Here is a 144,179-nt window from a genome sequence, read left to right as displayed (position 1 = left end):
CGAAAGCCTGAGGAAAAATATTCATGGTCTGATGAGACAAAAATTGAAATTTCTGAGCAGAAATCCATGCACTATGTTTGACGAAGTAAAGGCACTGCTCATTGCCCACCTAGTACCATACTTCCTTACAGTGAAGCATGGTGGTGGCAGCATCATGCTATGGGATGCTTCTTGGCAGCAGGACCTAGGAGATGAAAAACAAAGAATGGGGGCAAATACAGGGAGGTCTTTGAAGAAAATATGCTCCAGAATATATGACTGCAGAAACAGTTCAACTTTCAACATAAAATGACCTGAAGCACACAGCCAAAACAATGCTTGAGTGGCTTTGAGTACTTGAGTGACCCAGCCAAAGTCCTGTAGAGCATCTGTGGAGAGATTTGAAGATGGCCGTTTACAGGAAGTTCCTATCCAATCTAATGGAGCTTAAGAGGATTTGCTAGGAAGAATGATATAAATTGCCCAAATCCATGTGTTTAGTGTTGTAGATACTTACCTAGAAATGTCAAAGCTGTAATTGAAGCCTAAGGGGCACCTACAAAGTACTTAATTAAGGGTCTAAATACATGAATGAGAGATTTCAGATTTTAATTTTTAATTAATTTGGAAACCTTTCTGAAAACATGTTTTCACTTTGTCATTATAGGTTATTGAGTGTAGTTTTATGGGCAAAACTGACAAACGTATCCATTTAGAATTAAATCTGCATCAGAATAAAGTGGGCAGAAAGTTAAGGGGTCTGAATACTTTCTGAATCCACTGAATGTAGCCTGTTTTTTAATTCTACAATTCATTAAGTGAGTCATTACTTTTACATTTTTAATACTTTTCTAGTATTACATGCAATTAGAATTTCATATTCATAATTGTCCTGTACTTACAAATGGAAGGAGAAATACAAATTTATGTATAAATTAAAAGTCGAAAGAACCCCATCAATATTAATAATTGTTTAGTCTTGTAGGTACTGTAGTTGCTGAATTTCAAATGAGGGGCTAAAAGTAGACATTTTATCCATCATAACTTAACTTAGACATAATCAAATTACTTATTAATCAATTTTATGTTTGCTGTTTAATTTTTTATACAATAAAAAATAGTTATTATGCACACTTAAAAAAATAAAAGACCAGTTGATGCAAATATGCTTAAAACCAAATTATTTTTGGATGATTGTAAACTTTCACACACTTTACACACAAACTGTTTAATTGCTGCATGCATTAAGTATTTAATTGCATGTCTGCATTTTTTGCAGGGGAGTGATGGAGTGGAGGTGGGAGATGCACTTTTTGAACTTTAAACCTCTGCTCCCAAAAGGTTTTGTCAATGACCCATTTTCCAAAAGCCAATGCTAACTAGTAACAGATTTTTTTATCTTCAGCAGTAGCCACTGATGTGCAAAAAGTTGAGCCTATAAGCAATATATAATCTACTAGAAACATTTTCAGTTCAAATAAAATTGTTTTTTAGAAGGCACTTTCCACACTTGTGGAAATAAATAAATACATATGTAAAAATTAAATATATACATTCACATATAAATAAATGACTTGTCATCTTTTTAATCTCAAACAGTCCTCAGCTAATTATAACCCAGTTGTATGGGGTCATTGTTGTAGAAACAGTTTTTTTTTCTCCAGTTAGGAATTATTTTTATCTCAGCTCAGATATCACAGGTTAAGTTGTTCCTGCATGTGTCACTTTGCTGTCATTTTGTGTTGTCTTGACCATTTGATCTCACAGCTACCTAACCAGAGTTATATTAATGTAAATTGATGAGATCATTAAATTACTACAGTTTATATTTTTAAAAATACATTTTAAAAATGTATGGGATGGGCAGACCCCCATGACCCTGTGTTTGGATTCAGCGGGTTGGAAGATGGATGGATGGATGGATGGGAGGGTATCATGCATTTCTTCATTCAATGAAATGAATCAATTGATTGCTCTTTCAAATACAGTGGAATCTCGGTTCACGAACGTCTCGGAAAACACGTACAAATCGGTTTACGACCAAAAAGTTTGCCAAACTTTTGCATCTGTTCACGACCACAGACTTAGTGTACGAACAAGCCAGTTTCCCTTTCGGTTTGTGCGTGCTGATGATTTCCGCACGTGTTCAGTCTCTCCCTGTGCATTCCCTGTGCAGCGAGAGAGAGAGACAGAGAGACACACACACACACACGAGAGTGAGACGGCTGGATGCATTAGGCTGAGAAGGCAGTTAAAGAATGCATCGGGCTAGTTTTTAAAGAGACAGATCTGAGCATTGTTTTAACCTCGTTGTATTTAATGAAGACTTTTTTTCTATTGGATTTTAACCTCCACTTCACTTCTGTTTACAGCTTACAGGGTGTAGGGTGCATTGTTGCAATGTTACTTTTCTTGGTGGTTTATTAAATTATGGATTTATGGATTCAAATGTTCATTTTTTTCCCTGTGCTTAAAACTCATTTTTAAAAAAAGTATTTTTAGCAAGTGGTTCGTAGCACTATAGCGCAAACTCTTGCAGTATTAGTTTTCTCTGTTGTTCAAGGTTTTCTCAGTGTTATTCAATGTTTTTACATTTGGTTTACTATTACGCTGTGCATTCTATGGTATGATTAACTATATTTGTGCTTAAAAATCTTTAAAAGAAATATATTTACATACAGCTTGTACGGTCTGGAACGAATTAATTGTATTTACATACAATCCTATGGGGAAAATTACTTCGGTTCCACTGTACCTAGTTCATTTGCTTCTCCTGGAATTAGCATTGACATTTGAAGAAATTGTTGAGAAGACTTGCTTCGGTCATCATTTGCATATTTTGCATTAACAAGTAAATGATGGTAGCGCTGCTGTAGTTTCCTTACAGCTCCAGTGGCATGGATTTGATTAGCTGCCTGGTCTTGTGTGAAGTCTGAACGTTCTTCATGGATCTTCTTGCGGGCTCCCTTTTACTTTCAATAGAATCAGATGTTCATTAGACCAGAGATTTGAGTGTGACCTGTAATTGACTTGCTTGCTCTTAACATTACTTGCTATCTTATTTCTGAAACAACTGGAGTAGGGTCAGGGTTAGGTATGTCTAGCCCTTCAAAATTTAGGGGTGTATTCCTCTCAGGTTGAGTTCCCTTATAATCCCCTCACTCGCCTGAAGGTGAAGTGTTTGCACTTTCCACCAGCTTGTTAGTTAGGGATAGGGATAGGCTTTCTCACTCTCTCTGCAATGTTCTGTGAGCCAAAATATCGGGATGATTACACTGCTGAAACAAACTTTAGGCCAATAAATTATTCTTTACCTTGTGACCCTGTATTTAATGAATCGTCCTTAATTGTGCTGGATAAAAGAGACCCCATGGACTGATAGGCTTTGGCCTGGCTACAAAACTCGATCCATAGTGGGCCACAACTTCAAACCTCTGACGTATGAAGCCCACACACCAATGTAATACTTTTGTCACAAAACACTACAGCCTGGGAAGGCACATTGACAGCAAATGAAGTGGCAGCACAAGTTGAGTAAGATACCTGTTGATTGAGTCCTATATGAAACAGAAAAGAAGAAAATCATTGAAAATGAGATTTCTGAAACCAGAGCTTAAGATCAGTAAAGCACTACAAAGTCAGGTATAGACAGAGCAAAAGGAGAGCAAGAGTTGTATAATTTGTTTGAAGTTATGCATGTTTATTTTTATAAATACAAGTTGTATAAAATGATCATGTTTTTGTATTATTTTGAACCTTTCACATTATCTGAGGGATGCCATTTTGTAAAGAAATTTGCTCCGCCATTTTGAAATATTGTCATTCTGTGCGTGGCCATGTTGTTGGTGGTGACAGGGACATTGCTAGTCACACAGTCTGACTTCAGCATGCATGTGACTTCATTACTGTTATGCTATTTAAATGAGATAGCACACAGCACAAGGCATTAGGAGTTCTTGGATTGCTTAAACAATTCACAATTCATGCTAAAAATAATTAGAAAAAGCTTCTTTTAGTTACAGTTTTGATCTCCTTAGCTTTGAAGTTTTGAATTTGATTTTTGTCTAGTGTTTTAGTTTTGGTTTCTGGCGATATTGACATTTTTGCTCTGATTTTTGTGTTTTTTGACTACTCTTTTGATATATTGTACAACCCTAGATTCACCTCGTCAATTTTGAATTGTTTAGTTTGGGCCATTTCCTATCTTTTGGCAACAATAAGAAAAATAGCATTTAAAAAATTACAAAAGTCAAAATTACTCAAACAAACTCTAATGATGAACACAGAGGCTGCAAGGCACAATTCTGGCTACTTGTGTTAAAAGTCTGCTTCTGTTTCATAATTCAACTTCTAAAATCATGTGAATGGTATACAGTTAGCATTGATAAGTAAATTAAATAAATGGGCAGAGTAAGATTGTTATAAACTGGAGGTTTTGGGACCTGTAGGATACCTTGTTGCATTTATGTTGATTTTAATCAACATCATATCAGGTCCTTGCATGTTTTTGGACTGTGAGAGTGGGTAGTGTTTTGAGTTTTGGCATTTTTAATCTTTCTTCTATCAGCTCTGTTTATTGACTACAATTGTGTTTCTTATCTCCTGGTCCTAGAATATTCTTTTCTGTAATTCCATCAAAGCAGAACAAAGAGGTGGGCAGCACATAACGGAAGAGGAAAGGAAAGTTCAGTACCAAACCTGATGTACAATGGACATTTTCTTATCCACTTATCTTTTTATTAGATGCAAATGTAGCTGTTTTATGCTGCGTTCATGAGAATTATGAGTTTCCCACTTAGAAGCTTTACGTGAACACCCATCTAAGTGAACATCTGGAGAAAACAGTGCCACCCTAATTGTCAGAGTTGTGTAAATCTCGGTAATAATACAAAGACATAACTTGGTCAGTTGGAAATTGCATTTTTGAGGGTGACTTTTTATTTCAAGCAATGCAATAAACCTTTTAGGTATTTATCATTCTCTTTATATTCATGGAAAGGTGGTATATAAATTCATTTTTATTATTATCATCAATAATAATAATAATATTAAGTACAAATTAAGCTTACATTTAAGTTCTTTCCATGGAGATCAAATAAGAAATCATCAGAAACCTTGTAATTCTCCCAAACATTCTACCCAAAATTCATATGAACACAACTAAGTGGGAAGTTGAGATGCCTCAAGTGGGAACTCCAGAAACTTCCATAGCATACGAACACAGCATTACTCAGCACTTTATTAATAAGATTTCTTGTTTCCTTGTCCTTCTGTTTAGACTGAAAAAATTGAATGAGCTCACAAATTGGGCTTTGTTTTTCCTGTGGCATTTAGTGAACCTGGCGTTTTTTTTAGAATTGCAAGCAGAAGTATATTTGGTGTGCCTACTATGCTCACTTTCCAAACATCCTTAAAATAAGGGAGTCCATTTCTAATAAACTGATATGATGGTGTGCTCATACTTGTTTTAACACAATGCAAATTGCCTGCACATAAGAAACAGAACAATAGGAAAATATTTACAAATCCAATAAATAGTAATCGCAACCATGTGGACAAACTTATGTCAATATTAACTCCCAGCTTCACTAATTTTCCTAGCTTTTGTTATTTAAAAATTCACATACTGATTGCAGAAACAGGAAAACAATGAGACAGGGTTACAATACACCAAAATTAACCTCTGATTGCTGACAAAAAAAAACTTGACGTAAATAGGAGTTGTCTATTGACCAAAATGTGTAACCCTAGGCCAAGATGATTGATACTTTTAAATTTTAAAAAAAGAAGGTCATGTATAGACATAATCTAATTTTACAAAATTCTCTGATGTTTAAATAGTGGGGCATATACCTGTGGCTACAAGTAGAAATTAAATGAAAGTACAAGCCAGGATGAATTCCTTCTGTGGCTTATCTTGACTGCAATTAAAAATTGTTGGACATTGGGAAACTGATGCCACTTTGCGGGATCCCCTCAAGGTTGCTGGATATCATGGCCGGCCTGTACACTGTGTGGAGGATGGCCGGCCGTTTATCCCGGCCAATACCCCCAAGCCGCCAGGTGGAGCCCTCCTTGCAGCATGGAGGTCCCCAGAAGACCAGCAGGGCATCATGGACAATGGAGTTTTTATGCACAGCCCTGCTGGATGCCATGGGGGCCACAAGAGGGAGCTGCAGGGAGGAACGAAGATTTCTTAATGCCCTATGACCCGGAAGTTTGTCATAGGAAGAGCGACTGGCTTCCAAGTTGAAGAAAAGAACTTTTACCTGACCCGGAAGTGATTGAGAATCACATGGACTGGGGATTGGGAACACTTCCAGGTCAGGAGATATAAAAGGACTGTGGGAGCTCCCAGACGGAGAGCTGAGCTGGGTGGAAGGGTGGCAACACTTCTGGGAGCTGGAGGATTGGTTTATTGTGATTATTATAGTATTGTATGAGTATTGTGGAGGAGAGGGTGCTTTGTGCACTGTGGCATTTGAATAAAGTCAACTTGAGGACTTTTACCTGGTGTTTGGAGTCGTGGACAGGGGTTCAAGGGAGCGAGAGCGCCCCCTATCTACCACAACTAGTACTGTGAATGCTGTACAGAGTGGAGGCAGAACCTCTGTGTTTTTCCCAGTTGATTCTGGGGTTTGTTAGGGGTGTGTTCTTGCTCCTACTCTGTTCAATGCTTGCATGGACTGTGTGTTGGGTAGGGTCATGGGGTCCAGTAGCTGTGGGGCATCTGTTGACGAAGAAAGATTCACTGATCTTGACTTTGTTGACGATGCTGTGATCTTCGAAGAGTCAATTGAGGCTCTGATTAGGGCACTTCAGAGACTGAGCGAGGAGTCTGGGTGTCCTGGATAAAAAGATCCAGGTCTTTAATGACCTCTTGGGCACAGCCATCACCAGTGTGTCTGTCTGCGGAGAGAGTGTCGACCATGTGAGAGGTTTACTTACACAGGGGGGCATGCTCTTAATGATTGATGGATGGTGTCCTGGAGGATCGCCTCTCAGCTAGGAACCAGGGCATCACTGAGCTACTGTACAGTCTGAGGTGCAACCTGGCAGCATCGGATGGACCGAAACATAATGTCCCAGTGGTGTTCTATTGGATTTAGTTCAAGTGAGAGTGGGAGCCAGTCAGTGTTATCAATTCCTTCATCCTCCAGGAACAGCCTGCATACTCTCGCCACATGAGGGCATTGTCATGCACCAGGAGGAACCCAAGACCCACTGCACCAGCATAGGGTCTGGCAATGGATTCAAGGATTTCATCACAATACCTAATGGCAGTCAAGGTGCCGTTCTCTAGCCTGTAGGGGTCTGCATGTCCCTCTATGGATATGCCTCCTGTCACACACATGCACATGGTATGCAGCTAAAGGGCTTGAGTAAGGGCAGTTCTAAGACATACCGGGATGTGGCAGAGTGCACTGACTCTTTTTCTCCCTTGCCTGCAGACCATTTATTAGAGATTCCACCTGGTCACCTTGACGTCACTTCCGGGACCGAGCCTATGGAAGGAGACCTTGACGGCTCCGGCCCCTGTGATGTCATGTCTGGGCTTGAACCAATGGCTGAAGACCTTCATGAGCCCGACCCCTTTGACTTCACTTCCGGTCTTCCCCTTTAAAAGCCTCCACCTTTTCCCTATTCTCTCAGTTCTGTTTTGAACTTGGTTTTGTGCACATCAGTGCTGTATCCATTTAAGCAACTTTGCAGCCAGGAAACCAATTATACGGGTGGCTGCCCCAAACCTTTGTATGACTCTGTGTCGAGTTTGTGACACTCCCCAGACCATCAATGACCCACCACCAAACCGGTTATGCTGAACGATGTTAAAGGGAGCATAACATTCTCCACAGCTTCTCCAGACCCTTTCACATCTGTCACATGTGCACCTGCTCTCATCTGAGAAAAGCACAGTGATGGACCTGCCAATTCTGGTATTCTATGGCAAATTCCAATCGAGCTCCACAGTGGCTGGCAGTGAGCATAGGGCCCACTAGAGGATGTCGGGCCCTCAGGCCACCCTCATGAAGTCTGTTTTTGATTGTTTGTTCAGAGACATTCACACCAGTGACCTGCTGGAGGTCATTTTGTAGGGCTCTGGCAGTGCTCATCTTGTTCCTCCTTAACAAAACAAATAGATACCGGTCCTGCTGATGGGTTAAGGACCTTCTTTGGCCCTGTCCAGCTCTCCTAGAGTAACTGCCTGTCTCCTGGAATCTTGAGACTGTGCTGGGAGACACAGCAAACCTTCTGGCAATGGCACGTATTGATGTTGGAGATATTGGACTACCTGTGCAACCTCTGTAGGGTCTGGATATCACCTCATGCTACCAGTAGTGACACTGACCATAGCCAAATACAAAATTAGTGAAAAAAACAACCAGAAAAGATGAGGAGGGAAAAATGTCAGTGGCCTCCACCTGTTAAACCATTCCTGTTTTGGGGGTTGTCTCATTGTTGCCCCTCTAGTGCACCTGTTGTTCATTTCATTAACACCAAAGCAGCTGAAACTGATTAACAAACCCCTCTGCTTCTAAACTGACCAGATCAATAGCCCCAAAGTTTCATTGACTTAATGCTATACTCTGATTAAAAAGTGTTCCTTTAATTGTTTTGAGCAGTATATATAAACCATATGAAACAGCCACCCTTTGGTTAACCTGGTTTTTCCATTGCAGAGATGTGATTTTAAATTTCAAGTAGCATGATAACAAGCAATTTACTGTACGTTATGAATAATTGCTCATCTAATCTAGCCATCTCAGATGTGTTTAATCCAGTTACATTTACATTTATTTGCTTAGCAGACACTTTTATCAGGGCCATCTTAACATATGTGAACAATGGGCACTGGTAGGGGGCCACGGGAGAAAAGGGGTCCACGATGTTTCTGATGTCTATGTTATGTTTCTGTTTTGCTATCAAAACAGGATCCCCAGTACATTACTTTGCCCGGGGGCCTATGATGCTATTAAGATGGCCCTGATATCCACAGTAACTAACAACGGAGGTCAGTGTTATTGAGTAAACATCACTATGGGGGACTGTTTATGAACAAGTATTACAGGACCAAGATACAAAATTGATCATTATGAGTGAAGCGCTCAGAATAAAATACAAGCCAGTTACAATTCATTGGTTACAAGATTACATCAAAGTCACTATTAATTAGAATTAGAAATGTACCTAACAAGAGAGTCTCCAAATGCTTCTTTATTCACATTAAGGGAATCAGAACTTTGCAGCTTGGCACTATACATGAAAAAAGTATGGACTGAGATTTGACCCCATGCAGAGGAGGCATCACCAGGCACTGTTCATCAGCGAGTGAGTGCAGAATTAGCAAAAGACCTTGCAAGTGTCTCCATATTTATAGGTGCTGAGCTGTTGACTACTCTGTTGGCACAAGCATCAAGGATTCCGTCAGTATAGGATCAAGATGCTCACAGATTTTTCTGGCACCCCTCACTGCAAGATAGAAAGCAACCTTGAATGGTGTACCTGTCCATCACAGAACATACAGCCACACTGACTCATAAAAGGTAATTTTAGAGACACCAATGATCATGTATACTGTATGTTTTATGGAGGACAAGTGGAGTATCTGGATAGAAATTCATGGAATCATGGATGCAAATTTCACACAGGTAGTGCCTGTACCTTGCTTCAAATGTCCATCTCCTAGGGATATGAAGCAGTAACTCTCAACTACATCATCATGCCACTACTCTTTTTGCAAATATACTTGATAACCAACGATATGATTAATTCTGATTGATTGCAGTTGGTTAGTGCTGTTGGCAAACAGTTCTACAGTCTTTGTTTCCATTTCGGACATAGTCACTGAGCTAAAGTAAAGTAGGTTGCCTAATCTTCTTGTGTGCTTGTAGGTTTTTACTTTCTAAAGATGTGCATGTTAGGTTAATTGGTGCTCCTGAATTGGCCTGTTATGAGTCTCTGTGTAAATGAAAAGTTTGTAAACTGAAAAATGGGCAAAAAGGAGGGGGTCTCTCATCCTGGCCTTATTCATCTCTTGTATTTGATATTGTCAAGTCAGTCTCCAGCACCCTGAAACACTATAAAGGAAAACTCAGTTTCAGAAATATAACTGATGGGAGACTTGTTTTCCTGCATTTTACCATAATTATGTTTCTTAAAGTACTGTCCATGACAAAGAAAGGGCAGTGATACATTTGATATAAGAGCACCATGAGAAGGTGAGTCTACATACCATCCCACCAGCAGAAAATGTTACCATCTTTGAGAATATTTAAGGCTCACAACGTTTCCTCTGACTTTTTTTTATTGTTATATGACTGATTGAAGAGCACCCATCTGTTGTCCCTTTGAAGTATGCATGTTCTTTCCATGTCTACATGTTTCTTCCCAAAAACATCTGGGTTAGGTTTTTTTGGCAATTTCAGATTTACCCTGTATGAGTGTGAGTTTGGATGTGTGCATGATTGGACCCTAATCTGGACCCACATCGACTCCAAGCTTGCTTTCTGCTTTGTACACATGAAATGATTTGCGGGTGAATGCAGACAGAGGCCATTTATCTGTTCTCATCCTCTTAGATCTGAGTGCTGCATTTGACACAATTGATCATAATATTCTTAGAAATCGCCTTAGCCAATGGGTGGGCTTCTCTGGCAGTGTCTTAAATTGGTTTGAATCCTACCTGACAGGGAGAAAATTCTTTGTTAGTTGTGGTAATTACAACTCAAAGACACATGATATCCGATATGGTGTTCCACAAGGCTCTGTCCTGGGTCCGCCGTTATTCTCAATCTACATGCTTCCATTAGGTCAGATTATCTCGGGGCACAACGTGAGCTACCACAGCTATGCTGATGACACACAGCTGTACTTATCAATAGCACCTGATGACCCCAATTCTATTGATTCACTAACACAATGTCTGACTTGTATCTCAGAATGGATGAATAGTAACTTTCTCAAGTTAAATAAAGAGAAAACTGAAGTCTTAGTGATTGGCAATAATGGATACAATGAGGCTATTAGAAATAAACTGGATACATTAGGATTAAACGTCAAGACGGAGGTAAAAAGCTTAGGGGTAATTGTTGACTGTAATCTAAATTTTAAATTGCATATTAATCAGATCACTAGGACAGCATTTTTTCACTTAAGAAACATAAGTAAAGTTAGACCTCTTATATCACTGAAAGATGCTGAGAAATTAGTTCATGTGTTTGTTTTCAGTCGATTAGATTACTGTAACACACTCCTCTCAGGACTACCCAAAAAAGACATAAATCGTTTGCAACTAGTGCAGAATGCAGCTGCTAGAATCCTAACTAGGAAAAGAAAATCCGAGCACATCTCTCCAGTTTTGATGTCACTACACTGGTTACCTGTGTCATTCAGGATTAACTTTAAAATTCTGCTTATGGTTTATAAAGCCTTAAATAATCTCGCTCCATCTTATATATCGGAATGTCTGACACCTTATATTCCAAATCGTTACCTTAGATCCTCAAATGAGTGTCTCCTTAGAATTCCAAGAGCAAAACTTAAAAGAAGTGGTGAGGCGGCCTTCTGCTGCTATGCACCTAAAATCTGGAATAGTCTGCCAATAGGAATTCGCCAGGCTAATACAGTGGAGCAGTTTAAAACACTAATGAAAACACATTACTTTAACATGGCCTTTTTATAACTTCACTTTAACTTAATATTGATACTCTGTATGTTCAATTCATCATAATAACTATTTATGGTGGCTCTAAAATCCGTACTGACCCCTACTCTCTCTTCTGTTTCTTTTTCCGGTTTCTCTGTGGTGGTGGCCTGCGCCACCTCCACCTACTCAAAGCATTATGATGTTCCAACAATTATGGATGGATAAAAAGCCAGAGGTCTACGTGACCATCATCATCAAGTCCTTCCGTGAGAACCCTAAATCGAAAGCGGACTTTCGAAATCATCAGGTCCTTCCATGAAAACCCTTATATTAGGTAGAATGCCCAGAGGGGACTGGGCAGTCTCATGGTCTGGAATCCCTACAGATTTTATTTTTTTTCTCCAGCTGTCTGGAGTTTTTTTTTGTTTTTTCTGTCCACCCTGGTCATTGGACCTTACTCTTATTCTGTATTAATTAATGTTGACTTATTTTATTTTCTTACTGTCTTTTATTTTTCTATTCTTCATTATGTAAAGCACTTTGAGTTACATTTTTGTATGAAAATGTTCTATATAAATAAATGTTGTTGTTGTTGTACCCAGTGTTGCCAGGTCCAGCCCCTAATGACTGTTAATAAAGTGAAGTTGAGATTGCTGTAGTATGAAATGTTTATGAGATGTGTAGTGACATGAAGTGGAAACACGGTGGGACCAGAGGGTAACAATTCAAATTCAAATTAATTTTCTTTTGTACTTGTTAACAATGTTGTAGATGTTGTTTTGCTCCATGTGCTTTTGTGCTTTCTTCATTGTTCAAGATGTTTGCCATTCTTTTTTTTTTGGTATATTCAACACAATGAAACCTCCCATTTCCACACTGACTTCCTTCCACTGATCACCGTTGAGTCTAACTTTTTCTCAGGTCAAAATAAAAATCCTTTGAAACTATAGTTAGTCAAACAAACTTTAAATGACATTTAGGATTTCTTGCAGCTCAGGAAGGAAAAGAATTAGGAAGAAGGTACTCAGAAGAAGGCAGCACCAGCACTTTGGGAGAAATGAACCGGTAATCCTGAAGACTACAATACCAAAGGGAGACAGGCTTAGGATACATGAGGCTGCTTTTCTAAAACCGAGTTGCAAAATGTTTAGCCTGCTTTTAAAGATATAACGACACCAGGGATTTCAGCTGAATAGAAGTTAGTTCATCCATCCATCTATCCATTTTCAAATCTGCTTGATTAAATTGAGAATTGCAGGGGTTCAGAGTCTTTAAACAATTTTCTTTTACGGCAAAATTCCCACTAACAACAGACTGTCTTTACAACTTATTAAGCTGGCAAAATACTTATCCATCCATCCCTTATCAAATTTTCAAATTCACTTAATTCAGTACAGGTTCACGGGTGTGCAAAGTCTATGAAAAGAAGCTTCTTACTATAACATCCTCATGACAACTGACCTTTTAATAATTATCAATTAAAATTCCACATAGTAAAGCCAACACTGTCTATCCATCCATTTCTCTACTCGTCTATTACCACAGCTTTTTCCTTAAAGCTGACATTTGTGGTCGTGCGAGGAATGACTGTTGACAAAACAAACAGAAAGGGTGCTCAATGGCACAGTTTATAAATGAAAAAACAAAGGAGCTATCAAGTCTGGCTTGTCTTCTTGGCTGTTGGTCTCATGAGCTGCTCAGTCAACAAAAGAAACCCCATTCTGGCCTGCTCAAAATTTATGGGCCGACAACCAGAAGTGGTGAAGTCAGTGTCCCTCACTGGGCATCTTCTCAGTACTAGGGAGGGAAAGGGAAAGGGCATGATTAGCACCAATGTCCCCTCTTATCCCAGAGGGGTATTACATAACTCCGATGAGCCCTGAAGGTGATCATCTTATGCTCATGGGTGACAGTCTGAACAAACTACACTTTCTCAGGTATCCATCAACAAGACAACAATCTATGGTAGGCTGCAACAAAACCACCAACGTGCAAAAATTAGGCAGAATGACTTTAGGGAGTGGAAAAAAACTGGAATTGTCAGAATAAATTAACATCAAAGTGAACAGAAAATGTAAACCAAGCCTTCTAGTTGAGATCTGATTTGAGTGATGATGAACGCATTTGCTATGCAACCATCAAAATAAAATTCCGACTTTATTTAAATTGGTCCTGTTGCACATAGGATGCATTTTTGTGATGTCATTTCTGATTTATTTTTTTCTAATTTTTGAATGGATATTTTTTAACTTTACATCACCTTTTTTGTTTTGAACCATGGATATTATATTCTCTGAATAAATCTTTCATGCTGACTTGTAACACACACATGAGTGTACGGAGTGTCACATGGGAGTGTCTGTATCAGAAAATTCAGGGAGTGTTTTGGTTGGGACACCATCACTAACAGTATTTCCATTTCCTTTAGAATGGAGGAGAACTACCCTGAGTGGAAATGATGAACTACAATTCATTATTTCTACTTGAACTACATCATTTTCTAATTCCCTGTCACTGACTGATTTATTTTTAGTTTTTTCACAGGAGCCGGTGTTTGTTTATTCCTTACCCTGGTAACGACTCAGAATACTGTGGTGCATAATGCAATTGGGACTACACGATAAAAGGTTGCTTCTGATGACCTTTCCTTACTCAAGTCCCAATAAAACAAGAATCATCTTGAGCTTTTTGAAATATTCTTTTTCTTATTTTTGCTGTTCTGGTTAAGAATTTTTTCTGGTCCTTCTGACTTTGAATTTCCCTTCTTGTTAATTGCTTTGATGTTTGTTTTGGACTTCCCAATTATCTTTACGTGTCTTTTCTCCTGATCTCTTCAGCACTTGTTGCAAGTTTTCTCCTAGCACAACACATCTCACCAATTAAAATAATTACACAACAAATAAGAGACAAATAATAAAAATAATATTTGCAAATTATAGACTATAGAAACTTTACATATACTTCAGAGAAAGACCATTTAATAAAAATGTAATTTAAATTTACATCTGCAATGAGTTGAGAATTGTTACCTGCAGAGGCAAAGCATGTATAAAATTTAGAACCATATGAAGCAAAAAGTCAGCACTCTCCATTTAAAATTAACTGTCGGAATTATAAAAATAAATGCATACCGTATATACTCATGTTTAAGTTCTCCCATGGATAAGTCGGGGCATGATTTTACAGTATAATTTCCAGTATTTTATAATGTCGGTCATATAAGTCGAATGCAGAAAACTCATGTTATTGGTCCAAGAGATTGTGATATGCTAAAGCCCACCTGGGAGAGTAACCATGGAGCACACTGCCTTATTATTTTTATGTATTGTGCCTACGTGACCACACGGTAATACCTGAACTATTCCAAAGTGACATTTGCACTGTTTTGTGTTTTTTTGTATCTCACATCCTCATATACCTTCATTGTATGAGCACCCCTTATTTATGATGGAGCGTTCGATCAGAATAAAATATGAAGCTGGTTTTAAACTAAAAGTTGTTGAAGTGATGAAAGAAATTGGTAACTGTGCTGCTGCAACAAAATTCGACGTGTCTGAGAAACTGGTGTGAGATTGGAGGAAGCAAGAAGATTTAAAAAAAAAAAATAAATGTCGCATTTTTGAACGGGCATATACAGTAAGTCGGGTATGATTTTATGATCTTTTTTTCGGGTTTCAAGACCCGACCAATACGCAAATATATATGGTATTTGAAATATGTATACTTATGTTCCTAATACTATGTTACACAGTATCTACAGAGGGATAATTAACTAATAATGAAAGTTTTTTTTATGTGAAAATGTTCACGAAAGGTACTTTAACCTCTAAAATTCTTTTATATTAGGCGACAAGTTAAAACTGGAAATGCCTACATTATTAACCTTGATTTACATGTACAACATGCAGAGATTATACTGTATATGCAACATTCACTCATCACACATTCTCATCCTAGACCTCCAGAGCCAAGGCTTGCTACCTCAGCATTCATACCTTAGCAAGGTCAGGAGATTATGCCCCTCACAAGCCACACTCCCAAATTGCTATGCCTGAAAGGGCTACGTTTCCAAACTACCTTAGCAAAGGCCAAGATCCACTTTAGGAGCTGCACTCCTGCAGGAATTTCCCAGGTCATTATGTTTTTAAGGGCTGCACAAATCAAACAAATGAGCATATTAATAATAGAGCTAAGGCTGGCTATATCAGCTTCAATACCTTAGCAGGATCCAGAGGCACACCTATAGTTAACCTAGTAGACCACAGTGCTCTTGTTGGCACATACAAGTGAAGAAGTTCTGTGAGGTAAGACTGGCTGTTTCATTCAAATATTTAAAAACAAGTAATAGAATTTTAAAATCAGTTCTGAAAAGGACTGGAAGTCAATAGAGCAAGGTCAGTATTGGTGAAATATGGTCATACTTACAAAAGCCAGTCAATAAGCAAGCAGAAACATTCTAGTCTAGTTGTAGGCATCATAACAAGGCATGATCAACATCTGCCTACAAAGAATTGCAATAGTCTAAACAGGATGTTATAAAAGCTTGGATGGGCTTTTCAAGATCACTAAAAGAAAGAAAAGCCTTTACCTTATCTAAAAGTCTTAGCTGATAAAAGCTGCATTCAAGAGCACAATGTATTTGTTTGTCAAGTTTGAATGAACTGTCAAAGATCATGCTTGGGTTCCTAATTGAAGCATTCTGATATATAGAAATCGGTCCAAGAGCAACATCAGAGATACTCAAAGTTTCTGAGCTTTTAAACACCACAATCTCAGTTATATTATCATTTAATTTAAGAAAATTTATTGCCATCCAGGTTTTAATATCACTCAAGCATGCATGGAGGGTCTGTATTGTCTCGCTCTGATAGATTTAATAGATTTGAGTGTCATCAGCATAAAAGTGGAAGAAGAAGCCATACTTTTTAATGATGGAGCCTAAAGGTAACATGTATAATAAAAAGAGAACTAGTCTAAGGATTAAGGTTGCCAGATTAGAAAATTAAAAATACGGGACACTCTTAAAATCTCTCTCTATATTAATATATATATATATATTTATACATGCCTCCTATACATCCGGACCAATATATTATATATAAGTTGAGACATAAGTTAAAAACATAAAGCAAAGATTTTAAAAGGTTATGAGGAAAACAAAAGTAAAATCATTTGAAAAATATTTAATACAAACTAAAAAAATTCTGTTAAAGTGAAATCATTTGAAAATATTTAATAAAGACATTGCCAACCATAGCAACTGAACAAGTTGCAAACAGGCAGCAAACACTAGTTTCCTTGTTACATTTGGGTTATTTTCATCAAGAGAATCTGAGAAAAGAAAGTATAATTACTTAAAAAGTTACAACTAAGTACCATAAGAAAGTAGTAAAAATATATTTTTATTACGAAATTTGAAAATGAACTAACTATGGGACATTTGGGTGTCCCTGAAAGGTCAGTAGGGGACAAAATGATAAAATATGTGACATATCCCGTATATAAGGGACATCTGGCAACCCTACTAAGGATAGAACCCTGCAGAAACGCATATGTAAGGGGGGCCTAAAGAGGATGAGAACTCACCCAAGTGAATAGAAACATTCCTATTGCTTAGATAAGAGTTAAACAATTTAATGGCATTATTTTGGATGCCTGCATACTGTTCAAGGCGGGATATAAGAACTACATGATCCATGCTATCAAAAACTGAGGCAAGATGTAGCAGTTTAAGAATGACAGAGTCTCCAGCTTCAGTAGTATTAGGAGGTCACTGTAAACCTCTAACAAGGCTGTTTCAGTCCTATAACAGGATCTGAAACTGGCATTTTTCCAGATACTATTTTCATCCAAAAATGTTTGTAATTGAGTAAGGATGAATTTTTCCTGTACTTTAGATAAAAAGGGGAGCTTAGAAATCGGCAGGGGGATGGGTCCAGATTTTGTTTTTTTGATAAGTGGCTGCACCCCAGCATGTTTCAATGCAGCAAGAATCCAGAAATCAAAGTAGCATTTATCAAGGTAGCACTACTTGGTCTGTCAGAATCAAAAACCTGATTAAGTAATTGAGAGGGGACACTGTCCAGGTGACAATTAGTAAGAGGCAGCAAATCAGACAACAGAGACAATGATACAGGCTCAAAGTGGTCAAAGACAGCAGAACACACTACAGGAAGAGATGAATCCTGAGCAGGCACTATGACCAATGCCCTAATAATGTTAATCTTATTTACAAAGAGTTGTAAAGATTTTCACAAACAGCAGGTGATGTTACAGGACAAGCTGAATCACAGGGATTGATATCAGAATTCATACCAGTAAATAAAATCTGTGGCCTGTCACAGTTGATAGAGACAAGTTTAGACAAGTATTCAGTTTTTGCAGATTTAGCTGTGGTCTGATATTCAGATAAACAGTCTCTGAAAATGCCCTGGGACACATGCAGCTTGTTTTTTTTTTCCATTTGCATTCAGCTCGCCTGCAGGATTGCCTGAGTGCACAAGACGATTCATTCAGCCAGGGTTCAAATCTAGGCTTTGTGACTGTAGATCTAAATGGATCAATGGAATCCAAAATACTTGTTGAAGTGGAATCTAATAAAGTAAGAATTTCCTCTGCATCCGAGCTGATGACAAAAGTTTACATATCATACAATAAGGAGTTTCTGAGCACCGACTCACATTCATCGGTTTAATGACCCGAAGGCAATGAACAGGAAGTTGACAACTGTCATTATGACTGAGTACTGATATAGTGAATAAAACAGGGTAATGATCGGTTACAGGCAAATCACAGATCACAGTACATGATATGGATACAACAAAAGACAAAACAAGATCCAGTGTATGCCCCAAACTGAAATATTAGCGTGGATTTTGAAAAATATGAAGACATCTTCTCCTAAAGATGGTCTAGCTGTCACTTAATTAAGCTCAGATGTCAAACACACATTTCTGAAGAAGGCTCGCTGGTTGCTCCCAGCCTTGCACTCAGTTTTGTTTGAATGGGCATCAGCGCCAAGCAATTGAAAACTGGGTGAGTTAAATGAATGAAAGAATGGAACAAAGAATTAGTGGGAAGGAGGCAATTTGTTTTCTTACTCTTCACTGTGTTTGCGGAACAAACTGAAACAAAATGCTTTGCATTTGCTTTTGAATAAACTGTTTCACTTGGAGATCAATAGATACTATGACCTAGTCTTTTAAACTTTAATGTCACAGCACTGATCTGGCAGCATTACATATCCTGTTTAATTGATAGCTTTTCATTATTATTAACAAACTTTCTCTACTAAGAATGACAAGTGCATGGGTTTGATTGCAGTAACAGGAACTCAAAACGTCGGGGGTGTATATTTAATTTGACAACTTTATATTTCCAAGTTGTTCACGCTCCTCTTGATTATGATAGATAATGCAGAGGATGTTCTTAACATTAATTTTTGACATAAAGAACGATGTGCTCAACTATCTAAATACTTTCAGTTTTAATTGTCCAATTTTCTCTTTGCTTAAGGTGGAATTGTCCAGCAAAAGATGGTGCAGTAAATATATAAGGACGGCAAACAAAACGTGTGCAAAGATTAACTGCCATCAGTTCCGGGGAGTATTCTCATTTTGTGGTTTGTGGGATACTGGGGATTTAGAGGCTGCCTGTATATAGTCTCCTGAGAAACTGACACTACAGAAAATTACTGAATTTGCACAACAAATCCAGAGTTGCAAACATGTTACTTTTACTACATTATAATTATTTTAAGGTGATGTTAGTCAATGGTAAATAGAGAAATATTTAACTTATCAGACTTCCTAGAACAGGGGTGTCCAACTCCAGTCCTGGTGGGCTTCAGTGGCTGCAGGTTTTCATTTTACCTTTTTCTTAATCAGTGACCAGTTTTCGCTGCTAGTTAACTCCTTTTCCCTTCATTTTAATAGCCCCATTTTGAAAGAGTTAGTCCTCTGAATTGATTCGTTTCTTCATTAAATGGCAGTCAAACAGAAATGAGATGAGAAACGAGCCAACAGATGACCAGCTAAAGTGGAACGTCAGACTCCAGTCAATTTCACTCCAACCAGTTTCTTAATGAGAAGCCAATTCTTGCTGTTAATTAAAGCTGTTACTGAATACCATGACTTGTTGCTGTTCTCATTCTGCCACAGCAGACTGTTGATTTTCTATTTTTTCTAAGACCACCGTCAAGATGATTTGGTAACCTGAGCAGACCAACATGACCAAGACCTTCACCTTTCTTTATTTTCAGGTTAGCTGGTCATGTGGCGGCTTGTTTTGTGTCTCATTATTGTTTGGCTTGAAATATTAATTTATTATTTTGGGAAATTAATCCATTGTTTTATTGTGAAATGTCTTCAAAAGGCACTTAGCCTCCAAAGGTTTTTATTGGTGGACAAACTAACCTTAGAAATGCGTAAATTATTAACCTTGTATTTTGAGTTCACCATTGGAATCCTTAATAAAGAAAGTCTGCCTTTATTAATAATTCAGCAGTAAATCTCTGAAATACCTCAACAATGGCTGAGACGCAAATTTACTCTCAGTTTTCCATGCTGCAAGGGCTGAACCTCTGAACATCCTAGTGAAGTTCAGAAGCCTGCTCATGCTTCCAGTTCACTACCTCTGGAAGTATTTAACCTGAATTAGCATAGCACATCATTTTTAATGCTTATGACCTGCAGGAGTGCTATTGTTAGTAAACAACAAAGATATTTCAGTGAAACACAAACTTCATTTCAATCTAAAATTAGGTTTATTTTCAGACAAACCAGGCATACATCCAATTGTAAAATAAAATAATGGGTCAAAACAATTAACCTGAATAGTTTGAATCAGGGTCACACAGCAGACTCCATATCAGATAGTTAATAGGCTTTTGATTGCTACTGTTTTTAACTTCTTAGGCCAGACATGATACTGTTCTCTCTTCTCTTTTTGTGAGGTTTCTTCCCTATGCAAGTTATGATGTCTCTGACAAAACTTTTTACATTTTTTTTCCTTTATAGAGTGCCTTGGTGGCTGATCATGCAAGAATTACATCAACTTAAATCGGACAACTGAAAATTTCCATCAGTCTTGTTGCTTTTCAGTGAAACTGCTTTTTAGCTAAAAATGATAGCAAGTTAACGGCAATGACCAAGACACGTATGATATCTGCTTACAAACATACAGGTATATACTGGTTAGTTTATCTGAGCTTAAACTTACAAAATCTAACTGTAAGTTTTTGTTTTAATATTTGTATATCTCACAATATTCTTCAATACATTGGTACGCATCCCACTATTCTCACTCTCTCTTGAAAAATATCCCAGGAATCATTGTCATGAGTGTGCTTCTCCCTTGTTTACAAAGTCTCACTTATAAGATGCATCTTATTTTAAAAATCTTATATTCCTCTATTAACATATCACACAAATTTAAAATGAGTCTTATTTAACAAACTGTGAAATGCATTATTTATTCACCCCACTACATCTATCTATCCGCAATGCATTGAGTGCAGGGCAGGAACAAATTCTGGACAGATTGCCAGGCCATTACAGTGAACACCTACAGCCACCTCCACATACACTCACTCTGGACTAAGTAACCTAAATCCTTCCATTTTATTATTTAACTAGAAAACACATGGACCTCCGGTCCTCCCAGGATGAAGGTTCCAGCCCCAGTAGGTTGTTAATGCCAGCAGGTTGCATGTAATGGAAGATGGTACTCTTCATCTTCTTCTTCTATCACATCTGCTTCATGCTCTGCAGATGTCACTGCTCTTCTTTTTGTCTCTGTCATGTCACTGTCTTGACCAGTTTCTCTCTGCAATTAGCTGTAGGAAAGACACAAACTTTGGTAACTTCGTGGAGGTTGCTGCTAGCCACATTTCACAAGTAGCAGGTGTGAAAGATTCCTGGACACAGACAGACACTGAGATAGCCAGAGGCCCAAAACACACACGCTTAATTTTCTTCTCCTGCACACAGCACCAAACAATATAATACACAAAGCACGACAAAAATGATCACAGTCCTTTCTTCTGCCACCTGTACTCCTCTCTCGCAAGCTTGGTCTTCCTCCTTCTTACTTCGGCTCCTCGAATGGAGTGAGGCGGCCCCTTTTATGTTGTATCCAGATGTGCTCCAGGTGTGCCCCGTTGAACCTCCTGCAGCACTTCCTGGTGTGGCAGAAGTGCTGCATGGGCACCCGGAAGCATTCCAGGTGCACTCGGTTCCTCTTCCGGCAGCACTTCCTGGTGTGGCGGAACTGCTGCCATCCAGGGCTCTGGGATCCAGGCGCCCCCTTGGCGGTGGCCACGGACCCCTACAGGGTTGAGTTTTCAAGCTCTCCATCCATGACCCTGATGTAATCCAGGGGGGCTGCCCTCTTGCGCCCCAGGGAAGATATTGTCCCTCTCCTGGTCCTTCCCTTCTCCAGGCATCCTGTTGGGGCAAGGTCCCTGATCGTCTGCCACACAGGTTACAAACAGCAGAGGATAAAGCTGTCAATCTTCTTTTTTCAATGTTCCTACTTTGTGCTCAGTAGATGTCTCTGCGGGTTTTTTTTTTCTTTTCTGCCATGACTTCTTTTTTGATCATTTTCACCATGCAGTTTGCCATACAAAAGACGTGAACCTTGATATCTATATAGGGATTGCCATCAGCCACATGTTGTGCTTCATCAGTGTGTATCACGTCATAAGCTTTTGATTAAGACCAATATGAAGGTTGTGGCCCCAGTGGTTTTTGAGTAATCACACAACAGGCAGACACATCCTTTGCATTATATATATATAGATTGCATTCACAATAATTCAGTTATTTCTGTCATTTAAGGCAATGTAAAATTCTTCTCATCTGTTTTTACTATAAAGACCAAAACTTAATGTGCAAAATTAAATAATGATGTGACTGAGCAGTCTGGGCAGAGTAAAGCTGATGAATTAGATCAATTACAAGAGTAGAGAGTCAAAATCGACATCCATTGAAATCCATCGACTACTGAGACACTCAAGTGTCAGAGCTAAAATGCAGCCTTCAAAATATTCGAGTTGCAAGTGACATTAGAAGACACTTGAGATTTGTATCCAGACTTAAGTAAGCATGGAGGACTACACTGGATGTAAACATGAGGAATTCAAGCAGCATTCTTCAAATAGAAATATAGTAGTTTGAGAAGAACAGTTAGAGGACAAAAAGGCATGGTTGGCTAACATAATGCAAATACAATTGGTCAAGAAAAATATAGCAATAAGAGCTGCAAAGTGAAAGTCATGTTCAATTAAAAATTAATGAGCAAAGAAAATGCAAAACAATGCCAAAGACTGTAAATTGTCATCCAATGGTCTATAGAAAAGTCTAAAAAATACAAAAACCAAGATTCAAGAAAAGAGGCAGAGCCCAAATGCAGAGTTCTTATTGAGCACTAAAGTTTTTCTTAACTATACTTGAAATTTAGATTCATATGTGTCTCACGTGGCTGGAAGGTAATTGCCCTTTCCATGTAACTATAATCATCTATGTTATGTTTTAGCTAGGGTTTATTCCCTGACTAATATTTATTTCCCTTTTATTGTTATTTGTGTCATTTTGCATTCTACCACTTCTGTCATTTGTATCATATTGTAATAAATGAACCAAGATCAGGACTTCACTATTCTGCCTCAGAAACTGGCCTCACTCCAGGCAGCCTGACACCAAACTCAAATGGCAGATTCCCAGCTTGCATAAGCCCACAATGAGGCTCAGGATTTAACAGTTTAAATAAATATTCAGAATACTCAGAATATTCAGAATACACAAAGGAGAGAATTACCATAAACCTTCCTCTTGAAATAGCAAAAACAAAACAATGTTCCCTATTATTAAAAAAAATATGCAGAAAATGAGAGAAAAACAAAGAAAATGTGAAAACAAAGCAAAAGGGTGTGCCTAAAAAGGCAATCTATAAGACAAAAAAGACCAGTCCAAAATCCAAAAACAGTGCAAAAGCATATAAGCAAAAATTCAACAACCAGAAGAATCCACACCGTATTCATAAAAAGTTATTTTTGTCATGTATCTGTCTGAAGATATTTTTATTTTATATTTTATTTATCCATCCATCCATCATCCATCCCACTATATCCTAACTACAGGATCACGGTGTTCTGCTGGAGCCAGTCCCAGCCAACACAGGGCGCAAGGCAGGAAACAAATACCGGGCAGGGCGCCAGCCTACCGCAGGGCCTGCACACACACACACCAGGGAAAATTTAGAATCACCAATGCACCTAACCTGCATGTCTTTGGACGGAAACCAGAGGACCCGGGAGAACACGCAAACTCCACACAGGGAGGACCTGGGAAGTGAACCCAGGTCTCCTAACTGCGAGCCAGCAGCACTACCACTGCGCCACCGTGCCATCCTTATTTTACTTATATCTTTGTTAATTTTAAATATTATTCTCATATCTTCATGCTATTTCTGTTGGTTTTATATGTAATGTGATAACAGTGTGCTCTTTAAATGTAGTTATGTTTTATGTTCTTTGTTGATGCCACCCCCAATAGGTGGGGCCACCCTGACACACCATTTCTGAGCCCTCCCTCAGGGCATTTAAACTGGCTGAGAAGACTCTGGAGTTTGGAATCATTAGTGTAAGGAGTTGTTGTGAGTTTTGATATGTTTTTGTAGTTGGATATTCTGATTTTTGGTTATTTTTTCTTCATATTAAAGATTCTGATTGCTATACTGTGATTTGGACTTTCTTTGCCGTTGATCGCTTTATAGGCAGATGTTTTGCCTATTTTTGCTCTGCTGGTCTTTTGTCCTTTATTATATATTTTTGTTAATACATCTTTGATTTATAAAAATTAATTGTTGCTCTTTTTTGTGCTGGGAGAGATTTGATGGTAATTTGCCAGCATCTCGTTTTCGGTCCTACAAACAGGTAACCTTAGGAACCTGGGTGAAGTCAGGTGACCCTCTTCTGTGCAGACCAGGTAGGAATCTGACTTGCTTGCTAAAACTTTTTTTATGTCTCATGAAAATTACCTTGGAGGAAACTCAACAAACGATAATAAACCTTTGAGGAACCTACTCCTTAGCCTAAATATAAAGGTTGAAGGTGGTGCCTCAGCAGTGACATCATGGCTGTCCCACCTCTTGGGGTTCCATAAATAAAACACAAGGCCCATACTCAAAAGAACATGAATACCAAAAATATAAATACCATATTATATAATGCATAAACATTAAACAATAAATGAAACATATTGATAAAAAACTAAACGAAAATGAACATAAGTCAAAGAACAAACTCTGGCTGAAACATAATGGTATGGCTTGAACAAGACATTTGGTGTACAATCATTAAGTGTATTAATAATAATACATTTTATTTATATAGCACCTTTCCCATGCTCAATGCAGTTCACAGAGTTTTAAGAGAGAACGGCAGGGTATACAGTATATAGCATTGTACAAAGCAAATAAATAAATAAAGAAGATTAAGACAGTAAATTCAGAGAAAAGCCTAACAGACAACACAATTGATGGTCTCGCACACACACACGCAGGTAACATGATCATCTTGACAGAGAGGTAAACTGAGAGAAGAGTAATAAAGTCAAGTAGAGCTAAAAGCCTTCCTGAGCAGATGAGTTTTGAGTTGTTTTTTAAAAGAATTCATGGAGTCAGCTGACCTGATTCATTTCGTAGGTCATTCCAGAGTCTGGGCGCTATACAGCTGAAGGCCCTGTCACCCATGGAGTGTAGATTAGTGTGGGGCACAACAAGATTGCCAGAATCAGAGGACCTTAGTAGGCGGGCAGGCACATAGTGATGGAGAAGATCACTGATGTAGTTTGGTGCAAGGTGATTTAAGGCTTTGTAGGTTATTAGTAGGATTTTATATTCGATTCTGTAAGACACAGAGAGCCAGTGAAGACGGAGAAGGATGGGTGTGATGTGCTCACTGCTGCTGGTTTGAGTAAGGACTCTTGCAGCTGAGTTTTGAATAAGCTGGAGCTGTGATATAAGATTAGAAGGGGAACCTGCCAACAGTGAGTTACAATAATTGATGCGGGATGTGATAAAAGCATGGACAAGTTTCTCAGCATTATAAAAGGAGAGGAAGGAGCGAACGCGGGATATGTTACGGAGGTGAAAGTAAGAAAGTTTCTTAATGTGATTTATGTGGGCGGAATAAGAAAGGGAGGAATCAAAAATGACACCAAGATTCTTTGCAGTGGAGGCAGGTCTGATGAGATCACCGCCAAAATGGACTGGGAAGGAGCTCATTTTATTAAGCTGCATTTTAGTCCCAATTTGCAGGAGTTCAGTTTTGTTGCAATTTAATTTTAAAGAGTTCTGCTCCATCCAGGTTTTAATTTCACTAAGGCAGGTTGTGAGCTGAGAAAGCGCTGATGAAGTTCCACTTTTAACATTGAAGTACAGTTGAGTATTATCTGCATAAAAATGATAGCCCAGTCCATAGCTACGAATAATATGGCCAAGGGGAAGCATATAAATACAGAAGAGAAGAGTGCCGAGGACAGAGCTCTGTCCTAATAATAAATTAAACACTAATAAATGCAGAAGCAGAATTCTAGGAGAATCTAACTGATGAACTTAAATAACGTAGCAATTCTAAACCGATTCAATCTATTTCAGATCACAAGGTAGGACCATTCCTGGAAGGGGTGTCTTTCCATTGCAGGATCCATTTATGCACATACTCATCTGTGGCCATCTTAGAATTAGTGATTAACTTAACACATGTCTTTGGGATGTAGGAGGAAAACAAGATTAGCTGGATGAAAACTCATGCAGACATTGAGAAAATCTTTAAGTACCACACAGGCAGTGATTAGATGTAGGATTTGAACTTAGAATGCGGAATTGGTGAGACAGGTGTTCTTAGGAAAAGATTACAACCAGAAGATAATACTGTATGTTACCATAAGCCAAGCCAAGATTCCTAAACCAAAGTCCATTCTATATTTCGCCAAAAGTGAGACTTGTAAACAAAAGTCAAAGTCAAGAGAAAAAAGGATTCTGTTTAACCAGACAATCAAACATGAACAGGCACACCAACAAGGAAAGGTCTGTTATTATCCAATGCTGGATACCAGGAAGTGCTTGGATCAGCCTTATATACCCTTAACTTTTGATGGCATGTGCAGCATGACCCTGGATGCCACCCATAGTAACGCCATAGCAGCTGCTCCAACAATACTGCACAAAATGGCACCATCCATAATAAACAAAATGGCATCACAGGAAAAAATAACATATTTTTAGGACCAGTGAGCCCATTTTAAGCTCTAGGCAGGGTGGAAATTGCCCCGTGTTGTCCATAGTGGGTAGTCCATATTTTTAGATGTTGATGACTGGTTGAGTGAGCTGTCCGCCTTGATGTCTGGAGCATGCACCCTTTAGTCGCTAAAAAAGGTACCCCTCTGTATATATGCTATAGACTTTAAGGAGAGCATGACCCTTTTTGCATTTGTATAGTGTGAGTGCACTTTTAATTTTATAAACAGCGCCCAGTAGGTAACAGTGTCCACTCAATATCATCAGAGTTTGGCGATATCTGGAGTGTGTGCCCTTAAATTTCATAAATAGTGCCCCACAGATGACAGTGCCCTAAGGTGTAGGACCCTTAAAAAAGAGAATCCCTGAAAATGAATGACAGAAATGAATTCCATGGATAACAAAGCTCTAATCAGAAGTAAGAAATATTTAAAAAGTGAAAATAAAATAAGAAAAGTTTTAATTTTTAAATGAAAAGCAAATCATGACAACTAACTGAAAATTAATTAATCATGAGGCACCATAGGGGATGTTTCATGATTAGGATGGTTAGGATTGGCTTGCTGAATATGAGACATCAGCATGTCACATCAGAGGCCCTGATAATTGTTTTTATGCTGTTGGATTATCAGCCTTCTTCAACTAGAAATTTCCATCTAAAAGTTTCAAATGTCAGAAACTAGAGTAAAATATATTATTAATAGGTTGATTAAATTCTCACACAGTGCAAGCTACAACTTTCTAACCACTGCCTGTAATGAGTCAGTTTCTTTGTGATGTTGACCACTACCCAGAAGGTCATCAATGGGCCCAGATTTGGGTCACAATGGCACATTGTCCATCTGACCTATGATAATGATGTGTGGCTCATCTTTTAGAGATGGTATGTTTAGGCACTTTTCTTTCCAGGCGTGTGTGTGATCAGAGTATACTGCATGGCAGTGAACTAGCAAATTTAACCTTTAAACTCAGGGTAAGGGTACTGAGAAAGAGATGAGATTGTATACAATAAGCTGAAGTTTTCATCGTAGTTAACAAAATACATTCATTGACAATAATTGAATCTTTAATTCTTTAAGGTAGTAATTTTCCCCTGGAAATGTTCTTCAAAATGTTACAGAAAATCCATTTTGGAAACTGAAAAATTGTGGGTACATATCACCAGAATTCAGTTAACTTAAGAAACAAATACATAACAAATCAAAAATATGGGTACATATCACCAGAATTCAATTAACTTAAGAAACAAATACATAACAAATCAAAAACATCTTTATTAAAGAATTTAAATACAGTACAACAATAAAAGATGAAAAAATTCAAATACAATAAAAATGATGGGGCGGCACGGTGGCGCAGTGGTAGCGCTGCTGCCTCGCAGTTAGGAGACCCGGGTTCGCTTCCCGGGTCCTCCCTGCGTGGAGTTTGCATGTTCTCCCGTGTCTGCGTGGGTTTCCTCCGGGCGCTCCGGTTTCCTCCCACAATCCAAAGACATGCAGGTTAGGTGGACTGGCAATTCAAAATTGGCCCGAGTGTGTGCTTGGTGTGTGGGTGTGTTTGTGTGTGTCCTGCGGTGGGTTGGCACCCTGCCCAGGATTGTTTCCTGCCTTGTGCCCTGTGTTGGCTGGGATTGGCTCCAGCAGACCCCCATGACCCTATTCGGATTCAGCGGGTTAGAAAATGGATGGATGGATAAAAATGATACATCTTAATGTTATCTGTGCTTAAGCATATTTTCCAAAATTCGCATACATAAACCTGATTGATAAGCACTGAATAAAAACATGTTCAATATATGGCATATAAATGAGCAAATCATTGAATAAATTAAGAGCACTCAGAAACTAAATGGGGACAGTAGTTAGTGGTGATACCTTACAGTTGTAGAGTTCTTGGTTTGGATCCTGGCTGAAGCGCGGCCTGTGTAGAATTTGCATGTTTGTCCTGTGTTTCTTTGGAATTTAGCACTCCTTTTTCTCTTACAAGATGTGTGTCTTTGACTTCACTGGAGATTCTAAAATGTCCCAGAATGAAGGAATCTGGTTAAGTCCACCCTGTGTTGAACTGGTTCCCAATACAGGTTTTCACCCTTTCTTGCTTCCAATACTGCCAGGATAGACTCCATACCCCATGATGCCAAGTTAGACTATAAAAACTTGATAACTGAAAGAAGGAAGAAGAAAGCTGGCTGAAATTAGTGTAGCCCTGTTATATGGTGAACATAAATGTATTATTCTATGTCCAATCAGTGATACATTGAATTGAAGTAAGATGGCCTATACCTGAGTTTTATGGATTATGAATGTAAATGTACCTTGTCTCTACTAAAGAATATATCTGCAGTTAAGGATATGTAAAAAAATATGTCATAAGAACATAAGACACCTGCTTGAATATTTTCTTGTCCAAAACATACAGTTGCATTGACTGTTAGATAAACCTCAGTACAATGTTTAGAGTTACTGTTTGTAGTCTCTGGCAACTGTCTTATGAAAAAGCACAAAGCACTTTCCAAAAAATCAACATAGCTAATAAGAAGTTTAAAAGGGATTAAGTGTAAAGTAACTGTACAAATGAAAAAGAAGAATCCAGGAGATACTGTATTTAACACAGATTGTTTATGTCCCAAGTGGTACTATTACATCTAAGATATATTGTTGCCAGGTCTTAAGGACTTCTCCTACTCTGACATACTCAAAAAAATTAGCCTGAAGCACAGAAGACTGCAGGGGAACCTAATCCAGGTATTTAAAATCCTCAAAGGCATTGACAAAGTAGCTCCAGTAAAATTCCTTCAGCTTAAGGGTTAATCACATACTCAAGGTCATTATTGGAAATTAAGAGCAAGTGCATTTAAAACTGAAGCCAGGAAGCACTTCTTTATACAAAGAGTTGTGGGAATCTGGAGCAAAGTAGCAAGACATGTAGTTGAAGCAGAATCCTTAACAACTTTTAAAAAGTATCTGGATGAGATACTGGGGCAGCTTAGCTATTAGCTAAACAAACAAGCATGATGGACTGAATGATCTCCGCTCATTTGTTTGTTAAATTTCTTATGTTTCTTATTTTTTAAAGATCTGCTTTCATAAAACTGCACAAAGAGAAACAAGAGGAATGGAAAACAGTGGATACAAGCAACAGATGACTTTCACAAGAGATTGTTGTTGACCAGGAATTTACCATTGAGATATGTTGTGGGATCTTTCAGGCTTAGTACACATCTGTTTAATTCTCTCTGGGTATTACAGTTTCCACCAAAATCCCAAACATGTTGAATTAACTCAATTGGTCTTGAATAAATAAATGATTATACTTTGTGACAGATTGGAGTCTTGTGTAGAATTGGATCCAGTCTTTTAGTAAAAGCTGCAAGAATCATCACTTAAACTTGCATTGAAATACACAAATAAATACACTAAAATACACTGAATGTTTAGTGACCCACCTGTTAAACTTCTGAAATCTGCTGATGTCACCACTCTGATTGGCCTGATCACAAGGGAGAAGGTGCCATATTGAAGGGAAGTGGATTGGCAGGCCAGTTTGTCCACCCACCACAATCTTAACTTGGATTCCTTGAAACAGTGGATATGATTGTGGATTTTAGGAGACACTTCTCACTTCCTAAACCCCTGGTTACGAATGATGTCACTGTGAACTGGGTGGAATTGTTTAAAATTTTTGGCATAACTATCACTCACAGTCTGAACTAGGATGAAAACATAACTGCTCTTTTAAACAAATATCAGCAGTGAACAATTTTTCTACATTAACTTAACACTTTTAACCTGTCCCAATCAGTAGAGTTTCATAGAACTGGTAATGAAAGCATCCTCACTTTCTCCATTAATACTCTAGTACGGCAATACATCTGTTTATCCAAACCATAAACTGCAGTGTGTTATTAGGACAGCAGAAAACATTGTAGGCCTGAAACTTGACTCCACTGACGTTCTGTATACATCATGGGTCAAGAAAAGCGCCAGATATATAATAAAAGACACCCCTCACCTGGGCCACAATCTCTTTCAGTTATTACCATCATGGAAACGTTACTGGTAACCAAAAAGGCAAGAAATGCTACACATATAAACAATTTCTATCCTACTATATGGTTAAACATTTTCTGATTCACCTCTGTCCTTTCCTGATTTCTAAATTTCCCCATTCAATCTAAATTATATTTTTCTGTGTTTATTTTATAAATGAATACTACATATATTACTGGATGTGAATGCAATTCTACGCTACTATATTGTTTTATATATTTGTGTGTTGTGCAATATATTTTTCACCAACTGTATATAATATTTAGATGATGGCATGAATTGTACATTGTTTTGTTTAATTGTAATTTCATTGTTATGTGTATGTATGTAACACCAAGATGGTGCTTGGCGATAAAGTGTAAAATACATTCACTTCTATTCACGTTTTTTTAGGTTTATAAAGGTAAATGGCAATAATATTAAAGAATTTAATTCATAGGTTTCTTCTTCACACAAGTTTCATAAGGCGTACTGAGCGAAATGTAAGGCAGCCCAGACCCCAGAGCGAGCAGCTTTTGCCGAGGGTGGGTCTACTCGAGTAAATGCGGTAGCTGCATCCCTTTAACCGCTCGCTCTGTGGGCAGCTGCAGGTAGTGCGCGCACATTGAGCTTGGAGCAAACGGGGAGAAGAATCCAGGATTCATATCTGATATAGCCCTGTTCCAAGACTGCAGGTGAGTACACTTGTCTGGTTCAATATGTAAAGAAGAACAGATGGCAAAAGAAATAAAAGTATAAACCTGTAAATGCGCACCCTGGGCGCCTCTTGAAGTAAAAAGTATCAATTATCCTGTCGCCGCTATTGCATAACAAATTCCAGAAACGCGTCCGTTGAGCGCAGACTGCTGCGAAAATTCATGTCTGACGAGACCTTCCAAGTGGGTATTAATTGCAAGTTTAATTGCGACGGCGACAGCGAGGAACGAAAGTAAAGCTGAAAGGTGCATCGTGCCGTGCCGTCCGCGTGCGCGCGCTCGCTCGCTTGGTCGCTCGAGCTTCTGTATGGCGTTATTTCAGTGCCACTATTCTGAGCACACGTAAAAAAATATTGAGCGCACGTAAAAAAAGATTGCAAGTGCAAGTGTTGCATTTTGAAGAAATTTATTTTGAGCGTACAAAAGCTGAATTTGAGTGAACAAAATTCATTGCTGCGTGCAAAAATGTATTTCAGTGTTTGCGCTTATCCATATACACACACACAATAGCACCCCCTCTCGCTCAGTTTTTTCATTTGCGCTTGCTCGCAATGTGTTGCTTGCGCTCACAAAATTCTCTGCTGCAAGCGCTCAACTCTCTGTACACCGTTATAAGTGTGCCACAAAACCAACCAATCACAGACTTGGTTTCAAAAATTCTGATTGGCTCTTACGGTCTCCAATCAGCTCGCTAGCTGCTGCATTCCGGAAACAGTCAGTTGGCATGGTTGTATAATGCAACTACATTATACTACACCAACGATAGTCTTAACAAATAATATATTTTAAAATAAAATAATTAAAGATATTATCCGCAAATTGGGGTTTAATTGAGTTTAGCTGGATTTTGCTACATTTCGGACTGTTTCCGGAATGCAGCAGCTAGCGAGCTGATTGGAGACCGTAAGAGCCAATCAGAATTTTTGAAACCAAGTCTGTGATTGGTTGGTTTTGTGGCACACTTATAACGGTGTACAGAGAGTTGAGCGCTCGCAGCAGAGAATGTTGTGAGCGCAAGCAACACATTGCGAGCAAGTGCAAATGAAAAAACTGAGCGAGAGGGGGGTGCTATTGTGTGTGTATATGGATAAGTGCAAACACTGAAATACATTTTTTGCACGCAGCAATGAATTTTGTTCACTCAAATTCAGCTTTTGTACGCTCAAAATAAATTTCTCCTCAAAATGCAACACTTGCACTTGCAATATCTTTACGTGCGCTCAGAATAGTGGCACTGAAATAACGCCATACTTCTGCGGCCACCGGCTGCTTCGGTGCTCGACCACCGCTGTCACGTGTGAGCCTACCAGGTACCTTGCGTTTACTTTTCTAGTTAAATGTGTTTTCTGTCTCCGTTATGAGCTTGTTGTTGCAGAACACCTTCACGATTTACAGGCTGCATTTATACAGAACTGTATAACGCAAAGTGCGGATAAAGGTTGGTACACCTCAGTTACCAAGCCTTTATAATATCGTCGATATAAATAGCGAAATGCGTATTTTTGTAAAATAATAATGATGATGATAACAAAATAAAAATCTGTAAAAGTATTAATAGGGAAAGAATATGATAAAACTCCTCAATTAATAAGGGAAAGATTAAAACCTAGATATGCTAGCTGAAAACTCGGTGCATGTTACTATCCGTTGAGGGATATTCTTGAACTGATGCAGAGCTTTATCATCCATCACCGTAAACCAAAACAGCGGTCGGCACAGTCCTCTGCAGACCACACTCACGGGCACACTCGCATCCAGTCATAGCGGTCCGTGAACTTAACACCGGACGAACGGGGAGAACCCGGGATTCCAGTTTAACATGGTAGAGATCTGCGCCTGTTTCTTTTCGTGAAGTTCATGTGAAAAACCGAAAAGATCGGTTTGTCTTCAAATCGTTTAAACCGGGAGCCATTTTTTCTTGAAAATAAGAGGGTTACGTGTAGAACTATAATGTGTCATGGTAATAAGTGAAATCAAGATAAAAACGATATTTTACTGATATATCAAAATCAAAATACATGGAAAATTAAATAATACAGTACATGTTTAAAATGTGTTGGAAATGTTTGAATGCGTTTATGGCAGTCCTCGCCATTGAACGAAACAGACATGTAACTACTTTAGCCATTGAAGTTTATGCACCAGAAGCATTACTTACATAGTAATTGGTAACGCACACATATATTAAATATGTAAATAGTATTTTTGTTTTAATATTTTTTATGGGGAGAAATGCGAGGTATTTTAGGACCCTGCAATGCCTTCAAACAGCATACCTTTTTCTGTAGTTCACATAGAGTCAAATGTTCTTTACATTGTTGCCTAAGCTTTCCAACATAAAAACATAATACAACAATTTCAGGAAATTGTCTCCTAATTAAAAGATCAGACTCTGAAATGTTAATTTATTATTGTTTTTCTTAACTCATGATTATTGTTTTTAGTATTATAAATATATTGCAAATTTTGTACAAAGTTCCAGTGCAATTCGTACATTTTGTTCGGATTCACTACATGCATGAAGATGCAAATGCTGATGTAAACATATTGTATCATGTACTGGAGGCTGGAATAAGCAGCATCTACTGGTCCTTAATACCACCATGGAGATTTAATAAATCAAATATAAAAATATTGGAAAAAAATGAAACAGGAAAATGAAGAGTTGCCTCAGAAACAGAGAATGAGCCTTTAGTATTTGTTCTGGGTGTAAATGGTGATAAACTCTTAATTTCATTTTTAGCATTGCTGTATTAAATTGTTATTTTACCTAAAACAGCTGAAGCATTTTTAAATTAAAGATTACTTTTAGAACAAATTATTTATCCTTAAAAACACACACACACACAATTTACACTATATATTACAGTATTTATTAAATCATCCAATTTGTGAACATTAAAATGTACTAAATTTTGTTTATATATATATATCATTTTGTTTATAAAATATACCTACGATGGACTGGTGCCCTGTTCAGGGTTTGTTCTGGCCTTTCGCTCTATGCTAGCTGGGACAGGCGCAGGCACCAGCACATAATATAGGTGTGTGTGTGTTTGGATATATATATATATATATACACATATCCACACACAGATATATTATGAACTTAGATTAAGTTATAGTTTGACCCTTTAAAGAGTTATGTCTAATATATAAAAATCAGTAACGACACACTGCACGATAACGTGCAGTGAATATACTTGACTTGAGCATTCCTAGTTTTCATCCTCTTTCTTTCTCTGTACGTTTAGCATTTGTTTGCTCAGAGGTTGATGTGCTTGCTGCTTCCTGAGCAGCTTTTGTTTTCTCCACCCTAGCGGCCCGCTTCTTCTCTCTCGTTCTTCGGCATCTTTTTGCGTTAAAACTGATTAAATCAGTGTTTGTGTTGCAATTACTTTGTACATTTTCTTTCATTTTTCACTTCAGCTGGCACTTAAGTCTACAATCTGCCTCAAGAATGATTTAAGAAATGAAGAGGTAGGGGAAGTGATGACAAAGGTGGTAGGGATGAGAACGGCGCCATTACGCATGTGCCGCACAGCCACTCTGCTGGCCGCTGCCGAGAGTTGATTCTACAATAAAATAAAATAATAGAAATAACCTTGGAGGTCAATCATCACCCAGAAAGCGGACAGTAAAGGTGACGTAGTATATGTGTACCAAATTTCAGGTCAATAGTTCAAACGGTTTGCGAGCTACAGATGATTTAATATATTGGACAGACAAATGGACAGCCACGTTAGCATATTATATATAAAGATAACCTACCTTTTGTACAACGTTCCAATGTGTGTGTATAACAATATTTTTTCTGCAGAAAAGAGTTGCTAAACACTTAGCAAAATTAAAAATAATATTCAATAGCTCAGTCCTTAACACTTAACGAATGTGCTTATGTTCCCTACAACTCAAAATCTTACTTTGCAAAATGGCAAATAAATGTTATTATTGGCATACTGTTTAGGTATGTGAATAAGTAAAATCAGCAGGGCGTATGATATGCATGCAGCTGAAGCTACTGTGCCATCTGAAAGTAGTTATGTTACATGAAATGTGTAATGTAGAAATATGTTAAAAAACTGACATACATTATACATAAAAGTATTACATGGAGTGCAGCTTAAGGTATATTATGAGCAATTTGTGTTATGCACAAATGCATTGAGCATATTGTTGTTCATAATCTTATATCAGCTGTTACAGGCTTTTAAAAGGTTAGTGTGAAAACAGAGGTGTAAATCCTGAATTCAGCCATGTTAATCAGATGTTTTTAAGTTTGACAAAGGAGACACTTGTCCATTAGAGCATCGTACTCATAAAAAAAATCAATTTGAATTGCTTAAGAAAGAAACATTTGAATCCCTTTAGATATTTAACATATGTAGTTAAATTGTAAGAATTGTGCACTTTTTAATTTGAGGATATTGATTGTCCCTAATATTACAAAAGAGAGTGTTTTTATGGATGTAGCATATGAGTGTAAATGTAATATTTAATAGAACCTTTGGAATAATGTGCATATATAGTAAATTGTAATGGCTTGAACATTAACATTCCGATAGTGATATTAATAATTCCTTGTGTTGAAAAAGTGCATGAATGTAATTTTATCATTTTGATAGTATCCCCATTCAGTAATAATTTCTTATAGTTCTAGCACATTGAAAATTGTTTAACATATTTAGCTATCTAAGTCTCTTACATATTTGTTTAATCCTTGTAGTGGAATGAAGGTTTTGTTAAAGAACTAAATCTGTATTCCTGATCCTTTTTTTTAACGTCATCAGCTTCAGGAAATTTCATTTCCCATGCAGACTTGGTTGGACAGCTTTCTTGTGGATACCACACCCTCTGCAGCTGGACGGCTGTTGTGACTGTAAAAACTTTCAATGACATAAGTGATCTGTGAAAGAGGACCTTGATTACTATATCTGTTTTACCTGTAGTTGACTGGCTCTGTTATAAATAAACAGCCAAAATAAGCTACATTCAAGTATTTGGAGGAAACCCCATACATTTTTTGCCAAACTAATGAGGTAGCCCAACACTGAATGGAAATGGTTGTCAAATTGCGAAAAGCAATTGATTTAATGCAGTACTAAAATAAACTCTTTTAAATAGGGGATTGAGAAGGTGCGAGTTAATAAAGCCATAGTGACCGAAAGAATGAAATTGCGAGGACAACTTGCCGAAATGAGGATCCTGCTTAGGTTTGCTGGGCTTGCCTTCTTTTTTGGGATAAAGAACTCAGCAATACTGGGAGGTGGGGGGCCTTGGAGTAGAAACACTGTTTCTCATTACTGAGCAGTGCCATTTTTGGTGGTTTGGGCATGCTGTTAAAATGCCCTGTTTGGTGTTTCTATAAGGTAGAGCCTTTTGAGAAACTTACTATGAGCAAACCCACGATACAGTGTAGGGATTATATGTATCTGATGAACTGGGAACTTCTTTGAATTATCCAAGTAGTACTGAAAGATTTTGCAGGGGATAGGGTGGATTGGTCAGCTCATCCTGTTATGTTGCTGCCAGGAATATGATCAGGATAAGTGGAGTGAAAATGATGATGAATATGTGAAAGCATACTACAGGTAGGAAAGCAGTATGAATATTACTAAGGTAAAATAAAGGATCCTTTAGTGACTCCTAAGAATATTGAAGAAGAAGTTAAATTATGTTCACTGTTATTTTGAAATATGACAAAAGAATTCGGCCTCAACTATCCAACGTTCTGCGTATGTATTCCGCTCCATGTTACTTTCTGTCTGGAGTCTACAAATTCTGAGTCTCCAATTATTTTTGTGATATGGATCTTGTGTTAGGATGATTAGTGTAAGAGAGAGGGCCCTACATAGATTAATGCCTTATCCAGGGTCGGTTTGTGCCTTGTATCTTTCGGCCCCCGCACTTCTGAACTGGATTAAGCAGATTTGGGAATGTTACGTTATGAATGAATGATTTACTGTACACTGAGCTTCTTTTTCTGCTGCAGTTCTAGGTGTATGATGACATAAAATATGGACTATATATTTTAAAATGTTAAGTGTAAACTTTTGACAGTTTTTATTTTTTTCATTAGTCAACAAAAAAAGGAAAGGTCACTATTTATTTATTTTGGTTGCTAGTATGAGAGTGCCACCATAGATCTAGTTTTTTGTACAATTAGGCAAAACAAGTGGTTTGATCACAGGTATTTAGAATTGGGAGGATATAAAATACAAGCAGTGTAAGCCCGTGCTGTAAAAAGCCTGGGGTCCTACAAACTATTGAAATTGTCAGAAAAAAATTGAAATGTAGAGATGTCAGGTAATTGAAAGAAACTACTCTGGGCATCTCTCTCCTAGGAGGATTCGTTTTGCCAACGTGCTCGCATTGCTTGTGTATTAGTGGCGGGGGGAAAAGTAAAAACATTTTGCCGATGTTAACGGCTAAGCGACTTTGTCTTTCTTCGGAGGTTTCATTTTGCTGATGTGCTGGCCTTGCTTGTGTTATTAGCAGCTAAGCGAGTTTTCTGTTTTCTTGGAGGCGGAGCCCTTACCCGACTCCACCTCTCACTTCTGGGCCGGACAGACACACACACTTCCACGTGTAGATGTTTATATACAGTATAAGATGTTATAAATTACCCAGAAAAGCTATTGATTCCTTTTTTTCTAAATTTATGATAGGTTTGTGCATAATAGTTAAAACAGCAGATTAAAGAGAACATTTAGTAACAGTAGTTTAAAAAATAAAACATTATTTTTTAACTGACATTTCTGTCATCAGTTGGTAGTTTGCCTAAGCAATTGTCAGAAATCTCAGTTCCACAATACTGATTGATGTACAGAAACAGAAAACAAGCAGTCAAGTTTTGTCCCTCTTCATGTGATCCTCCAGGAGAAATCCATTGTTTGCTATTGGGGAAAGTGAAAAAAGACAAGTTATAATGGATGATCATTAGCTGACTCTGTCTGATTAAAATAAATATATGAATATGCTTTGAAAGCATTCATTCTGTGACCTTCATCCTCTAGGTGCTACAGCATATAAGGTTTTTGGGCTACCTTTACTTCACCTAATATTTAATGTATTGATTAAGTTAGGGAACAAATACATAAATGCACTGGTGTCCACATAAGTCAGTTGTGAAAACTTATAGATGCTGCCGTACAATTTGCATTTTGTGGACTGGTACCCTGTCTAAGCCAGGTTCTTCACTTACACCCATTGGTTTTAGAATAGGATCCAGCTTCTTTGACCCCTGTATTGGTTAAATGTGCTGGAGAACAGATAAATACCTATCTTTGCCCCTTTATGTCCTGCAGAAACTTTACTGTAATGCAGTACTCCTAATATAGGAAATGTATGAAAACTGTACCAATGCTTTCACCACAACATGCCCTTAGAAAATTTGAAACAGTGGGGAAAGGAGCTTACGATTATTTTCTTGGGCAATCCGTGGGAAACAACTTTAGATAGGTTATACTCTTCCTCAGTTTGTGCCATAAATGGGATCTTTCAGTTCTCTTGACCTTGACTGTCAAAATTTAACCCATGAACAGAGAAGCGTTCAAGCAGTTGCTTACCTTGAAAATATGTTCTGGATCTGTCCTCCACTTATCTACCACTGAACAAAAATACATTTGTGGGGTTACCATAGATCCTAATTCTATAAAACCTCCTTCTCAGATTAATAATAGAATGAACATTATTGCCCTTGAAGCACTCATGAATTATAACTTTTACTATATAGCATTACATAGTCACCATCTCATTTTGTTCCATTTCACCCATTTAATATTTTAAGGAGGTAGCGAGATGTACCATGCTACTTGAGAATAGAAAAATAAAATCAGTCAGTGCATAGCAACTCTAAAATTCTCCCAAGTACTGTATTATAGTCCTTTATCAAGACAATGAGTAACAAATAATTGATTAATTATAATCAAAAGTCATGAAATAAGTAGTCTATGTACTGCTGTATCTTTTTTTGAATAGTAAATGGGAGCATTTAGTATAATGTTGTATACAAAACACCCGTGTTGTTTTTTTCAGTGTATAAAACTTGGTTGGTAAGTGTTGTGCATGGATTAAATAAACAGTATTGACCGATGACTGGATAGTTTGACTTGACCTTATTCATGTTCTCCTCTCTCTTGCAGCTGGCAAGCTCAAAATGAGTTACTATCCGGAGCCTGTTCTTGTATGCTCAGCCCCTCGTTCTTGCAGTCATCTGGGTCTCATGGTAAGGGCTGACATAAATCACATGCTTTTTGTTTAGGTGCTGTTCTCGCACGTGTGTGTGTCTGGATTTAATCACAGTTTTACTAGGACTGAAGGCAGACACACGTCAGGCTGTACATTTGTTCTACAGAGTGAGATGCTTTGTTAATTAGTCTAGACGGAAGGTTTGAATTCTTTAACTAATATTAAACCAAAATTTAAAATAAGTTCCTTTTCAGTAAAAGCTGTATTTGCGCTATTTCAGAGTAGACTGTTTTTATCTTAAAAAGTTTTTGTCAAAATGCTTTGCAAATTGAAAAAATAAGTAATTATTAATTTCATTCTGTTTAAAAAAGTATGATCATATTGTTTTAGCTGTTCACCCATCACATATCTAACTGTGTTTGTGTTTATTTCAACATTTATGCTGTTGTTGACTTAAAAATACACCATGTGGCTAATTAGGTAATAAATGGTAATCTTCTATTTAGTTTTTGAACATTTATTACTTGCTCATGTATGCTAACTGTAATCCTTGACATTTCTGGGACTTTGGACAAATGTAGTAAAGTTGTTTTGTCACCTTTTTTTCTAGCATATTTGTTCACTGTAAAGTTTTCATCTTTTTGCTGGTGTCAGTGAACATTACATGTAAGTGCCAGGTCACTGAGACAATTAGTCTATAAGCAACAGAAACAGTAATGTGAGAAGGTGATAATTTTGTCAGCTTGTATTTGTTCTGTAAGCTAACTTTTGTAACAGGCAAACAAACCTGCATAAAATTTTGTCTGATGCCTAATGAATGTTTGATAGATAATTGCAAAGGTGGTAAAACTGTGAACCACCTCTACACAACATGCCACCTAAATAGTAGAAAAACCCCACTTTTTCTAAAACAACTCCGATATCTATATGTACACTTGCTACGTCAGTATCTTTCATCATTCACATAAACTTTCTATAAACAAAGGTTACACTCACTGCCTACAGATTACTCTTCACACTGCTACATCTTTTATGCACCCCCTTCTGCCAGACCATGACTTGCATTGAATTTCTCTCAACAAATGTACCGCATGCACTGTATGGCCAAGTACAAACCTCTCCCACGCCTTCAATTCCTTCATCTCCAACCATCACTTTTTATGATGTTTACCTTGATACCTTTCGCTTCCAAACTGTTTGTCCATTTCAGCATCTTTTCCTTCATTTCTGTCTATTTTTTGCCATCAATATTGGAACATCACTTAAAGCATCTCCAATAGCAATCCTCCGCACTTCTCTGGTCATTTCACCATCATGAAAAGCAACATTCAGAATGGATCCTAGGTGCTGCCCCAACTTCACTTTAAAAGTTTCACTACTCCCATTGGCTGTAATGACCATCCTTCTTACTTCCTAATACACTAAGCTCACTATAGACACTAGCCATGTGTCCACATATATCTTAATGCCCACATCATAACCTTGAGTAGTATATTGCCACACACCTTCTTCAGATATACAAATTGACTGTGCAATGTCTTTCCTTTTGCCTAATGCTTTTTTCTGCATTTGCCTGACAGTATCACATCCATTGTTCCCTTCCTGTGAAATCAAACTGCATTTTGTTAACTTTCACCTGATGCCTGATTCTTTTCTCTAGCACTCTCTCAATCAGCTTAATTACCTGCTTCAAAAGCTTGATCACTTGACAATACCCATGCTTCAATAGGTCACCCTTTCCTTTGTAGACTGGAACAAGCACATTTCTTTTACAGTCTTCTGTAATCATCCATTTACACTCAATTGTGTTGCACGGGACTGTCAACCATTCAACTTCAAGACCTTTCTGCCGTCTTCAACAATTCACAAACTACTCCAATTGGGTCAGCTACTTTGCTTATCTTCATCTTCTTTAGACCTTTTGCAGCTTACTCTTTTGAAACTTGCAGCTCAGATATTCTGTTCTTTCACAAAAAAAACTCATTATTTCATTTTTTCTTCAGAAACCTCTCTGTGTACTTTTTCAAGGTGTCCTTAATCTTATTACTGCCAATCATAATGTTTCCTTAGGCATTTTTTCAAGCAATTTGTACCCACTTTATTCTTTCTCTATCTTTTTCTGTAATCCTGAACACATTCCTCTTTCCTTTATCATTTTACAGCTGACTTGCAAACTCCCACCTCTTGCCTTGTGCTATTGCAACTGATTTTGTAGTATTCTGCTTTTCTGCCTTAAGCCGGTATTATATTATTATGTCAGATTTATTGATTGCAGTCTCTGATCTTGTCGCTGCATCATGTCAGATCAGACGGATGAAAATCACAGCTGATGTCACATTTATCAACTGAGCGCTGGTCTTCCACCACAGCCACAGTTGCCCCTTTTTCTGCCAGCCAGTAGCATGCTGCCTGATGGAGCCGGTGCTGTATGAAGTGTTAACCGCTGCAGCAGGTTCATGAGCAATCTATGCCCATTATTTCCTTTTTACATTCTGTTATGGTATGTAAAATATGAGACATCAAACAGACAAACATCTCTTCTGTTTGTGAGGTCTATAGTCCCCGTGCTGTCTGACAATAGTCAGTGCTGTGCTGGTGTTGTGTGAAGGGTTAATAGCTGCGGTGTATTCAGGTACAATCTTGGTAGCTTTTTCTTTTTTCCATTTCGTTTTAGTACTAAAAACACGAGACATCAGAGATACAAGCTTCTAATTTGTATTTGTGAGGTTCAAAACACACGTTTACTATTCCTTGTAGCTACATTCTGCGCATTTTACTTCCTTTTCAATGCTCATTGGCACTCATCTCTCGCATGCAAAACGCCTGGCTCTCCGACCAAAGAAAAAATCCAACCTGTTTAACTTTTATCCTAGCCAGTCATAGACTAGTTGATCTCTGCTTCACTGGAGCATAATGACGACTACAACTGAAAATCGCTGGTAAAATCGTCTAATATAACATAGTCTTTTATGTGTCTTTTATACGGTATATGGCCTTTTCACCAACTGTTTTTGTTTTCTTCAAATCAATACTGTATATTATCTTGTCTTTCTGTTCAATTGCCAACTCTGTCTTAATATTCCACCATCACATCTCCTTGTATCTTTGTGGTATTTCTGTCCAACCGCAGGCTTCTTCCATTGTGTTCAACCAGACATTCTTCATTACTTCCCACTTGCCATTCACACCTGACATTCCCAAAACCTCAGTCACTCTTGTTGCCAAAATTTACACTAATGTACTTTCCACAAACTCCTCCGTCAACTTTTAGAATTTCATCCTCGGTGCATACTCTTTAATTTCCTCATGTCTCTGTCTACAAGGTGTTTTATAACTAAGCATTTTTGTGGCACATATACCCATTTCCCAAGGTTACATTTTTGACAATGCTTACATTTTTCCAGTATATTTTGCTCCATATACCACTAGACTCAAATATCACTAACTTGTTTACCTCCTTTTTAAGCATGGTTGTGCACTGAATCATTTCCATCACAAACTCTAGAATCCTCTTGACCATCATATTCCTTGTACTAAAGCTAAAGCCCTCACAGAGTCCCTCATAACCATCAGCACATGCCCATTGAAGTCATAACCCAGTACAATCACCACCAACTGAGGTTCCACAGATTTCACTCCTATCATCTTGTCCGAAAAAGTGTCTTTGTTTTCATTGTTTCTGTCTATCTGGAATATGCCAAGAGTATATTCAGAAATTATTTACTAACAATTATCTCAACAACCACAATACACTTCATTTACCGTCTTCAACTCCATCCTTTGTGGTAGAAAGGCAAAGTACACCAAGCCCAGCATTGACATCACTACTTCTCTACCCGAAAAAAAAACTTCTTTGGCTGCTTTCAGTAAGCATTCTTGTACCGTTCCTTATTTATCTTTTCTCCTATGTGCAGTGCATATTTGCTCCCAATGTCAAACTCTCGCATTTCTAATTTGCAATCTTCATGCTTTCTTTTTCAAACCTCTTACTCACTGCCTTGCTTACATCTGCCTTGCCACCATACCAGCCTCCCTAATGTGTTTCAAGTCTAAGGCTGTCACAAAAATGGTTCCCCCACTTGTGGTTAGACCAGTACCTCCAATGTACTGTTTGACATAGGCAGGTGGGGTAATCCAAGAGGCACTAACTGATGTACCACACAAAATCTTTGTATCTTTTATCTTTTGTATCTCTTCATGAAGAGGATATTTACTATTGGATAATACATTTTAAGGCAATATGTCCTTCTTGATGCCAGTCTCCTGTAGTTATATTTTACAACCTTATCTAACTCGTTACTAGGTATGAAATACAATTCTCATAATAAAACTAACATTGCTCGTTTTAAAAGAATGCTGGTTTATTATGAAAACATTGTTTCACACCAGGTAAGCATTCATCAGAAGCAAGATACAAAATTTTCTATTAGTATGCAGAGCACACCTCCCCACCCCCATACCCCACCTTATGGGGAAGTGAGGTCACATGCTAATCACAGTCTGACCTAGACTGTGGCTGAGGCTTGAGCAATAAAGCAGGAATACAGCTTTATTAGCTCAGGTGAACTTGCTGCTTTGAAATTTAGATTACGACACTCCAATCCTGGGGCAGTAAAAAGGTTAGATTCTGAAAGATTTTTTATTTTTTGATAGTAAACCTTCAGCCTCTATTTTGGTCAGTTGCTCTGTCCTTATCTGTTTCAGAGATGTTGGAAATGAATAAATTCAAGAGTTGTATATATTTATTTTTATCTTGTACAGATTCCTGACACTGTTCACAGAATAAATTGTTTATTCTTCTTCTTTATTAACTCCATCCATCCACCCACATTTCAAAAATCTTACATTCCAGTGTGTTTAATAGACTAAGCCTATGAAGGCAGCAAGTAGTGGAAATATGGAACTAGCATTAGATAGGTCAAAACTGAGCAAAACTGCAACAACACCCATATTTATTTGTAATGAAGCAAACATTTTGATACAGCATATTTGTTTATTCTCAAAATAATAACAATAATACTGTACATAGTTGCAAATATAGTTTAAAAAAAAGTGAAATGTACTGTACTATGCATAATGCTAAAGTTAGCCTTTCCAAAATAATAGAAATACTGTACATTATAAAGTAGCTAACAGTATATCTGTTTTGCCAGATTTTGAGAAGAAACAGAAAGCCAAAAAATGCATTCAGAATACAACATCTGAATGACTAGTATGCTGTTGAGCAGTGGTCACTTTTTGTCATCTTATTTAAAACTCAGTATTGATAATTATAAATCTGTGATATGTCTGTGATATATATCAAATGTGATATATGTCAAAATAATATCACAGCTATGAGTACCTTTCTTTTCATTCATTCATTTTCCACATTTTGTTTTGGAAGTCTCATTGAAAAGGAAAGCCAGTGTCAGAAAGCAGGGACAAAAGCCAGTTAGATGTTGAATTCATAGTATGTGCCACTGCTACTGCTACAGCTAATAGTTTTCACACACTTTTTTAATGAGCAAGTGCTCAGAGCCATTGAGGGGAAATGTATGTGTATGTGTGTGACAAGGATAAAAAAGTTTTTTGTGGTTTACTAAAACTAACCTAAATATTATATCATATTTTTTGAATCCCTCATAGTAATTAGGGCTTGTAAAAAAGAGGGGGATTTCAACTCCCCTCTCCACTAACACCCATCTTATGTTTGACAGCCAATGGGCAGACTTTTATTGGCTTTTTGGGGAATTCAGTGTAGAGTTTGTATAGAATATAATGTGATCATCAAAGACTGCATGATTTATCTTAGCATGTGCATGTAAACATTATTCCCTGACATTTTTTCTCCAGTAAATATAATTTAAGCATTATTATAGAATTGCAACATTAATTACTGAATATCAAGATAATTCAGGGTATTTTCATTTAAAGAAACTCTTATACCAATCCACTTTTCTAGTCAGGTTTTTCAGAAAATTGCTTTGTCATTATTTGGTGACATTTGCAGTCGGTAGATGTATGTTTACATCAGTATATGAAGAAGGTACTGGTAAGTTTATAGTAATTTTGACAAATAATATTTAATGGATAAGTCAAAATAATTCAAATTTCAACTGTCACAATCAACTGATGCTTTCATTTTACAAATCCTTTTTAAGATTTGTCCTAATTTTGATTTCCCAAAAGTAGCCTTAAACTTTTTAATAGGATTGTGCAGTATACTGGTGCTGAAAAAGTACTAACAAGCCAATTTATAAAATGGTACGGTACCAGCATTTTGGGAATTTTAATACTTTGTTTATCTGCAGCCCAACAGCGACCCCGTTTAATACAGTAGATAGATGGTCCTTAAATTGTGGGTCACAAATATTTGGAATGGGTCACCACATGATTGTGAAGCAAAATTACAGATGCTCATCCAAGTGTGAATTCTGTGCTAAGTGACATGCCTGTTGCTATTTATCATACTTTTTATTACGGTAGCATGTACAACAATGCCATTGGCTCATTACAGAGTTTTCACTTCTGTGGCACGAAATTGAAATAAGTTTTCCTCAACTCCAATCTCACGACCTGTTAAACATTTAGTCTGAGAAGACTGACGGCAAAGACTTGTATAAGAAATGGATAGAGAAGAGGAACTGACAGACAAGTTTGTGAGGTGAAGAGACTGTGGAGCTAGTTTGACAAATTAAAAAACATTTTTTAACATAGCGGGGATACAAGAGTTGCTTTCCATTGTACCTGTGCTATTTACCTGTATGCACCTGAATTGCGTTTTGTAAAGTTTGAATGCTGCATGCATGCGTAAAAAGCAAATCCCATTGCTGGTGCCGTTACTGTTTCACTAAGAAAACTGATTTTCAAGAGCTCTATATTTTTCACTATACAGTCCCTTCAATGAGTTTGCCACAGATGTGCAAATGTACAGTGTAGGTGTTGGTCTATAATATTTGCTTTTTTGGGTGTATGGACAGGGATCGTTTTGAAAATAATACAAAAACTCCAGTGTGGACAGAAATACGTTTTATGTAAAAACTTGGGTTAGATTGTTCTGACCATCACAGATATCTAAGTAGTGATTCAACCCAACAGTAAGGCATTGCAACTTTCAGCTTTTTTTTTTGCTTGTTTTTATGGTATGATGCAAATAGCCCTAATTCACTACTACCCTCTGTTGGAACCTGTTCTTCATTTAACCACAATCTTCTCTAGTAAACAAAAGTGTATAGACATGTTGAAGGCAGTTATAAAAGATAAAAAATGTTAAATAAAAGAAAGCACCTAATATCACAAAAATGCAATGACATACCAGCTGTAGAGTTTACCATATACCCTTGGCAGTGTTCAGCTTGTGTATTTATTGTATTTTCTCATCACCCATAAAATAAAGTTACCATATTATAATGGAACATCATGAGTGTCAGTGCAAGCTCTTCACGCTGGCATTCAGTCAAAGAATTAAGGAGTTAAAGCAATCTTTACTCTGATATCACTTAGATAAGGTTAGGCATCTAAATGATCTAATTCAGAGTTTCTTAAACTTTTTGTGCAAAACAAAATTGACCTGCTAGACTGCTAATATAAAAAAAATAACAAAATAGTCAGGTATGTGAAAATATTTTAATTATGAAAATATTCATAAGTGCATGTATATAAATATTTATGGAAAAATCTGCAACAATAAAAACTTAATAATATGCATAATAAATGTATAGTAAATGAGAAGGATTGGGTGCTGTCATTGTATGACACAAATTATAAATATTTGGTGTAAGGTTTGTTAAAGGTGGCTTTAATGTTGGTGCCACAATTGGCCCATTTTCACAATTTGTTTTTTTTTCAGTGACAGTCAAAAATCTACAGTACTTTCACATACTTTGTAAATATGTAAATTCAAACTGGATTAAGAACCTAAATGCTTACTCACTTAATAGTCCACATTCACTATAATTTTTTAACTAAAGTGTATTAAAAAGTAAACTAGTCTTAAAATTTTTAATATAACATATGAGGAAAAATTAGTCAACATATTTTCATTTTTTGTAGACAGACCATTCTTTATCTGTTCATTATGATTAAAGGGATCCAGAACCCACAAAAAGCATTCTCTTGAGTCCTGACATTTAGGAAAATAGTCTTCATATTTAACTAATGACGTTTTGTAAATTATTGATCACAATAAGTTTTCGTTCTTTTGAAATTATAATCCTCATTTCTCTTTTCAGCCTTGTTCATTTGGTCAGCTAAGTTTTGAATTTATCAAAGAAGTTATTTTCAATTTTTTGTAACAAACATTTAATATAGATAGGTGTAATACTGTATGTCAGTGCACATTATAATAATGGCATGGTGATATGAATTATTCTAAACCTGAGTTGTCATTTAGCTGGTTTGGCTGCATTTTCCTACTCGATCATGGGAGTTGTCATTTCCCAATTTCTCCAAAGTGTTGTGTACAGATGCATCAGAGTTGCTGTAAATATGTGCATGTCAAGTTTTCTTTTATAAATCCCAGCGGTTGCATGTAGAACTGTGTGCACACTTTTCTTTTTGTATGTATGCAAGTTTTATAAATCACACCTGGTGGTTAGCCCAAAATCACTGTCACATTCAATTTTGTAGTAAGTTGAATTAATGCATTAATTTAATGTGTACTTAAGAAAGTGCAAAATTTAAAACTGAGTTTTCTGTTGTGTTTGTTTACTTTCATCCAGTGCTACTGGTTTTGTTCTGCCATTCTTTATGTAAATTGACTGCCAGAACAACACTCGGCCTTGCATTACTCGAAATATGTCAATTAAAATTAATGTGAAAACTCTGAAACAATCTTGTAATTATTAATGCATTGTGATTCACTTTAGGTGATAGCAGTAGCAACTAAGACTTGGTGAGACTTTAGCAACTTCAGGCCTTGAATATGACCTTGCCTTCTATCTAGATCTCTTTGCGAGATGTAAGTTTGATACTGACTTTAGGTAATAACATGATTGCCACTTCACCCTCAAAGAAAATGCTTTCATGCAATTCTCACTCCATTTGAATAACATAATTTAAAGTGCAAAGCAAACAATAGTACTCTGACCTCCTACTTTTTTGAATGTTATTTTAGGCCTTACATTTAATTAGTTGTTATCAACATTGCCCTTCATGACAATTTCCTTAGTCATGTGTCCTTCCCAACTGCATAGCTGTAAAGTATTGATGTGTGGTTAGATCTGTCCTGTCCCAATTCTTATGAAATGCCAAAAGACTTTCCATCAAAGGTCTGATGGTGGTGTGGCCCTACATGATCTGGGACTATATCATTTGGCATTCAGTTTGAGATATGTGTAGTGCTGGCTGGAAACTCCTGCAGGCCCTCTGTCCTGATTTTTTCAGTTGAATCTAATGTGGTTAGCCCAGATCTCTTCATCTTCTTCCATTTACTTACATGTACTTAAAACCACAATCCCTTAAATTAGGCCTACAGATTCCATATTCCTAAACTGAGTAGACCTGAAGTCCCTGTCCTGGTCTACATTTCCACAACCCCAGTCTCTGTACTACAGGTGATCTTGTGTCATTCTTGGGTTGGACACAGCAGGACATTACTACAAATGTTGATATTTATAATGATATGGGGCTCAGAACATTCCAATTGCTAAGGTCCACTTTTTTCTATTACAGCCGTTCTTTTTTCCTTTGCTCTGTTCAGTTTTCACAACCTGTTGTATTTCTTTGTCTTCTCTGCTATCTTCTCACCCTATTTGCTTTCACTTTTTGTCCTCTAAGATGAAACCTATTTTTGCAACATATGCCTTTTTATTCAAAGCTGCCCATAAGCTCTTACCTATTCAAAGAATCTGGGAGTGTGAATCTGATTTTGAAGAATATTTTGTTCATTTCTAAAAACCAAAATCATTAATATACCCAGTTCAAATTTGTACTTCACCCGTATTTCACTCCTGTAAGCATTTTGCTGTGGACAGTCCCCTTTGCTTTCTTTTTCATCCCTTTCACAGGCACTTCTCTATGTGCATTTTGCAATATCCTAAAGTCCCAGCCTTTCTGAGAGCTGTTTCACAGTTTCTTTGTTCTGTCCTCTCCTGTGATATCCCTTTTACTTCTCAAGTCTTCGCTGTCCTGGATTTTTCCGGTCTTTCTTTTTTCTTATCTTAAACGGGGGCCATTTGCTTTGGGCACAGATGCCACAAAGTTTGCTTTATTTTCTAGTTGAAAATCCCCTGATTCTCTGTCTCCTAATTTTTGGAAATTCTTATTCTATTTGAACTGTCTGTGGTAAGAATTAATGGTATCGCCAGCTCCAATATTTTGTAATTGGCAATCATGTGCAGCTTGTTTCAAGTTTATGCATAGGAGCCGTCCCTTGAGGTCTACCTTTTTTAATTTTATTTGTAGCTGTGCCTTCCCTCCCTTTAATTTATTTCCTGACTTACATGCGGCTATGGGGTGTTTTGGTATTACTTAATGATGTTTAATTTTCTTGTCCAGTATTTGATTTTTCACTAATTTGTATTTACTTAATTATTTATTTAATACTTAATGTCTTTGCTTACTAGTTTGGTCAAAATTGTTCTTAACACTAGAATACTGGAAGCCTACGAAAAAACTTGTAATCCCGGCCCACCTTAAATCCCTTTGCACCTCTCTTAGTGTCTATTGTTTTGTAAATGCATCGATCAGCAAAAGCAGCAAGCAGCCTGCTGTCCCATCCCTCACCTTGACGGATCTCACCTCGGGCAAAAAGTTCTCCCAGCTCAAGCCAAGGCTCCTTATCTGAGTGTGAGGTGCCTGGAGTTGTATAGCGTGAATAATACAGTATATTGTTATTTGGAATACATGTATTTCATGTATGTTCCGTGTCTACAAAGATCTGGGTAAGTATAGGATGAAAGTAAATGATGAACACATACCTAAAGCAGAAACTTTTTCCATGTTATACTAATAATGTCGTGAAGTGTACAATATGTGAAGACTTTAGTCCAAACATTAATTAAACATGTGCGCTTTTATTCAAGAATATAACAGCATCCCTAAAGCACACAAATCCCATAAATACTTCCCAGCAAAAAATAAATAAATAAAGCCCCAGCAAAACACCAAAACGGCCTTGAAGAATCTTTATTAAGTAAAAGATTTATATTTCACCAAAATGCTCAGTAGCACAAGAAGTTCCGTGGAGCACAAAAAGAAATTTCCTCTGAAAGCAAGGAAATCCAAGGCAGACACAGTCCCAATACAGAATCCAAAACAAAGTCAGAAACATGGCACAGGTTCAAAAATCCAATAATCACAAAAGGTACGAAGCACAGCAAAACACTCCACTCCCTAGTGCATTCAAAATGAACCGCCAGGAACTATGGTAGTCCCTCCATATGTATATAACAAAACCACCCACAAAACACAAGGAATATGACATAGGCTTTGACAATAAAGCAGATAATTAATAAAAGTAATATTAACAGAGATAAATGGCACAAAAATGTACAGAAAAAGACAAGAAACATGAATTTTCAACCCCAGCCAGGGCAGAAACGCTAGGTGAAATATAACACTTAGAATGGGGCTGGCAATTAAATGGCCCTGGTCATAAATTACACACAGACTAAAGCTGTTTTTGTTTTTTTTAGTTTGGAGAGTTGTATATAAATTTCACATCTTTTTCTGTTTATAGAAACCTTGTCAAGTGGATGTGTACCAGGAGCCTTGCATAACCATGGGGTGTTCCCAACCATATTATCAGACTCGAACAATTTATTCAGTTCAGGCTGATTTGCCAGTTCAGCCAGCGCAAGAAGTACCAACTGGAAGTGAATATTGTACTACAGGTAGGATGGATGTCTACTTTAAAGAGCTTGAATATGCTTATACATTCATTCCCCTCTACAATGTAATATGGTCCTTTTACATTTATGTAAGTGTATACAGTATATCTATAACTATATATATATATATATGTAAATATAGTTTATATATACAGTATATACTGCTCAAAAAATTTAAAGGAACACTTTTTAATCAGAGTATAGCATCAAGTCAGTGAAACTTCTCGGCTATTGATCTGGTCAGTTTAGTACAAGAGGGAGTTGTTAATCAGTTTCAGCTGCTTTGGTGTTAATGAAATGAACAGCAGGTGCACTAGAGGGGCAACAATGAGATGACCCCAAAACAGGACTGTTTTTTTAACTAGTTTTGCATTTGGCTACAGTCAGTGTCACTACTGGTAGCATGAGGCGATACCTGGACCCTACAGAGGTTACATAGATAGTCCAACTTCTCCAGGATGGCACATAAATTCATGCCATTGGCAGAATGCTTGCTGTGTCTCCTAACACAGTCTCAGTGGCATGGAGGAAATTCCAGGAGATAGGCAGGAAAGCTGGAGAGGGCCATAGAAGGTCCTTTACCCATCAGCAGGACTAGTATCTGCTCCTTTAGGGAAGGAGGAACAGGATGAGCACTGCCAGAGCCCTACAATATGACCTCCAGCAGGCCACTGGTGTGAATGTCTTTGACCAAACAATCAGAAACAGACTTCATGAGGGTGGCCTGAGAGCCTGACCTCTTCTAGTGGGCCCTGTGCTCACTGCCCTGCACCGTGGAGCTCGATTGGCATTTGCCATAGAATACCAGAATTAGCAGGTCCACCACCGGTGCCCTGTGCTTTTCACAGTTAAGAGCAGGTTCACCCTGAGCACAGATGACAGACGTGAAAGGGTCTGGAGAAGCCATGGAGAATGTTATGCTACCTGTAACATCGTTTAGCATGACTGGTTTGGTGGTGTGTCAATGATGGCCTGGGGAGGCATATCCATGGAGGGACGTACAGACCTCTACGGGCTAGACAACTGCACCTTGACTGCCATTAGGTACCGGGATGAAAGCCTTGGACCCATTGTCAGACCCTGTGCTGGTGCAGTGGGTCCTGGGTTCCTCCTGGTGCACGACAGTTTCGGTTCATCCAAGTTGCACCTTAGACTGTCCAGGAGCTCAGTGATGCCTTGGTCCAGATCTAGGAGGAGATCCCCTAGGACACCATCCATCATCTCATTAACACCATCCGCCGTCTCATTAGGAGCGTGCCCCGACGTTTTCAGGCATACATACAAGCACATGGAGGAAATACAAACTATTGAGTATGATTTTGAGTTGCTGCAATGAAATTTTGGCAAAGTGGACTAGCCTGCTGCATCATTTTTTCACTTTGATTTTCAGGGTGTCTTTGAATTCAGCCCATCTGTAGGTTGATAATTTTCATTTCCATCAAATAATGTGGCATCCTTTCGTTCCTAACACATTACCCAGTCCATATCAGTATAGGTATTTAGGTATATATCAGTATGGGTATTTTTTTCCCATTGAGATCTGATATGTTTTCAAAGTGTTCCTTTATTTATTTATTTTTTTTTGAGCAGTTTAGGCCTACTTGTAGCTACTTGTCATCAAATCTATTTGAGTTGGATGTCTGCTTGTCTTATGCTGATACGTGTGTACACATTTCTAAACTATGTTTTTATTTTTTTGGAAGGAGATAAGAAGTAGTACCGGTTTATAAACTGATAAGTATTTTTCAGCCATTGTAACTATAGAACATCCAAATCTATATTAACTTGTTCCTTTGATGTCCACTGTGGTTTTTTGATATTTAATAGAATTTTAAGCACTATTGAAGTAATAAGAATATGAATAGTTTTTACCTTATCAAAATGATCATGTTTTTTACCTCTTAACCACTGTCATTCTATTTTTTTTTAGTTTCTCTTAATTTTAACCTATTTATAACTTGAACATTCCCCTTGGCATGTTATTTTTATTTTGTTTTCTGTCACTGACCAACAACCCTCCTTTTTTATAATTATATTTTGTTTTGGGGGGAGAGTGAGAGGCATGCTGTAATGTTCAGCTGCAGTGTTTGTGTAATTCCTAGTGATAACAAAAAGGAAGGGGTCAGAAATACTCCTCTTAGCCTGTGCATGTTCATGGTGGTAGAATTTTAGGTTAGGTGATCTTATCTGTCAAATGAGGGAAAGGGGGCAGCTGTCGTAAGCACTACTTTCTCAAAACTCCAGTTTCTTGTGTCCAGATCTTAACCCAGACATTTTTTGCCAAGTCTGTTGTGTGTTACTACATCAATATTGGTTTTTATCCTGCATACCACAGATTTGCATTTTATGTTATTAACATTAAATTGAGTAAAATTGGGTGTGCAAGTGATTGCACTCAGTGATGGACAGCTGCCTCATCCAGGATTGGGTATCAAGTGTTAGGCCAAGTTTTGCTAGAATGAACTCCAGTTTACCACAAACTTAAACTGGATTAAATGGATTTTATTCTGGATGCATATAAGATATTTTTCAAAGTATGCTTTTGTGTGAATATTAATGAAAAATAATTATTTGATTTCTTAAATATATAGCTGGAAAAATGGGGAAAAGGCCGTTCCATAAATCATAGCAGCTGTTACTGGTTCCTATTTTATGTATCACTATGTACTTTTTTCTGAAAGTTCCAATAATCACCAGTGTAAATTCATGACTCGTTGGTTCTTACTGTGTACATGTACCCAATACAGATATGAATGCCCCCAGTGAGGAAATGGTAAACGCATGGCCAGTGGACAGTTTTGTTCTGTGTCATAACACAGATAAGACTTTTGCTGATGCATTATAGATCCAGGCACTCTTTGGTTGTTTAGACCTGTTGAGTCTTGTACAGTGTTCAACGTTTTGTGCAAGATGGAGTGTCAAAGCTGTTTAACCCAGGACAAAATATACTTGCTGTTTAAATTGACTGCAATATTAACAAACTGCAGAGTGTAAACAATTATCAAATTGCTTAGAAAAATTAGGTATATTATACAGAGTAAAAGTTTAAAAATAATATTGAAAAAAATGAAAAGTTTATGAAATAGGAAAGAAATAACCATCCATCCATCCATTTTCCAAAATACAGGGTCATGGGGGTCTGCTGGAGCCAATCCCAGCCAACACAGGGCACAAGGCAGGAACCAATCCTGGGCAGGGTGCCAACCCACCGCAGGGAAAGAAATAACAATAACTGCTAAACTTTCTTCAGGTATTTCATGTAGGTAACTGTGGAAAAATACATTGCGCTCATTTTGATGTAATCAGTGTTCCCAGTAATATCTATGAGTGTTCTTACTTGTAATTGAGAGAAACATGGAAGAAGGGCCCATATTTATCAAGAGTCTCAGAACAGGAAAATGGTCCTACCTGGCTCAGAAATCAGTGACACAATTTTGGCCTTAATCTTATGAGTAGCAGTGAAAGCATTTGATCAGTTTTCCTAAGTTAAGAATCTACTGTTGACTTCAGCAGGATTCAGGAGAACTTGTGAGCTATCGTACTTCGATATGAGTTGCCTGAAGATGGCATTTGGGTAGAGATCGGCACCACAATCCTGGAAGTGATGACTGTTTTGTAAATGCTTGACAACAATGAACTCATAAAATATACTGATTTGATAGAGGAGCATGTGCTGATAGCGCATTGCCACACCCACCACACGACGAACCACCTGGATTGGGACCCAAGTGCAGCGGGTGACACTTAAGCACCACACTGGAAAAGTGTGATGTTTTTTACAGTGGCTGGAGTGCCAATCCTGCCACCAACCCTCAAATTTTCCCTGTAAGTTGGAAGACCTGCTTGCAGGGCTGGATGCAGATTAACATCATACCCAGGACGAAGCAATAACAGGTTAAGGGCTGTGGAAACCAGGGGTGTGTATAGCCGCCCCGACCCCGACACAGAGAGGCAGAGATATAATACACCCAACACTTTTTATTCCGAGCTGGGAAGCACTTTTTCTCGCTCCCCAGAGCACAGAACAGCACAACACAGCGCCAAAGTACACAGTCCAGCACAAAACCCTTTCCTTCTTCTTCTTCTTCTTTCTCCGCCTCTACTCCTCTCCCAACTAGCTTCGTCTGCCTCCTCCCGATTCTGGCTTTTGGAGTAGTGGCCGCTGGCTCCTTTTATAAGGCACCCAAAGGTGCTTCAGGTGCTCAGTGACCTACAAACAAGAGCACAACAGTTCTCCAGACACCCCCTGGCGGTGGCCATGGGCCCCACCAGGATTGAGCTTCCATGTTACAAACCTGTGGCACTGCTGTATGCCAGGGGGGCTGCCCTCTAGTGCACCGGGGGAGGTAATTGTCTGGATGTGCTCTGCCCCCTGGACCTTCCATTATAGGGGCATCCTGATCAGGCAAGGGCCCTTGCTGTTGTCCACAGGGCTTTCCTCAACGGCCCAATGGAGTAGTGTCACTACAAGCGTTTGTGGGATTCAAACCTTCCCATTGCCGGCATAGATCCCTAGATGGAATAACAAATTACGTAAATTATGTTATCACTTCCTCTCCGTGAAGAAGCCATGCACTCTCAGCTAAAATAAAAGTGTAACATTACATGTAAAATGCAGCTTCTCATTTATATAATGTCAGAACAAAATATTTCTCAAATTTTGCACCAAACTTTAAACAACTTGATTACGTGTGAGGTAATACACACATTTATACATTTCCACATGACACTTGAGGTAATGTTAAAGCAAGCTGCCTTCATGCTGTTCAGTACACACATTAAGATTATTGCCCCAAGTGCAGATGAACGTGCATATATTAATTTGCAAAATGATAACACAGTATCAACACGCAGGTGGTCATTGGTGCAAACTGCACTGTAGTAGCCAGCATATTACCCTGAAGATAGGTGGGGCTGGATGGGTGAGTGTGACTGATTTGTTACATAGGTACACTGAACTTTGCATTCATTGAACCCCTGGAATATTCGCATTATATTTTACAAGTTTGGGAAGGATGAAGAAGACAGGCTTTGACTCCTAGGGCATTGGATAAACAGAGCCTAGCAGAAGATAATGGCGTATCATGGAGAGATCCTGGGCACGGCACAGTGGCTGACATTTGGAAACACTGGAAAAGTGAATGTGACTGCAGAAATAGCACAAGAAATTAGCTGTGGCTATATTCAGTAAAACTCTTACAGTACAAGGCATTTTCTGTTGGCAAAACAGCAGGAAGGTGATTCATCTGTAAGAATGGATAGATGATCCATCAATCCAACCATCCATTTCCTAAATGCACTTTATCCTGAACAGGGTCGCGGGAAAACTGTAGCCTATCTAAGCAAGCATAGTGCACAACATGGCAGGAACAATCCCCGGGGCATTCATTGCTAAATAAATGTGCCTGTTATTGGGCTTTACTCTCATTTGGTGTATGTGTCTTGGTCTTTCCATCTTGTTGTTTGTTACAATATTATTCACTATGTTGCAAAGTAGCAACAATTACTTCATGCTTAGAACAATATACTACCTTGTTACATTTTCCTTCTTCTTTGTTTATTGTTATCTTTGTGGTGAATCCTTACCATTAATATCAGAAAACTACAAAATGTCATCATTAAGTGTAAATTTGCAGCAAATTGTAACGTCATTTATTCTCAGATGAAAATTCTTACTCCTAAGTGGGACTGGAACTGGGAGGCTTCATAAATTTTTCTTAAGTCCGTAGGACACATTCTTATCCTAGAGTGACCTTTACTTTAATTCCTAGGAATAATTCTGAAATGCTTGATAAATATGGGCCCAGGTCTTTAGTCTTTTTCTGGTAGTCTCAGTCTTAGACAAAATTTTGTAGAAATGTCAGAGAAAATTACACCTATAAATAAATATATATCAGCTGCATAGTAAATCTCGGAAGTGGGTAAACTTTTCCATGGTGATTTATTTTGTATCATGTGCATTAGTTATTTTGGTAAGAAGTAGGTTATTCTCTGTCTCCCTTCCTTTTGTGAATTTCTAAAATTAACTAATCTTACTATTAAACTTGAATTAAAAGCTGACAATTCAGAGCTTGTGGTTATACTACAGTACAGGTGATTATAACTCAATGTATTAATGTATTTTTTAAAATGTTTGCTGTTATTGTTTTACTTAGTTTGCACTTTCACTGGTGGAGTTTTGCAGCTATTAGTGTGATGAAATGCAGTTTGGCTTTCTATTTTATTAGATTTTTTTTCTTGTGGTAGTATGGTAGCATTGCAGCTGGCTTGAGAGTGAGAGCCTGTGGAGATTGCAGAGCAGTGCTCAATCTCGTGGGGGTAGGTTCACTTATTATTGTTATTATTTTTTTCCCTATAAGTAAACATACAGTGCGCTAGGGTCTCAAGGTTGTGGGAAAGAAGGAAACAGTGATGCTAATCAGCCAAACACACACTTCCCCCGACAATATAACAAGAAAGAAACATAAATGTAATTATTTTTATATATATAATACACACAAGCTCTATATCTTTCTTTTAACTTGTGTGATACTAAAATAAGCTTTGATTTTTACACAGAAGATAAATTGCAAAGACAATAATGCATAAAGATTTAGAAATTACTAACAGTTGGATGATTTTTTAAGTTAATATGTCACACAATATTACGTTTTGCTTTGTTAAGTCAGATTTTATTTTAGAGAATGAGAAAACAATATTTCACTTTATATGTACATATTTATTTAATACCTTTATGCATTTATTTTTGCCCTAACATTATTGTTTTTTTATTAGAAAATGCTGTATTTCTGGCTCAATTGGTTGGTGCTGAGCTGGTGGTTAGTTTGGGATTATGGCAATCATGGCCAAAAACTGAAATAAACAAAGGGCTTACTGGTACTTTGCTGCAGTGTAGGTACAATAAAAAATAAATTCCTTGAATGAAACTGCAAGTATATATCCTTGAACACTTTATTAAATCAGAATTTAGCCAATAGCTTAATATTTTTTTTGCTTATTTACCATTTTGCTACTTCTGGTAATGAAATGTAAATTAATTCATGGTCATAAAAAGGTGAGCAGAACATTACATTCTTAAACCTGACTAATCCAGTTCAGAGTTGTGGTGGGGCTGGAGCTTATCCTAGCAGCATGGGTCTGTCTATTCTAAAGTATTAAAGGTATACTACTCTGTTCTTAGTAATCCCACCCTCTCATTATATTTGTGATGCATAATTGTACTTTTTTTTTTACATTAAACCGTATTCTTTTTACAGTAGCCTTTGTACATGTTTCAACCAAGTTAAATAGTATGTGCCTGCAAGTGTGAGCTCAGGTTTTATATGTTGGTAGGTATCATCTGAGTATAGCTCACTTTTTTTAGCCTTGCTTTTTCAACATAAAAATGACTAAATACACCTGTTGTTTGTGGCTACATTCCCCTTTCAATTGAGTAGAAACACAATGGAGAGACTCAGGTGCAGTTTTGCATATTAATTGTTCAGATGTTTTTGAAATGGTTACATCTTAATGAGCTACACAATGGAAGTATTTATATATTCTATTTTTCCACAATAAAATTAACTAATTTGGAATAATTTATGCTACAGATCACTTTTAGACTAATGGGTGAAAGAGCATTTAAAGTCGTGATGTTGAAAATTAAACTCAAAATACTTAGTTTAATTTTCCCCCAAAGTGAACACAATACAATTAGTCTTAAATGAAGGTGACAGAGTAAAATCCTGCTGAGAATTTAAGTTTTAAATCTTGTCGGGATTGTATAAGAAAACCAAGATTTACAAGTAATTTAGTCAATGTTACTACTTTATTATCTTGGCAGCACTGGGCACAAGGCAGGAATTAGCTCTGGAAAAACATCAGCTCCCTATAATCCTCACCTGAATAAACAGATTAAAAATGAATAAATTGGTTTCTGGGTTCATTATGAGAATTATTGTAATCTAAATGTTGGAATAAAATTTAATAGGTATTTTGATTTTTTATCTTGGTTACTTTCAGTCTAGAGATTCTACTTTAATTCAGAAGGTATTTGCAGTATGATTCTATGTACAAAACACACTGCATATAAATTGTGTACAGTATATGTTGTATGCATATGTTTGGCTACTGTGGACAAAGCAAATGGTCAAATCAGTTTTAAGAACTAGAAATGCATTATTGAATGCTATTATCCTTGTTCACATGCATATTATTTCAGCAGTATCAGGTAACAATTACTTCCAGGTGGTAATTGACATGCATTCATAATGTAGGTTTAGTTTTAGAGGTTTTTGCACTATGATCAATCTTATATATGCTGGTAACGATGTACAAAATCCTCTTCTTTAATACGGTAAGAAATGCCTTAATTGCAGATCAACATACCGTACTATGCTGTAAATATGAGAATGCCTTCCTTCTGGTTTTATTTGTGGGGCATCTCCTAATGTTACCTTAAATCTTACCTCAAATGTTGCATATGCTCCAGCAATATTGAGAAAAAATATTTTTTCTCATTGACAGCTTTTGTAGCCTCTTGTACTATTTATAGAAAACATAAGGAACATAACAGTTAAATACATTACATGTGTTATATAACTGTCGCAATAGGAATCCCTTTAACAATGAAAACTGAATTTGTAATTTTGTAAATGTTCATTTAACAAACATGTCTCAGCTCATGTCCTGTGATGTTTTTTTTTTCATTTTCACAGTTCCCAGTCTGCCTTAAAAATGGATCCTTGCAAATCACAGACATTTATATGTGAACAATTATGTGTATAGGCAGTGTGTGTAAAACAGAGTGTTATAGGGAATTTTTATGACTGGTAGATCGATGTTTTTATAATGTTATTTTATTTGCATTAGAATCTCTGAGCAAAAAAAAAAAAGTTTTGTTATGAGAGTACTAAAAAATTGAAATACATTACTGTTCTAACTAATGGTGTATATTTTTTGTCTCTCTATTTAAAAAAGTAATTATATGGTGATAACATCTTAATATATAATATTTTAATCTTCCTACTTTTTTAAATTGCTGGCTTAATTTTATCCTTGTTATGTAGTAGGTACCACTGATGGGTAAGAAATAACACTGCAGAATGTGTTTTGCTCTCAAAGAAATTGGAATAGAAAGCCAAGTTTTGGTAAAGCCATTAATTACCATGTGAATATTAGATAAGTTGGAATGAAAGTATGTAGCTACTGTGGCTTTCTTTGACTGAGCTTGATGTCCTTATTGCAAAGGTTACTGTACAGGTTTTTTTTTAAGTCTTGCTGGTAGGATAACTTGAAATGAAGTCCTTAAACTAAAGTTTAATTCTAATATTTTACTTAGTAAATGACCTGATTCTTATGCTAGTTTAGGCACAGGTTGTGAAACCTTTCTTTTGGTAAGCTGAAAATATTAAATGAATTGAATACCTTAGAGTGTTTTAATTTTGTGCAGGAGTCACTTAGAGGTCAGAAGGTATATATTAAATTGATATTTAAATTGGATCAGAGATCCCGGATATATAACTTACTGCTTCCCTGTTTACATGCAAGATTTGCAACTATGGTAAAACAAAAGGAAGAAAAACAGAAAATTGTTTTGTTGAAAAAATGTTTATTGGATTATTCAAACCAGTTTTTGTGTGTGTGCGTGTGTTTGTATGTGTGTGTGTGTGTTTTAATTGCTATACTATTAGTCACTGCCAAACACCATTGTGCCTTTTGCAAAACTGGAAGAATAAGTTCAGTAATTAGTTAATGACTGAAATGTTAGCAGAATATTGACAAATTGAACCATGCAATCCATGCATCTCTCATCCTCTACTTGTGTAGTGACCATTTACAGAATAAATCAGCAGAGTAAGGGATAGAGAGTGCACTTGGTCTCCATGGGCTCAGACTCTTGAGGGGAGGGTTAATTCAATTAGTTCCACAATAGACTGATGAGGGGCACGTGGTGCCACTAATGGAGGAGAGAGATGTCCTTTTAGCTAGGCTAATTGTTCACAAAGAGCTGAGCCTTTGTTATACCCAGTGGGGGTCCTGTGATTTCTCCAATGTCTGAATCAGTCTGCCTTTTCTATAGATTGCAGTCCCATGGAGTCAGGGAAGCGTTTAAAAAGAAGCTGCAAGAAGTCTATTGTACGGGTTATTGGTGCAACATGTGAGACAACTAGCCAAGGACCTTGGGGAGGTGCTGATAATTCCCAAATACACACAGGTAGTCACACATACACAGCAGGGTATTTTAACCATGAGGCAGAAATTCAGAAAATAAATCAGATACCTCTGTTAACAGCTTTAAGAAAAAATGATTTGTAGGTATTTATGATTCATATGTGTTTATCTAAAATTAATTAGAATAACCATCTTTGTAAACAAATTATAAATATCATTTTTTTTCCTTCACTGTATAAATTCAGTTTTTCTCAGTTTTTTTAGTTGCTGTTTGCTGAGAAGATGTTTAGTGCTGGTCCATTGTTGTACTACCTAATAATCAGAAGTTCTGTCTTATAAAACACATTAAGATGTATAGTTTATTGTATTACAGACATTATTATGATATTTTGACTGAACTTGCTACACAGGCTTTTTTTGGCAATATTTTAACAAGTTGTCTGAGCTTCCAGTTATAGTTGTCAAATGTTTTGATAATAACTATTATCTTATGTTGTAATGCATTGTCTTTCTGAAACAAACACATTTTGGAGTTACCTGCTGCCTATTGTGCGCACTAATACTTTTGCTTATTCAAAAATAATCTGTTGTAATTTGATTAAACATAGAGCAAATGTCTTTGAAACATTAAAGGAAAAAAATGTCTTGTTACAAGCTGATTTCTTTCTTGTATTTCAGTATAATGCCAGTTTATCTACATTGTTGTTCATTTTTATGAAATATGGCTAAAATTGATATGAAATAATGTTAAAATTAATATGGAGGTGTGATTAACCTAATTATGTCCTTTCTCTCTTTTTATACTATTGACAGTAAACATTCATATATATATATATATATATATATATATATATATATATATATATGTAAATGTGGGAGACAATTTATTATATTAAACTTTATTTTGAAAAGTAAATAGGTGACAGCATGGTAGTACAGTTATTAGAACTGCTTGTCTGGAATTTGCATACCCTCGGTATGCCTTCCCTCTGATTTCAAAACATAGAAACTGGGAAATAAATCCTTGCATAATTAAGATGTGAGTCCAGTTAAAAGCAGAAGTTGGTGAGCAAGAAATCCTGCATCTTCACTGGGTCCTAAGGACTGAACTTAAGACCCACTGGTATAGGAGACTTTTACAGTTTTTGTTATCTTCGCAAAAAATATGTAGGTCTGTGTGTAAGTTGGTATGTAAATAAGAGTTGCATTGATGCAAATATAAATTATTGCCTTCACATTTCTTTTCTAACACCATGATATATCTACAGGAATGCAACAGATAACAGTAAATCAGGCTTGCCTTTAGAATGTAGGAAAAAATTCATGCAAACACAGGGAGAATATGCAAACAGATCCAAAACCATGAATGAACTGGTAGTCAAAATGGAGTATCAGAGCAGTAAATATGTGCAGTTATTCTTTTGTAATTGTTTGAGAGGTGTCAACATTTGTAATATTTTATAAGAATGATGCTATTTTTGTTTTTGAAAATGTAGGGCCTGGTTGGAGGCTAGGACTCCAAGATGCATTACAAACCATTATTCATATTCTAAAAGATTTTCCTGACAAATTGTATTGATAGTGTTAGTGCTGACATAACTTTGTGTTGCTTTTGGAGATACTTTTACTTGCGTTAACCATCATTGCACATTATAAAAAATTAGAATATTGTCTTATTTTTTATAACTGTTTAATCTATCATGTTGTGTAATATCAAAAATAGATCCTAAGGAAGTGCACCACACCATATGCTCATGCTTTCATCACTTTACTATTAAACTTAAAAAAACTGATATTTCTAAATTGTGTAAAATCATTTTCTTTGAATTTGAATTACTGAAAACTTGGGTTGCTAATAATTGCCTGATATTATTTTTCTAAGCCATTTAATTAATATCTAATGTTAAGCTTTATCTAAAACATGCTGCTGTAGTACTACTAGTAAATATGGTATGCAGTTAGTAACTAGTAGAATGACTTTTGTAAATAAATTTTGGTGGAGAATCCACAATCCTCCTTTCTGTCTGGTACCTTTACATCTGGAGTGAAGTTATTTATGACCCTAATTAAATATCCAGAGGGCCTAACAATTCTAACATTGTCAAGATTGTTATCAGAAAGTTTCTCCGTGTGTCTCGTAATGTAAGCAGCTAATGGATATTCAGTTTAACTGGGCATTGTTCATAGTACACACCAAACCTTAGTGTCATCTGCAAAAATTTAAAGGGGAAAAAGAATACAGACACCTCCCATTTTAATCTTTTCTTTTGCCAGTTTCAGAAGTGGCTTTTTCTTTCCTTTTTAAAGCCAGCTAACTATAGTCATCTATACACTTTTTCATCCATCCATCCATTATCCAACCTGCTATATCCTAACTACAGGGTCATGGAGGTCTGCTGGAGCCACTCCCAGCCAACTCAGGGCGCAAGGCAGGAAACAAACCCCGGGCAGGGCGCAAGCCCACTGGAGGGTGTCCACACACACACACACACCAAGCAGACACTAGGGACAATTTGATCGCCAATGCACCTAACCTGCATGTCTTTGGACTGTGGGAGGAAAGTGGAGTACCTGGAGGAAACCCACGCAGACACGGTGACAACATACAAACTCCACACAGGGAGGACCCGGGAAGCGAACCCGGGTCTCCTAACTGCGAGGCAGCAATGCTAACCACTGTGCCTCCTACACTGTTTCAGATGACACTAAAATTTGTTGTGTACAATTTAAGGGAGCTCCAACTGAAGATCTGCTGAAGATGTCCCAAATTCCTCCTTTATACCTAAGTATACTTCTTTACTTTTTCTTCTTTCTATATGGCTTTTTCATACTTCTCAAATGCTAACCAACAGAATACATGGCATAAAAAGGCTTCTGTATTTAAAACAAATTTTAAGGTAATTTGTCAGTGTGAGTTTAATGAAAGGACTGTGGTTAGTTGGCAGTATGGCAGCACTTTGATTACCCTGCCATTACTGTCCTAGGAAGCTCACACACCGTTCTCCGTTCAATATTGAAACACTGAAAATAACAACACACCTTGATGGTCTGTGTTTCTGTACATTTGTAGGTCCAAGTCAGCATCTTGTGTTAGTGCAGGATAAGTCTTCAAGGTACCCAATACATGGCCAAATGCCAACCACCCATCACCCCCCACACCAAAAACAAACAAAAAAACACCAAAAACAGGAACGTCAAAAAAGCCAGTTCTGGAACCCTTCACAGATTTCCACCTACTTTTCAAGATACATACTTTGTCCAACCAGTAGAGCTCTTTCCTTAAATGTCTGTTGTACTTTCTTAACATTTATGTATTTTAATGGTATATTGCTGTGCATACTTTTTCACTTGGCAAAGCTTAATATAGTGTCTCTTTTAAATATGTTAACCATAACCTGCATTCCTGGAGTGTTTAGTATTCCAGCACCAGAAATGTTGGATTTGAGTTCCAGCCTGAGCACAGTCTGTGTGGATTTTATCATGTTGTCCCCATTCCTCTGTGGGTTTTCCTCCTACATCTTGAATGTATGATTGTAAACTTATATGTTGAGTCTAAATTGGCTTTGCATGAGTGACTGTGCCCTGCAATGTTCTGGCACTAGCTTTATGGATAGATCCTCCTTTATGTTGGATGCTGCTAGAATGGGCACTAGCTCCTTGCAGATGTGATCAGAATAAGGTAGTTGTAAATGAATGGATGAGTTCCTATAGGGACAGTTGTGACATAAACATCTGGAAGGTTTGTGTTAGTGTTGTAGTGATACATAGATGTAGAACTTGCCATTTGAGGACATCCATTTAAATCCCTACTCCTTTCAGAGTGGATATTCCTACAAATCCCAAATGACAAAGTAAATGGTGGTAAACAGTCATTTGTGCAGGTAAAAATGAATATATAAACCCACACTAATTTATACGAACTGTTGAGATTTACTGCTATTAAGGGTAAGGGGGCAATGAAATGGGAGGTGTGCTCTTAATAAATATTCAGAATAATTGTAATATTTTTTTACTTAAGTTCATGAGTATGCTTTAAACTTAATTTAAAACAGTAGCAGTGGGACAACTGAAGGCATCTTCCTCTCACTTAGCCTTTAGTCAGTTTAAAGGAAAACCCACCATACTTTATTCACATCACACAAAATCAGCTTAGTTCCAGAACTAAGAAATTACTTAGAATTATTACATAATATGGTAATTTCCTTTTATCAAGTTTGTGATCTAAAAATAAATACACAAATTTAAAATACCTCACAAATCAAGTCAAGCTCATTGACTGTGATGAATAAAACTTAAATTTAATTAGGAAAAAGATTCATTCATTGAATTAAATATTGGAATGAATGCCAAGCATGCAAATGTGAGGACTTGATTTCTTAGTAATGTGTGATTGTGAATGAAAGATACATATCTAAAACTAAATTTATTTTTTCATCTTTTATGTTATAGCTGTTTTGCATATGTGGGAAAAAAATGCTGCATTATTTATCATTTAGCCTTTACAAGCATGGTTAGTTTATGGACCCTTGAGTTGTAGTGCAGAAATGAATCTAGATGCTTTATACCAGCATTATGTATGTTTGTACTGCATGCTAGGTATTTACGTTGTTGCAGACTTGCTCTATAGATTTATAGCATCATTACTGTCATCTACGCAGAATACTGTGAAATTCTGGCATTCTCCATCGCTATGATTAGTTTATGTAACTACCTTACTTCACCTCCAAAACTCTGTTTACCCTGCCTGAAAAATCTCCAAACATATTGGTCATTAACAGACAAAAAGATTTAGGGAATTTATATTATACATATGGCAGGATGTTTATATAATATACACACTTCCCCAGTTTTATGCACCCTATAATACTATGTGGCTGAAAGATTTTTTTCTGCAACATTCAAAGATTTTACCTAATTTGTTAACTATAATAGTTAATACACATTGTTAAAATATAGCAATAGTTCTTGGACAGATTTTTCAAAATGACAGTATTATGACAAAGCAAAGTTCAGAAACTTAAACTCACCCTAAAATTAAATGAATAATTGGATTCATTTAAAATACTATAGTATTTTTATTAGGTTTGATTTTCCCCAGATATTAATTGCTTATAAAAATAGAATATAATTTGAATATTTTCTTTTATAATAATAAATTCTGCAAGATTCTCATTGAAAATAATTAAAATGACAGAGGTTTTGCATAAGTATTGCATACATAAATCACCACAGGTGCAGCCAATTGGTTTATGAAGTCACAGAGTTAGTTAAATGAAGATAACCTGCATGTAGTCATGAGGATTCAATTGATTGTAGTCTAAATGCACCTGATCTGGAAGGTCCAACTTGTGGTTAGTCAGTATGGTGGCCTAAACTACACAATGAAGACAAATGAATGCTCCAAGCAACTCTCTGAAAAAGTGATTGAAAAGCACAAGTCAGGGGTAATATATAAGAAAATGTACAAATCAATTAATATCACTTGCAGTCTAATTAAACTGATTAAAAAATAGAAAGTACAGTATATAACAGCTGTAAATCTTCTTAGAGTAAGTCTGTTTACAAAAAACAAATGATTGTGTGTGATTAGTAAGGAAAGCCACCAAGAGACCTCTGATAACTCTGAAGGAGTTAAAAGCTTTAGTGACTGAAATTGGAGAGAGTGTGAATGCAACAGCAGTTGCCTGAATGCTTCACCAGTTACAACTTTATGGGAGAGTGATAAAGAGAAAACTGTTGTTAAAATACTAATACTACTACTACTACTACTACTGCTACTACTACTAATAATAATAATTATAAAAAACGTACAACATCTTAATTAGAGTTTACAAGAATGAAATTTGGTGACTTATGATGTGACCAAACTTGAGTTTTATGACCGTGTTTGGTCATGAACCATGTTTGGCAAACATTTTACATTATTATCTAAAACAACAACAACAACATTTATTTATATAGCACATTTTCCCACAAATGATGTAGCTCACAGTGCTCTACATAATGAAGAAAGAAAAAAAAAGACAAAATAAATAAGAATTAAGATAAGGTAACACTAATTAAAATAGAATAAAAGTAGAGTCTGATGGTTAGGGAGGACAGAAAAAACAAAAAAAAAACATCTGCAGGGGTTCCGAGGCCATGAGACCGCCCAGCCCCTTCTAGGCATTCTACCTCACTCTACCTCACAAAACAAGCCATGGAAAGCTTCAGAGGGTAGAGGGTAAAATTAATATTGCAAATTACATGGAAATCCTGAAGGAGACCTTAATGCAGGCTGCAAGCAACCTGCATCTTGGGAAAGAATTTATTTTCCAGAGATACAACAAGCCAAAAGCATCCAGCAAAAGCTACACATGAATGCTTAAAAACAATGTTAATGCAAAGAGTGGCCTAGTTAGAGTCCAGATTCCAATCTAATAGAGAATTTATGGGTAGACTTGGGAAATGGCTCTTCATTCATGATCTCCATGCAGTGTGACAGAGCTGAAGCAGTTTTGCAAAGAACAACAACAATATTTATTTATATAGCACATTTTCATATAAATGGTGTAGTAGCTCAAAGTGCTTTACAAGATAATGAAAGAAAAGTTTATAAAAAATAAAAATAACATTAGGCAATACTAAATAACAAAGAATAAAGTAAGCTCCGATGGCTGGGAGGACAGAAAAAAAAAACTCCAGAGGGCTGGATTAAAAAAACTAAATCTGCAGGGGTTCCAAGGGAAAATGGGTGATACATGGTGATTCAACAAGAATGGGGAACGATGGCAGTAACCTGACATGCAACACTGATAGACCTGTGCACGCATGGCTGCCATCTACTAATACTGATTTGAAGGAGGTGAATACTTATGCTGTCAATTGTTTTGTATTTTATATTTGTAATTAATTTAGAACACTTTCCTGAGATCTTTTTTTACTTTGACATTATTGAGTCTGTTTCTATTGATTAATATCCGAAAAGCCAAATAAAATTCTCTGTGATTCAACGTTGTATAACAATAAAATGTTAAAACCTCCAAGGAGGTGAACACTTTTTACAGGCACTGTATGGTTTGCTTGATCATATACAATACTTACTGTTATTTTTTTTTAATTGATTCATTGCATATTGTGTGTGTGAAATAACAATAAAGACATAAGAATAATAGCAAAGAAAACAGTTAAAAAAAAACTAAAATAAATGCAAACATTAACAGCAGTTGCCTTGTGATTCTTCATCATCTTGTGCAACTCCTACAGCAACCACTGCTTGACACCTCTGGCATTTTGAGCCAGTGAGTCTCTAAATCTACACTTGTGGTATGCTCTCTGAAAGCTGTTGCAGGTCCTGTGAAGCTGCTGGCCAATAATAAGCACAGGGTCACATTTCTGGATTTTGTGATATAGGACATCTCTAAGGTGCTCAGTGAGGTGTTAAGGTCAGGGAAGGCCAGCTGAGGCAACACCTGCGCACCGCCATTCATTCCTCAGGAGAGGTATGCCTACAGCAGCTTTGTGTGGCCTGGGGCATCGTCCTATTGTCTTGTAAGGTCATATAGGAAGTGTGATGAGAGGACTTCAGACAGGTCCTCTCAAAATAGCTGTTTGCACCCAGTCCCTCATTGTCCTGATACTTATGAAGGTATTACGACTGCCCATGGTTTCACTGCAGTATGAAAGGCATATCTATAGTAAAACAGAATCTCATATACATTAGTCTGATGTGTGGGTCTGGCTCTGGTTTAATCATTTTTAGAAGTACCAGATCTTGCCAATCTGATAAAACATTGACTGCTTTTGTGACAAAGTAGAGCAGTTTAATGCATAGTGTCTGACAACACTTTCACAAAACATGAAAAGCACAGAAAATAAATAGAAACTTAACTCTTATTACCTGTGGTCTTGTCTTGTTGTGCCTTACGCTTTGAAATAAGACCTTTTTACATAAAACCTCATTGGACAATGTTACACTTAGACCTTGTTGAGTATTATTTCCTCTAATGAGTTTCCATGCGCTCAGAAAGTCACAGTGCCTCACTACATAACCAGTGTTGCTTTTTCAGAAGGCTAAATCAAATTGACAAATATTTGTAAAATTCACAATCTAATTTTCTCATTCCAAAAAATGTAGCTTTTTTCCATGATTATATATTCATGATGTTTTGATGTTTTAGAGCTGGCTTTCTCTCATTCTCCCGCTCTCTTTATCTGTCAATCTCTTGAAGTAAATTTCAATGGAGCTATTTGGTTAAATAAAGGATTAATAAATGTAAAAGGCTCCAGGATCTTTGGTTTGAATCACAGCCCAGGCACTACTACTGTGGAATTTGTATTTTCTCTTTGTATCTGTGTGAGTTTTTTGTGTGGTGTTTTGCTTTACTTCTCAAATGTATGCATAATAGTTTAATTTGAGACTCTCAATTGGCCAAGTATGAAAGAATGTTGAGGTGTTGTGAGCGTGCACCCTGCAATGGTTTGACTCCACATGCAGGATTGGTTCCTGTCTTACTCTCACTGCTGAGGAGATAAATACTGTACCCACTAGCTGCAACACTGAATGTTAAAAAAAATAGTGGCTCTAAATTGGCCCAGTGTGGGTGCACACATGAATGTGCCATGCAGTGGAGAGGCATATTTTTTAGGTTTTTGGTTATAATAATCATTCTTTCCGGTTTTTACCCCCTATGATTTCTAGCCATCTCACTCTCATTGTTGGTGACAAATGATTATTGTCTTGATTGCTTTCAATTTTTTTTTTGTTCTTTATTTCACCTTATACAATTTCTCGTATTAGGAATTTGTTCATTTTCACATACCCTTTGGGGTCAGAGCGCAGAGTCAACCATTGTACAACGCTCCTGGAGCAATTGAAGGTTAAGGGCCTTGCTCAAGGGCCCAGCAGATTATGATCTCTTTTGGCAGTGATGGGGATTGGAACTGGCAACCTTCGTGATACAAGCGCAGATCCTTAGCCTCAGAGCCACCACTCTGCCCAACATTTGTATTTAGAATTAAGTTTTACATTGTATTTTTGTTAAAAAAAAAAGTTGCATGCGAAATTTGGAGCTTATATTATTTCACATTATAGGTTAATGAGCCCAAAGCTAAGATGTTGTCTACTTAGTCAGTTTGGATGTTGCAATTATCCTGGCTGCACTGGGTAAAAGCCATGAATGAAATTTAGATGGGACATTTGCCCATAGTAGTACACACTCATGCATAGAGTCGTCATGTGACCTAACATATACATTTTTGTGGTTTTAGTAAGCCCAGGATTTAAATTTAGATGGAACACTTCTCCACTGCAGTACACATTCCTATATATAGTCACCTTTTGATCTAACATGTACATCTTTTGTGATTTTAATATGCTTGTTACTAAGGTGTTTGTTATTCAGTACACCAGTTAAATCAGTATTTTACCATATTAAACTCCACTTTTGGTTTCTTTTTGCTTATTATACACATGTGCAATGCAATTTGCTTGAAAAACCCAATGCATTGAGTCATTTTTCCCTTTTTATTATAAAACAAATTGGACAATTCATAAAGGTAAATTTCCTTTGTGAATATGTGTGTGTATATGTATATATAATGACAATATAACCTGATATTTCAGAAATTTAAAACCTGTTTCAGAATGCTACCCTTTAACATGGATACTTTTGGAGACATTACATTTTTGGTTGCATACTTATTTTTGATAGAATGGCTCATAAGAGTGAATCAACAGCTCCTGAATAATGACTGTACATTATTTTTCCTCAGTTGCAGTGGCTACTGAATTACCATTTTTGTGTAACTTAATGTACTATTGTACAATTTTGCATTATAGTCTTTAGGGATTTCATACATACTGAGTACTTTTTAAGTATATAAGTACAGTACTAACTAAAAAGATCACACTCCACTTTCTCCATGCCTTCAGTGTATTTATTGTCTTTCCATATTACATTAGCTCTCAAACACAAATAATTGCATTTGTTATCCATTTTCTCACAGTTTTAGAGAACTAGCTAATGAAGCTCTCCAGTGAAATCCCATACCAAGCCATGTGTCTCCTCAGCAAATCCCCAAGGTGTCTGTGCTGTACTTTGTTGCTTCCATGGCCTCTTGCACCCTGCCACTAGCTCATTTAACACCACCTCACTTTCTCGATCAGCACGTTGCATATGGGCATGCTCTGTATAATGCTGATAAAGAATAAGGTGATAATATGCTTCAGAAGAGCCTACAGAGCATCAGATGAGGCAAGAATCACCGTCTGTACAAGCTCCATGTCCAGTGCCTTTCTTACCAGTCAAACTAAATACAGCAGCACTTCATCTTGTTGTTTAGTGACCAGTCATTCTAATTAACCACCGTTTTTTTTATAACTGAAGATTATTCTGTTACTGTCATACACTTTGAGGTGTAGAACTGGGCAGGGATGAAGGAGCTAATTAATTATGAATGACCATTTTAGTAATGACTGATATGTTGGTTCACGTATATAATCAACGATGATAGAAATATGCAGTTGTATACACGCGACTTTATTGGGAAATGTATTGCCTATCAATTCATACATCGTCTAATCTCGCCGCCCTTGCCATATTAACACAGGACGGGACGTTCTTCTGTTGCAAGGCACAATTATATTAACACATATAGTCAATCTGTAATTCTTGAATATATGGAACACGTATATCCTTGAGGTGTGGGAGGAAACTGAAGTGTCCGGAAAAATGCAATGCAAAAACATGGAGCATTCGGTAAAACCAACAAAAAGCGAACTCGGGCCCCTTTTGCTGTGGCGCTTCATTGCTAAACGTCACGGTACTGTGTCGTCCCCTGTCAATTGTTTTTTTTTTATTAATAGGACTGTACGGCGAGCTTAAAATTTTAACGGATTATTTTGATCAACACTAAAAATTTAGCGGACTCTTGGGATTTTTTGTTTATTTTTCATTTCAGATGCACCTTTACTCCGTTGTGTTAAAGATGAATGTTTGTCGAAAAAGCTTGTAATGTAAACGCAAGGCCACACAAGAGCATAATTGATTTGTAGAGCCGCGCAACAAGCGGCTTCACAGAGCCAGCCCCTCATAAGCGTCTGAAAATGGTCCGGCCTCCTCAGAAAGCTAGTGAAACGGACTGAGAAACGCCCTTAAAGGAGTGAGTGAACGAGCGAGAGAGTGAGTGCAAGAGACAGAGATAGAAAGAGAGAGAGAGAGAGGGAGAGAGGAAGGGGGGAAGCGGGGGAAACATCATCAGAGACAATTTTGAATTTGCAAAAGAGAAGGAAAAAAGCAAGAAAGAACGTGGGAAAGAGAAGAAAAGTTGTGCACTTTGTTGGTGAAAAGCCAAAAAATAACATCTGGAGCAGTACTGAGCTCGAAACATTAAACGGGAGACTTTCGCAACTGCTAACTACACTCGCATATACAGAGTAACGAAGGAGAAAAAAGGCACAAAGGCGTCAACGTACATTTGACTTAGAACGCCGATCATGAAGGCAGCTGTTGACGTGAAGCCGACGTTAACGATCATAAAGACTGAAAAGCTTGATGGTAAGTCAACACGCTTATTTTTTGCGATTCTTGGTGTCTGACTTCAACGCAGCCGGCCGATCAGTTTATTGCAGACTATTCCCTGCTCGGTTAAAACCTATGCTTGGTTTACCGCACGTTGAGATCAGAGTATTGAAAGTAGAAGTCTGTCTTGGACATATGCATTCTAGTCCGGCAGCCGGAAAGTGCTCATAAAAACTTAAAGCGACAGTTATGTCGCTAGGACTCCTTTAATTTGTCACATTCGTTAATACGGTATCTACCCGAGATGCGCTGGGCGGGGTGGGGGTGGTGGTGCAGCAGCGGCTAGACTAGCCGAGGCGTGGTCTCAAGCAGTCCAGAGAAATGCTTAAAGAGTATAAATGCATTATTGGTCAAACGACATCTTTCATGTAGTTAGTATATATCCAAGATTAATTTTACTTGTTTTCTTGAAAGCTTCGGGTGTTCAAATGCATTGGAACGTGGCGTTTAAAAATGCATATACCGTGTGTGCTGAGTTTGACACTCGTTTGTGACATCATCGGCTCTTCTGCACGTGTACTGTGGAATTTACTTAAAAATGAAAATATTTCTTCTGCTTGCAAGCAAATAGAATTCAGAAAGTATCTGTAGCAACCTCTGCAGCAGCAATGAGGAAACTACTATAACTGATGTAATCTCATAGTATTGCTGCAATTTCTGTTTTGTTTATTTGGGCTTGAAAAGCCTTATATTAGAAACTTCTTTAAAATATACGGTAGGTTCAGTTGCTTTTGAATAGCCATGAATGAATGAATTACAGATTAGATACTCTGTCCAGCTTTAACACTTTCACTCTGTTCTCATTACTAGTTGTATACATGGATTCATTTATAATGTTTTTTTCGCCGTTTTAAGTATTTTGAAAATCCATCCATTTATCCTTTTTTGGAATTTGCTTATTCAAGCACATGATTGTGGAGGAAATAGATTTTTTTTTAATGTTTTAAAGAGTATTTGTGTAGTATTAAGTTTCAGTGTCTATGTGTCTACATTGAGGTTTGCCCATCCCAAGAACTGCCAGAAAGTTTATGTAGATATTCTGAAATGTGTACCTAATATTGAGCAAGAGGAAAGTTCTTAAGGCTATGCTTCACAAACGTATACTGGGTGTTTGGCAGCTACTTGGACTCAGTAATGGACAGCAGAAATGGAATAGGTGTGTGGAAATCTTTATGCATCCATTAGGTTCAGTCCTAAGTTTATTTACTCAATATGGCTATATTGTGGTTGACAATATAATGACTGGCACTAGCACCATATGACCCTGAACTGAATATCCATTAAACATATGGGTTGTTCCTAAATTGCACTCAATGCTTGCTGACATGGTCTCCAGCTTCCCTGTGACCCTGCTCAGGATAAAGCAGGTTTGGAAAATAGGTAGATAAATGGATAAACTTGCTTATTTTGGTTTAGAGGTGTGAAGACCTATCCTAGTAGGACTGGATACAAAGCTGAAAGTAAACCTAGGTGTGCAGACAATATTCAGTGTTTATATCTACACATTACAGTAGTGTGAGGATTTTGTTAGTAAATCTGAAAGTGGTATATTTCTAATAATTTATTCACTACGTATTGCATAAACCCAATTGGAATCTTCATAAATGTTAGAACAACAATCCTGATATACCGTAAGTACTTTTAGATGCAGTCATTGTGTTTATGTTTTTTAAATGGTTTTGGACCTTAACAGTGGTATCACTTTTGTTTTTTTGTTTGGTTGTGTCAAAGTACTATTATGGAATTGCTTTTCTGTGTACCCATCCATCCATTTTCTTAACCCAATTATTTGCCTACAGACTTATTAAATAGTTGAATCCTTCAGGTCACCATCAGGTAGAAGGCAGGAACTAATCCAGGAAGCAAAGCCTGCACATTACAGGGGGCTCACTCAGTCATACAGTTCCTATTTAAAATTGCTTATTAACATAATAAGTACATATGCATCATATGACTGTAAACCAATGAACCTGGAAAAATTCAACCTGCGACATAGAAAAAATGTGCAAACTCTGTACGCTGAGATGGCTAAGGCCTGTGAGGCAGTAAGGCTAAAACCTGTACTTTTGTTATACTCCAAATTAGGATATTTATTCTTTTTATTCCTCAAAAATGTTTATCTTGTGCATTGTTTTAAAAAGTAGTATTTAAATGCAGTTGTAAAATGGATAGTGGATGCTACCACATTTTTGTTTATATGAAAACAAACAAAAAAAGGATCATGTTTCTTATTCATCCATTCTATCCTTTTCTCTCCAGGAGTTTAGAGCCCATCTCCATCAGCATCAGGCACAAGATAACAACCTAGCATTCATTCATTGCAGGGCACACACCCCAGCTCACTCATATATCGGACTTTATTGTCTCCTGTCAACTTTTGAAACATTAAATGTGTTTTATCTTTTGTATGTAGGAGGAAAACAAGCAGTATGCAAGGAGAAAAACCTATGTAGCTATGGGGAAAATTTACAAACTCTACATACAATAGATGGTGACCAAGCCATCATTCAAACCCAGATTTAAGCAGATTAAACTCCATGTATGCAATTTCACCCCCTGTCACTTTATATATCAGAATGCAATGGTTAAGAAATGATAATTTGATCAGGCAGCCACTTCTTACGGTCAAAAAGGAGTGCCTCCTCCAGTGGGAAACTGAAATATTATGGTAGCTCTAGATTTAAGAAATGGAAGTGATGAGAAGGACTTCAAATTAAAAGATTCTGATTGTTAATTGAAAAATGAATTGCATGTATATGGTTTGATTAGTCTTATGACAATGAACTGGATAAAGGAATTAGAAAAAGGATGGATGAATAACTTCATGAGTCATTTTCTTACTATTCAGAAACATTGATTTGTAAAATTATTTACCCTAAAATACATTAGCTTCATAAAAATAGCTATTTGTTTTAATTAAAATTAATTTAATGATGTGCTTGTCCTTCAAACTTTTTTTTTGTTTTAATTTGTTTGTGTTTTAATCTTAGTTTAATTTAGCACACTTTTCATCTCCATTCCTTTTTTTTTTTTGATTCTTTAAATATTTGCTTATGTGCCAATTTAAAATAGTCTGCCATTTCTTGCATGATTGTGAGGTTGTATTGCTAAAATTTAGAAGACCTTTGCCACTTATTACAGAGGGTGAATAATATATACAAAGTTTGTATGCTGTATATCGATGTTTTTTCTGTGTAATTAGCACTTTCTTAAAATGTATCAGTCATCTTGTCAATATTTCATCACATAGGCTTGCATCAGAGATCTTTTTTTAAGTCCTTGCCTCTTTGATCTGGTTATGGATGCATTGAGTCATGGGATAAAGAACCAACCCCTCGGTGCCTGCTTTTTGCAGATGACATTGCATTGGGTAGCATCAGAAAAGAGAAGGTACAAAGGATTTTGGAAGAATGGAGAAGGGTTTTGGAAGATGTAGGGTTGAAGAATAAGATGGAGTATGTAAGGTTGAATGATGATCAGGTTTCAGAGGTTAGCCTGCAGAAAGATCAACTGAGAAGAGTGTATACATTTAAATATCTAGGATCAGTGGTAGCTCAAGATGGAAAACTAAATCCAGAGATAACCCCCAGTGTCCAGTGTGGATGGAACAATTAGAAGAAGATATCAGTAGTATTGTGTGATCGATGAATTGTGGTGAAGTTTACAGGTAAAGGTTTCTGAGATAGTGGTAAGACTAGAAGTGATGTATGGATTTAGGACATAGGCAGTAAAGAGAGTGCAGGAGATGAAGTTAGAGGTGGCAGAATGAGAATGATGAGATGGGTGTTTGGAGTTACAAAAAACAACAGAATAAGAAATGAGACATTCAAAGGTACAACAAAAATGGGAGAGATATCTGAGAAAGCGCAGGAGAGTAGGTTGAAGTGGTATGGACATTTGATGAGGAGAGACAATGGAGAGACATGGGCAAAAGAATTGATGGGAATGTAAGTGCAGGGGAAGATAAAGCAAGGGAGGCCAAAACGGAGGTGGATGGATAAAGTAAAAGAATATCTGAAGGAAAAGGGCTTGACTAGCAAGGAAGTGCAGGACTGAGCTGTTTAGAGAAGGTTGGTCAAGCACATTAACCCCACATAGAAATGGAAAAAGATGAAGAGGGAGAAGTAGAAGACCAAGCAACATTTACATTCATTTTTAGCTAATTGTCAGTGTTAATTTTGAAAATTTAAATTGGAGTGAAAACATTCACCCTTAGTATTAGGTTATTTTACTCTGATACTTTTTCTTTTGTGCTGCAGTTTTATTAGCACTAATCAGAAAACTGCTGCGTAATCTGAATAAACCGAATAATGCTTGTCAACTGATATGATTATGTAATTTTACTATAAGCAAAATGATTTCCTTTCAGATGAACAGATCTATCATTTTCAAACATGTAATGTATGCTTTCCTTATGTACAGCATTAAATAATACAGTGTACCAATTAGTACATATTTTTATGTCTTCTATTTTTCATATCTTTACACTCTACTTATATCTTAATGTAAGCATAGAAGTGATAGAATAATATAAGTACATTACTCAATTATTTTAAATACTAATGATTTCATATATTAATGAGGGATGTAACTGGTAAAAGGATGACTGTATTTGGTGTACTATATAGTACTGGGAACATTAAAGGAATGCAGCAATTGTATTCAGGACTAAACTTTGCATACACCAACCATATGAGAAGTTCATCAAATTAAGTGTTGATTTATTTTTATGTATTGATTTTTTATTGTGGTAAGTTATACCACACTCATGAAGTCTTCTGTATCAAGGTTTGCTGTACTTTAGTGATTTAGAATGAAAAACATTTTACTGATATCTAGTTGAACATTAGTTGAACATTTCTTTGGTGATAAGAATAGAAGCAGGCAAAAAGTATTATAACTCCGATTTAAATAGGTAGACATTTTTCTTTACCTCCCCTAATTTGCAATGCAAAATGTTTTTATTCTGCGTGAACTACTCTAATCTTTCCCTTTAGATAAAACACAAGATTTGTGCATTTCTCTTTAAACTTGCAGGTGTTTTGAGGTTAGCAGGAAAGTGTCTGAATTTGAAGAGTTCAACATCAGTTTCTATGGTTGCATTGCTTTGCTGCTTGCTCAGAATCACCCTCAGATGTTTCAAAAGTGCTGCAGACCGTTTGTAGACGGCATATAGTGCTTTGCAGGAGATGCCTCAGTGGTTTTAGAAGATCAAATAAACTGGCGCCTGTGATGCTACAAGAAATGAATGTGCTCATATGAGATCTTGCTCACAAATGCGGCCGCCAGTGTTTCTTTAGCGTGGGGGTGGCTGGCTGCACATTTACACAAGTTTTACAGCATGTAACATTTTCAGATGTGTAGTCAGAGCTTTTTTAGCAAACATTTCAGTCTCGGTTCTTTTTGAGTTTACATAATTAATGCACAAAAGTGTCTGCTGGTTTTATTTATAATGTTGTGTTTTTGGCATGTTTAAATAAAGTTAAGAATAGCTTTTAGCTTTTTTATTTTTTTACTTTCTTACTCTGTCAAGAATATGTTAGTACTATACTTTTCATACTTACCATTCTTTGAAAATTAACATAATTTTAACTGGCAAAATATCAAAAGTGCATTTTTTCCTTGATAGATATTGAATTTTTGCTCTTCATATTTAAACTCACAAAATGATAATATACAAGGGCTTAAAGAGAGAGACTTCAGTTTCATAACCATGCTAAAATGATGCACATCCCATCTGTGGTTAAACCATTATATATGGCTAAATTTACTTGGTGAACAATTCAACAAAACCTTTTTGTGACAGACTGATTTACCTACGAGATGAATCCATATGCCATAAAGGAGATTCTTAGACCACATTATGAGGTAGGACTTCAAGAGGGCCGGTGTTTATTCTCCGGTCAGGCAGATTGATCTCTGTTCTTAGCCTCTGGCCACATGGAGTCTTCTGTTTATTGAACAGAATCTCGGGCCCATGCAACGAGTGGATATGATATTTAGTCTTAGATGCAAGTAGCCAATAATGTCTATTAGCACATTGCTTTGTAAGTGCATTCACACTGTTATCATTTTTCTTTAATGTAAGTAAATAAACTGTAATTGTGTTATATTTTTATGTCATGCATTGCTCATACTGTAATTGTTTAGTGGAATTTAGATGATCAATGATTCAGATTAAAATAGGTAATTTTATTCTTGATATCTGAGGAAACAGCATTACAGTGTTCAAGAATTTCAGAATTTCTGACAAGGATTAAAATATTTGGTATAGAAAAATAGTCTTGAGATATTAGGCATTAACCCTGGCATAGATGCCAATATTTCAGAGTACATTTATGCAAATCCTTGCACTCATCCAATTTGAGCCAGTTTAAGGGTAATCCATTAACAAGATGTGTGTGTGTTTCGGTTTAGAAGATTATTGTACATGTACAGGAATAAGACCCATTCAGCAAATAATGACTAGGAAATGGACACTACTGGCTGCAGTTCTAGTCACTGTATCAGTGTGATGTACTAGTGTTAAAAATATGTTGAGTAAAATAATCTCTGAAGAATGTGTTTACCATTTACTAATACTAATGTTTTTGCAAATTATAGGTTAAGGACCTTATTAGAAAAGAAAAAAAAAAAAGTTATGTCCCCCTTATAACTTGACCAGTTTTTTTTTCTATTTAACAGGAAGCAATCGGCCATTTACTGTACCTGTTTATTTCTGTGTATGAATGTGATAACTTTTGTAATGAGGGACCCAGTGAGAAGAAAGTGCAGTAGGCTATTACAGAAGGCCATTTTAAACTTGCATAATGACCTTCGGCCTTATCTAGTTTATGTATGTGTTTAAAAACACAAGGTTATGTTTAGTATCTCAGTTGGGGTTAGACACTAAAGAAGAAAGATTCAGTGAGATAGGTGTTACATTTTCTTAAACTTCAGGCTCAACTTGGTTTATGGCAGGTACAAAAAAAAAAACACAGCAGGTAGCTGTCACCATGGTTAGTACATATTTACTTCAAACAAGCTTGTCATTTCCTTTTGAACATTAAATTTATAGATCTAAAGAGAAAAAAAATAACAACTCATCATAACACATTATTGATTGCATAATGATAATGAAGACTTTAGGATAGTTCTTTTCACCATTTGGTGGTAATTTATGTGTTATTGTCAGTGGTAGCTTAACAACTAATGCAACAGGCTACTTCAGATATCTTCTTGAAGTTAGGGAGGATGTATTGGTTAATATGTTGGTCTGGAAAGTAGAAATTTGAAGGATTACTGTTCCTATACTACGTTGCTCTGTAACCTCAACACATTCATTTCAAGATGATTGTACTTGTATAGTGTGCATATATATTTCTTCTAACATTGTGCTGTAAGGTGCTTCAACATAATATTTACAGTGAATGTTTCTATGGTTATTTGGTTTTTTCAGTTCCACTGCAAGTGAGTGCTGTGTATGCATGCCACACAGTCTATTCGTTTTGCAAATAGCAGAATACACAGGATTAGGACACTTTTGGACTTGTTGGCACCAATTGATATTACTTCTAGTAATGTCTAGTCTGAGAGAAAAAATGTGCAAGACATTCTGTTAATATTTATATAGTGCCTCCATTTTCAAAATACATCTTTTACGCTGAATATTTTAATTTTGTTGTATTCTTATTTTACATTTAGTCAATGCCTTTATTCAAGGTAACTTACAAGACCAGGATATGTTACAGCTCTCTACAGATATTTTAACAACTGGTGCTTAGGTAGGTTAAGCGACTATGTTAAGGTCACCCAGAGGGTCGTATGTAGACAACTGAACCAGCAACCTGCAAAATATAAATTTAGTGCTTTAGCCACTAAAACAAATTTTCTGCCAATTTGGCTTTGCAAAATATGTTCTTTTGAATTCAAAATAATATACCTTTTTCATGTATGCAACAGCTGTGTGATAAATGTAGCAAGTTTGTGTAATAGTATTCAAAGTAAGCTTTGCATATAAATTTTTAAAAATATATTTAAATATTCTAGAACCTTTTTTTCCAGTTTAAAATTGTTACAAGTGATAGACTTTTTAGCTGCATTGAGTAAAATGCAGTACAAACTTCAGAAGGATTAGCAGGTCATTGCCATGCAAACCTTCTTGCACACTTCCCTACACATTCATATCAGGCTAATGAAGATTGGCCAATTATCCGCGCATGCTCTTCCAAGGTGAAGAAAGCAAGAATAAATGGAGAAAACCTACATGAACATGGAATATTAGTGAATACTCTACATAGGGGATCCAACCCTTAAACCATTCCTTGAATCTAAGAAGCAGCAATATTTATTTAATAGTTTGTTTATATATTTGTTCTGTGAAAATTAAAAAATTACAGTGATTCATGAATTACATTGTTTTAGAGTCCTCATAAGCTAGGAGGAACTCCACGCTATTTCGGTCTACATTTTTCAGATGCGTCTGTTAATTCTTGCCTTGATTTTGTAACTATTGTTCTCATCAGTTGTTTGGGAGGTGAATTATTTTAAGATAGTGGAAAATATTTGCTTGTGCTCTTTCTATTTAGAAAGTGTAATCTTCTCCAAGTAATGAGCGTTTGCTCTTTTATCTCCATGGAACATAACTAAAAGATGTAGCTGTTAACTTATATCTGTTTGGGAATAACTTCTCAGGTGATAGATCAGATGTCTGCATCATTTTTGCACCTTACAGTCGGATTGATGTCCACTTGAAGTCACTCTAGTTGCTCCTTTTTTTAGTTTGATGAATATCTTATGCTTATTTAAAAAACGATTTGATTTAATGTAGTTGATTCTTTCTAAAATATACACAAATCATAATTGGAGATAGTATACAAAGGAAAGCATGGCAATCTTTTCAAAATAGTCAACTTGGTGAAATATTGCATTTAGTTATATTCTTTCACATCATGACCTAGAATTTCCCAAAACTGATGCTTAACAGGTATATGGCAAAAAACCACAGGAGACCAGAGTAACATTATTGTTGTGGTTGTGCTGTGAAAGAGAGAACAGAAGAGAGAGAAAGCAGAGGGAGTGAATGGCCACCCTCTAGATTGTTGAGAAAATATTCTCTTCAGCTCAGCTGGGAAGGAGTGGCTTGATCTTAAACATGCTATCCTGATATTAATTTCACAAGAACACAATAACAAATGAAAATGAGTATGGAAATGTTTTAGATAAAATGTCATTATCAGATGGAATTGATTTAAAGTTGCAAAAACCTTTGAGGGTTAGAAGCTCAGAGGAAGTTAACTCGGTGCAGCTGATAGTGGAAGTAAAACTCATCTCCAAATGAAATATGACTTTTTCAAAATGGTTTTTTGTAAGAAATGACAGAGAAGAAAATAAAAGTACTGTATAATGGGGAGAACTATGAACAGGCAAATCACGATTATTAAATTGCCTCTGCTCCATGATACTTGAATACTTAAAACATGTCCACCAGTAGCAACAGTATGTCCTCTCTAGTTGTTATGCATTGTTTTTGATAGAGTTAACTCTATTTAATTTGGTTTATCATCTTTTAGTGGCTAATAAAACTGTGATATAAAGGTTTTTGTTGGGAAATAAAGTATGTTAGCCCTAATTAACATTGGGGTTCATTTCTGCTGCTTTTATGGTAACTGTCAAAGTTTCTTTTGTTACTTAAAAATAAACTTGCAATTTTCAAGCTAGCAAATTGGAGACTAATGCTAGTATGTTTTATTAATTAACCAGTAGTGCACAGATCAGCTGTTAAAAATGGGTCAGTCTCCATTTGTACCCTGAAGCACATTTGTATTACTTTGTCATGCTGTGTCCTTTAGAGGAAGCAGTGTGGCGTGGTGGTTGAAGAATTTCAAACCAGGCAGTTTCACCTACTTGATGTGTAAATTTTAAATAGGTTGCTTAATTTCATCTTGCTACAAATGAGATTCAAAGGTCACTGTCTTCTTTTGACACTCTAAGGTTTTTGTTGCTAATTTTTGCACTTAGAAAAAGAAAACATATGTGCAGATATATACAATTTCTAATAATTGTGTGAATGCTATTATATTTAAATTAATGTAATGCATTTTTTTTACTGCATAAACATTTTTTAAGAGTGTAAAAGTAATTTTGAAGACCAAAATACACATGCATTTAAGACACTTAAGTATATAAGAAGCAAAGCTCCATGGGTTAAATGTTATTTACATGACTAATGTTTCAGATTAATAAATAATGTTAATTTCTTTATAATGTCTTCAGTATTGTTGGGTTGTTTGATTTAGATTTTTGATTTGATATACAGTACTAGTTTACAACTCCCTTGTAAATTACAGTTCTGCCCTTGCGATCTGCAGATTTATGATTTGTGGATCTACCTTTCTGTGGGTCTTTCATCAGTAATTAAATGGAAATTATTTTGCAAGTTTTGTGACCTGTTGCTGAAAACTGTGGGCGATGCTGCAGAAAATCCCAGCAACTCCTGAAGTTCTGTGTTATTGGTCAGCTTTGGTGTTTGTCAAAAGGGCTGCTGAGTGAAAGACAAGGGCACTAGTTTTAAAATGAATGCCTTTACATGATCACATTTGGTGGTGTCTTTTTGTTTCAATGCTTCACTCCACAATTGCATTAAAGTTACACCCATAGGATTACAGTTATCTCTGGATATATGTACTTGCCCTGGCCCACTTGTTCATGTGATTTTGTCTTTGTCATGATAGGATAGGAAAAAACATACTTTCAGGAAGACTGTTCACTGGGAATTTCATTTCAAAACTATACTACTGTCATCTGCATCAGTGAAACTGGAATGTATCGTTATTGTTTGTTTCATGCTTTGTTGTATTTCTTTTTGTAAGATTACTCATTGTTGTTTACTGCATAACTGTATGCAAAAGTTTATTATAATAAGTTACATTTTGTAAAAAGTTGCAGTTCACTACAGACTTTGGGGGATGCCACAGATCTTTGCCTCAGAAGCTAGCCTTAAACATGATTTGATTGAGCAATGATCATTCTATTTCACTTTTTTCATTTTAATTTGTGTAATAAAACTAGAAAATGCAGTAATCATGGGCCCAAAACATATTCACGGACTTTCACATTCTTAGGGGTCTTGTGCCCCTAACCGTCGCATATCAAAAGGAATACTGTAGTGTTATGTGTGCCTGGCAATTATAAATAGATGTTAGCCCAGCCTAATTACAGGTCTAACATCCTAGATTTGAATCCTGACCAGGCCACTGCTTTTGTTGTGTCGTCTTATTCATTTTAGTACAAAATTGGGTTACTTTTGGGTACTGTAGTTTTCTTCCCATATCTTAAAGTCATACAGTTAAAGTTGATTGGTGAATCTAAAATGTCTTTGTTTGAGTTGGTGTGGGTAGGTGTATGATTGTGCCCTACACTCGTCTTGCATGCTTTCCAGGACTCCAGGACATAAGGTCTCCTGCCTTATGATGAATGCTGCATAAATTGGCACCAGCACCCAATAATCCTCAAATGGGTAAGTGGATAGATAAAAAGAACATATTAAATATGGAACATGTAAGGATTTTTTAAAATGATGCAATGATTACAGATTAATTTGACTTTTTTGCTTTCCTTTTATAACTTTTATTCGGCATTCCATTTACTTAAAGACTATAAAATATGGCATGGTTTTCAGAAAACTGTAGGCATTTGGAAGAGGACTTTAAGGCCTTTGTTTCAAATGTTGTGCTTGTTAGCTTTTGGTAGAGCGTAGCACTCAGGGCTGTGGAGTCGATAGATAAATGCTCCGACTCCGACTCCTCAGTTTCTAAATCTTCTGACTCCGACTCCCCGACTCCGACTCCTCTGTATGTATATACTATGCTAATGTATTTTCTACATCCATTGAAGGAAAGGAAGGCAACATACATGTCATTCACCACAGAACTACTGGCTAGGAAGCCAACACTCTACTATAATGCCAGATTAAAGACAAACACAATTGATTGGGGGCCGCAGATTGCGGGTGTCCACATGGATGGGCAGATCCAGCTTGCTGAAAATCTCGACCACCACCCCCATCCAAAGTAATGTTATGCCTCTCTCTGCTGCAGTGGCTGTCTCCTCTGTCAGCCAGCCGGAAGTTTAGTGCATTGTGTCACTCACCGGCCAGCTGATCAGCAGAACGAGCCTCTGCTGGAGACAGGTAGGGAGATTTGTGTTCTCGGTTCCTTCGGCCCCCTTCACTGGCGCATAGCGAAGGGGAGCCGACGGAGCTGAGAACACACCAGATGATTTTTCAGGCGTTTGATGCGTGATGACTCGTTGAACGGCCGAAAAATCGGCAGTGCATCTGTAAATGTATGGGGGGCTTTAGGCTAGGTTCACAGTTCCCTGTAACAGTGGAACACGACACAATGGAAAGCGGTGCCGCACCTTACCTGTGCATTACATCCCATATAGTGACGCATACAGTCAGTGAAAAGCATGCTTCATGGTTACTTGACATGTTCGTTTTGTGGTAACATTATGCACTGCAAGCATTGGGCTTTATTCTTACAGCAGAGAAGTAGTTCATTATGACTGTTTGTGAATTGGGACATTTCAACTTACTTTTTTAATTCCCATTTAAATTTAGTTGGAGTTGGAGTCGGAGTCGGTTAACTTTTTGCCGACTCCGACTCCAGGTACCCAAAATTGTCTCCGACTCCGACTCCACAGCCCTGGTAGCACTTGTGACATTGGTGCTAGATTAATTATTATGACATTAAATAACTTTTTTCAAAATAGAAATATGGAGTTTTTGTTATGAATTTCATAAAAATCACTTTGAAAATAGTGGCTACCTTGAAAGGTGCTTAATAAAATTAAAATTGTTTGATTTTCTTTAATGGTTATACATGTTAAAACTTGTGGTGGTGCCAGGTTACATTTAACAGTCAAACCCAAAAATTGATACAAGTGAACGGTAATGATATAGCAGTCAAAGAAAACAAGAGGCATGGGAGAATGACACAGTGAAAAGATGGTATGATAGGAAAATAGGTCGGGGGTATAAATGTGCATATGTAAAAGGAAAAGATACTCTCAAACTTGATTTCTGTTATATGTTAATATTAAATGATCCTTTCTGCTGTACTTCATTTTTCTTTAAGGATGTTCTAAAATAATTTCATTTAACATATTGTCTTATTGATTACTTCCTGAAATCTTCCATTCAACTGCCATCTGCTTTTAGTTCATGTATATTAATTAATAATAAGTCCCTTCCACACTTGTAGGCTATTCCAGGAATGAGACAATCAATTGCAGTATTAAACACATATGTACAGAGCTAGAGTGGAATACCCTAGAAAAATCTGGCAATTTCACTGGTCAAGACCGAATATGATTCCAGGGAGATTCCCAAGTCTGCTGCATAAAACTATTCTAATAATGTATGGAAGAAGGAACAGAGAACCACAAATGCAAAAATTACTTCACTATTGTAAACGAGATGTTTGAAATGAAGTCCTACAAACATCACAGCCATATGTCCATTTTGCAACACAAGGCCCAAGAACATCCTTTCTCTATCTCCGCTCCATCACTCGAAAAGGATTATTTACTTGAGCATGCCTCTCAGTGGAATCTTTTCCTGCAGCTTGTTTGTCTTTGCCGGTGGACTGGCGCCCGGCCCAGGGTTTGTCTCCTGCCTTGCGCCCTGTGTTGCCTGGGATTGGCTCGAGCAGACCCCCGTGACCCTGTAGTTAGGATATAGCGGGTTGGATAATGGATGGATGGATGTTTGTCTTTGGGATGTTCTTGATGATGTCTCTGTTTAACTAATACAGTAGTTTATCTGAATACCTAATGGGCTGTTGGTGTTTGTGGAAAAGTAATGTTTTTTGATCTACATCTACATTGGCACAGCAAAATGTAAGATGCACTTTGTTATTGTGTTTACTGTGAAAGGCACTGTGTAAAATAAAAACTGTTTGCTGTATGAGTCGGTTTAAAATTCTGCTCAAGCTTAGCATGGAATCAAAATTTAAACTTAATGATGTGCTGAATATGGCACTGAAAATACAGCATATTAAGTGGTCTAAATTTCCATCAGATCCCTTTTCAGCATTAGCTCTGTAGTGATGCTATTTTTGTTTGGTTGCACTATTTACAGATTCAAGATGTAGATTTAATGCTTAAAATGTGCAACTTGCCTTTATATTTAAAAAAAAAAACAACAGAGAGCATATAAAAATATATAAACAGTTAAAGGAGAAAAAGTAACCATTTTAATATAAAAAGTGCATGGCTGGCTTTGCAGTCATCACATGAGCAACTCTTTTGCCAGCCTATTTTTTTTTTTGTAGTATTGTATTGCCAGCTACCGTGATGTCACTCACCTCCTCTTCTAAAGATGCCAGTTTCTTTGTTTTTAGTAATTTTTCACTGCTCCTTTTGAGGTGTAACATGGTTAACTAAAGTCAGTCAATCAGATACAAGTACCTTTTGGTTGTGTGGCAGTCCAGGTATAGTGGACAGCCTCCATCAGTGAATAGAGTAGCATTCATCCATCCATCCTTTTCCGTTGATCCGGGGTCGGGTCGCGGGGGCAACAGCTTAAGCAGAGAAGCCCAGATTTCCCTCTCCCCAGCCACTTCTTCCAGCTCTTCCAGGAGAATCCCAAGGCGTTCCCAGGCCAGCCGGGAGACAGTCCCTCCAGCAGGTCCTGAGTCTTCCCTGGGGCCTCCTCCCGGTTGGATGTGCCCGGAACACCTCACCAGGGAGGCGTCCAGGAGGCATCCTGATCAGATGCCCGAGCCACCTCATCTGACTCCTCTCGATACGGAGGAGCAGCGGCTCTATTCTAAGCCCCTCCCGGATGGCTGAGCTTCTCACCCTATCTTTAAGGGAAAGCCCAGACACCCTACGGAGGAAACTCATTTCAGCCGCTTGTATTCAAGATTTCGTTCTTTTGGTCACTACCCATAGCTCATGACCATAGGTGAGGGTAGGAATGTAGATCATCTGGTAAATTGAGGGCTTTGCCTTACGGCTAAGCTCCTTTTTCACAACGACAGACCGATGCAGTGCATCACTGCGGATGCCGCACCGATCCGCCTGTCGATCTCGCGCTCCATTCTTCCCTCACTCGTGAACAAGACCACGAGATACTTGAACTCTTCCACTTGGGGCAGGATCTCTCCCCCAACCCTGAGAGGGCACTCCACCCTTTTCCGGCTGAGGACCATGGTCTCGGATTTGGAGGTGCTGATTCTCATCCCAGCCTCTTCACACTCAGCTGCGAACCGATCCAGAGAGAGCTGAAGATCACGGCCTGATGAAGCAAACAGGACAACCTCATCTGCAAAAAGCAGTGACCCAATACTGAGTTCATCAAACCGGACCCCTTCAACACCCTGGCTGCACCTAGAAATTCAGTCCATAAAAGACAATAAAAGTTATGAACAGAATCGGTGACAAAGGGCAGCCCTGGCAGAGTCCAACTCTCACTTGAAACGGGCTCGACTTACTGCCGGCAATGCGGACCAAGTTCTGACACTGGTTGTACAGGGACCGAACGGCTCTTATCAGGGGGTCCGGTACCCCATACTCCCGGAGCACCCCCTACAGGGTTCCCCGAGGGACATGGTCGAATGCCTTTTCCAAGTCCACAAAACACATGTAGACTGGTTGGGCAAACTCCCATGCACCCTCTAGGATTCTGCTAAGGGTGTAGAGCTGGTCCACTGTTCCGCGACCAGGACGAAAACCACACTGTTCCTCCTGAATCCGAGATTCGACCATCCGACGGACCCCTGAATAGACTTTTCCAGGGAGGCTGAGGAGTGTGATCCCTCTGTAGTTGGAACACACCCTCCGGTCCCCTTTTTTAAAGAGGTATGCAAGTAAATACATAAGTAAGTAGAATCATTCTTTGCATTACTAATATGATGCAGAGGTACTTGAAATACTGTTTAAGATTATTGCTCATGTAATATATATATATTACTGTATAAGCATATTTCCATCACTTCCCACTTCATTTCTGCCGACAGTTTCAATGTACGATTGTATACCAAAGTATACTACTACTGCTAAAAGCTTCCTGTGCACTAATATGGATCTAGTAGGAATGAGTTCATCTCTTATTTCTGAAAGAGCAGCTTCTGCATCTCTGGAGACATCAGAGGAATAGAATGTACTGTACAAGTACCTTGTTAAAAGTCCTCTGTCAAGGAATCTGCTGCAAGCATCTGTGAAGAAAAGTTGCTGGTGCATTTTATGGTGGTGACCTCAGGAACCATTTTGAGCCCTGGCAGTAAGGGAAGGTTTTAGTTTGAGGAAGGAGATAGTCCATGTAGTGTTAGAAGTATTTCCTGGTTTGAATGAAAGGTACTGGCAGGCCAAAAAAGCAACAGTTGAACTAAAAGTCAGTGTGAATGTGAAGAGTTGCTCAGGCCATAAGGAATGACTTTCAAATGGCCTTAGAGTATCCAGCAAACTATTAGAAGTATCAGGAAGACTAGACAGGATGTTGTGTAGGCTGTCCTTAACAAAGCTGAAAAATGTGACCTCAGCTGTAGATATATAAAAGGTCGAAGAAATCCTTTAAGGAGCTCCTACACTTTATGGATTTGCTTTTTTGGAAGGAAGCACAAGCTTTGGATGGGTAAAAATCTGTAGTTGAGGTCTCTGCACTGATATAAAAAGCCTCAAAATGGCAAGGAAGCAGGGGTGAATGAGATATATTCAGAAATGTTGAAAGGTCTAAATATTTTATGGCAGTGGTTCTCCGGTTCATTCCCAGGACTCACCACGGCCGTAGAGGTGTTTTTTTTTTTTTTTTTTTTTCTTTTTATTCTAACCAGTTTAGCAGTCAATGAACTAGTTGTTCAATTGAACTGTGCTTTCTCCTTCTCTTATTGTTCTTTTAGAAGGATGCAGTGGAATGAGATTTCTGTTTGTAAGAAAATGTATATTTTATCCTTCAATGTTTAACTCTGTTTTGTTATTTTATTTTCAACTCACTATTTCTTTGGAATATGCTCTTTTATTGACTAGATACAATTAAAGATGAGCTGAGCAGACACTAGTACAAACAACACAGAATACTAATGAGCATACATTTTATTATCAACCGCTTGAATGCTTATTAGTAAATCATGGCTTAAAATAACAAGGGCATTAAACATGACAGAATATTAAAAAGAAAAAAGAGTGAAATTTTACCGATCTAAAATTGTTAATATATTTAGCACATCCACTTTCCAATTTCTGTATTGATGCCAAAAAAAGCAAATAACTAGAAACTAACTGCTTGTGTAAGTGTTATATTCAGTTAATTAACAGCCTCTACAGAAGGTCCCCAGGACTGAACATAATAGCCGTTGTTCTATGGGTATTTTGACAAACATCCATGTTCAGGTTTGTGTAAAAGATGGAAACAATGTCTTGGAACCAGCAGATGGTGATCCCCTATTCTAAAGGGAAACAAGAAAGTGTGTTGCATTCCCCAGGTTAACTAAGAAAGGGTCACACTTTTCAGCTTTTTAACATGTCATATGCTAGAGTACTAGAATGGAAATTACATCTGATAGTTTAGACTCGATCGGTTAGGAATAATATGAATTTGTTTCTACCTGTAGAAAGTGAACCAACCCCTTATTTTTGTATACGTTTTTGGTAGATAACAGGATTTTACCAGTCATTTCTATATATGCTTAGTGGAAGCACATGATCTTGTAGCATTGAGTGTGTGGTGCTGAGACCAATGTTGTATGCCATTTAGCCCCTGTATTTGAAGAAAGAGTCGTGGCATTAAGTTAAGGGCACTAGACTCCACCGCAGATATGTCTTCTCTCCTGTTCATGATCTTCATTGACAGGATATGAAAGCACACCCAAGGTTCAGATAGGATCCAATACGAAAATAAAAGGGATACATCACTCCTCTTTGCTCTTTACCTATCCAGTCATTACTGGTAACAGTTCACATCAGTGTGGTGAAGTTGGGATGTAAATTAGCACCACAAAATCACAAATGATTTATGGCCCTCATCCGGAAAAGAGTCCCTTGTTTTCTGCAGATGACGGGTGAGCAGCTGCCCAAGGTGGATGATTTTAGGTATCTTGAGAGTACAGGTGATCATCACATTGATCAACACATCTTTGTGATGCCAGCATGTTTGTGGATGTTGTACAATTCTGTGAGGGTGAAGAAAGCTAAGTCATCAGGGAAAGCTTTCAGTATATCTGTGTACAATTATCCCTAACCTTTGCCTATAGTCACAGACAGTCTCTGATTAGTGAGCAAAAACAGTAAGATTCCAAGTACAACAGATGAAACTGACTTTCCGGTTCAGGGTTACTGGACTCTTTCTATGTGATTAGGTGATAGGGTCAACAATTGGATTGAAATGGGTGGTTGTTTGTATGGCGATGCTGAGTCGCAGTGGTCTTTAATTCTTCCCACTCACTGCACACTTCATGGCCGTGTCTGCTGTGCAAGTCACATTCGGTTGAAACATGTGTCTGTTTATAGTCTGTCCAGAGCAGGTGTTTGTGCTTTATTAGACATCATGTGTATACAGGCAATTGATGCTGTAAATCAGTGTTTGTTAGTTTGTACTGAATTTGTTCACTTTATATAGTGACCATATTCAGTTTATTATTTATAAAGTGAAATTTTATAAACTAAATTTTCAAATTATACCATGTAATGTCAGCCATGGTATTAAGACATTGATGTCTAAATTTTAGTATTCTCAGAAACTTATTTTGATCCCGTTGAAGAACTCATTAAAATCATTTTAATATTTTGCCTTGTAAAAGTAAATGTAATTAAATGTGCATATTTTAAAGAATCAACTAATGATTACTTTCTGTGGACATTACCACAGATTTTTTTTTTCTTTAATTTCCCCTTTATGGGTGAGTTTTGTTTCCTACCACAGACCACTAGTATCAACAAAGAAGTTGCAATCACTAGTTAGACACAATTCTGCACAATAGTGCTCACAGCTGTTAAAGCTAAATAAAACCAGTCCAATGACACTGTCGTGCTCACTGTCATAGTATCGATTTACTTGTTATGCATAGTGCCCACCCAGCGATACAAGATTACATCTGATCATGAGAGACCCTACCTGCTCTGCTGTTTTCTTCTCCTAGTGTACTTTATTTAGCATTCTCTTTATTAGTGAGTGTTATGGAGAAGGACTGTTTATCATTGCTAGCTCACTAGCTCAGTGCCCTTTGAAACAGTGTTTGAATCCCATCTCGATGAGTCTCTGAGTGGTTTATGCACATTTTCTTTTTGTTTTCGTGGGTTTTCTTGTAGTTGTCGGTATGGGAGAGTAAGGTTTGTTTGTGTATTTATTTATTTCTTCTCAATGTCGGAAAGATTGGTTATTGGAGTAATTGTGTCAGCTGGTGGATAGTAAGTTATTCAATACAGCATGTGACCTTTTTAATAAATATATATACTGCTCAAAAGAATTAAAGGAACACTTTTTAATCAGAGTATAGCATAAAGTCAATGAAACTTATGGGATATTAATCTGGTCAGTTAAGTAGCAGAGGGGGTTGTTAATCAGTTTCAGCTGCTATTGTGTTGATGAAATTAACAACAGATGCACTAGAGGGGCAACAATGAGATGACCCCCAAAACAGGAATGGTTTAACAGGTGGAGGCCATTAACATTTTTCCATCCTCATCTTTTCTGACTGTTTCTTCACTAGTTTTGCATTTGGCTACAGTCAGTGTCACTACTGGTAGCATGAGGCGATACCTGGACCCTACAGAGGTTGCACAGGTAGTCCAACTTCTCCAGGATGGCACATCAATACGTGTCATTGCCAGAAGGTTTGCTGTGTCTCCCTGCACAGTTTCAAGGGCATGGAGGAGATTCTGGGAGACAAGCAGTTACTCTAGGAGAGCTGGAGAGGGCCATAGAAGGTCCATAACCCATCAGCAGGACCAGTATCTGCTCCTTTGGGCAAGGAGGAACAGGATGAGCACTGCCAGAGCCCTACAAAATGACCTCCAGCAGGCCACCGGTGTGAATGTCTCTGATTAAACAACCAGAAAGACTTCATGAGGGTGACCCAAGGGCCCCATGTCCTCTAATGGGCCCTGAGCTCACTGCCCAGCAGAATGCAGCTCGATTGGCATTCGCCATAGAATACCAGAATTGGCAGATGCACCACTGGTGCCCTGTGCTTTTTACAGATGAGAGCAGGTTCACCCTGAGCATGTGACAGAAGTGAAAGGATCTGGAGAAGCCATGGAGAACATTATGCTGCCTGTAACATCATTCAGCATGAGCAGTTTGGTGGTGGGTTAATGATTGTCTGGGGAGGCATATCCATGGAGGGTCACACAGACCGCTACAGGCTTGACAAAGGCACCTTGGCTGCCATTAGGTATCAGGATGAAATCCTTGGACCCATTGTCAGACCCTATGCTGGACCAGTGGCTCCTGGTGCACGACAATTCCTGGCCTCATGTGGTGAGAGTATGCAGGCAGTTCCTGGAGGATGAAGGAATTGATACCATTGACTGGCCACCACACTTTCCTGACCTAAATCCAATAGAACACCTCTGGGACATTTATGTTTTGGTCCATCCAATGCCACCAGGTTGCACCTCAGACTGTCCAGGAGCTCAGTGATGCCCTGGTCCAGATCTGGGAGGAGATCCCTCACAACACCATCTGTTATCTCATTAGAAGCATGCACCGATGTTGTCAGGCATGTGTATGGCCCCTGTGTTCTTGTATAAAGTGCTGCGTACAATTTTGAGTTGCTGCAATTAAATTTTGGCAAAATGGACTATCCTGCCACATAATTTTTTCACTCTGATTTTTGGGGCGTCTTTGAATTCAGGGCTCTGTAGGTTGATCATTTTCATTTCCATTAAACGATGTGGCATCCTTTCGTTCTTAACACATTACCCAGTCTATATCAGTATAGATATCCAGGAGGATTTCTTTTTCCCATTAAATCTGATGTGTTTTCAAAGTGTTCCTTTAAATTTTTTAAGCAGTATATATATATATATATATATATATATATATATATATATATATATATATATATATATATATATATATATATACACTTTTTTTCACACAAGTGAATTTAATTTCTGGAACAGTCATAATTCCCCAAACCACCCCCAACCTTTTTTCTTGACTTATTCAGGTTTGTTAAGGATCAATTGTATTGCACTCTTTATTACAGATAAGTGCTTTATCAACTCCCTTGAAAATGTGTTTTTAATATTCAGTTGCTAGAAAATAGCACTGCTGAATATCCTTGTTATTTTCATATTTTGACAATTATGATTTTGCTTTGTGCCTGAGACCCTTTTAGACTTAGATGTTTTCTGTACCATATTTGTTTGTGCTTCCTTTAAACTATTTACCACTTGTGCCCCCATTTCCTTCATAGTCCAGTGACATTCCAGTAGGTGGGTTAATGTGAATCACTTGCCATAGTGTAATATGTTTGTGTTTTTGTGTCTCTAGAAATGGACTAGTCAGCTGTATAGAGCAGGTTCTCTTTTGCACTCAGACATACCAGAATTTGCTCCTGCAGCTTTCTTCAAGTACTGGTTAATGTTTTATTTGATTACCCTGTCAGCAAACATATTAACACCTGACATTAATTGAATAGTATTTTGTTTTTTGCCTTAACAATTAATTTGGTTTTAAGATAATATATACTTACTTTCTGTGTATTAAGTATTGCAGTTATGTTTATCTTGGGGGGGGGGAATGAATTTCAAACAAAAGCAGTGCTTTGTAGCAGTTAAATTATAGGTTGGTTTTTCACTGATCACATGATTTGTGATGAAGTGTAAACAATCATTGGGGAATTTGATCAATCTGATAATTTTAACTTCGGCTATTTAAGCCCTCCCTCCCTCTTTCCCTCCAGCCCCACCAAACTATTGAACTGACAAACCACTTAAAAGCAGCAATCACTAATTATCCTTAATAGCAGAAATGGGTCTAAACACACTAGACAGCCACAGATATTTGCTTTATAGTTAAACCCAGAAAATATAACAGATGTACTGATACAACACAGAGACTGACCTCTCATAATCTTTCTGTGTGGTTGTTGTTTCTTAGAAATGATATTGCATCATTTTGCAGAGCTAACTACATTTAACTGTGTTGATGAATGTTGTGAAGTAGAGCAGTAAGTCACTATTGTTCATTTTGATGTCATCAATTTTAGGAATCCCTATGACTTATTTCTATATTTTTTTTCCTTATGATTGGCTTATATTACAGCATACTGATTTAATATTGGAGAAGGAGCCATTCAGCTGGCCCACAGTTTTGAAATTTCACACAATGGTTTTAGTCTTTGGTATTCATCTATTGAAAATAGAGGTGTTACATTTAGGGATTCAGATCGTTACAGTTTTATAAGAGCATCCTGGCAGTTTCTCAGTGGTCCCTCACTTCTAAAGAAAAGGAAAACCAAATAGATCCTTCATGCCAAGTTATTTTGGTGCCTGATATCTTTTTGATGTTAGTTTTCAGTCTGTTATGTAAATTAAGAAAAATTAATTAGCCCCATTTATTTGGCTGTTGTGAAATTTTGTGGTATGGACAATATTGCTGAGGTCATGTTTAATTTTAGTCTAAAGCACATTCTGTTTTACATGTATTTGCCATATTCATATAGTATTTCTTGAGAGTTCTGAGCTTTCTTCATAATTCTCTGATATTCTAAGATGTTTATTACTCTGATAAAGTTGTTATGCATGCTACAGTATTCTGGCATCTGAAAAAGGTGGGACCCCAATTGTTAGTAAACACTTGGATTTGGAGCTGGACAGTAATCCAAATGATAAATAGAGTAGACATCAGCATTGCTCTCACCATAAATAGCCTTTCCAATTCATTGCCTGCTGACTTCAGGTTTATCCACAGATCTGCTGTCATTTTATAGTCAGAAACTCCACTCATTAACTATTTACTTGTAAGAAGAACGGTAAGTTTTTTGGCCACAAATGTTAGTAATGGAGTACCTTTTATTCACAAAATAACAATTTATTTAGAGCTTAGCAGACAAAGGTGCAAATGAAAATGGGCACATATTGCCATATATAGTACTTAATAAGGAGCTTGTAGATGTATATAGTAGCTTAAATTATGACAGAATATTTCAAAAGATAGAAAAGTAACATTATCAAACCAGTGTATTGTTACAGGTACAATGGAGAAGGCATCAGTATATTGTTGATCCCAAACACCCACATTCGCACATGGCCAGTTTAGACTCACCAGTGGAGTTAAAATACATGACTTTATTATGTGAGAGGAATACCAGAGTACCCAATTGAAACTCCATCTAGACACCGAGTGTATGTACGAGTTCTTTACAGACATCTGTAAATTCCTTCAAAGGAAAATTAAACCCCCTAATAATTTACTTTAATTTTTCTTATTATCTGTACTTGGCTAGTCGTCTTCTTAAATGTGAAACAAAACTAATTGTGAGTTTCTGGACTGACATAATTAATATGGAAACTAGGAAATGACAACGAAAGATGGAGTTGATAAAAATTAAAAACTGTAGACAGGTACAACCTAGCCAGAATTTGAGAAACACTTTTGGAGGTTTAGAACATTGCAAAAGTCTTGTTATCCATTTCAGAGTTTCTTGATATACAGTATATTTGCATATTTAATCTGAAATAGCGAACTCCCTCAGCTACAATAATGTATTTTTGTACCTTTACCTTACAAAAAAGCAAAAGATAAGTATTACCTTGCTAAAAATGGTAAACTATTCATGGATGGTCAGTATTTTAATGGTAGCTTTGATTGCCATAACTGGAAAGAATTTTAAAATGAGCAATTGGAATGTTTAATAGCAAAGGTGTTTACATTCAGTAAGTTAAAATAGAGACCGGTTATTGGAGAGGTGGTTTGGAGAGAAGAAAGGTAACAATTGTTCTTCAGCTAAGTTGTGAAACATTCTAGAATACTTTATTACAACCCACATTGTGAGGGCCAATTCGTAATTTCTGTTTATACACATCCATAGTCTCGTTCACAAACAGACAACAATCATTTTGACATCAATCTGGATTACTGAACACATCTATAAACTGACAATCCACCTGCATATGGACTTGCATGGGCTACAATCAACAAGCGTGCAACATAGAACAAATACTTGTAAGGAGTAGCTGATACACAAATTTCCAAATTGTGGTAACAGCTTTAGTATGAAAAAACACTTTGCACACACATGTAGACATTCACTTTTCGTGTTTTCTGTGGTAGGTGTACTTATTAAAAATGTAACACAAAAATTATATAAATTTAATGCAATATAGACCTGTTCTTATTAAAGGGTAAAAGAGCTGCTAATTCAAAATATGCTTCGGTGAATAGTACTAATATTTAAGTGTTATGTGTATACTTGCAGCAGCATAAGATTTTCATAACCATCATCGAAAGTGTTGGTTTATTATGTGTTTGGAATACTTGTATTCCGATATGTTTGACTTTACTTCATCCATCTTTATAAAGTTGATAAATCTGCTATGCTTTGTTTTAAAACATTTTGCTTATGTAATTTCATTTCATTGTCATATCTGCAGTGTGGTTGGAGGTGTTTTTGGTTATTTGAAAAATAGTCTTTCTTAACCTTTAAAATGTTGAGCCTAACTTTAGAATTAATGAAGCTTATGTTGTTTAATATGCCACTATTCTGAAACCACTTGTTAAGGTTAGGGGTCTGGGTGGTAAGCCTACACATTGTCAGTGTTATTCTGACCTGTATGTTCTTCGAGGATGGCACTGCTCCTAAAACTAAAATGTTTTATTTATTTATTTATTTTTTTTTTGGATAAAGAAGTCAGTATTGAATAACAGTGTATTATTTGAAATTTATTAGTCCATTAATTCTCAGTATATTTATATCTGATTTATATTTTCAGTTTATTTTGTGAGGTCAGAATTTCATGGTATACATTCTATTTACATATAAACATGTGAGCACAAATTATGTAACAGGTTATATTTTCATCCTTTATTCTGTTAGACTAAGGATGAACTCGATAATTTGGACAACAGATTTTTATATGTCAGTATGTGTATGCTTTTGGCTTCCAAAGTTCATCATTAGTTGTATTTAAATTATGTATGTATGGATGTATGTATGTATACAGTACATAATTTTAGATTATTATTTAGAAAAAGGCAGCTGAATGTATTTCAGGATGAATGCTTTTTAAGAAGTCAGTTCAGCTTTTATGATAGCAATATACAGTCAAGAAGCAGTTTTGAATGACCTTTAAAACAACTATAAGCATAAAAGCTACTATGTTTGGAGAAATTTTTAAAGTAACAGAAGTTCCAGATAATCTTTCCTCTTATCACAACACTGCACACAAGTCTAGCTTGAGGAATTAATAGTTGTAAACAAGAATGATATTAGTCTATTACACAGTAGTGGAGCAATGTTTAGATTACAGAATGCACATATATTAGCACATATCAGACTGCTGTTTAATGTAAAGCAAAGTGAAAATAAACTTTTAAATTAGGAAAGGCCATTGAGTTGTAATGTTGAATGGAACTTTCTGTTAAAGGGTAAAGCAGAATAATTTATTAGGCTAACATACAGAATATATAATATGTGTATTATATATATATATATATATATATATATATATATATATATATATATACACACACACACACTTTTGAACATGAAAACATAGCTGTATTGTTTAAAATGCTATTAAAGTATATCAAAACACTGACCTAGAAAACGGGTCTCTGAAGCCCACCTCTTCTCAAAAACTAGCCTTAAACTATGCTTCAGAGAATATGTCAGTGGTTAAAAATAACATTTTAACAGAAACCGTAATAGTCAAACAACAAATGACTTTTGTTACTCTTATTTGTATTTCCTGAATTCGTTGTAATAGTTGTGAGTTGTTGTATTCGTTTAATTTAGCTTTAAATACTGCATAAAATACTCATTTATTGGTAAAGTGACAAAAAAAAAAAAACAAAACTTTTTTTCTTGGTTCATTCCTTAAAAATTCTGAAAAATGTTGATTTGTGTGTGTATGTGTGTATATATATATATATATATATATATATATATATATATATATATAAATGTATGTTAGATTTCGTAGTGACAGATAAAACAGAAAAGTAAAAAAAGGGTTATAATGGGTTTATTTTTTAAGAAAACAGTACCGTTTAAGCAATGAGCGCCCCCGCTGTAACCACAATGTCACACTAAAGAGGTGCTTTTTGAGAAGGCCTTCGTGTTAAATGGTTTTGCTTTTGTGTAAAAGGCCTTCATGTTAAATGGTTTAGAACTGTGTGGGAGAGAGAGAGAGAAGAAGAAGAAGAAACAAAGGAGCTTGTTAAAGTGTGGGGATGTTCAAAGTTGTTTTAATATGATTTTGAACAGTTTTAGACTTATGTCTGCTTGATCTGATCAAATAAGCTGCTGTCTGGTTTGGGGGAAAAATACTTACTGTATATGAATATTCTACATTTATTTTTAAGGTTGCAAATGTTTTTTCAACAACAGAAAAAGCAGTTGAATATATTTATATTTCTTTTACATTTTTTAATGTACACATTTTCTAAGTTTAAGTCCTGAACTTCTGCACATGACACAGTGTTTTAAGATACCTAGCATAATGCTGTGCATTTTTGCAGATGTTTTTACTTCTTGTGCATAATCTTGGGAGGCTTATCTTGTCATCAGACAGTATTAACAGTCTGCACTAAAAAACTTCAGTATTTTTGAAAGCTAACCTGAAAACTGAACTTCATTAAATTGATTTAATTTAACATTTTAGATTGAATTACTGCTGCTTGTGGTTAGTGTTTAGTACAGAAAGTGAGTAGTAACATGATTCGTTTTTGAGTCATTGTAAGATACCGTTGATGGTTCAGTTGCTCAGATGATAGTCAGAGGTATGCTTACAACATCTGAAGAAAAAAAATTCTCTCCTTTTTTCCCCTCACATGAAACTTCAGACTAGGTGAAAGAATCACTAGTTCATATTTGACATATTTTATCTGTCCATGCTTAAGGGAATTGATTGATTTGACTATGATGATAAATGTATTTACCTGTGTATGAAATGCTTTTTAGAGCTGCATAAAGCGTTTGGAGAAGTTCCACAAGCAGTTTCATCTTCCATATATAGATCTGTCAGAATTATGTTATCTTCTACTCTATTTCCCTAAGGCTGAAGGATCTAATCAAATCAGTTGCCTCTCAGCATGGACTGTTTAAGTTATGAAAGAGGTCTCTGTTTCAGTTCTGATACCCTGGTGGCTGATAATAGGACAGTAGCCTTGTTTCAAAAGAGGTTTGCAATTGAGAAAGGCACTGTGTGACATCACCCGCCTGACCTTCAGCCTTTGACTCCAAGAAACTGACCCCTGTTGTGTTGGAATACACTGCTCTTTCTGTGTCTGCCTCTGTACATTCTGGGTAGAGCTGGCGATCTACTTCATTAATTAGTATCTAAGGCCTTCTGTTATATGCTGGATAGAATTGGGGGTCGGTGAATGGGCTTGCGGTATACATATGTCATGTTGGTGATTCTAATTTCTGGGCAGTTTGGCCCTGAGGTATGATATCAGCTGTCAGAGGTCATTCAGATATAGTATGTATTTCAAAGCAGAATAAATTGATTTCTGATCTTCTAGCATAGCTACATTTAGTATTGTATTGAAAGGGGGCCCTGGAATAGACTCACATGTATGATCTATGCATGAGTGTGTTTATGTCTAATTTACTGTATATAGTATGTAGTGTGGAGGTGCAGGTGTGTGTGTGTGTGTGTTTGTGTGTATATATATAGTACACACCTCCTCATTGAATGTGTTTTCCTTATTTTCATGACCATTTACATTTGTAGATTCTCACTGAAGGCATCAAATGTGGAGTTATGTACTTAACAAAAAAAGGTGAAATAACTGAAAACATGTTTTATATTCTAGTTTCTTCAATATAGCCACCCTTTGCTCTGATTACTGCTTTGCACACTCTTGGCATTCTCTCGATGAGCTTCAACAGGTAGTCACCTGAAATATTATATATATATATATATATATATATATATATATATATATATATATATATATATATATATATATATATATATATAATATAAAAATACATAAAACTACACGCCCAAAGAGGGATCGGAAAGCCTTTAGCTGGACGCAATTACTAATACACCTGTTAAGATGTTCACAAAGCTTTTCTGCACCACTTTTTTTTTTGTGTTTCTCATGTAAGAACTCTTTTATGACTGGGTTAACATAACAAATCCTTTAGTGGCAGCACTTCAGATTGGGGAACAGAAGATAATCGCATGGTGTCAGTTCTAGAGAACAGGGTGTGTGTGGTTTCACAGTTTGACAGAGCAGCTTTTGCAACTCATGTAATTTCAGCAAGTGGTTCTGTTGTGAAACAGAATGGGTAACAGTATTCCTTGGTACTTTTTCCATAATTGAATGATGCAGATGTTACAGCAAATGAGAATAGTATTGACTGGTTATGTGAACCTTTTGAGGTATGTGATCAATATGGACAATACCTTCAACATTTTAAACAATGATACACAAGATGTTGCCAGCACTAGTTTTGTCCATTAGCTTCCGTTTGCTTTGAAGAATACCATGCTTTTATTGTTTTGATTGTTGTTTGGTCTCTGCATCATAGTCCTGATTCCAACTTTCCTTCCATTTTTGAAGTGCTTCTTGAATTTCTTACAGTCTGAATTAATTAGTCTAACATTGCTCATTCTTGACTTGCAGAAATCCTTGTAATGTTGAAATGTCCATGAAAAATGGGTTAATCTAATTGATATTTAAATCCCATTGTCTTCTGTTGCATGAATCCATTGGTGGCAACAGTATCTTCTGCTATAATTTTTGAAGGTTGGACAGACCTTGGGTTATCTTGAAGATGCATACTACTACAGTGGATCTTGGCAGTTCAAATCTTGAGTATAACATATGAAGGCTCCTATTATACATTAACTAGACAAGCATGATAAGCCAAATTTAACTGTAAGATTATCTCAGGTGTTAAGAATTCACAATACTTGATTTTGTAGCTTTTGGCATCAATGTTGACTTGGATCTGAAACAAGAAGCATACACTGTTAATTAACTAACCAACTAACTAACTCACTCCTAGACACTTGAAATGTACATATTTGGTACACAGAAACTAATCATGCAGGTTTATGTACAAAACATTTTCATGTAAAATATAGGGATTTCCGATGTGAAAGTTAATTTAATTTTATCTTTTCTGTATAAATCCTTGCTAAATACACAGAGGGTCACATGAGAGATTGTAATTGATGATGCAACTGTTTGTACTGTTTCGTTAAATATTGTATGTGAAGTAAAAATCATTGCCTTAAATGCATAAGGCCTAGTATTCTGCTGTCATTCACAAATGAAGACATAAAATGAGTTACAAAACTGGACATTTGATTTCCAAGTACAGTAGTAATGAGTGCCTAATAATGTCAACTTTTTTGCAGTGTTCCTAAAGAATTCAGTTCCTCAACCAGTTATCTATTTTTACTGAATAAGATATGCAGTAGTAAAATATTTTTACTTCAAAGCCCTGATATTCAAAAGAACTGATTTAATGTGAAAGAAGTTTACAGTTGGAAATAATTTGAGGGAAAAAAGCATATATCCTGTTTATCTGGGTATTGATCCCTATGTTGTGAAAGCTGCAAGTTTGCATATGAAATGTAATGGCCTGGTAAGGATAAAACTGTTTTACAGTTACCCTTTACCAGTGAAAAAATACACTCCAAATAAGCTGAAGAATGTTTACCTGTCAACGATCATAATCCAGCAACTACTTTTTCCTTTTATAAAACCTATAGCTTTTAAGTGGAAAATCACCAAAGAATGGAAAAGAAAGCAAATGTCTTTAGTATATTATTAGTTACAAATTCAATTTGCAATACATTGTAAATTGATAAATCACACTTGTTGGTTTAAATTCAAGGAGGCGCACAGTATTTCTGAAAAGTTCATATAGCACAGCTTCAGATTGTCTTAATAATACTCATGTTATGGCTCTTTCTTTTATTCCATCAGACCTTGAATGTGGAGATGTGCCCTTGCTTACACCAGGCAGTAAAGAGATGATGTTTCAAGCCGTAAATGCATCATTCAGTGACTTTGCAAAAGTACAGCAACGTCTTGGAATAGCAAAAGGTAAAAATAATTTAAAAAATTATGTGCTTCAGTTTACTTATCTGTGTCTAGGGTTGTGAGTTTTTGATGATGTTGCATTTTCTGTATTATAATCTTTGTTAAGTTAATGCGTAGCTGTTTATTTCTAGTTTTTTTTTTTTCCCCTTACCTTGATAAAGCAATACCCAGTTAGAAAAGTGCAAACATGGGTTTTATATATAAAGGTTATCCTGAAGAATTTATTGTTGATGAAAGCTATAGATGTTGCAAATTTTAATTTCTCATATTTTATTGTGGGTATGTACAGTTTGTTTTGTTTTGTTTCCCTTCTGTCCTAGAATTATATAAAAAGAAAAACTAAACCAAGAGTGATTAGACATTAAGCTCCTGGACAGAATTTTGTACTGAGAAAGACGTGCAAGAAATGTATTTCTGATGTCACTAACCAAAGTCTACCATTTCTCCTGAAGTGCACTGTAGGGATCCATGAGGAATTAGCATGAAATAAGTTTGGGAAAATGAATCATCATGTCAAGTTTCTATATTTAATTTATATATACTGTAATAATAACAAATAGATAAAATTGTTAGTACTATCACAAAATTACCCATGGTTAAATGTATATACTAATTAATGGCTAACATTATTTTATCCATATCGTCACCTTGCAAGATCTTTCATGATTAAGAGGTCTATATTGACCTTGTTGGTTCCCTTACCCTTGCATCCCCTTGCAGACCAAATATGCCTTTAGAACCTATTTTATTAACTATATAATGAGCAGCCCTCCTGCTGTTTATAATGTTGTATAGCATAGTCATATAACCAAGACTGTGGAATACAATCCTTATAATATGTGAAAAGGTCTTTCCTTTGTCTTCATCAATATGCAAATTCTACGGTTTTTGCCTCCTATTGTATTTTTTTAGCATTATACAGTATTTTATACTTTTTTGTGGTTTGTGTTGGTATCTAAATAAAAGTTTGAAACAACACGAAATACAAAAATATGTTGCATCTTTTAATCTTTCATGTATAAGGGGAACATATACAGTTGGCTGTCAAAGGTAGTTGCCCAAATAAGTGATCCCAGTTAGAGGAGTAATAGATGTCTGCTGTTTGAATATTTTTGGTGGTATATTTTTTTGTGTTGACTTATTGCTCTGAATATGGTCTGTTTGCTATCTGTGTGCAGTTTTCATATTCTCCTTGTGTTCATTGGCAGTTTTACTTAGGGTAGCACAGACTTATAGGATAATTTAAAATGATAGAGCTAAATCACCCCAGTGTGAGTGAATATTACCACATGGGTTGAGAGTACCCTGTGATTGACTGATGCCTAATTAAGGTTAATGCCTTGTGCTCATCTCTTATCAGGATGGACTTGACAGCAGTCCAATATAGTAATTGAACTTTAAATTTTGAAAAGTAAATTCATGAGCTTTAAAAATGCTGTCTGGATTCAAGGTCCTGTTTAAAAATTAATATTTATACTTTGAACTGTTTAAATCAAAATATTCTTACTGTCTTTAAGAAAAGTTTGGCCTGTTATTTGGGGACACCAAAAAGCTATTGACAGTTACTAGAGAGCTTCTGTATGGCCCTCAAACACAAATAAGTGCCTGACAGCTTCTACAGGTGAAAAACTAGTAGAGAGACAGAGAAACAATATCATTGCTGGAGGTGACAGCTGCTGGATGTGTGGATGTATGGCTAGTGATGCCATAGGATAGCAGAGGTTTGTTTTTAGTTGATGAGTATGGTATATTCAGCAGTGGTGAGAGTTGAATTAAAACAGGCATATAACGTTGAGGTGAACAAATTATTGTTTTCACAGAAAAGCATTCCTCCTTCTATCATTTTGTAGCACTTCCTTCTCTCCTACATACTTCTGCACTCTTTCATTTACACTTTTACTCTCTTATCTTAAAAGCTGTTTCATAAGTATTCAAAGTTCACCTTGCAGAGAAAATATTCACGACAGTTAGCTGCTTGGTAATAATTAGTCTGTTGTCTCTTGTGTCACGAGTTATAACAGTGTTAATAAAATAGTACAATTAAATAGTGTCCTGCTGACAGTAGCTGCAAGTGATTGTGAATTGTTTGGTTGGTTTTGGCTGCACGTGTATTTATCAATATTTTAATCACTCACATTCTGTTTTTACCAGTTAGATTTTTTGGATAATAATATTTTATTTAAAGCAAAATTAGATATGTAGAATACCCCATATTGAACCCCATGTACGTCTAATATAGGTTTTCATAAATAGAACAAATATGGGGGAAAAGCAGTCCAAATATAATGATTATCAGTAAGTATTTTTAATTGACATCTCAATCATTATGCCTAACCTTGATTTAAAGGTTTTGTGCATGCCTGCACGTTCCTCCCGTGTTTTGTGGAGTTTTCTCAAGACAACTCCAGTGTTTATGCCCTCATTTGAAAGATGTATAAATTAGCTTGATTACTCCTGTTGTGTTTCTTTGTATACCTTGTGTGAACATACATTTTTAGTGATCCATTCACAATCGGACAGCACCTTTTCACACAATAAAAACCAGGGCAATGTTTTTGATTGTGAGCAGATTGCTTAAACCACATTGAGAGGTGGTCATGAACAGACAACGACCACATTTAATCAAGTGCTTTCTCTGCTTGCATACAACATCCACAAAAGGGGAGTCGATTTTAATATGATATAGAATTTCTGCTTGGTCATGATATGGACATCAAAGAAGCATTTTAATGACAGATGAAAACAAAATTTGACAAAAGTTTATCTCTATACTGTCAAGATACAAAATACTTGCTAAGGCTTGGCGTAAAGTGGGGCATTTTGAGTAAGTGTGAAGAAGGCATGAACTGAAATAAGCGGGTCAGGAAATAGGTGTAGGGGTGGTTTGTGTGAAAGCTATGTTTTTATGACTTTTGAAGAATTTTAATTGAAGCTGTTGTAATATGGCAGCTGTTCTGAAGAAGAGTTGGGGCTCTGAGGTTTCTGTGACCAGAAATATATGTTTGCCTTTTGGCTCTGGATAGCTGGAGCCTCAGGAATCCAATTCACATTTAAATAAAGAAAAATACATATGCATTGTGTAAATTGTGAAAAATGAATTTCTAGCTTGCACACATTATACATTTGGCAACAAGAGAATAAATGATTTCTCATTCATGCTGCAAAAAGAGCGCACCCTTTAAATATAAGCAGTTTTAATTGAGACAATGTATCTTGGTTTATGAAAACTTATTGTAATTACTGTTTTAACTCTTGTCTTTTGACTCCTTTAAAAGCCTACAGATTTAAATGAAATAGTCTGCCTCAGTGTTAACTGTGTTCATTGGAATTTCCCATTGAAAGAATTTATTGTTGTGTTGCAGTCCTATTGTATTGTACATCCACTAGCCTTTTACAAATTGCTTTTATATATTTCTAGATCCCCGGCAGTGGACAGAGAGCCATGTGACTGAATGGCTGACATGGATAGTGAATGAGTTTAGCCTAAAGAATGTAGATTTTCACAAATTTTGCATGAATGGTGCCACCCTTTGTGCCTTGGGTAAGGACCGTTTTTTGGAGATTGCCCCAGACTTCGTTGGAGACATACTTTGGGACCATCTAGAAACGCTACTGGAAGGTACATGTATTTTTCCATGATAGCTTATTTGCCTATATATATATATATATATATATATATATATATATATATATACACACAGAGAAAGAGAGAGAGAGATCCAGATCTAATTACGGTATGCAATTTTCATTACGCTATACCTTATTAAGTTTATTACATAGAAAATCACCCGAAAAATCCCGGACCATCGAGAAGTGTGCAAACTGACGACGTGAAGAATCGTCTTCATGCCGAATTGGAATCATCCCTGCATAAATCAAAGTCATACAGACGATCTAGACCACCCTGTGGATATGTGTGTGTATATATTAAATCAAAGTCATACAGACTATCTAGACCACCCTGTGAATGAACACATGTGGAGTTATGTACTTAACAAAAATAGGTGAAATAACTGAAAACATGTTTTATATTCTAGTTTCTTCAAAATAGCCACCCTTTGCTCTGATTACTGCTTTGCATACTCTTGGCATTCTCTCGATGAGCTTCAGCAGGTAGTTACCTGAAATGGTTTTACTCCACATGTGTTCATTCATAGTTCTGATGCCTTCAGTGAGAATCTACCAATGTAAATGGTCATGAAAATAAAGAAAACACATTAAATGAGGAGGTGTGTCCAAACTTTCGGCCTGTACTGTGTATATGTATATATATAATATTACATACATACATGTATTTTTTCAGCATTGTTTCTACATGCAAGAAAACAATTTTCCTCAATTTCATGGATAATACTAATATGAAGGGGATGGCCCATGTACAGTTGTATTATTTTGAGATCAACAAGATTACAACAAATAATACTCTACATAATTAATTTAATGTTTTAATAAAACATATTATTTTGCATTTCAGTGAACCTAATTTATTTTTCTTTTCTTGTTTCCAAAGAACAAAGAAAGAAAACAAATTTATAATAGGAAATTTAGCTTTGTATTATATCTTTAATTCTAAGATTGGCAAAGTTAGAGATAGTGAATGCTAGTGTTTTTGAACTGCCTGTGAACTGTCTAAGGAGAAACTGAGAAAATCATGAAGCGTATATGCTGACTTTTCATACGTTCTACTGCTATTAGCAAAAGAAATAACTTACAATTGTCATGTACCCAGCAAATTTCTTATTTCTAATGATTTAGTGGCTGTTCATTGTGTGAACAGTACAAGTTTTCAACTTTATAAATGTAAGAAAGCATATAGTTTTTTTATTTGTTTATTTCATTTTAGTTCAGTAGCTATAGATGAAAAATAAGAACTCAACAGAAATAAAATAATTGCATTTTTTCATGAGAGCTATGAGCACTGTTAAATAAGCAATTTCTTGATCTTTGACATTCTTTTCATTTAGAAGTTGCAAAGCATTATCCTGTCAATGGTGTGACCTCTAACTTCCCGGAATCCCGCTATACTACAGATTACTTTAATAGTAAGTATTGCATTGTACTATGCATGTCCTCCAAGTGGCATGTAACCTTTGCTACTTTTGTTCTTCTTGCTGTTGTTTACGAATATTTAATTGAAAACAGCCTGCCTTTTTTAGTTATTTTGTCTTTTTTGAGTAAAATGATAATACTGCTTGCAGAAAATTGTTGTCTTAATGGTATTCTTTATTATTACTTTAGGACAGATAATCTAGGGTGATAGACAAACTTTTCTATTGTTTTTTTGTATTTTGTTTGATAGCTGAAGTTCTGGAAATAGATTAGGAAATAGCTTTATGTAAAGCATAATATGTTTTATGATAATAAATGTTTATTAACTTCCATGACAAGCATAACCTGCTAGCTTTTGTGCTTTTCATCTTTTGCCACCAGGTTATGGAATAGAGCATCCTCAGTGTGTTCCACCTTCAGAATACTCGGAGCCTGGTTTCATCACAGAATCATACCAAACGCTTCATTCAATCAGCACAGAAGAACTACAAACACTTAAATTTGAGGATTATCCTTCTGTAATTCTACATGATTTACCCCTCAACCCACAACCTGGTGATTATTTCCCAGTTAAACAGGAAGTTATCTCCCCAGACAATATGTGTGTGGGGCGGATCAGTCGAGGTAAGATACTGTTTTGTGGGATCAATTCTATTCATGGTTGTGTTTATTAAGTTGTAAAATTAATTTTTTAGGAATATTGAGTAGAGTAGTAAAAGGTAATATTGAAGTTTAAGGTATTAAGGAAAGACATTGTTTCCGTTATCCAATCTGTCCAGCTAAAGAATTAGGCTCTACTTTCTTTTTCTTCTTTCTCTCATAATAGTTTCAGTATGGTGTGGAACAGAAGTTTTAGTTATGTTTTATAGTACTGAAATATATTCATGTTTAAAAAAATCTGAGGTGACTAGTGAATACTGATTTTTTTACTTGGCTCTTACTTATATTAATAAAAAAAATGATTACAAATGAATAACAAGGATAAAAGCATGGTTCCTTAAAGGGCGTTAGGGTTAGAATTGGCAGGTAAGTTAGTCACAAATAAATCGAGCCATGATCAATGTTAATGGTTTTTTCTAGTTTGCAATGATCTAATAAGAATAAAGTAAATTTGACTTATAATTAAATGTGAGGTTTTTACCAAAAGTATTGAGTATATACTGCAAATTTTACAGATTAATGAGGACAGGAATAGGAAATTGCTACATGTTAATCAAATCTTTGTACCTTAGTTTACTTCTGTACACAGTCCTCAAACACCGTCCATGCATTTTTGCCAGTAGAAGTCTGAAAATTAATTTGCAGTTTTGTTCTACCTGCACATGAAGTAGCTGGACCAAATGATACATTTTTCAAGTGTTCCCTATAATTTCTGTCATTGTCATATGTTGTTTCTTACTCTGCTGAAGTTGAGGAAGATGGGTTGGTCACATTAGTGGGATGACCACTAATATGATTAATTGGTCCAGGATTTAAAATAATTTAACTGTTTTCTGGCACAGATAACACCCATTAAGGCCTTTTTTATGTGCATGATGAAGCTGCTTGTAGATCTTCACAAGAAAGACAAGCAGAATATATTGTCAAGTAAATGTCCTTGTTAACCATTTTCTCACACTCAACTAAGAATATGTAACTCAGACAGGAGACTGCACATTTCATTCAAAAAATGAAATAATACAACTATATTTTAATGCCATTGGACATTTCTTAGTAATTCCAGTTTGTTCATTACTTTTATGAATATTGTGTTTATAAACAGGTGCTTGTGCAATATTCATATATAAATAAAATAGAGGGCAATGGGTCTATTTTATATTTTAAGTGTGAAAATGTGAAGTACAAGGTATTCAATATTTTCTATAGATTATGATGCATTATTCTTGTTTAAAAGAATACTGTACATTTTGAGCATAACACATTGTACCTAGTATAATGTATACATTGTAAAAAGAATTTAAGAGAGTGTTATTAGATGCATCTTTTTAAATAGTGCGTGTTTTTACAATTATGGATATATCAGTTGAATTTTAAAATATATCTTTCATGTGTGACTATTTTAAGAGTTGTACATGTGTCTAACAACTGGGATTATAGTAACAAAAGCTTTCAATCTGAGTATTTATCCTATCAAATTAATGTTCCCCAAGGGTGAGACAAAATAAGATAAAACAGATAAGAAAAGATAATGTCATTTCTAGAAATATGTTTTAAATCCGAGAAATCTAAATGTTGTAAATTCCTTGTTCAAGTTTATTAGGAAAATACTAATATTCTTAAAGGAAATTATTATGTCCTCGCTCATTGATGAATACCAGGAACAATGTTTAATTCTTGACTTTGTATTTTGGCAAAATGCTTTATCTAAAATATTGTTGTTGCTCTCTTTCAAAGGTAAATTAGGTGGACAGGACTCTTTTGAGAGTATTGACAGCTTTGAAAGTTGTGATCATTTGACTCAGTCCTGGAGTAGTCAGTCCTCCGTTAGCAGCCTTCAGCGTGTACCATCTTATGACAGTTTTGACTCTGAAGATTACATGAACACCCTTCACAACCATAAGCCTAAGGGCACCTTCAAAGATTACGTGAGGGAACGCGCTGAGCTGAACAAGGACAAGCCTGTAATACCAGCTGCAGCACTTGCTGGCTACACAGGTAAGAAAAAAGTCTCTCAAAAAAAAAAAAACTGCTGCAATCTTTTAAAGCCATCTTATCCTGTGATAAAACTGCTCCAATGTAATTTGCAAAGTTACTATAGGAAATTAAAAAACTTTCTAACATAATGCAGAATTTCCATACAAATTCAGTTTAATTTTGTGGATGAGCTGGAACTCATCCCAGAACAACTGGACACAAGGCAGAAACCAGCCCTAAACATGATGTCTGTTTATCACCAGGCACACGTTCTGACATTTGTCCTTGCACAGGGCCAGTTAACACTTGCAGGTTAACCTAATCTTAACAACTTTCGGGATGTAGGAGGAAAAGTGAAGTACCCAAAGGAAAATTCATGCATCGAAAAGGAATGTGCAGACACCACACAGATAATGAGGATTATTAAATGTAGATACATATGTTTTAAATTTGCATGTTTTGTTTTTTCTTATTGACAACACAACACTAAAATACATACTTCTTATTCAGCATTCACTTAATCTTACATTTGTTTGACTCTTTGGTCTCTTCTGATACCTACTATATATAAAGCTATGTATAAATAATTACATATATTTGTAAATGAAAGTTTAATGAGAAATTTCAGAAATAAACAACAGAAATTGTTTAGGCCCTGACAAGTGATGAGTTCAGATGCGCACAGAGATAGATGCTCATGTATGATACATTTGTTTTGTTTTTTTCAGGTTGCAAATGAAAATCAATCAAGTCCAGTATTTTATTGACTGTTAAGTATTTAGGATTGTGTAGCTTATGTAACAGTTTAGGACTTTATAAATAGCAGAGAAAAGTACAATTGGATGTATTATGTTTAAAGTTCTGTTTCAAAAATAGATGAAAGTTTATATTCAAAAAAGTTTTATATGTAATTATGGAAAGTGAGATCCACTTATAGAGTGCATTTTGCAGGAAGTGTAAATTTGTTATAACATATGTTTGTTTATATGTATGTCTGTGCATGCAGGCATGCCTTTGTGTGCTCGCCTTTCTTCATTTTGAGGCAGACTAAAGAGTTTTCTTCTTTGCTCTGTTATCTATCCCACATCTTGACCTATTTATGGGGTTGTCTTAGCAACCTGGGAGCGGTGCACAACATTTGTGATACCTGTCTATTTTTTTTTTCTTTTCATATAAGGCTTATCTTAAAAACATTTTTTTTTTTGCATACTCTTTCTTTCTTTCTTTCTTTCTTTCTTTCTTTCTTTCTTTATATTTCTGACAAAGAAAGAAAGAATGTGTCACCAGGCTTTTAAAGTTGTAAGGTTTAATAAAGTAAAGAATTCTTTAGAAAAAGAATTCAGGGAAATTTTATTGGTTTAGTACTTCATGCTGCTACCAATCCAATACTTAGAAAACAGCTGCAGTTTAAAAAATAATATATTTATTTAGTATAGTTTATTTATGTTAGGTGTTGTGTATTTCTTTTTTAGAACAAAGTTTAAAAAATTCATACGCCTAAAATTCTGTAATTAACATTAAACATATAGTTTGATTTCTTTTAATTGTGATGATGTAGCCACCAGGTTATCGCTTTAACTACCAGAAAGACCTTAATTTTTAAAATATAGTAAAAATAAAAAACTATTTCTGTTTTATATTAATGGATTCAAAATATTTCAACATATAGAACACTTTGCCCAAGTTATATACCTGCTTGTATATATTAAATCGATCAAACATTTTTTTTTTTAATCTAATATATATTTTGCATGGAAGTCATTCTGAATTTGGGTTGGGGATCCAGGCATTTTTGAGTGCCTACATGTACGGGAAATGGAACTGACTAAGTTCTACCTCAAAAGCTAAGTTTTCAGTTTGCCCTGTAGAAGAGAACTAGAATTTGTGTTTATTTTACATCATAATTATGAATTAGGCTATAATTGATAATTTAAAAATGTATTTCTGTATGTTTCAAACTTTTTTTTGTGTGCAGCCCGATTCTGATGTAGTCTTACTAGCATCAAGAAAAAGACTGAAACCATCCCTGGAAAAGGCACTAGTTTATCAAAGCCCTGTCCATGTTGAAGCAGACCAGGCACATTGAAGTTGGCAATCAACCTAATGGGCACACAGTCCCATGTGGAACACTGAAAGAGAGTGCAAACTTAACATGCACAGTGTGCAGACTGTTATTTAAACTTGCATCTTGGGACATTTGGAGCAGCAGCTGCCTTTTTCTAAAACAATAAAGTGGATTATTTTAAAATAAAAGTACATTCAATCATTTCTTCAAACTAGAAAATGGACTATAATTGATATCAATTATAGTATGTTTTGGGAAAACAGAAGAATTGTTATGATCAACCACAGCATGCCACAAGTTATGGAAATTACATTTTCTGAAATGCGTATGTGTCCATCCATATATCCAGTTTTCTGGGACATATTTCTTCATTGCAGGAGGGTGGAGATTATCAGCATCAGGCACAAGACAGGGAGCAGCCCTGTGTGGAATGCCAGTCATCATAGTACACACAGTCACTCACATATTCAGAGCCAATTTATTGTCACCTATTAATCTAACTTGTGCATTACTGAGATGTAGGGGAAAAAACTATAGTCCCCAGGGTTAAACCCCACCAGAATTCCTCTCATAAAATTAGTTTAAAAAACTTGAAGACTTAAAGCAAAAATGTTTTATAAGTCGATAACGTATATTAAGAGAAAATTTAAACTTTAGCAATAGGGGTTTAATAAGTTGAATGAAAAGAACTGAATCTTTTCAATGTTAATATATTAGGTTAACATGTAGCTATGCCAAACGTTTGGATTTAATATTCCAGAGACAAATATGTGTGAAGTTAACCACATACCTAATAAAATATTAGAACTATCTAAGGGGAGTACATATTATTATTTCTTGAGCAACCTGTGTAAGAATCTGTGAGAAAGTAGACAAGAGTAGGAATGTTTTAGAGGCAGTCATCCAAGTAGTGGGTCAGATGTATGTATCATGATGTGAATGAATATAGTATTTCAGGTTTAGGAAAGCCTAGACAAAACAAAAATTAAATTTGAAAAAGACTACATTTGATAAGAGTTTACCAGTGGGTTTGGGTCCCAAAATTAATTGAAATTAGTTTTGTCCTTTGTTACTTATCCTTTCCTCCTGATTCATTTGACTTGTTTATTAATTCAGGCCAAAAATATGACTATCCAAGTTTAAATTTCATGCTGTAACACAGATGCCAAAAAATCAACATGTTGAATTAGTTACATTTGTAGAGCTTGTTAAATAGGTATATATGTTGTGATTATACTTTAAATACTGACATTTTGATCATAAAATTAGTTTTGAAATTTAGGGAATTTAAATCCATGTATTGTAGCTTGCTTTGTTGGCTACATAATAGGCCAGAGAAAGGGCAGTAGATTAAATGGAGTAATAGGCACAAGATAATAAACAGCCCTGTTTGCAATACCAGTACATTTATACTATATGTTTTTACAAATATATGGCCGTAAAACACTTATTCAGAACAAGCCAGTATAGGGTTTCCTAAAACCGTAGCCAAAAATATGCTGTTTTAATGAAATGGAGGAGGTGCACAATTTGAATGCTAACTTTGTGAAGATGGGTGTGGAATGTATGTGGAATTTATGTCTATGAATCTATGTAAGGACAAGCACGTTGCTTTTGTTTATCCAGTTTACTACATTGTGTTAGTGTCTAGTCTTCCATCCATCTATCCATCCATCCATCTATCCAACTTGCTAATCTAGGGTAGGATCGCAGTGCCCCTGGATCCTATCCCAGAAATTAGCACACAAGGCAGGATTAATCCCTGAACAAGGGTGTCAGTCCATCACTGGTCAAACACACAACCACACACACACACTCTAGGGTTAATTTAACAATGACAGTTTGTACAACCTGCATGCCTTTGGACTGTGAGAGGAAACATGGATTCCAAATGTGAGTAACGTAAAATGAACATTTTAGTTTCTCATACAAAGGCAGTAAAAAGATTTTTTTTTTTTTTGTTAAAGAGTAATGTGGATTTTTCATGCTGGAAGCCATACAACTAGAGTTGTGTAAATACTGGCTACACTCCAATCATTTTCTGGAAGGGTCCTTAAGTGTGCTCGTTTGTGAATATGTATGTGTGGGTGTGTATTTATGTATGTGTATGTTCAAAATAAAAAAACGGAAAAATGACTAGATTTGTGATGTACTGGGACAATTTACATTGCTTCTCTGAAGAAAACTGGCAGATGAGAAATGTTAAATGTTCATAATCAGAATAACATTTTATGAAAATGCAAGCATCCATTTCCTGTCACAACACCACAGAACAGGCACTAAAAAATAGGTTGATAAGATGGTAGAGAGAAAGGTGACAGGTTAATATACAGCTGCTTTGAGCTTGAGGTTTTCTTGTTTTTTCATTGTTATGAATTCAATGGCAAACCCAGATAGATGCTGGCCTGGAAAATTAGTTTCTGTTAAAATTCAGAAAACCATTTTTGTGTAGGAGGAAACCATTTTAGAAGAGAGATGTGTGTCTTTTTTTCAGTATGCTTACTTAATCAAAATTATTATTATTATATATTTAGCTGTTTGGCCTTTGCTAAAAAGTTTGATCTTTTGTTTGTTAGGTCAGGCCACAATAAAACATGCTGAGTTTTAAATGTGACTGAATCTTAAGATAAAATTCTAAAGTTTGGAATAATCTGCCAGGAAGTGTGACAAATGGCCATTCAGTCTTAACAGTAAAAAGCATTACCAATGACCGTTTTTTGCTTTCTTAATCCTTCTGGTATTGTGTTATATTCTTGTCTATTATTCTGTTCTTCCCTTAAGTTCATGATAACTATATCATCTGGCTGCAACTGTATTTTCTTACTGCATTGTTGGTATGACATAATTCTTTTGCCAAATGACATATATAAATTATTATGTTTCAGTTAAAATTACTCTGGAATTGTGTTTTCTACTGTTAAAATTGAAACTTCATTCAGAGGGCCATTGGTTTCAGTCCCCCTGCTTCAGCACCGTGGACTTGATCAAGTCAAAATTGTTGATTATTTCAAAGATATTAACCGGTACTATAAGCAGTTGTTCCCTAAAAAGCAAAGTCACTGGCCATGACCAGAAAAAACTTTTCTCTACAATAAAAGTAAAATTAATCCAGACAGGAAATGGTTCAGTGCATTAAAAAATGATTGGAATTTAATTTTGTTGACTGTAGATTTTTTTCACATTTTTATAAACTATTTTTAAAAAGAGATTTGTTAGAATCACTTAACAGTAAAAAAAGGAATTTCTATTAGTCAGTCGGTTGTTTTTATTGTGTGTTTAGGCTGATCTACAGTTTTATGTGTCTGTACACATGTTGCAGCACTCTGAGCCTGTACTCAGTGAAGAGCACTTTAAAGCAATTTAATTGGAGGTTCTCATAAAAATATTTATAATTTTGTTACAGTTGGTTGGTCTGTTAGCAATCCTCTGATAGACACATTGGTCACATAGTGTTCAGGGATGCTTAAAATGAAAAACTGAGTGAAATACATATTCCTGCAAGTGATATTAATTTAAAGCTATCACCTTCAAAGTTTAGTCAATGACAATGTTTTAGCACATCATAGCCTCTTCACTTATCTTTTGTTTGTATGTCTTATTCTTCATTTGGTAAATTTTGTCATTTGCTTTCTGTGTTATTTAAGATGTTTGTCTTGAGTTGTGAACTATTAGAATTTTCAGACCCACAAATGAACTGTTAATAATGTTAAAACGAGTATTTTATTTGTTGTAAGTTTGCACCCATAATTGTGCATACTCTATGGACTTCTTATTTGGAAAGTAATACATTTGAAGGGGTAATGTTGTGAATATACACAATTTGTAGCTCCTTAAATCAATTATTTAATCCATTCTTATATTGAGTATTTGTTAAGAGGGATTTTTTGTTAGTTCAGACTGCAATGAAAATGTACTGTATTCTTTAATTGCATTAAATAACAGTTGATAGTTTACTGTCATGACCGTCAATGTTTGGAAGGGCCAGTGGTTTCATAACTTAAATGTTATTTCAGAGTATAGTGACTGAAAGAGTTTTGATTGATTCGCTTTCTTTTGGCGAAAAGCACAAGATATGTTGTTTCAGTAAGGTGAATCTGACAGTGACACGTTTTTAATCAAGTAATAAATACTACTGTTGCTGTTGAATTTCACAGTTTCTTCCCATGTATTGCATCAGATGATATACATATGATGTACCAATATGGATCAGTGCACATAATGCATTATAGAAAAATAGGTTGTACTGAGCAAAGCATAGACATAAATGCTTTGATACACCTCATTGTCAGTGATCTTGTGGTTTCATCTAAATCCGAAATTCATTATTAACTGGAGTCCCTTTTCCATCATTCTGTGAAAAGGTGGACAATGAGGGTTTATGGTTATTCTGTAATTGGAATGTGCCCTGTATTTTCCCTTTTTTCATTGCATTGTACACCAGTCCAGGGGTACAATCTCTGTCTTCTGAGCAAAAATGAAAAGAAATGTTATTTACACCCCTTAAAGAATTTCTAACACCATTGGCATACTTTTTCTGGCCAGATCTAACTTCAGTCTCAGAAATAGACCCTTGCCTAATAAATTATTTTTACCCTGCCCTGGGGCGTAGTGTGTCCCCCTGTAAGGTTCAAGCATTTTCTACCACCTTTCTGCAATATCTCTAGTTACTATATTAAAAATTCTGTTTAATTTTATTAATTCAATTTTTACCATGGCTTCTATAAAACAACCTGAGTAATGGCCTTCTTTTCATGTGTCATTGGATGGTTCGATATGTACCTGCTTTCATATCCCTCCTCCACATCATTGGTCAAATCCAGGTTCTTAAAGAGCAAAAATTGTCTTTCTTTAACTAGATGACTTTCCTTACCATTGGTGTTAACAAGTTGATCCTAGGTTTACCACCAATGTAGACATAAACCACTTTTCAGTCATGGTTACCTTTAGTTGCCCTCACTACAGAGATCATTAACAAGCATTATTCAGGCTCCATATATTCATGTCTTTGACCTTCAATGGACATAGATGAGAAGGTGTCCTCTCATACTTTTAATTATTTTGGACCCCTAGATCTGTCCATCTGATAACTCGGCCAAATCAAATGTTTACCAGATTTTTTTTTGTAATAGTGCAGTTTTGTGTTTTTTTGTTTGGTGTTTGTATATATGTGCGTATACAGTATATACATACACACTGTACATAGCATTTGCAATGTAATCAAAAGGTTGTATATTTTCTCTGATGTCTTAAAAAAAGATAGTTTCCAGTTATTTCCACACATCTTGTAAATTAAGTGTTATCACTTCCTATTATATTATATTACATTATATTCTGCTATTTTTTAAAAATGAAGGTTATATTTGTAGTGTGTGTTGTGCATCTGAACAGTTTACTCTGCAGTGGTTTGCTTTAATGGTGTTAATTTGTAGGATTTCGGTATTGCTAAACACATAAATGTAGTTAAGTGAAAAGCATAGAAAATTGTGAATGAGACTTGTTCCATTTCATCAGCTTCCTACAGTGATCATGTGGCACTGTCTCATTCTTATGAAGAAACCCCTATTAGAATAAGACGGCTGATTTCATCTTTGTGGAATTTGGAAGAAAAAAATAGATAGACTTTGCTGCAGGGAAAAAGAGAGCGAAAAAATAAATCAAGACACCATAATGCTTCTTCAGTAGAGTTGCTTCAAATCCAAGTTATTTAAATAAGATCATAAACAAGTTAACTTTTATAAGAGTGATTCATCAAGTGTCAGTCTATGATGAGGTTTTTCACTTCTTGATTGTGGAAGCTCCTAATAGGGCCTTAGATTTTTTTTTTGTTTCCTTATGTTTTGTTTTCAAAAGCCAGAACATTGCAATGACATGTTACTCAGTCAAACTTGTAATAAAAAACATAGCAGATTGCAACCATTTACTTTGAAGTGAATGTAAAGAAAACAAAGGTAAAATAGAAATACAATGGAAAAAACTAAACAATTCAAACCCCATTCAAGAGAAAGAGAAAAAGAAAAGAGGCACAAGCAAAAAAAAAAAAAAAACTAACTTTTTAAAATATGATAAAACAATAATTAACATAAGAGTCAATCACACGCCCAGCATGCTTATTTTGAAATAATGATGATAATTTTTTGCCATGTTTAAAAAAATAAAAAATAAAATTATATATATGTTCTCTAAAAAAGATTTTTTTTTTTCAAAGTTTAGATAAAATATAACATTGCTTACACGTTGAGTTATATAGGGTGGGTTGGGATTCGTGTAGTTGAGCAAGATTAAGTCTGTGTGATGGTACAGTAAATGTATGAGATATTACAATCAATTTCTCCCCATGCAATTTAATGCTACCTGGGAGGATACCATGTTGTCAATAATGGATAAGGATTAAAGAAAATTACATTAACTAATTAATAAACCATTTTAATTTAGTTCATGGTCATGGGCTTAGCACCTCTGCAATCTGGAAGGAAATCTTGAGTACCTAGACAAAACCTCAGGGTGGACATATAAACTACAGAAAGAGCAGCTGAACTTCCTATGGGGATTCTGAAACCTAAAACATTGTCTTCTGCGTCAAGCATCATATTCACCTGGATTATTATTCACAGGCCATGATTTATGGTGTTTCCTAGAGCTTGCTTTAGATTATAATATACTCTTGTTGAATTTAAAGATGAAAATTCTTTTCACTTTTTCCCTGTAAAATATGGGTCATTTTTAATGTGAACCCTTTGGCTGTGTTACTGTTTGATTCTGCTTTCTTTACATCCCCTGTTTTTCACTGCCATTAGTCTTACTTTATTAACATATTAGATCAAGGGTGACACAAAAATCACTTGGGTTACATATAATGTTCAAGCCGTCAAAAATGGAATGTTAACAAGTTGGCAACAATTGATATAAACCTGAAAGTTACAGTTGGAGAACAAAATGTCTCTCTCAACATCAGTTATTACATTTTCACCTTATATATCTACAATGGAGATGCCAGGGCCCGGCCCGCACAGTTCAGTGCTATTACTGGTTTCCATTACCATCCATCCATCCATTATCCAACCCGCTATATCCTGTTGGCTGGGATTGGTTTCCATTACCAGCTACAATAAATTATATTAGAAACTTTCAGAAAAGTGCATTTATTTCTAACTCTTGTGGTTACAGTGCTGACCTGGATGTAATGTTCATGGCCTATTTAAAATACATAGTTATATGCTTTCCAGGAGCAGTCATCAGAGATGCACATCACTGTCATCTGTCTCAAGAAAGTTCACTTCATTGGCAGGCTGGACTGGTCTTATAGAACATTAAGAAAGGTTAGAGCAGACTCTTTCCATAGGAGACTGTGTTCCTTTAATGTGGGTAATGACATCCTTCACATTTTCTACAACTCTGTGATGGCCAATGCAATTTGTTATCTGGTAGTGTGCTGATTAGCAGGACATATTCTTCGCCTACCTGACCATCAACATCCCAGTATAGCAATGACATGGATACCACCAAAGGGGAAGAAAAAAGTGGAAAGACCAGTAAAGACATGATAAAGAACATTCCAACCTGAAACTTATCAACATCAAGTGGGAAGATATGGATACAGTTGCAAGTGATCGACAAAAGTGGAGAAAGTTTATTGGCCAATTTGCTCAACAGCACAGGAGGAACTAAGTCTAAGTAAGTGTGCTGGGCCAGTAATATCACTTCGAGAGGTCCACCAAATCAACAACAACAAAAAAAAAGGGCAGGCTCATCTATAAGATGTACTCCCCTTAGGAGGAAGTAGCAAAGTAGACAATGAAGATAAAACTGAGTGCCATTTTGTACAGTGTTTTACATCCTCTCCCTGACACACTAACACTGAAAACTTTCAGCCAACAAATTATTCGGCAGACCTGTGCCAAGAAACACTACTGGGGCTCCTTTATACCAGTGGCAATACGTCTGCATAATACATCACTGTGACTGGAACTGCCAAGTCAGACATTTGTTTTATTTTTCTTATTTTGTTTTTTTTTCTTCCTTTTTGACATTCTGTTGTGTGTTTAGAATATAGTGTATGTTTATCTATTCATCTATTTATTTGATGCACTTCTGCAAAAAGAGTTCTGTCTGTCTTATCTATCTGTCTATCCATCCATCCATCCATTAATGCATGCTAGCTTGAAACACCAGTTGAGATTCATCATTAAGTCAACACTGGGTAGTAAGACAAAATGCATTCTACTAACCAAACATTTGCTTTTGAAAAGGGGAAAAATCAGATTACTTTCTTACATATTAAGTACTATAATTTGAATTGAACTTGTGTTACCTAAGATTTTTTTGTTTAATATTTAGGTTGAAGTATATTGAGTCTGTTACTAACATGGTACTAAGCAGATGTGTATAACAGAAATCTAGAATTTCTTGTTTCCTTCATTTTCTTGATTCTAGGCATTAGTAGTCATCTTAACCTTTTGATTGGTTTTATTTTTTGACAGGCAGTGGACCTATCCAGCTGTGGCAGTTTCTATTGGAATTGCTGACAGACAAGTCATGCCAGTCTTTCATCAGTTGGACAGGAGATGGGTGGGAGTTTAAACTTTCTGATCCCGATGAGGTGTGTAAGCAGTGTTTTTCTCAAAGTCCTTCTGATGAGTCTTTTAGACTTTTTTTGTGACATTCAGCTAAAGTGCACAGTTCTTAAATACTTAAGATTTTATCCATATTATTTAGGACTCAGATGCACTGTAACCCATTCATCTATCCATCCATTTTCCTATCCCACTTATCCAGGACGGGGTTGTGGGGCAGATAGAGCCTATAAGGAATAAGGCAGTAACAACACTGGGACTGGGAACCAGTTCATCTACAGAGTGAACACACACTCTAGCAATGCCAATTCACCAACCCTGGGTATCTTTTGACTGTGGGAGGAAACGGTCCATAGATTCCAGTAACACTCATGAACTCTGCTGTCATTTCCTAAATAATTATTTTTTCCAAGGATTCACAGTGCAAAACTAATTTAATTTAAAAATTTTAGTAACAGAAAAGTTAACTTGTATAAATTACAGATTTTATTTTGATTGGCAGGTTGCACGAAGATGGGGAAAGAGGAAGAACAAGCCCAAAATGAACTATGAAAAGCTTAGTCGTGGATTGCGCTATTATTATGACAAGAATATAATTCACAAGACATCTGGCAAGAGATATGTCTACCGCTTTGTGTGTGACTTGAAAAGTTTGCTCGGCTATACGCCAGAAGAACTGCATGCCATGCTGGATGTAAAGCCTGACGCAGATGAGTGAAGCCATGCCAAACAAGGACTGTAAAACTAGGGGGACAGAAGTATTGGTGGGTGCTTTAGGATGTTGCAAAACGTGTCTTATTTTAAAAGTTTGGTATTTGCTTTGTTTTTTTTTTTTTTGGTTTTTTTTTTTAGCGCTGTTATTTGTCATTTGTACTTTGAGCTACACAGGGAGCTTAAAAAGTAGAAACTTTTAGTTTGTATCTTTATTGACCTTTGTCAAAGACAAAAATTACACAGAGCTAGCTAAAAAAACAGATTTTGAAGACAATGCAGCTCAAGGCCGAAACAAATGATTAAAGCGATTATATTTAAAAAAAAAAAAAAAGCAAGCAAATACATTTTGAAAGGTTTTGGGTTTTTATGAGCACTAGAAACTGACATGGAAACGAGCCAGAAGAAAGCAAAGGTAGACTGAAGGAAAATCGAGACGGGGTGAATATTTGTACTATGAAAAGTGTTGCCAAATAAACTGAAACATAAAATATATTATGTATGTATTACTGCCATCTTACTACCTTTCAGAAAGAAAGGTTTGAGTGGCTTTTGTTCTCACCCCCCATCCATAAATCTTTTTTATATAATTGTTAAAATAGTAATTATTATTATTTTTTATTTTTTATTTTTTTTTTATAAAGTTATGTGCCAGTATTCTTCATGTGTTTAGCTTGTCTGTATCAAACTTTTGTGTCTTTTTTAATTTGATGTGTATGGAATACTCTATCAGTGCTGTTTTAACTTGCTGGTTATTTGATAATATATGTATAAAACTGGGCTACAGACATGGGTAATATATTATTCACTTTGATAACAAACTATGTATCGGCTTTTGTGGACCTGATTACTCAGCCAGCACAGAAAAACATATGTCACCTCATGAAATGGAGCTTTTTTTCCCCCCTGGTGTCAGAAGGGTTTTGTAACGGTTTCAGCTGACAGTCTTTCTGCAATAATATGCACAAATACAAAATTTTAAAGGCTGCTAATTGGAAAAAAAAATCTTAACCAAAAAAAAATCATTCTTACCTGAACTAATTAACTGAAGAAACTTCACATCAGATTTCAGGATTTAGAATTTAAAGTCATTGCTTTTTCATTAAAAGATACATACTTTTAATGTTAGACACAGGAATGTGAATGCCAGATTTTCTGTATTTATTCTAAACAGTCACTGCCTTTTTTTTTCTTTTCTATTAATGCCGGAGACATAGTATAAAGAGATGTTTATAATTTCATTTCATAAGTGTACAGTAGTTCCATTCAGTCTTGCAGTTTTTCAGGGCTAAGTAGCAAAGCAGGGATATTCTATGAGTGTGAAAGGGGTATGGCTCCAACTTTTGAAGTTGAATTGTTTTGGGTATTTTTAGTTTACTTCAGTGTTTGAATATTGTTCTTTTAATTGCCATACTGAAAAGAGTTACAATCAGTAATCAGCATATGTTTTTAATTTAGTGTTGAAGAACTTGAGCTCTGAAGACAGAAGTTTAACACTGCCAAGTTTAAATAATGCTACCATGCCATTATGTGAATAGAATGTCCCAGAATGCAGGTGGAATGTATCTTATTAGGAGTTTATTACTGTTTGCTGGGCAAATAAAAATAGGCAATAAGAGTTATTTTACTTGGATTCATAGTAGCAAAGAGAGTAACTGTGGATTCCAATGGAGTGTGTCATGCCTTATGTCCGAAGAGGAGTGTCAGAAGTAGAAAGTGGATGGCCTACTTAACTGAAAAGAGTGCCTTAAACAGGAAAGAATATGGATAGTGTTAGAAGGATGAGAGTGGTTGCATTTTATTTAGCTTCCAGGTTAATAAGTTATTTAAAAAAAAAGTCAATTTTTCGAGCAAATGATCAAGTGAATCTTGCAGGCAAGCATTTAACCTCAGGGGCTGCATTGTTACTGCCTCTGTGCTAAAGCCACACAGAGTTAGATTAGTCATGGAAAACATTTTGTTACCCATGTAGTACAACAGTAGCTGTTAGTTATTATGTGGCAGTGGTAAGGTAAGATAATAAATTCATAAAAATTGTATTTTAGTAATACAACATTTTAAAAAGAATGCAAAACTTTTCTTTTTTCCTTGAAGTTTTTTTTTAATCTCAGGAGAAGTAATGATGAAGAATTGACCCATCATTATCTGATGTATTCTGGGTAGGTTCTTTTGTTATCCTGGTAAGTCACAGGCAGTGCTGTTTCTAAACAAGTAAAACGATTCCCCAGAATAGGAACAGGAGATAAAATTCCAGATTCTCTATATCTGATTTGAATAACTGGCTTAGCAATTCACACCAGCAGCTTCAATAATGTGCAGTTGTGTAAGCTAGATCATTTATCAGAGTGGTGCTGTCTTAATGAAGGTGACCAAAATTGTTTTAAAATCTCACTTCACATCTCAATAATCTCAAGAAAGAAAGTTGTTACTGAACTCTGAAATGTCCTTTTGTCACATCACTCCATGCTGAGTACATTTTTTTTAACCCTTTGAAGTCTTGATATGTCTTGTACATGTCCCCCTAATTAGTGAAATATTTTGTCCAAAAGGAATCTATTTTTTTTTTCTGAAAATAGGAGTGAAGCATTGATATAAACACTGTGCTACTTTCCCCTAAAATGTAAGCAAACTGTATCTGCTTGGCCTTACTTATTTTCCTTTTAAGCTAAATGTTTCTTGCTCAGGAATGTTCAGTGCTGGATTAGCAAATAATGGGATGTTTGATGTTTGTTGCAGAGTTAAAAGTTCTTTTCTTCTGTTCTATTACATTACCCCCTCAGGGGCTGGGACACACTCAGACGTCCATGACGCCTCAGAGACTGGGCGGTGCTGCTGAGACCTCATTATAGGCAGCATCACAGGAATGTTTCTTTGATGTCTAGACCCTGCTGTGTCTTAATGACAATCAAAAAGATCTCCTCTAGTGGAGGCACTCTTATCATATTGGAAAAACAGCTGACTTTTATGATTAGAAGTTTTTTTAGAGGATTTTTAAAGAGCAGTTTCCATTATTTTTACTTTTATGTTGATCATTGTGATTGGGGCTGCTCAGTTTACTAAAGAATCAAAGCTAGTATCCTGGTCACATGCCAGTATTTTATAGATCCAAAGAAATATTTGTATTATTGGTCAGTGTGAAAATAGTAAACCTTTTTTGTGATGTACAGTATGTATACACTGGTATTTGTAACAAATGTATATATGCGGTACAGTTTGTTCATTACATTTTCTTAAGAGATTTCATTAAGGCCAATGTTTTTCACTGTTAAGTTGCAAGTGCCCTGCACTGTCAATTTGCCACAGAGTAAAATAAGAAGATCCTTTATGCTATAATAACTGTAAGAAGTATAATGTACTGAATACCGGTTCATATTTGGAGGAGACAGATGTATTTATAAATCAATAGTGACACTTATTTACCACCTTCTTCAAATGTATTGCAGCATTAAGAAATCTGCTATATCCAGGGCATTTTTTTATTAATTTATATTGGCATCTTAATATTAAGTTGCCTTTTCATCCTATTTAACTGTATTACTTAAGAGATCCATAAATTTCGCTCTACTTTTTTTGTCCAGTTATATACAATTACAAAAAAATCAAGCAAACTGTACCTTGCAGGTGCGATTTTTGTTTTGTTTTAAATTTTCTTTGTGATGTTACATTGTTGTTACATAAGATCATTTCTATGTATTTGTTTCTCAACCTTTTCTGATATTTTTCAAATAATTTATATTTTATAAAATTTTAAATGAAAAGGAGCAGACTAAAAGCTGGTGCTTTAAAGGAAAAAGTAGTTTAGAACTTAAATGTAGCAACTGTATTTTTTATTTTAGTATTTGTTTTTATAAGAAAACAAAAAAAATAAAAAATAAAAACATTACCTGTCTGCCAAAAGATTTGTTTAAAAACAGGCTGTGATGCTGGGCCATCGTTCATTTCTGCTGGAAAGTTTTATAAATCGTAGCCTTAATTCTTGTTGTACTTTAAAATGGTTATATTACAAAAAATATATGTGAAAGAAAGGATTTATAACAACTGAGTTGTGTTTTTCTTTCATCCTGAAAACCTGTGTGCTTTTTAATGTGTTCACTCTTTACTTATTTTATTTGTTAAAATTAGCTATATAAATTCCCATGTGAAAAAAGTCAAGTGTGAAGAATGAACAGATCACAATGACAGTTTAAGTGTATTATAAAGGTTTTAGTAATGAGCACCTTAAGTTAGCAAAGGTAATTGTGAAATATAGGCTTTATCAGGCGCAAAATGTTACCAAGATATTGTGTCTCATGACATAAAAATGCATTTCAAAGATCTGCCATACGCATGCATCCACAGTGCTCCCCTCACTCTGCGACAGACAGCTAGTCAAGAAACATTGGGGAAAAAGTTATTGTCTGCAGCATATGTGTTCATATGTGTTTATTTTGTTCTTCTGATTGTGAGTATAGATGAGGGAGTGAAGTGAGAGCATTGCCTCTTGTTATCAACCACGAGCACGGACATCCACCATGCTTCCCTTCATCTCCAGTAGCGCATTCCGTTTTACAATACTAGTGTAGTGTTCTGAGAAACTTCTTCAGTGAGGTAACAAAAAACTTTTGAAGTTTTGATGCTTCACACATTTTGGAAAAGTATAAAAAAAAAAGAGCTTTACTTGACTCAAGTAGGCTTGAGTCATCTGCATTGTGGAAAGTGTGTCAGCTCAAGACTCATAACTTCAATGTATGTAAGGTTATGCTAATTATTTCAAAGTAAAGGCCAGTGTGTCATGTCTTATTCGTTGCTTTTCTTTTATCCTCATTACCTTGCATTTATTATTTACTTATTCCCTTCCAGCCCATTGAAGCTCATTAAGTTTTGCATATGAACCAACACAGAGACGCACAAAAAATGTCCGCTACAATCCAACATCATATACACACAAGATAGACCCTGTGTCATTACAAAGCACCTTAGAAATCTTTCATTGGAATGACACTGTAGGGTTGCATATTTATCTAATGCAAGTAATAAGATTTACTGAAATTTGTCATTCATCTTGTATTCTGTAAACTATTGCTTTCAAAAGTTTGGACGCTTCTGAACAAATTAAATGTTTTGTTGATGTTTGAAGTAAAAACAGTAAACAGCAGCAGACAAACTAAAACAACCGTATTTTTTTGTAAAAATCTTACTGTACAGTAAACCAAAAAAATAAAACTAAATTTGGCATGTGCAGAAGTTTGGGACCCCTATTAAGTTAGTACATACTAATACCACCTTTGGTAAAAAAAAATCGCAGCAAACTGTTTTTGTAGCTAGCTCTGAGTTTTTTTGGGGACATTTTCCCCTTTCTTCCTTGCAGATCACTTCCATTGTGAGATATTGTGGAGCTGCCACAGCACATTTGAGGTCCACTCACAGATTTTCAATGACGTTCATGTCTGGGGACTGCAAGGACTATTGTAAAAGTTTCCTGTTTTGCTTGTTGAGGTACATCATGGAAGATTTTGAAGTGTGTTTTGGATCGTTGTCTTGTAGTAGAAGCCATCCTTTTACAGTCTCTGATTCTGACCGACATTTTTCTCCAGAATTTATTGATGTTTAGTTGGATGCATTCTTCCCTGTACTCCCACAGTGTTCCTTTGTCACCAGCAGCCACACAACCCCAAAACATAATAAATAGATCCATCCCGTAAGTAATAGTTGGCAAGGTGTGCGCTACTTCAACTGCTACTCCTTTTTTTCTCCAAGCAAATATGTTGTAGTTGTGGCCAAATAGTTTGATTTCAACTTCATTGCCCATGGTATTTGTTTCCACAATGCCTGTTTTATGCAGATGTTTTTGGTGATGGGAGCATAGGGAAGGTGTTCTTCTGATGACTCTTCCATGAAGACAATATCCATGCAAGTAGTACAGTGTACCACCACTTAGTTTTCGGCTAAACCTGCCAGCAGGTCCCTTGCAGTCATCTGGGGTTCTGCTTTGCCTTCCTACCACAGTACACAGGTCTTTAGGATTTTGTGTTGACCTCCACGGTTCTCCTCAACTGTCATTACTTAATGGCATTTCCGATGGTGGAAGTTCATGGCTAGAAGCGATTGGATATCTTTTTGTTGCCTTCCCTTGCTTTGTAAATGTCAGTTAGTTTAATTTTTACATCCTCAGTCAGTTTCTTAGAAGAGCCAACAGGTGCTGAGCGTTGAACAATGTTTGAAGAATTTATTAGGCTCTGGAGTAGACAATTCCTAATAACAGTTCTTGACCAAATTAACACCAAATGAGCTAATCCAGGCCAGACTAACACGTTCTGACCTTACAACTGAAAGGTTGCCCAAACCTTTGAAAATGACACCTTTATTTCTGTGAAAGTTAATAATAACTCAAAAATGTTCATGAAAAATGTGTTTTTTTTAGTTTGTTGTTGAATTTGTATTTACTATATTTTACCTCAGATGTCAGTAGAATATGTACAGTAATTTGGCTCAACGTCTGCATTCATCCATTGTCCGTAACATTTTTAGGGTAGTGTCTCTGAGTAGCCCAATTCTTGTTTCTCTAATTCAGACACTCGATTAGGTTTCCTGTTCATAGTTTTTCTCTTAACCTTGTTAGCATTAGCATTACATTTCTTCTCGAAAGAAACATGTAAAAAGTATTGCATTTTTTGGCTTGAAAAATTACAGATTTATTAAATCTGATCTTTCTACTCTAAAAAGTGCAAACACTAAAAGTACAAAGCCAGAAGCGTAGAAGGTGTAATAATGATATAATAATATTGCTAATACCGTATATACTGTCAATGTGTCATTTGTATGGTATATCTTGAAGCACAGTGAAAAACATAATCCAACGTCATAGCGTGATTCCTTGTGTAGTTTCCAGCTTTTGAGCAGCACACTGAACATGTGCGATTGACATGAGCGTCACTTTCAGATCCATCAAAATCACTTTTGATTTCACCATCCGTTTCAATTGCACTACCTGAAGACTAATTAGTCGTCACTGTCTGGGCTGGGCTAAAGAAAAATGTTTCTTACATGACGCCGTTATTAGTCTAGGAGAAGATATGTCTGCACCGTTGCCTTTGAAACACTTGGGTCTGTCACTTATACAAGACACTCTTATATCATTTCCCAAGCAACACTTGGCACTAACACTGTTGGCACTTTTACAGCCCGAGTAATCCTCAGGTCTAAGGCTTATGCAAGACGCGTCTATGCAGTTGTTTCGAGTGACGCTTGGAACGAACACTTTTAGTGCTTTTAGAGACTTAGTGATGCATGGGTCTAACACTAAGGATGTTAATAACATGAAGAATTAAATTTGCTGTCATGTAATGTACAAGAAACTAAGCCGTACATCCATTCTTTGTTTAATCCTTCTCATGAATCATGATGGCCTGGAGCATACCACCCTGACAGAGGTGCCAGCAAAAACCAACCTCGAACAAAGTGCCAGTCCGTTTTAGAGCACGCTTTTGTACACTTAATCTAAATTTCACGCCGTTGGCACGTGGACGAAAAACCATAATTCTGCAAGAAATGTCTGCATAGCCACAGAGAGAATGGGCAAACTCCCATCAAAAGTGTCCAGGCTGAGATGATGGTCTAGTCTTGGAGCTGTGAGGTAACCACACTAACCAGTTTGCCTTCATATGATCCCAAAGTAATACAGTGATGTGCAATACAAAAGTTTGGCATTGTTGATGGACTTAACCTGCTTCTGATCCATCCATACTGCTTGGTCCCAAGATTGCAGAATGTAAAGATGAGAAAAGATTGTGTCTGGTTTTTATTACAATCTTGTATAAGTAAATTATTACAGTAATGCACTGTTAGTAATCCTAAGCATGTTTAGTCCACTGTTGGGGCCACTAAGCATGTTTAGTCCATTGTTGGGGCCACTGGACATTACGGCCTGTCCAGGAAGCTTCAGTACAGTGCACAATCCAAGCAGGAATTGGAAGCCATGTTTAGTGAGATTAAGTAAGGCTGACAGGAACTAGAAAAGAGGGTCCCAGAATAACAGCAGCAGTGACAATGAAAATGCATCAGACAAGAGTTGTATCTTGAGGGTGGAGAGTGTTCGGAGTAAAGGCATTTTAAGAAGAGATTTGAACCTGAGACTAAATGGCACTGAATGAAGTAAGGAATTCTGGAGGCTCTCGACTCTCCAGTCATTGATGGGCTATAAGTACAACATCACGTGGGTTTCAGGTGCTTCGACTTTGAGGACTTTCCGGAGAGTAATGAAGTCTTGAACTGATTAGTAAATGAACGCAAGGCTGCTAATGTGGTGTGAGCATTTGGTTCAAAACAGGAGCTTTGAGAACATGTTGCAGTCTGGTAGCCTGCTGTAAGCAACATGACTGTATAAAAGAAAACTGGTGCAGTCCAGCCCAGGCTTATTTAGAGGGTTTAAGAGACAAAAAATACTTCACTACCTATAAAACGTATTCAGCCCTTTGGAAGCGTTCAGCTATTAACTGTTAGACAAAATGAAATCGCAGTGGGTTTAATTTGGCTTTTTTAACTGTGATCAACAAAAAATGACTTCATGTCAAAGTGAAGCACATTTCTGCAGAGTGGACTAAATTAATGACAAAAATATAAGACAAAAATTGTTGGATCACATGAGCCCCTTTAATACACCACCTCTAAACCATCACTGGGGCAGCCGATTGGTTTTAGGAGAACCAGAATTACTTCAATGGAGATCACCTGTCTAGGCTATCAGTTGATTGTAGTCTAATGCACCTGAGCTGCATGGTCCATCTTGTGATGAATCAGTATGGTGGGCTAACCTACACAATGAAGACAAAAAGAACATTCCAAGCATCACCGTGAAAAGATGATCGAAAAGCACAAGTCAGCAGATGGAGACCATAAAATATCAGGTCACTGAATATCCCTTGGACTCCAGTTAAATCAATCAATAAGTCATGGAGAGTATGGCACAGCTGAAAAATCCGTCAATAGGCCGGCAACAAAAAAAGAGTGGTTGTGCAAGGAAACGAGTGAAGGTGGCCAACAGGAGACCGTTGAGATATTTGAAGGAGTGACAAGCTACAGACTGAAGAAGCTGTGCCAGATACCAGGTAGCTTTATGGGAGAGTGGCAAGGAGAAAGCCACTGTTAAAAAAAAGTTTTCATTAAGTCACATTACATCTTGCCTGAAGAAGGGGCCTGAGTTGCCTCAAAAGCTTGCATATTGTAATCTTTTTAGTTAGCCAATAAAAGGTGTCATTGTGCTTGGCTTTTCTCTACATTAAGTCACATGAGAGACACTGCAGTCCGCTTGAAGAAGGTTATCTGGTCTGGTGAGAACAAAATTGAACTTTTTGGCCAACCGACTAAACATGTTTGGGATAAGCCAATGCTGCACACTAACAAGAACACAATGTTCCAAATGTGATGATTGGGGATGGTAGCATCATGTCCTGAGGATGCTTCTCTGCAGCAGGGCCTGGAAGGCTTGTGAGGGTAAACTGAAAGCAGCAGAGTAACCCTGGAGGAAAACCTGATGCAGCCTGCAAGAAACCTGCGCCTGGAGAGAAGAACTGTTTTCCAGCAAGACGACAACCCCAAGCATAAAGCCAAAGCTACACAGGAACCGCTTCAAAACAGCAATGTTAATGTCCTGGAGTGACCGAATCAGAGTCCTGATTTTAAACCAACTGAGAATTTGCAGCAGAACTGGGGGGGGGAGCTGTTCACCGACAATCCCACCTGCAGCCTGACAGAGCTTGAGCAAGTTTACAGGGAAGACTTGAGGGGAAATGGCAGTGTACAGATGAGCAAAGCTGATGGAGGGAAGCCTGACGCACAGACTCGAGGCTGTCATGGCCGCCAGAGGTGCATCTCCTACAATACTGACTTGAATGGGGGTAAGTACTAATACAAATATTAAATTAATTAATATTTGTAATTAATTTAGACCACTTTAAAGAGATCTGTTTTCGCCTTACATTTACAGTCTTTTTTTGGTTGATTCAAATATGTTAAAATAGCGGTACTGTGATTCAGTGTTGTATAATAATAAAATGTGTTTGTGAATACTTTTTTGTAGAGACTGTGTGTGTGTATGTATATATATATATATATATATATATATATATATATATATATATATTACAATAAAAAATCTTGATAGGAGAAACAAGATGTGACTTTCTCAGACACTTTCACATCCCACAAGACGAGACTTAACCATACCTGGGGCCAGAAATAAAAGGCAAAGAGTACATGACAAAGTAGAACGTCGTAAATAATTCAAAAATGTTGGCGCAATACACATGCAGAGCAAGTTAGAGATAATGAAAGTACGAAAATTTGAAAGTCTCAAAAAAATGTTAGTAAAGATCGCATTAGCACAAACAAATGGAAACTATTACTCGGTGAAATAATGGAACAGTGAAAAGAGGTTGAATATATTGTTTGGATCTAAACTTAAAAGTCAGAGACTTGTAGATTGCCTAATTCATGTTGCCATCAGGCAATGTATATATATATATATATATATATATATATATATATATATATATATATATATATATATATATATATATATATATATATATATATATGTGTGTATATATATATATATAATGTATATAATGTATGTATATGTGTGTATATGTATATATAGTAGAAGATAGAGGCGTGTTCCACCTATAACACCCTCAGATACCACTCTGAACACCAGGTGAAAGTATAATAACTATTCTTTTTATTATTATACAGTGCGCAAAGCACCCTCCACTCTACACTCATAAACCACAAATAAATCTCTAATCAATACTCTTTCCTCCTCGCCCAGACACTTCGCCCTCCTACCTCCCAGCTCAGCTCACTGTCTGGGCCTTCCCACAATCCATTTATACACCCTGACCCGAAGGTGTTCCTGTCCAATCAGTCCACAGTTCTTTATTCCTTCCGGGTCAGGGCAAACAGTCCTTTTCTTCACCCCCGGAGCACGTTGTTTCTTCCCGTCACATGACTATGACGTACTCCCGGGTTATAGGGCACATGCGAGCCTATGAGCCCCCCAACAGCGACGCCTGGTGGCCCCCAAGGTATTCAGCAGGGCTATGTACAAACACTACAAAGTCCATGATGCACTGCTGGAACTCGGGGCATGATCATGCTGTCGGGAGGGCTCCTCCTGGCGGCCTGGGGGTGAGGGCCGGAGTAAAATGCCACCACAGTCTCCCCCCGCCCCTTAGCGATGACAACTGGGGCGGAGCATCGATCCCTGTGAGGAGGACGCGTCATCCGGACCTTGGCTGCGTTGTCTAGACCCCCCAGCGAACCTTGGGGGAACAGTGTATCTTCTATACCACCGCTCCCCTGTCCTCCGGGGACAACCTCGCCACACGTGTCCTGGTTGCTGACAGTTGTAGCACCGCCGACGTCCTCCTGGTTGCCTCTCTTCTCGAGACCTGAAACATCTTGGGAATTCGGTCAGCTCTACCCTTTCCCCCGCTAAGAAGGGTTTTACGGCCGCTTTGCTGCTCTCTCCGTTTCTTTACTTTGTCAGGAGACCCGCGGTTTATTTCAGGGATCTCCTGCTTTCTCTGGGGCTTGTGCACAGCGTCTGTGGAAAAGAGAGAGCCTTTTTGCTGTTTGCACGCCCATTGTTCTGTGTTGTTTCGGAGGCGGCGTCATTAGTACCGCATCGCTCCAGGTAACAGCACTTTTTAGCTGTACCGGGGAGATCGGCACTACCCCCGCCCCTCCGGTAACCAACAACAGCGCCCTTATTACACTGGTCGGGGTCTGGAGTGGCGACTCGCTCCGGAAGGCCACGTCACACGCATGCCTCGGCTCGATCGCTTCCTCCCCCGCACAGTCAGTCATTGTGGCACGCTCAAGTGTCAGGCACACAGCGCTTTGACAACCGCTACTTGTTAATCGCGGTGCCAAGTCGTACTGTGTCCCTTTGTTCTGTACAATATGGGCAGGACTCGCCTGTATTCCCGCATCGATCATCAGCGGAGCTTCTCGCCCCAGTCGCCGTAGGAATTCCATCAGTCCTTTCAGCGGCACCTCGGCTGTAGCTCCCAGCTCCTCCACACGAGCCTTCAGTTCCTTCAACCCTTGGAAGACAGAATACACGGGCTTGAGGTATTTCTCGAGCTCCCGTAAGTCCATAAAGTTAGTTATTTCGGCCGGAGGTAAGTTCGCTTCCGCATTCGTCTCACCTGCCGGCCGGGAGCCAATGAGCACGTCCGCTCCTGGCACGTGCTCTGCTGGGCTTCGCGGAGGCTTCTGGGACATGGAGTCCAAAGAGGAACGGGTAGCCTGCAGCGGCGGACTGCAATCTGCCTCTTTTAATTTGTCGGCAGACCGTTCAGTCACTTCCCGCTCCTCTTTTTTCCTGCTACATTGTGGCGCTGCTTCGCTCACCGTCCCCTTCCCTTTCAGGAAGCTCGGATCCGTCGGGGAACTACTGACCTCACCAAAGGATCCTCTCTGACCGTCTTCCCGGCATCAATGGCTTTCGCCGTATGGGCTTCCCCTCTGCGGACTCCTAGACTGGCCCGGCTTCTTCTTGTCACGGCCATCTTGCCTAGGTCTGAGGCGGGCGTGCTCTCTGTCCGCTTTGTGCAGACAGGCCTCTGCAAAACACAAAGTAAAAGTCTCCGGCGGTTCGAGTGCTCTCCCATCACCTACCTCGGAACGTAGTTGATCCCGCTTCAACTCCCTGTAGTAGTCTTCGGGAGCCGCGATCCTGCAACGTTCCGGCCGTCGCCCCGCTTGGATTTCTTCCGCTCCAAACTGCGCCCGGTCTTCCTCACCGCCTGTCAGGCAAGCCCACAGTGTTTCCAGCCCATCTGGGACTCAGGTCTTCTGGGAAGATCCCGTCTTCTTCCCAGATTTCTTCCCCATCGCGGTCTGCTGTATTTTACGGCTCACAATTGCAGCGCTCTGTCGTGGGTGAGGTTTTCACCTCCGTGGTTTCAAGAGGGACCTTCTTAGGGTTCTCTGCTACTACAAAAATGGAATTAATTACAGGTCCCCTGCCAACAGACAGCCAGAGTATCCTGCCGACTACGCCAGTGTAGCAGATAGAGGCGTAGTCCACTTCTAACACCCTCAGGTACCACTCTGAACACCAGGTGAAAGTATAATAACTATTCTTTTTATTATTATACAGTGCACAAAGCACCCTCCACTCTACACTCATAAACCACAAATAAATCTCTAATCAATACTCTTTCCTCCTCGCCCAGACACTTCGCCCTCCTACCTCCCAGCTCAGCGAACTGTCTGGGCCTTCCCACAATCCTTTTATTCACTCTGACCCGGTGGTGTTCCTGTCCAATCAGTCCACAGTTCCTTATTCCTTCCGGGTCAGGGAAAACAGTCCTTTTCTTCACCCCAAGAGCACATTGTTTCTTCCCGTCACATGACTATGACGTACTCCCGGGTTATAGGGCACATGCAAGCCTATGAGCCCCCCTACAGCGACGCCTGGTGGCCCCCAAGGTATTAAGCAGGGCTGTGTATAAACACTACAAAGTCCATGATGCCCTGCTGGAACTCGGGGCATGATCATGCTGTCGGGAGGGCTCCTCCTGGCGGCCTGGGGGTGAGGGCCGGAGTAAAATGCTGACAATCCACCACAATATATATATATATATATATAACTGTATATATAGTGGACCACAGGGGTGTGTACAGCCGCCCTAACCTGACGCAGACAGGCAGAGACACAAGTATTGCACAGCACACACATTTTATTTACAGTCGGGGAAGTGTTTCTTCTTTACTCCCCCAATGTACAGCACAATGTTCACAAAGCCAGCACCAAATGCACAGCCCAGCACAAAAGCCTTTCTTTCTTATTCCTCTCTTTCCACCTCCACTCCCCCTCCAGCAAGTTTAATCTTTTTTCCCCCTGACTCTGCCCAGTAAGTGGTGACTGGCTCCTTTTATAGGTCCTTGGATTGTTCAAGGTGGCTCAAGATTACCAAGAATCACTCCCAGGTGTGGTAGAAGTCCATTATAGGGCTCTGCAGCTCCCCCTGGCAGCCCCCACAGAAACTACCAGGGCCGCACTAAACCCCAACTCCCAGCATGCCCTGTGGGAATCTATGATGCCACAGCTGCCCAGGAGGGCTACCCTCTAGCGTCCTGGGAAAGGTATCGACTCATCGATGCCTCTCCCCCGGTCCTTCCATCCTGTTGGCATCCCAGTTAGGTATTGGCTACCCATCACTATATCACTATATATATACAGTATATGTGTGTGTGTATGTGTGTGTATATATATATATATATATATATATATATAATTTATTGTCGCGCTCGTGCGAGTAGGGGGCCGTGGACGGACCTAAATGAGATCGGAAAGTCATACGCCAGGAGAGAGTGGCAGGGTACTAATCTTCCTCTCTTTGTTGCCTACAGAAAGAAAGACGCACTGCCGCCATGAGTCTACCTTCACATGTTCCCGCAGTACGCTACTTCCGCCCTTCCTCTGTCTGCTACCTATGACGTCATCAATCCCATCATCCATCTCGGCTCCTACCCAGCATACCTCCACTTCCGGCCCCTCCTACATAAATATTCCTCCGCCGCCATCTTTGAACTGTTAAACACTGAACTGATTTCATGTACTTGACCGTGGCAACTAATTGCTATATTTTTCTGATTTTTTACAGTATACGGGACCAGAAACCACAAACCTTTATGCTTGTTTCTTTATTTCTTTACAATATATATATATATATATATATATATATATATATATATATATATATATATATATATATACACTCACCTAAAGGATTATTAGGAACACCTGTTCAATTTCTCATTAATGCAATTATCTAATCAACCAATCACATGGCAGTTGCTTCAATGCATTTAGGGGTGTGGTCCTGGTCAATACAATCTCCTGAACTCCAAACTGAATGTCAGAATGGGAAAGTAAGGTGATTTAAGCAATTTTGAGCGTGGCATGGTTGTTGGTGCCAGACGGGCCGGTCTGAGTATTTCACAATCTGCTCAGTTACTGGGATTTTCACGCACAACCATTTCTAGGGTTTACAAAGAATGGTGTGAAAAGGGAAAAACATCCAGTATGTGGCAGTCCTGTGGGCGAAAATGCCTTGTTGATGCTAGAGGTCAGAGGAGAATGGGCCGACTGATTCAAGCTGATAGAAGAGCAACTTTGACTGAAATAACCAAATGTTGCCTGGTCTGATGAGTCTCGATTTCTGTTGAGACATTCAAATGGTAGTCAGAATTTGGCGTAAACAGAATGAGAATATGGATCCATCATGCCTTGTTACCACTGTGCAGGCTGATGGTGGTGGTGTAATGGTGTGGGGGATGTTTTCTTGGCACACTTTAGGCCCCTTAGTGCCAGTTGAGCATTGTTTAAATGCCACGGGCTACGTGAGCATTGTTTCTGACCATGTCCATCCCTTCATGACCACCATGTACCCATCCTCTGATGGCTACTTCCAGCAGGATAATGCACCATGTCACAAAGCTCGAATCATTTCAAATTGGTTTCTTGAACATGACAATGAGTTCACTGTACTAAAATGGCCCTCACAGTCACCAGATCTCAACCCAATACAGCATCTTTGGGATGTGGTGGAACGGGAGCTTCGTGCCCTGGATGTGCATCCCACAAATCTCCATTAACTGCAAGATGCTATCCTATCAATATGGGCCAACATTTCTAAAGAATGCTTTCAGCACCTTGTTGAATCAATGCCACGTAGAATTAAGGCAGTTCTGAAGGCGAAAGGGGGTCAAACACCGTATTAGTATGGTGTTCCTAATAATCCTTTAGGTGAGTGTATATATACATATATTGTCAGGGATGCCAGGGGCAACGACCCGGCCGGGACGCCGTGAGGGACCCTGGATCACGTGGGGGCCGCCGCCCTGGTTGCTTTGGGGGCCATGGATTAAGGGCATGGAAGCCCCACCCTGTAGGGGCCCATGGTCACCGCCAGGAGGCACCCCAATGCCTTGGAGACCTGTTACCTCAGCACTTCCGCCACATCCGGAAGTGCTGGGGGGAAGATTTAAGAAGACACCTGGTGAGCTGCCGGGAGAACAGCCGGCCAACGGCGAGTGTCGGAAACACCTGGAGCTCATCCAGGACATGCATAAAAGGGGCCGTCTCCCTTCATTCAGGGCTGGAGTCGGGTGGAAGAAGGACGAGGCACGAGAGGAGTGTGGAGGCGGCCTGAAGAAAAGGCATTTGTGTGGCCAGGACTGTGTGTTGGGGTTTGGGGTGCACGGGACTGGGTCTAAGTGACAATTAACTTTGTAAATAGTGTGAAAAATAAACATGTGGTGGTGATTAAGAACATGTCCGCCTGTCTGTGTCTGGGCCGTGTCCACAATATATATATGTGTATGTATGTATGTATGTATGTATAATATACATGTATATAAATATGTGTGTGTGTGTGTGTCTGTTTGTGGGATGTGTATGTTTATATGAGGAATCTAAAATGTACCCTGTTGGTAGGTGAGGGCTACAGCTACAACAGTCGTTATTACTGCCTGGCAGATTCGCTTATCCTGCCAAAAATAAGTTGCATACTCTGAAATATAGTTATTTTTAGCAAATTGAATTGGGTGATAAGTACTATTTTAACCTGCCTATGATCAAGTTGTTAAGAAAAGTAAAAAGTCCCAGATTGGTTCCCACTTTGTGCCTAATGCAGTTACGAAAGGCTTCAACTTAGTTAAACGCATTGACATGTGGATGGATTAACACTTTGACTAATTGAGTGAATGGTTGTTACCATTAAATATTGTATGTAAATAAACAAACAAACAACTTTATATTATTTTTGTAGACAGCCAAACATGCCCGCAAGATATAGATAGATAGAATTTTATTTGCCCCCAGGGGTACATTAGCCTTTTTACAGAAGCTCATTAAATAAATACATTAATATACACACAAACATACCATGGTCAGAACACACACCAGAATGACTATGAAGAAACAAAAATAAAAATAAAAATCTTCTGACTTGGCGAGCCCAGTCCCAGTGAGGGACTGTGCAGGTATATTTCTGTTGGTATAAAGAAGCCCCCACAGTGTTTCTTGACACACTTCTGATGAATGATTCATTGGCTGAAAGTCCTCAGTATTAGTGTGGCAGAGAGTTGATGTGCAGCATTGTTCATAATGACACTCAGGCTGTAAAAGCACCAAGACGTAAAGCCTGGAATCTTAATAGGGGGTCATAGATCAAAGAGAACACATATGGGAGTAGATGTTTCAGGACTGTGGTGAAAGTGGAATGTTGATTTGAAAAATAAAGTGATAGCCCAATACCAATGAGGTAAGTTAAGAGTAGAGATGATGGTCCTGTGTGTGCTGATCTTCATGTACAGTCAAGTCCATATGTATTTGGACAGTGACACGATTTTCATAATTTTGGCTCTATACATCACCACAATGGTATTGAAATGAAGAAATCATTACATGATTGAAATGTAGGCTTTCATCATTAATTCAAAGGGTTTAACTGAAATATAGTATAAGCTGTTTAGGAATGGCAATCATTTTTATATATGGTCCCCCCACTTTAAGGAAATTGACTGACAAGCTGTTCCATAGTCGCGTTTGAGCAGGTCCCTCATTATTTCATGAAGCATTATGCAGGTAGAAGGTCTGGAATTGATTTCAAGCGTGGAATTTACATTTGAAAGCTGTCACTGTGAACTTTCAATATGAGGTCCAAAGAGCGGTCCATGCAAGTAAAAACAGGCCAGCATTAGGCAGAGACAACAAAACTAACCCATCAAAGTGATAGCAGAAACTCCAGAAGTCATCAAATCAACCATCTGGTACATTCGTAAAGAGAAGGAACACATTGGTGAACTCAACAACACCAGAAGACCTGAACAACAATGGAAGACAATCATCCTGGATGATAGCAGAATTCTGTCCTTGGTGAAGAAAAATCAATTCATGATATTTAGCCAAAGCAAGAATAGTATCCAGGAAGTAAGTCTATCATTGCCAAAATCTACAATCAAGAGATGAATTCATGAAAGTAAAGACAGAGGGTTTACCACAAGGTGCAAACCACTGGTAATCCTCCAGCATATCAAGGACAGATTAGACTTTGCCAGAAAACATTTTTAAAAAGCCTGCCCAGTTTCCTGTGGACAAATGAAGCTAAAACCAATATGCACCAGAATGGTGGGTAGAGAAGAGTATGGAGAAGGGAAGGAATGGCTCATGATCTGTAGCATGCCACATCATCTGTGAAGTGTAGCAGAGGCAGTGTTGTAGCATAGGCTTGCATGACTGCAAATGGATGTCAGTCACTTGTGTTTATTTAGGATATGACTGCTGGCAGAAGTTGCAGGATGAAGTCTGAAGTGTTGAGGGCTACACTGTCTGCTCAGATTCGCTGAGAAACTGAAAGTATGACGCTCCACAGTACTGATGGACAATAAGACCAGCCATACTGTGACATCAAACCAAGTGCTTTTCAAGATAAAGAAGTGGAATATTCTTCAATGGCCAAGTCAATCAACTGACCTCAACCCAACTGGACATGCATTTAACTCACTGAAGACAAAACTGATGTCAGAAAGTCCAACACACAGCAGTAACTGAAGCCAGCTGCAATAAAAGGCCTGGCAAAGCATCACTAGGGTGGAAACCCAGCACCAGGAGTTGGCCATGGGCTCAGACTTCAGGCAGTCATCGACTGTAAAGGATTTTCAACCAAGTATCGATTCATGATTGTGTTAGTTTGTCCAAATGCTTATCTGCAAACCCCTTAGTGGGGACATCTTGTATACAAATGGCCGCTTCTTTCTAAACAGCTTGTACAATATTTTTGATAGACCCCTTAAATTAAAACTGCCAGTTTACACTTCAATCGTGTAACAATTGCTTTATTTCAAATCCATTGTGGTGGCACACAGAGCCAGAAGTATGACAATTGTGTCACTGTCCAAATACTTATAGACCTGACTGTGCTTGTTTAAATAAAATCTTTATAAAGAAAATTGACAGAAAGACACTGAACGACATTAACTCACTTTTCCTTGCAGTATTCACACACACAGTTTGTTGATTTTGTTTTTTTTTTAAGCTGTCCATTGGTATCGTGTATAATTGGGCTAAATACAGTACATAATGCTTTCAATTAATGGTAAGGATTGCATGCTAAATTTGACATTTTTTAAACAAACCTTATCCAGAAGAGTCTCTAGGTGCGACTCTGTAAGTGGATGACATTACTTTATCAATATTAAGTACAACAGAAATAACATTTAAGTTTTTTCCCCAAAGAAAAGGGCAAATAGAACGTAAGTTTAGCTAAAAAAAAAAAAAACCCACACAATTTTAAACTGCATTCACTCCACCCACGGTATTTTTGGTAACACCGTTAGAAAGCAGCCATTGTTCTGTCATTGCTTAAATGGCAAACAGATGAACTGAAGTGTGGCATCTATAAGATATGAGAAAAAGGGCATGAATAATTAAGTCTGCAAAGAGGGCAGTGCAAGGTTTTCCCACACATGGCACCCACTCCAAAATTGATTCTGGAAACAACACAGATAGAAAACTCTTAACCTTAACACAGTGAACATTCAAGTTTGTATTATATAGCATCTTTCCCAAGTCACACTCTTTTGCATACTTCTGGGAGTCCCATTTTGAAAATCTATGAAGTTGGGTTCCAGCCATCTCTTGACAGCTTTATCCTGCCAGTGAGTAGAAAGAGCCATTTAATTGATCCATTTTCTTAAATGTTTGTCCTTGAACTGATGGCTTCATTTGTGGAAGTGGGAACAAGGAAGGTACCAAATATGGAAAGGGAGTGGGCCAATGCAGGTGACACTCACTCCTCAAAAGGGCCCATTTAGAACTGCTGGTTGGCCTAATCTGCATTTGCTTTGGATATAGGAATGGAAACTGGAGTCATCAAAGATTAACTGATTAATATACAGAAAATGATGTTCTCTTTGCCTCATCTTGCTGTGACCTTCAGCACCTCCAAGTCTGAAGTTATTGTTCTCCTTCTCAGTACAGAGTGAATTGCTTCTTCAGGTGAGGAAGGAACAACTGGCTTTAGTGGAGGAGTTCAGGTATCCTAGAATATTGTTCATGACTGATGGTTGAAGGGAACGTGAGACTGACAAACAAACTGGACCATTGGTAGCTATTCTGCATCTGCTGTACAGGTCCATGTTGTTGAAGGTAGAGAGAGCAGAGTCTAAAGACAAGATTCTTGGTGAACCAGTCAATCTACATCCTTGTCGTCAGCTGTGGTCATGAGCCGTGGGTAATGACCAAAAGCACAAGATTTCGAGTGGCAGAAATGAGGTTTCTTCACAGTGTGGCTTGGCTGACGCTCCATGATAGGGTGAGAATCTCAGTGATTCAGGACAGCATCAGAGTAGAGTTGCTGCTCCTCCAGATTGAGAACAGCCACTTGAGGTGGTTTGGATATGTTGTAAGAATGCCCACCCCCACCACAGGTGGCCCTCTCTAGGGTGGTCACTTCTTACTGGGCAGAGACCCTGTGGCAGACCCTGGACACATTGGAGGGATTATATCTTTCAGCTGGCTTGAAAATACCTAAGAATTCACCTGGAAAACCTGTACCTGGGGACTGGGAAATCTGAGCTGACCTCCTCGGCCTTATTGTGACCATGACTCTCAGCAGGAAAATGAGAGTAGCCTTCCATTATAGGGTCTCGAGTCAAACACGTTCAATCTCATGCTCTATCAGTTTAACTAGCATCTTGCCCACCACGACAAACGGTGACGTCAACTAGGAACACAAGACCCATTCATGTGATTGTAACTTCTGGCTCATATAAATTTCACATGCTAAATGGAAAAAAAAACATGCGTTCCAAAGTCTCCACCCTGGTGTCACTCGGAGGGCGCACAGAGAAGCAGCCTGGCAGCATGCAGCTTTGTTTCATGCCAAGAGAAAGGTAGGCCAAAGAAAGACGCGAGTAATTAGTTTGCTGTCGGGAGGGCGTGCGCTCTCAGGCACTCACAGCTGGGCGGCTGCTTTTTTTACTCTTTTTTTTAAGAGAATGTTAAAATAAGATCATCTGCGATTCTCCATAGACCCAAATGAAATGAAAATCAAAATGTACAACTTAGAGCTCCCACAAGCCTAAAGATAATAAGTCCATTCTTTTCATCAGGCTCATTGTTGATTTATTTACTCCCTTAATTTCTTACTTTCAAATGAAATGCCTGTTATGTTTCTTGGAATCTTTCACTGTGCCTGAAAGTATTTGTTTGTTAGGTCAATGCTGGGCCAGTCATAAAAACAACAGCAAACCAGCAACTGTGCACTTGATTATTCATAATTCTTATTTATTTATTCTACTTTGTACTATGGATTCAGGAAGTATTCAGACTCCCTCACTTTTTCACATTTTGTTATGTTTTCTGCCTCATACCAAAATCATTTCAGCTTATGTTTCTCCACATCAAACAACCATCAGTACCCTAGAATGACAAAGCGACAATAGAACTTTAGGAACGTTTTCAAAACAAGTACTCCGACCCTCT

General features: G+C 37.1%; 1 protein-coding gene across 4 annotated transcripts; it reads left to right on the top strand.

Annotated features, from left to right (window-relative positions):
• Positions 1 to 31,560: 31,560 nt before the first annotated feature.
• Positions 31,561 to 126,670, top strand: ets1 (v-ets avian erythroblastosis virus E26 oncogene homolog 1). 4 transcript variants are annotated; one of them, XM_039764055.1, is made up of 11 exons: positions 31,561 to 31,649; positions 39,815 to 39,897; positions 51,523 to 51,676; positions 54,801 to 54,932; positions 103,493 to 103,612; positions 107,028 to 107,228; positions 108,574 to 108,651; positions 109,040 to 109,282; positions 111,053 to 111,313; positions 121,835 to 121,953; positions 122,430 to 126,670. In XM_039764055.1, exons 2-11 carry the CDS (start codon positions 39,829 to 39,831, stop codon positions 122,643 to 122,645), a joined length of 1,593 nt encoding a protein of 530 aa, XP_039619989.1. In that variant the 5' UTR covers positions 31,561 to 31,649; positions 39,815 to 39,828; the 3' UTR covers positions 122,646 to 126,670. The 4 variants fall into 4 exon arrangements, with proteins under 4 accessions (XP_039619989.1, XP_039619991.1, XP_039619990.1 ...); XM_039764056.1 differs by lacking the exon at positions 31,561 to 31,649 and adding an exon at positions 32,916 to 32,980; XM_039764057.1 differs by lacking the exon at positions 54,801 to 54,932.
• Positions 126,671 to 144,179: the final 17,509 nt, after the last annotated feature.

This window comes from Polypterus senegalus, chromosome 9 (genome assembly GCF_016835505.1).
Source record: "Polypterus senegalus isolate Bchr_013 chromosome 9, ASM1683550v1, whole genome shotgun sequence".
Taxonomy (NCBI): domain Eukaryota; kingdom Metazoa; phylum Chordata; class Cladistia; order Polypteriformes; family Polypteridae; genus Polypterus; species Polypterus senegalus.
This window is presented reverse-complemented; position numbering and strand designations above follow the sequence as displayed.

Excerpts from the sequence above, each read along its gene's own strand:
- ets1 (XM_039764055.1), top strand. The coding sequence starts at position 39,829 with ATGAGTTACTATCCGGAGCCTGTTCTTGTATGCTCAGCCCCTCGTTCT. Across the intron at positions 51,677-54,800 it reads AAGTGAATATTGTACTACAG|GGTCATGGGGGTCTGCTGGA; the intron begins GTAGGATGGATG and ends TCCAAAATACAG. Across the intron at positions 107,229-108,573 it reads TCTAGAAACGCTACTGGAAG|AAGTTGCAAAGCATTATCCT; the intron begins GTACATGTATTT and ends CTTTTCATTTAG.